Source organism: Haliotis rubra, unplaced genomic scaffold (assembly GCF_003918875.1).
Source record: "Haliotis rubra isolate DU_JTF1 unplaced genomic scaffold, ASM391887v1 Scf10, whole genome shotgun sequence".
Taxonomy (NCBI): Eukaryota; Metazoa; Mollusca; class Gastropoda; order Lepetellida; family Haliotidae; genus Haliotis; species Haliotis rubra.
The window spans coordinates 3,923,596-4,067,774 of NW_025764892.1; the positions used below are offsets into that span (position 1 = coordinate 3,923,596).

Below are 144,179 nucleotides of genomic sequence, written 5' to 3' on the forward strand. Positions count from 1 at the left end.
TCTTACTCTGTATCCCTAAAATTTACACAACTGCAAATAGCATATGTCGAAATAACCCACTTCGGCCTAACTTGGGATTCAGTGGGATGCGTAATAGGATATCCAGAAAAGCATGTTTACTCGTAAAATCGGGCAAAACTTAGAAAAAATACGAATAGCTGCTGAAAACAATAGATCAGACTATAGATGGCAATTAGGTCGCTCAGCCAGGTATGACGACGGACCGTCGACTCACCTGGCATGAAATGCATGTGCTGCCTACAGGCTCCTAAGGGGTCATCTCAAAGATATTTTGTGCTTTTTCATGTGTGTTGACTATGCCTCATCTATTAATTAACAGCTTAAGTGTCTTTCTTTCATAAAGTTATGTTGAGATATGTAAAAGAGTTTGATTCCTGATAACCATAGAAACGCATCGTATTAAATGTCTCAAAATATATAGGTGGCATGACCATCCGATCGCGAAGATCGACAGGACTGGATATTATTTGTAAATTGTTATGACATGCCGTGTACTTCCCCAGTATAATTGCCCTAAAGGATTATCGTATCTTAGCTGATATCTCTATCCCCAAGCCCGACCCCAACGATCGTCTGCGACACCCGTCCAGGTTTTGCTTTTAAGACGAACCCTCCTATCTGTTTCTTTTTATAGTGACAGTGAGACTCCATGGTAGCTACATCCTTAATAGTTTCAGCATGGAAGTTATTATTTTTTACGCCAGCTATCGTTTATAATGAAGCTACGTCTAATTTCAAATTGGTCACTTAAAAAGTGTCCTTTATAATACAATATCGTCGCACACATGGTCTGTTCCAAATAATTCGTTTTGGACTTAGAAAAAAATCGCATTGCTCATTTCTGCACTAATCTCTCCTCAGTAAAGTCCTTTTTCTACGTTTCTTGTGTCCCTACCATTGAGACTGTAGTTAGGCCGAACTTAGTTTAAGAGATATTTCACACTTGCACATATCAACTACATAAATTGTAGAGATAAATGAGAAAATACAGTATTTTTCTATTTCCGACAGTACTATAGGGCTGTAACGATGCATCGAACTATCGATACATTGCAATTGTTGAGTCTCAGATAGCAATTAATCGATGGTAGAAACGAAAAAACTATTGATGCATCGATAGTATGTGTGGCTATCGATAGTTTAGTAATTGACTTCCGTTGATATTGCAATAGTATGTTGCAATAGACTATCGCTATCGCAATAGTTGTTTCCCCCTCAGTAGTCACCCCTACACATAACAAACTCCAGATCATCGATTCAAATTAGTGGTCCCTTTGAGTTATTAATGTAGTATAGTGTATAAACCTCGTTATGGTTAATATATACTGATGAAAATAAATAAAGGAACAGTCACAGGAAGCGTTTGTTGCCATGACAACCTTTGCCTGAATATGACCATATACGATGTCATATTATATTTACATAAATGTACATATACTGGTACTACTGCTGTCTACTTTCAGTAGCGTCATTGGTGTTCCCTTTTTTTGGTCCAGTAGTATAGTTAGATGTTAGTTTAATACCGCGTAATGCAATTACGATAGTCATGTGTACATATTCGTTATGCGCAGTACTGCAATATTACTGTACAGTCATGTACATACTTGGTGTCCACAGGACGAATGTTACCTTTACATGTGATGTGTACATGTCTTATGGTATCCACCTGAAGATGAAATAAAACATAAGAAGGGTTTAAGAGTCTGTTGTATATTAATCCATCAGTTCACCAGGAAAGTGCAGCATGTTCCGACTAACCCATGTAAGTAACTAAGGTGGAAAGCTGTTGTCGATCATCTAATGCATTCCACTATCACCCATCTATTTGTGTATGCCGTGTTGTGACTTGTCCATTATGTGTCGGCTTATTAAATTACATTGCGTATAAAACATGGATGTGAAATGAACCCAACTCAAGCAAGAAATGTTTATGTGATGTAAACTGAGGACTGTTATCAGTTGTGCTTTCCTCGAGCCAGGCTTCATCATTGCTTATAAATAGCCACTACAATGGAAAGCTTTTGCATGTATGTATGTATAGCTGATGCTTGAGAATAGTGTACACAAACCCAAGAAGTACTGATGACATTTGTGTTTCAATTATCAGGCAAGACCTGCATCAATTCACTGGACCTCCCACCCACCGGTACATTCCTGCATTTGTGGTGTCCTAGTTGTCTAGACCGCCTCTGTGGTGTAGCATCCGACCGGAGAGCGGAAGGTCGCGGGTTCGATCCCTGACCGCGTCATACCAAAAGACATTAAAATATGTTACTTGTTGGTCCCTGCCTGGCGCTCGGCATTAATGGGTACAAGGACTGGTCGGCTCGGAGTCAGTATGCTATGTCTGAGTGCTTCACTGCGGCATGGTATCTCAGTGGGCTAGCGTTATAAAACCAGCTTAAGTCTGGGCTAGTACAAGCAGCCGCACATACACGTCGTCATATGAGCGAAATATTCTCAAGCACGACGTTAAACCCAATTCACCTCACCTCACCTAGTTGTCTAGGTACTGCAAATGGCTGAGTTATGTCCCTTGGATACACCTAAACTTAATGGTGGGTTCAAATCACAGTTCACTTCAACCATGTTTCCAGCACCTTACCTTTGCTCGATCGTTTCACCAGACTGACCTGTATCATGAAGGATTTCATTCAACATTAAGACAACATGCAATGAGAAACTGGAGTACTTTTAAAATTGTTGTAAACCCAACTCACTCAATCAATATGAGTGAGTATGATTTTGCATGACTTTTAGCAATATTCCAGCAATATCATGACAGGGAACTCCAGAAATGGGCTTCAGACATTGTACCCACATGGAGAACTGAACCAAGGTCTTTGGCATGACAAGAGAAGGCATTAACCTCAAGGCTTCCCCAGTCGATATGAAGTAATGAACATGACTACAACTTCTTCAAAAGATTTTATTCCTTTCCCCGATTCAGGTATTCATGCATGTATGTACTTTCATCATTTCATTCAGTCTTCACAAAACAAATCCTTCACCAAAAACATCATACAACGGCATAAATACTCTCACAACAATGATGATCTTTCACATGGCAGTCTGGTAACGAAATCATCAGGTAAACTAACTCAAAATGTGGTAACACAAATTCTGATGTTGGAAAAGGAAGATCTATCACCAGTTGTATCTAATAACAGTCCATGGGAAAAGTTTCATATGTTTATTTGTGAAAAAAGATAATTTCTCGAACTACTTTGTGAGTATAACAAATGTCTTTGTGTATATCACATTTCTATCTGACGTGAAATGAGTATTTGAAATGCTAAAATATGTGAAACTGTAAATGCAATGCATGATGACACTGATAGTAAGATAAATGTAATATTTCCCTAACAACCCATGTTGAGCAATACTGTGAGCTTCTATCCAAACCTTCCCAATAAGCATCCAACAGTTTCAAACAATATTTTTTGTTCCCTTGATTTGCTAGGTGAATGTGTTCAAAACAAAATTTAAATTTTGGTAAGTGTTGCTGTTAGGATACTTTGCCATAAATAACCTCTGAAAATAGGTACAAAAATATGTTTAAGAAAATACCTTTGCAACATTTGTGTCTAATACATTGATCATCTTGTAATGTGCAACAGGGTGACAGGTTAGATTTGTGATTGTTTTTTGGCAAGAGCATTTTTCTTCAGCCAATGGATGGTACTGTGCACAAACAGTTCTACATAACAACAATAACAATAACATAAGATTAAAATGTACAACACGACTAATTTACTATTATACATTATATTACAAAAACTATAATAAAAAACCCAGACTAGTTTCAACAGAAAACTATCATGTACAAAATAATAACTAAGTTAAACCGATTTCCATTTGCGTGATAACACAATGCACAAGTTACGATGTTATTTACACAGAGGTTTTGGCAATTATATTTCATTGTATCAACCTACACAAATTAATGAGACATTGTAAAATGGACCTTAAATGGTTAATTACATATTTGTTGCTAAAACAAATGTTTGAGGAAAAGCAGGACATAGAAACCAATAGAATTGTAATGAAAATATTTTTTTACATTTACAATACATGTGTTTCAACTTTTGTCATAAGTTTTTTGTTGAACGAAATAAACCAATATAGAGTAAAGATGAACATAATGACATACATGATCCTGTTGCAAGTCTTAAGAACACTACTTATATACGTTAACTGTATAGTCAGAAAAATCTGCAGTAAATGTTTCCCATCTGGGAGACACAAAAAAGCACTTTCACGATTGATTGTTTCATCTCCACACAGTGACTAGATAGACATACTGAAAGATTAAAAGTTTGGGATCTTGAATAATTCTGGGATATTATTTAAGAGAAAACTGAGCACGCCATTTCATTGAATATATCCAGCATAAAATTCATGATCCCAACTTTTTCTGTTCAGTACAGAAGCTGTTTGCATCAATAGCTGCACAAAATGTACAAGCTCCGTGAGTGAGTGAGTGAGTGAGTGAGAGTGAGTTGGGTTGTACACCGCTTTTAGCAACATTCCATCAATATCACAGCAGGTACAAGCGCCATGACATATGGACATGATACCATCTTGTCAGTGCATTTATAACAAACACAGAACTGGGTATTTTGGTCCAGGCACTTGCAGTATATTTTAATCAAATGTGTATAGCGAACTACAGTTATAACAAACCAAAATTAGTGGTCCCTCTGAGGTCGTTATAACCATGGTCTACTGTAGTTTTAACATGGACATAAGTTCATTACATTTGGTATCTAATACAATAACATGCATACTAGTGGTTTGTCATAGAATGCTTGTCCTGGTCATTTTACAGTGACTGACAACAGTAATATTGCACTATTTAATAACTGCACATATTTTTAACAGAATGTACACACTTTGTAAAACTCCTTGCTGCTCAAGTTGATAAGATTATATAACTACACATTCACTTATATGCTTTAGGACATAAATTGTTTATTAGTTCACCAACTCTCTTTCATAAGTTGTGGAGGAGGATTTATCAATAATACTTTTCAACAATTGTACCAAAGTTTGGAAAACTACAATAATTTCTCAAGCCTCAAATAATATCTCATGACCTGAAACTAAGTATTAGATATTAGTGTTTCTTTCTTCTAGGCTTCAGTAGTTGTGATTATCACATACTTCCTGCAAGGGTTTGACTGGGTGATGCTTCTTGATTACAATAAAAAAAACTAGAATCTTTAAGTTTTAATAAACGTAGAACAAAAACATTGCTGTTTCCATTTCCCTCATGGAGCCTACAGGCATGTCTTGAACCAATCTCACAAAACCAACTTACACCATGTAACCACATGTTTGAAACATGGTTCTCCAAATTCAACAAAATCTACAGTCATATAAACACCTGCTTAAGGCTTAGAACAAACAGCTTACTCATGTTGTACCTGTTAATTCTATATTAAATCTAGTGTTGTCATCTTGCTCACAAAGAAATGTATTACACTGAATACTGTTTATCATTCTCAGACTAAGATTCATCTTAAACCATGCATTGTATGTTACTATGAAGCCAGTAATTAGTAACCAACTATTCTTACTGCAACCTACTAAGCAATACAGAATGCAAACCATCAACCTGAAAAAGAGTTAACCAGCTGCCTATGCGATTTGGAGAACCACACAATCGTTACTGCATCTACTGTGACAACACTATTCCATTGCTACTAACTACTACATGTATTTGTTTTATATGTTTGTGCTCAATACATAATACCATGATGAATGCAGATCATTTTGCATAAATGTTGACTTTTAGCATCATTCCCATGTTAAGAATAGAATTAATGTATCTCAAGTACCAGCATATTAGGCATACAATCTGCAGGCAAACAACAAGATGATGAAAAACAACATTATTTTCAAGGCATTCAGTCAGTCTTCAATGAAATAGTATGTTGGATTTGGATTGCAAAATGAAAAAAATTAAAATGGAAAAGAAATGAAAATGTAGTCATAAAGATTTTTTTCAAATATTGTAGCAAGCTGAATGACTTAATGGTTTCAGCATTGAATAAAGCATGCAAAAGAACTGGGGCTTTATCCTTCATTCCTTCAGAGGCTTTCATGACATTCCCTTCATCTTCCAATAATTACATATTCTCCATACATCCAGACAAGTTAGTTTAGGGCCGGGATGCAGAATACATCCTATCTGCCATTCAATGCATGATTGGGTGAAGATGATCACTGGTGGGGTTGGATAACAAGTGTTAAGTACATCAAACATGTCATGTATATTTCACTCAGATCTGACCAGTCAGCTGTTCTATGCTGGAAACAATCCATACTATTGCAATGTCCATGTGGGAATCCTGGAAAACACGACTAAACTGTATTAATTTTATTCCATTATGATATCAGAACCGAAAAATGTCCCGCTAAATAAGAGAGGCTGGAAATCTGGGCTGAGCCCAGTCCTCTTGACTTCTCGAATGAGTTGACCATCTGATCTTGAGCTTATAGTGATTGGTAGATCATTATTCTTGTCATCAACCACACATTTGTGTTTGTGTGTGTTTGGTGTTTAACACCATACTCAGTAATATTCTACATAAGTGGCAGTGGTGAGTACATAATCACGCCCTATCAGACAATCCAGTGCTCAATAATGTGAACAACGATTTACACCATCCAGATACAAACACAGAACCCCCTGCCTGACCACGCGATCCGATCTAGGTTGCACCAGACTTATTGATGTTCTAATTAGGTATCCAATCAGAATCACTGTTTTCTGGTTGACTTAACTACAGACTGCTCTGATTGAACTATATTATTGCATAAAACAATATACACTCACTAATCTTTGCAATATAATGAGATGTTTTGTTTACCAAATTGTTCAAACATTTCCATGTGTAAAAATGTCTACACAAATAAATCTTCCAACAAATTACAGCATCCTTAATCATTGACCTAATGTGCAACATACATTTTTTGTCATGAAAATTAGAACTGGCCTTTCATACACTGAGATGCGCTCCTGATGATCAGTCACTCTCAGGTCACAGCCTTCGTCTATACATACAAGACCATACAAAGTCAGGATATAATCTCTATACAGCATGATATAGCTGTCATACCTTGCTTGACCTGAGCAATGTTTAGCAATGCCAACAATTTACAGCAGGAACCGACAATCAAGTTACACAACAAATAATGAGTTCTTCTTACAATGGAGCAGTTGCTTGTTAGGAAGCACATTAAGTATGTCACTCGGAATGATGAAATCGTACACATACAGTTCACACAGAATTATCATCCCAGCATTTTTGAGACTGAAAAATATGTACATCATGGCATCAGAAATAGCTGGTCATAATACTACTAGAAGTGGTAATAACTATGTATACCATATTTCCATGATCAAATGCCCCTAAATATATCTCTTCACTCACTCTTTACCCCCAGGTTATAATCGCAAATATACTAATGTGCATCTTCTTTTAAATCAGTTGTGGTCAAATTGCAGTATTTTAATGTTTTGACAATTTCTTCACCATAAACTGCTATTATGTGTATCTTATAAGTTAGTCATTGTTAAAGTGCAGTATTTTAATGTTTTGACAATTTCTTCACCATTGAGTCCTATAATGTGCATCTTCTAAATTAGTGATCATCAAATTGCAGTATTTTAATGGTTTGACAATTTCTTCACCATAAAGTCCTATGAATACAGTGCAAGATATATTTCACTCAGTCACTGGAAGAAATATATTTATGATGCATCATGTTAAACATTTTTTAAAATTAGACGAGATTTTTGACAGAAAATTCTCGATTACAGTTAAATGTTACTATACCATCTCATTTTGAATTTCATATGAATGTATACAGTTAACATACTTCATGAATTTGTATGCAACTAACCTGAATATTATTTCTGTCAATAAATTTATCAACAGAAGTTCCAATACACATGGATCTAGTGTTGACATCAAATTGAGAGTGAGTGAGTGAATACAGCAACACATATCACTAAACATGGTAACTAATCTTGACTGAAGATGATGAAACAGAAAATCTGTTTGGCGGAATACAGTTTTAGGAATCTTAAACAATCATGAAGAAACAGAATAAAAAACCAAAAAGATAATGACTGTTCATGTGCATTAAAAATAAAATGATAGAAGATCATTCATTTACTTGACAGAATGCCACCGACGTCTGAACCAACATCGTCGACATGGTCGACACATACATCAAACCAAACACACACTCAGTCACACAAGACATCCTCACAAGCAAACAGAGGCAGCCTCAAAACAGAAAATGGCAAACAGCTTCATTGTGATAACTACACAATACCAAAGCAGAGGCTTGCCAAATTATATTTGAGTCAGATTAGCTGTGTGGTAACTAGCACCATCCTCTTTAAGAACGTCAATTCATTGGTCCAGTGCAACTGGTCTGTCTCTTCACATTGGAGCATAGTCAATCTGTACATATAATTGCCGCACACCAATCTGAAAAGACAAAATTTGTATGTTATCACCCACATAAAGAGTCTTCAATATTTATACAATAGCATCACCTCAAAGTATTGCAATACCCACTTTATTTAAACAAGGAGATGCAATTAATCCTTTAATAGAGTTGTGTCCCTTGGGTGAGCCTAAATTCATCATGACTTTGAATTCTGGTTAGCACTGACTTCATGGATTTCAGTAGGTATGTCAGATTTTGGCTTAAGCCAAACAAGCATACCAGATCGACAATGTCATCTATTAAGTTACTTGTTTAAAGTGGCTGAACAAACATATGTTCTTCAAAGATATAAGTTGGTCTAGATACAGTTATTGTGGTGTGATTCAATTAAATTTCTTTAATCTGTTACATGCTATGAAATCTGATATTCTAGGAGTGAAATACACATGGTTAAAGCACTGCAGCTTCTTAAATATCAACAGTCCACTCTAAAATTCATCAGTAGAATCTTTACACCATGTCAGTCTTCAATACTAAATGACCTCAAGTGCACACCACCCTTAACAGTATTTCAGTTCTATCTTAACAATGGAAAGAGATTTTCAACTAAATCTTTAATTTTGCAACACAGGTAAAAAAAACCATAACCAATAATTAAGTTGATCAGTCGGATAAAGACAGTTGAGAGACACAACTGCACATGTTCCCACAATCTGACTATAATATCAGTTTAAGAACAACATAATATTATCCGTTATTTATCAGTTTTAAGGACAACACAAAATTAACAGTCATAATATGAGTTTTAAGAACATCACAATAGTAACAGTTATAATTTAAGTTTTAAGAACAACACAATATTAACATTTAGTTAACTCATTTGTAATGGTAAGCATGTAGTACAGATAAAATGACTTCTTACAGCCTTATGGTTGGGTGATTGTGGTTAGATGCCGCTCTGATCAGTGTTTAATCATGAAATACAATTCGCTCTACCCCATGTATAATGTAATAAAGTAAAGTTTTACTCTGAACTATTATAACTTCTTTGAGTGGCATTTAGAAGCTGGTATGATGAACAGGAACTATTTTTATTTTTATTAACTTCTGTATTGCAATAAATGTGACATTTTGGTGTAGATGCTCACACCGTTGTCAAGCAGCAGCCATTGCAATAAAGAAGTTGTCTATCCATAAAAATCATTCCTGTTCAGAACTATTATCGTTAAAGCACAATAGTTCAGTGCAAAACTGTACTTTATTACACTGTACATGGGATAGAATGAACTATGTTTCTTCCATAAGATGCCAAATTTAATACTCACCAATGATTAATCTAAGGTAGAAAATAAACAGAAAAACGACAGTGTCTGTGCCCTAGACGATCCCTGTTCAGGGCTAACTGACGTGCTGTTCTATTGATGTGTCTGCCTCCCTACGTTAAGACTCACGTTACCAGGAAAACAAATGATACACAGTTTGATGAGGGTTAATGTTCAGGTTAAATATCTTCTCTTTATTATTCTAACACAGACCATATGGGGCGATGAATGTTGCATTTCTACTTGTAATACAATTTTAGATCAGTACATCCAGAAGAAGCTGACAAGTCAAATGATATTCACTGAAAAAGTCTAACGTAATGTTTTCACTAGTGATGTTAGATCAGGTGAATCAACTGCAAACCAAGAAACAGGGTGCTTGGAGTTGGTTGCACTGTAGGAGACTGTACTATGCAATGGCAACTGACAAGGTGGCAGACTAGAGTGAGTGAGTTTAGTTTTACGCCGCACTCAGCAATATTCCAGCTATATGGCGGTGGTCTCTAAATAATCGAGTCTGGACCAGACAATCCAGTGATCAGCAGCATGAGAAATGATCTGCGCAATTGGGAACTGATGACATGTGTTAACCAAGTCAGTGAGCCTGACCACCCGATCCCGTTAGTTGCCTCTTACGACAAGCATGGGTTACTGAAGATCAATATTCTAACCTGGACCTTCACGAGTATGGCAGACTAGAATAGCTTAGTGACGTCAACACAGTGTGACGTCTTGCAAAATGTGTTATCTGATAAAGTACTGTCTGCGCCTTTGATCTTTTAGCAAATCTTAGACTGACTGACTGAGTTTGGTTTTACGCCGCTTTTAGCAATATTCCAGCAGCATCACGGCCGGGGACACCAGAAATGGGCTTCACACATTGTGCCCATGTGGGGATTCGAACTCAGGTCTTTGGCGTGACGAGCCAAAGCTTTAACCATTAGGCTTCCCCACCGCCCCAGCAAATCTTAGAACTCATATTATGGCATTTCAGCTTGTTGTGGGAGGAATGTTCAATGAAAACCAAAAATGATACACGTGCAAGATGGTCACTACTCATTAGGCCTTTGGTCAGTTTCTTAAAACTTAATGTTTAAGGCACACAATTCTGCACAGGGATTTCCAGAAGCATAAAAAATAATTAGGGCAAACCAGAATTTGAACCAAATATCTGTTGTGCTCATGGAACACAAACTCTTACAGTATGGAAATAGCTTGTATTGTCCCTTACCTGTGTAAATATATTGTGCGTCTGACTTAGGATATATTTGGCATCAGCATTTGTGGCAACCTCCAGCTTGACGGTGCCGATATAGACATCAGTGCACAGGGTCCAGAAGTGAGGTTCCTGCAGACTGTACACCCCTTCCAGCTGGCTCACCTACATAACACAGCACAGTTGTACACAGGAACACACCAAACATACACGCATTTCATGACATCCTTTACTATCGGCATGACTGTATGCTTCTTTCATTACCACTGCTAAATATACTAAACTACAGTCATAACAAAGACAAAGTGACTACTAATTTTAGTTTGTTATAACCATAGTTTATTATACGCTTTTGACCAAAACATACAGCCAGACAGAGGAACTAACAGGAAGACAAAGATCAATATCCCCTGCAATGGCAAAATACTCTTCATGAATACGTCTACTAGTTATGAGTACATGTTAAATGTTTTGGAGTGTATATAGCAAAGTGGAAGGAGAGTGTTGAAAGGTTTTAAATTCTGCTCCAGAAAGGAGCACTACTACCAAATTCAGTTGAAGGCAAACTTGTTGCCATGAAAATGCAAAAAATATTTTATTCAGAAACTCAAAACTAACAAAAGGCACCAGTTCACCACTAGACCAAATTTGGTGAAGAAAGATTGTACGGTTTTAATGTTCTGCTCCGGAAAAGAGCACTACCACCAAATTCAGTCTCAAAGTCAAACTTGTTGCCATAGAAACGCAAAAAATATTTTAATCAGAATTCCAAAACTACCAAAAGGCACCAGTACACCAGCAGATCTATCTATGTGCCATCAAGTTTGGTGAAGAAATAGTGAACGGATTTAAAGTTCTGTCATGGCCAGGTGTGGTGCTATACATCACATTCATAAATAAGATGTAAAAAAATAAACATGGAACATCTTGTCTGTCTATCTGCCCATGTACTGCCAACTGAAACTCAGCAACACACTCAGTCCCAGAAGAATCATTCATGATCTCCAATGTTCAATATCAGTATGCGTCAGCAGATCCTTGTGGACTGCTCCTGTAGTTATTAAATCTCAGGACCTAACCTTAAGCAAAAGGTGAGGAAGAGTTGGTTTTACCCCTATTCAAACAGAAGTAAGTTACATCATTACAAGGTAGCTTGATGTAGGAGGAAGCCTGAAGTGAACTGTGAACTGTTTACAACTTGGTGAAACCAACAAGCATCGGTATGGTGCTAACAAACCTAGACACATGATCTGGGCAAATCTGTGATTCAAACCAAGAATCCTGCCACACCTAAGGGAAATAACTCTTCACAGTGAACTGGACAACTGCACAACCTGATCCATCTTTAGCATAACCAAAGCAAATCTAGTAATTACTAGGGCTTCATTAATTTGATGCCTATTTTCTAGCGCTGTAATAACTTCACTACTCACCCTGTTGTAGCAGCCTGGCAGTACGTGGTCCAATTGCCGTGGTGTCCGCTGCATTAAAATACCTATAGAATCTCGAAGTAGGGGCAACACACTGAAAACAAAGAAATGTTACACAGTATAAGACAGAGACTGGAGGGCTCTGCAGGTCACCAGATGACACTGATATTTACATGTCAAAACATGAGTTGGTGGTGTTCCTGCACAACCAAATTATTACAATGCTGATGATGTTTAAAGCCACTTGACCACGCTGTCAATACGAGTAGGATTGCATGAATGTTTACCTGATTCCAATGAGGATTGCGATGAACATTGAACATATAGGGTCTGCTATCATCCAGCCAAAGAAGTGTATCAAGCCAGACGAGATTATAACTCCAACACTGCCTAATGTGTCGGCTAATATATGCAAAAACACACCTGAAACAAACAATCGTACATCAGCCAACATGTACACGTATGTTTATGACAAGAGAGTGTCAGTAATAACCATGTTAATTAAAGATGTCAACTGCTGAGTATTCAGTCTATGAGTGAGTTTGGTTTTACGCCTCTTATAGCAAATTTATTCCAGCAATATCACGGCAGGGGACACCAGAAATGGGCTTCACACATTGTACCCATTTGGGAAATCGAACCCAGATCTTCGTCGTAACGAGCGAACGCTTTAACCACTAGGCTACCCCACCACCCCATTCAGTCTATGAAGCCAGGTCGGTATGAACAAGTCTCATCATCAAAGATATGGTGTTTTAATACAAGGCAAAATGTGAATAAGTTCACATTTTACATTTACATATAAAATGAAAGAGGGTAACTCAAGCTTAGATGTTAGAGTAAAATTTGGGGATGCTAATTAACTGTTCTTTCTTTAGGCCAGTGACATGTTTAAAGGTTTCCACCTAAAATAATCCATGAAAAAATATGATGGTGATGTGTGTGATTTTAGGATAAAAATGGTTGGCATCTCTGGGGAACCATGCTAAAGTTTGTCTAAATGCGTTTCCATTCTGATGTACATACCCTCCATGATCTGGCTTTGAGAAGATGGGGGTGGGGGTCCTCCATGGCTGTGACCATGTCCTTCATCACCTTTACCCCCATGGCTGTGACCATGATCGTCATGACTGTGACCATGATCGTCATGACTGTGACCATGGTCGTCATGACTGTGACCATGACCTTTGTGACTGTGACCATGATCGTCCTCCTTTTCTTGCAAACCTTGAAAAGAGATAGCCCAAAATGTAGGTTTTCATTCCGTTTGTTTGTTCGTCCATCCATTCATTAATCCATCCATTCAGGGGGAGTGAGCGAGCAAGTGACATTTAACATCTCATTGTACAACGCTTCATGTGTATCTTAGCTTATCATTTGTTTATTGTGAAATGCCATACTCAGCAATATTCCAGCGACATGAGCTATGTTCAGCTTTATGGTCTGTAAATAAGCAAATCTGGACTGGCCAATCCAGTGACTAGCAAAATGACTATCAATCTATGCAACTTGGACACAATGACATTCATCAACCAAGTCGGACAGCCTGACCATTCAATCCTACAAACATGACCAATTCTAACCAGAATGCTTACAAGGGTCATCTGATAAAAGATTCGCTGAGCAAGCTTTCTATAGCATTGTTGGAATAGTAAAATTCAATTGAGAGCTAAATAGCTGTATACTTTAACAATTTTTTATTTAAACACAGAAAAGCTATAGGTAAAGGATGCAAGTCCTGTATCTGCATAGGTGAAGAAAATAACTCTTTGATTCAAACCATGTATCAACATGGGCAAGGGGGGTAACTCTGGGATTCAAACCCTGGGCGCGTTGTTCAGCAAAAGTTTGCAAGCTTCGCTGCGCTACGCTGCCTGCTTTCCCGTGCAACGGACTGCTGTGTGAGCGCTTCATTCAATACGGCGGCGTCCAATATAAACACATCACCGATACTAGCCACACTTTTGGCACACGAAACTGCAGAAGATATTCCATGCAATGATTTTGAATTGTATGCGCAACAACTCATGAGAAGACACTCTACACTACATCTGGACAGCTTTTAGGCGTTTTGTCTGCTCTTCTGTGACCAATAGGGACAAGTTTTCTCTGTTACCTTGCAGAATGACATGCCGTGACGCCATTTTGAATGTCGCTCGCCTACGCAGGAAGCACCTCTCTCAGTCGCTGCATGCCGAAGCGCCGCGATGCATGCAGCGAGGCGTTGTTCAGCCAATAGAAGCGCAGCGCTGCACAGCGTATCGGCTAAACAACGCCCCCCCCCCCGAGTCAGCAGAGGTAAGGGAGGCAACTCTGCACAGCAGTTCACAACAAAATATGGTATAAGGGTCCACCCCTTGACAACCTTGACAACAACTATTATTAACATAACAAGTTGTCTCACCAAGTCCATGACTGTGTCCATGACCACCAATCGAGTGCGAATGACCATGACCTAAAAAGGAGATCCAGACATGATATAAATGACATTGACTAAATATCTATTTGTCATCGCTAGAATGTAAATGATATAACCAAAAAGATGGCACAATTTGAAATGTATTAAATTCTTAGAATGCCAGCTCAAGGAACGGATTACAAAAGATTACTATGCACTAACACCACCAGTTAAAGATCCTTTGTAAACAACCTACCTCCTCCTCCATGAGAGTGTCCATGTTGGAAGGCAAATATACCAACCAAGTTGACAAAAAACCCAAGTACAGATACCACAAAGAGTCTCTCATGCTTCACTTCCGGTGGTTCCACAGCACGCTGGAGAGAAGAAAGATAAACTGCAGAGGTTAAAAAATAACTCCAACTTATCGTACATCTTTGGAATTCATCTAACCAATTATTAGTAACAACATATCCTATTTCCAAAGTGCCTCATATGACTTTTACCACCAATTAATTTATCAAAACCTTCTTACTAAAGACTGCCTAACTGTATAAACACCAGCTTAGGACACCTACCTCAACAGCCTCAGACATGATGAAGAATGCAATGAAGAGCAGGAATAGACCATTTACAAAGCCAGCCATCACTTCAGCTCGGACGTATCTGAAACAACAGAACTGACGCATGAGTTTGATGCTGAACACTGCACTCAACAATATTTCAAACAAAGTTTCAAATCTTTAAAGGATGACTATATGTCTTGGAGTCTTTAAGATAAATTCAATTATGACTTGGAACGAGTGAGTGAGTGAGTGAGTTTAGTTTTACGCCGCACTCAGCAATATTCCAGCTATATGGCAGCGGTCTGAAAATAATCAAGTCTGAACCAAACAATCCAGTGATTGACATTATGAGTAAATCTGTGCAACTGGGATACAATGATATGAATTAACCGAAAAATTGAGAATCTAATACAATTAGTTGCATCTTACATCAAGCATACAAGTATGTTACCAAAGACCAAATCTAACCTTGATCTTCGTGTGATTTCTCCTATAACATGTATAATATCAATCTATTTCTATGTTACCGAAATGTGTGTGATCTTTACAAATTATTGAGCACAAAGCATGATACTTACCCATATGAGAATGTTTCTGTTGATCGCCATCGTGAGATGACCGATGCAATGAGACCAGCCAGTAAGGCTGTGCAGTCAAAAAACATGTGGAAAGAGTCTGAGATGAGTCCAAGGCTGCAGGAGATAGAGACATATAGTTGTCAGTTTTCATGTTAATACATTACTTGACAAGAGATATTCATATGGGGAATTACAACAGCGTAACCTCTTGTGATGTCAGCTCACTCTCCTGATAATGTATTATTTCCGATAAACAAATTCAGCCAAATAGCTGAACCTCCTCATCCCCCCACCCACATCCCCTTTAACAGGGCTCCAGATAATATTTCAACATCAAGAGTACGTACTCCTTATGTTTTCAATATAGGAGTACTTGAAAACCTTCAGAGTACATTTAGAGTACAGAATGGAATTTAATGGAGTATCAGTAAGCTTGTGTTTCATTTCATATATGCACCACACCATTGCTACTCTTGTGTAAACAGGTAAATAAAACCCCAATAAAACAATACTTTTTCAGATAAATACGTCTGTAATAAATACATCTGTAATGATTCTAAGATCGTACACCATTGCTGCGGTGCGTATCTGCTACGTTTTCTAAATTATTTCCTACCGTATCTTGCATATTTTTTAGCCGTACATACGCTGATACGGCCCTTATGCAGAGCCCTGCCCTTTAACATGAGCAAAACTATTGTCAACTAGTAGCCATAGCATCAAGCACTCAGTACCCAAGCACATTAGCACGATTAGTTTTGACAAATACACAAGTTCTTGTTCTTTCTCAGTGACAAGACACGAAATTATAGAACTCACATATATATAGCAATACTTGATCAACACTAACAGTATCTAAAATTCCACTCAATCCCATTATAATCTCATATTACTCTGATAGAGAAAGGCATCATATCAGACTCAGAGTAAGAGATGGCATTTAATGCGACTGCACATAGTCACATGACATGATCACATGACATGATCAAATATGTCTGACAGATGAAATGTGTATATACCGAACTATGACTATAATGGTTAAAACAAACTAAAAATATTGGTCATTTGTAATCTGTTATACCTTTAGTTTCCTATATGTCCATAGTTATTGTAAACTGTTGGAAACATTTCTTCTTGCACAGCCTTCTTACAGAATAGAAGATGGTGAATGCAGTGCATATCTACTATTATCAGCTGTAAGAATGTGAAAAGTTCCCATTTTCTTTTCCAAGTATTTACAGCCTAGAGTGGGCATGGTATACACTGGAGAGAAATAGAAAGTATGCATGTGAAGTCATAACCCATACCTGTTTGTCCATACTCCATAGAAAAGTTCCACAAATGCAAATGACAGATTAAGTACCAGGAATCCAAACAATCGACGAGATGTCTTCTCTGAGAATATCAACCTAAAACACAGAAATCAATGTCAAACATTTCACATTTATAATGTAATAAATCTTAGAAGGTATGAATGAGATGCTGTCATAAAGCTAATCAGTAATTAAGTTTGGGCATCCCATCTGTATGTCTTAAATTGAAAACACTTTTCAGGGTTGGGATACATATCACATTGTACAATCAAACAGAAGAACATGGAGATACATATTCTACAATCAAATACAAGTACTGTATTAGGTTCCAGTTTATACTGCCCTCATATATTGGGATACATGTCATATTCTACAATCAAATACAAGTACTTTTTTAGGTTCCAGCTTATACTGCCCTCATATATCGGGATACATATCATATTCTACAATCAAATACAAGTACTGTATTAGATTCCAGCTTATACTGCCATCATATATCGGGATACGTATCAGAATCAAATACAAGTACTGTATTAGGTTCCAGCTTATATTGCCCTCATATATCGGGATACGTATCATATTCTACAATCAAATACAAGTACTGTATTAGGTTCCAGCTTATACTGCCCTCATATATCGGGATACATGTCATATTCTACAATCCAATAGAAGCAAGTTAAATACATAATTCAACATGAAAGGACTGCAATATCCAGATAAAATTACCCCACTTTTTTCATGATTTTAAAAACATTTTTCTCTAAGTCAAGATTACTGCTATGTATTTATATTTTACAAAAGTAAATTAACACAAGCAAAACAAAACAGTTTAATTTTTATGTCCTTCTTTATGTGATTTTACACATTTTGATTTCAATTCCAACACAAAGTTAAATAAATTGAAAAGCTTGTTAAATATGACTGATTATGAGGTTTCCTAAACTGTTGTCATCAATTTCATAATGTTCCCATTTTCATTCAAAACCCTGGTGAAATTGTCAATACTATAGTGTGACATTTTTAATCTACACAAGTATGCATGAAGTTGATAATTAACAAGGGTTCAAACATGTATAGTCACTAGGTGGACCGGTCTGCTAGTTTTGACTTGTGACAATATGGAAAGACCACTCATAGTCATATTTCCCACAAAGTCTGCTTACTTCACAAAGAACACTCTGGATTAGCTTTCATGAAAGTAATGTTGTACGTAAAGATGATGAGTATTGATTAAATGCCATGAACAGCACTCCCACAGTGTCATATGAACAACTGTGTTGTCACAGGTGTTCCTGAGTCTGTGAAATACATTAATTTGTACTGTTGAACAACTCTTGACATCATACCATGGTATGTTAACAGATACTGACACAGAGGACTTAAAGGGTCTCTGGGACTGACATTTATTATACAGCTTCAGTTCAGTCACTGCTAAAGGATTAAATAATCTTGATGACTGAGTTACAAGTTAGTAATTGTTTTCATGGTTTTGGGAATAGCAGGCTATACCAAGAATCTGCTTCACAATTATAGTACTGTACCCACAATACGAATCGAAACCAGGTCTTTCACATGTTGAACAACATACTACCCCCAAAACAAAGTGTATTATTTCTTGGGATTTGATAACACAGTAAATTTGGTAACATCATTCAAAAATCATTTTAAATTTAGTCAGTTGCCAATGATTGGTGTCAGACGACTTCAATGACTTCTGACATGCACAGCTGTCAGACCAACATAAAGGAAGCCAGCAGAGACATCTGCACTGAGACTGACGTATGATTGAGGGTTGTCACACAGAGGCATATAATTTCTATGGGATCAGGAACATGCTTGAGGGCACACTATAAGTGTATTACACTTTCATAATAAGCTCAAACATGAATACTGAATTCTTATCTTGGTCAAATTAGTTTCAGACATTATCCCAAGCCAGTGTGTTCCCTTCATCATGTTTAAAATGACTAAACATGCTTATACCCATACAAGTTGTACATTTCCCACTATGTACATTTTTCTTGCAAATCCGACTTTTTCACATAACACTTACAGTAAGGTTACACATGTTAATAGAAGATCGATGCATTCAGCATATGTTTACTAACATGCATCAATTATTATAGGGTAAATAACTACAATATAGATTAGACGACTTTGCACTATAACAAGATGTGTAGGCCTTGGCTTGAATACGAGTTTATTCAAATGAACTACAATATAGATAACAGCAACAGTGTAACCGATTATAACACTGAGTAAAAGCCATCTGTGTGAATATCAGTGAAAACACAATGTAAAAACGTGTTTCATAATTGGGTTTCAATCAACCAAAGACGAATATACGTCTTTGAATCAACACACGATCAGCCAACGCTGGTCACCCATATGGACCCTCATACTGCCATAAGTCTGTTTACTTACTCTGGGAACCAATTCAACACTGAAATAGATTATCATAAGCATCTTGCAAATAATAACAGTTACGGCAAAATGAAATCCAGGAGGAAGAAATCAAATATGAAGTTAGCAAATGAAAAAGAAACTGTCTTCTAACGGCCCACTTCCTGCAATACACGTTCAATCATTTGACAGGTACTTGTGGAGCAATGCCACGTCTTAGCATACGGTCCATAAATACATATCTCACCGAAGCCATCCCAGAATAGATTCTTTTAGTTTCCAACCAGGACGGTACTGTTTGTCATCTACGTGAAGTGGCAACATGTTGAATCGTACAAATCAGTCGTAATCTACCGGCAACACTGTCTAGTGAGAACTCCACATGATTCGCCACCAGTCGTGGCTGAATGAATACACATACTCGTAACCTAACCACTGATCGTTAACTACACGACTACATCGAGCTTCTGTTGGATATTCAGGAGCTGATGTATAGTGGTATCTGCTATATAACTGTAAATGCTGTTGCACAAATAAGCTGCAAAATATCCCCAAATGTATATCATTTAAAGGAACAAGCTGAACGAATTAATTCCTGCTAATATGGTAGCAATTATTTTCATCTTTGTTTCTATTTTGGCTTTTATCACATTGCAGCCATTTTAAATTTTATTTGCATTATATATGTATTTTTATACAATTTCACAATAATTTACAATTTTTATGTATTTCATACATAATATATACCCCATGGTAACAATTCCAATATTTAAATGTACGCAGTGCATATGTGGACGTGAGGGAGGACATTTGTTTTTCTTCCTTTTTTTCCCTGAATATTTTCTTGGTGGGCGGACGGTAATTGAATAAGAGCAACCTTTTTTTATGGACATACACCTTCTTTATTGCAGGAGATGCTAACAGCGTTATCAAGCATATATTGCAATAAAGAAGTTCTCTACCCATAAAAAATGTCACTCTTCTGAATACCATTAAAGAAGGTGAAAGACTGACTGACTGACTGTGTTTGGTTTTACGCCGCTTTTAGCAATATTCCAGCAACATCACGGCGGGGGACACCAGAAATGGGCTTCACACATTGTACCCATGTGGGGATTCGAACCCGGGTCTTTGGCGTGACGAGCCAACGCTTTAACCACTAGGCTACCCCACCGCCCCTAGAAGGTGAAAGAACAGTTTGTTGAAATATATGCCCCAACGAATAGTATACTCTGTCATTAGTTGATACATCACCTGTATGTGTAAATGTAGTCCCGACAAATATCACACTATGTCTATTTAACGATTTTTGTGTAAATAAATTCTCGTTTAACTATCTTAAAATAGTCTTTAAAAATGATAACGGGAAACAGCAAAGAAATATACACCACAAGACATTTGTCACGTTTACTTTCAATGAAGTTAGGATATGCATTTTTATAAATTGCAAATCCTAAAAGCCTCCGCGGCATTTATGTTGCCACATTCATTCATAACATGTTTAAAGTGGAAACGAAAATAGCACGCAATATCAACCTGAATAATCATCGATCCACATGGTATGGGTAAACTCATACTCTTTACGACGCCGTGGTTCGTCTAGCATGTACTAAATCATAATTGCATGACGAGACATAACGCTGTTTGGAGTTGCAGCTGATTTGGAAGGGGAACAACTGCTGTCGTAAATAGCCCCAAACTTCCTATGTTTGACGTTGCCCAAGTTTCGGCGATATCGTAGCACAGATTTAGCATTTAGTTAAGATTATCCTAATTCAGAATTCTACTTTGGTTTTTAAAAATCCGGGGGATCACAATTTCAATAGCTTAGTTATTACAAAATACCAAAGGATAGCTCTGCGTGTTATAGCATCATGGCCGCCTTAGAGGGGACCTGCCAAGACCAAAAGTAGAAAAGCGATAAAGTTGTTATGATACGCCCTAGGTTGTCAAAGTCTATCAGAATCTTTCTTGATTCAACAAGTACACTTCATATTTTCTAAAATGAACGTTCAGTGTTTGCATGTCACGAAATTATTTTGCCACATGCACCGACTGCCTTTTCGACTGACAGATGCCGGGACGGTGTGGCCTTCAAGACTGTTCTGTTTACGTTCGTTAAGTACAGATCTTGGTTCTGATGACCGACCCGTTTTCACTCCGCGTAGAGCTGCAGTCTTGACAAGGATAACTAGATACGAGTTTGAGAAAAGACGATGTAGCGGCTTGTCAGAGACAGACCTGAAGAAAAATGTAAGTATGCATGTGAAAACTGACAAGTTGATCTACACCGACATGTTTCCATTTGATAACATTATTATCATGATTATAGCCGTTCGATGCACCTAGTCACCATGGTGAACTACAATTAATTGTAACTTGGTCGATCATTTAATATAAACATAATGAGGTAAGAGTTCCTTCCTTACGTACCCTGGGGTGGTGGGGTAGCCTAATGGTTAAAGCGTCTGCTCGACATGCTGAAGACCCAGGTTCGATTCCCCACATGGGTGCAATGTGTGAAGCCCATTTCTGGTGTCCCCTGCCGTGATATTGCTGGAATATTGCTAAAAGCGGTGTAAAACCATACTCACTCACTCCTTACGTACCCCCCACCTAATTTTAACTATAAACTATAGACTAAACTATAGAAATTTCCTCATCACAAAAATAGGCAGGGGGTACGTAAGGAACTCTTTCCCAAAATGATTCACACATGATCATGTCAGCAAATAAAATTTAAAGACAAATGGTAAAGTTATGCTGAATTTATGGTTATATTAATTACTAGTTTATTGAACATGTTAAAGGTGTGAGTATGTTGAAAACAGTAAATAAATGCATGAAGACATTTGTACATTTTTTCAATCAACTTTTCCTCTTCAGGTGTACATTTTTGGGACATTATAGGAAACTGTCAGCATGACAATGTTTATCTTGATTGCCCTCACATATTCATAAGTATTATGAACATTTTAGCTGGAGTCAAAAAACTCAGACTATCAAGGACTTGTGGATCGGCATAACACACATCTAGCAGGGCTGGAAGTGATAAAGAAAAATTTAGAGTGAGTATTTACTACCCTAGCAACATCCGGTTGTTATAGCCATTGAAAGATATCAAGATCCATGGCAATAGAAAGGTCAGGTTTCCATTTTTGATTAAATATAAATCTTGCTTCTTAACATCTAAAACTATTTCATAAATAATTGTAGTTTTCTTCTGCATATTGGAAAATTTTAGTGAATAAAAGTTCACTGTTTTCACATTTTTAATGCCTTGAGTGATTCTGTGGATGAAGAAGCCCTCAGTATTCCATGCTTGTCATAAGGGCCGACTAATAAGGACCGTGTTGTCAAAGTGTGTATCTTACAAGTTCGTGTATTATTAATCATTCTGTCAACTCCTGGTTTGTCTGGCCCAGGCTTGAATATTTAGTCTTCTATTGGGTTGTGTTTTAGCAAAGAACTGTATTGCAACACAGGTGTCTACATTGCGATACATTAAGAGTTCAATTGATTGACGCTGATTATACGTGCAGATCCTATTTTCTACATGTAGTGACTGATGTAAATAGTGTAATGTCAAAGTCAGCATGGTCAGTCTTCATTTTGTAGTCATGGATACAGGGAGATAACTACACAAGAGTAAAAGTTCTTAGGCAGTTCTGCCCTCTTGTCAATCAATTTCAAAGGGAGGTAGATTATATTTTCAATGAGACAAATTGTAATCATTTTGTTCTTTCTTTTTTATCTGTTTTACCAGAAAACAGAACAAAATTGTTGCAGTACATACAGTCTGAAAAGAATATTGCAGTATACCAGTGCATCGGTAAACTGTGTAGTATGTATAGTCCTAGCTTGATACTAGTGTTGGGAATTGGTTAAACTCTCCTAATTGATGATTGGTGAATTACAACCAATCAACCATCGAAAATAATTGGTTAGCGTCATTTATGAAATTTGTTAATGCACCAAAAAAATAGGGAAAAACACGTAGTTCTTTGGGGTTTTTTTTTGGCAAAGTTTCAAATCTTTAAAGGATGACTAGTATGTCAGGAACATAAATGCCTTGGAGTCTTTAAGATAAATTCAATCATGACTTGGAACTAGCTTATAGTGCTTATGAAATGTAACAGACAAAACCAACCTTGTGAAAAATATTGTTATTGAAAACAAGTGTTCCAGAATTGTTTGTGTTCGATTATGAGAAAACATGATCAATTGATTGGTCGTTTAGTCACTGCAACCAATCTTCGATTATTTCAATTATTCAGAAAACCACTACTTGATACAGTCGAATATTAATTCGTTTTCTGCTGGGTAAAATAATTATCACTCATTCTGTTTCTAAAATTCTTTCAACAGAGGAGCTAACATAGAGACGAGAATTGTAAGTCGACTACAGTTTGACAGTAAACTGATCGACTGGGCCGATGTTATATTCACAGCAGGAGGAGATGGAACCTTCCTGTTGGCTGCCAGCAAGGTCAATGACAGAAGTAAACCTGTCATTGGAATCAACACCGATCCAGATAGGTGAGACGTTTGTTGGGTTGTACCTCCTACGGACTCGGCCGATTTATATTATTGCCATATGACATCTTTAACTGTTTGAATCTGCCTACCCAAAGTTTCACACAAAATTTGAAGAGAATTGTTCTGAGTAGTCATGTTCTTATAATTCTGTCTTCTTACAGAAATATTAACTATGAAAGGGAAGGGAAATAAATCTGGGACTTGTAACTGGTTCCAATATTTAGTTTTCTTCATTTTTAATAAATATCCAATCAGCGTATTTCCTCACTGTGATGTGTCATGAAATAAGCAAGGACCTGACATTTGAATTGGTTGGCTTCTATGTGAGACTGAAAAAATATCTATTTCCTCCCTGATTGGCTAGTTACTGACATGTGAAAGCCCATACAAGTCATCTGTCAAGCCTGTACAGATATATTGATGTCGTAGTGTTTGATGTGGCATCACTTGCTAGGACATCCAATTTCCAATATTCAGTGATTGAGACTCAGAGGCTGGCACAGTGGATGGAGATTTTAGAGTGATACAAATGTAACTGAACTTAAGTCTTTGTAACTTGTGAACTTAAAATGATGAATTTGATACATGTAATGATAGCAGGGGATAGTGGATTTAATAGCTAAAAGTTTATGAACTCCCTTAACCTGCAATCCTGAAGACCACTCAGCTGGTAAAATCATCTACACCTCTTCAAACACATGAAATTCATATTGCTTGAAGAGGCAGACAGCTTGAGCTTCTAATTGAATATGAAGTTGGAAATGTTTGTCAGGAGATCTGACAGGAATCAGATATCACTTCATCATCACTGACATAAAACAACATTCACTCGTGTGGCCACTTTGTTTCACATGCAAATCAGGCCCATGAATATCCTGGGTTAGAATTGGTCTTCAGTAACCCATGCTTGTCGTAAGAGGCGACTAATTGGATAGGGTGGTCAGACTCACTGACTTGGTCGACAAAGGTCATCGTATCCCAATTGCGTAGATCGATGCTCATGATGTTGATCACTGGATTGTCGGGTCTAGACTTGATTATTTACAGACCGCCTCCATATAGCTGGAATATTGCTGAGTGTGGCGTTTAACTAACAAACCAACATCATATGTACTACAAGGTGAAGATTGCTGGTAGGTGTACTATGAAAGCAATTGATTTTAAGTATAGGAGAATAAATTACTTTTAGTACATGTGTACCATTTTGATATGCCTTGCTGATTATTCAGATCGGAAGGCCATCTTTGTCTACCTAAAAATGGCTACTGTGGGAAGAACTTCCATTCTGCTTTGAAGAGATTGCTGGATGGGAACTTCAGGTACCATGACTTTATGTTGCTGATTCCATAAGATTTAATGTCAATTGATAGAAACAATAATCATAAAAATATTTGAAGATTGCCCAAATTTGATCATAGTGTCTCTTCAAATTATTATTTTTTAGATTTGTAATTCTTTAAAGCTTGCTTTTAAGAACAGTTTTATTTTAAAATTTCCTGACATCTTTACTGTAGAAAAATATATAAATGCTGTCAAATTATTATATTGGCATATGACTTTTAACTTTTCTTATTCAGGTGGAAATGGCGTCATAGAATACGAATCACCATGTCAGGTTGCCATGATAATGATGAAGCAATAGAGCTTCATGATCAACAATTGCAGTTTGTTGAACATAGATTTACAGAACATGTTCAAGAGAATGAACAAGTCCGGCACCCCATTTGTTCTATGAGAGACATTCCAACACAGCGTGTACTGCCAGTGCTTGCCCTCAATGAAGTGTTTATTGCAGAAAAGCTGTCAGCAAGGTGGGAATCTGGGATATAAATACCAATACCTGCATATCTCCATGAATGTCTTGCTTACGTTTTCTGTGATGATACGGTTGAAGAAACTGTTCAGTATTCATATTTGGAATAGTCACAGAAATATTTAGGGTAATGTCAGAGATTTACTTTGAGTCCTGTATTTGAGGGTCCCTTGGACTCATACTCTTAATTTTCAGGGGTCCTGCACTACAAAATGGGGGTTCCAGACAATTAAATATTATTATTAATACTATGTTACAATATTGTTGTAATTTAGTTACTGTTATTGTATTGTGTATCATGATCAGCACATTGTTACAGTAATTAAATCGCAAATGATACCATGACCCGGCTAGTAGCAGACTCAGTGATAACTTATTGTTACATGATCAAAAATTTTACAAAAAGCTTTTGGACTTTTTCTGCGTCCCTGTGGATGCGCTATTCAATTTCGTTGCTTTCATTGTCAGTTTTTATGCGTATAGGACGCAGGAATTCGCATCCCGTAAATCCCTGTCATGTTTAACATGTCTGCTTCAGAGTGTCTTATTATGAGCTGTCTGTGGGCAAGGGCCTCTCAGAGAAGCAGAAGAGCTCTGGAGTGACTGTGTCTACAGGCACAGGGTCAAGTTCATGGTTCTTCCACATAAACTATCTCCCCGTGGAGGGGGTCAAGGAGATATTAGATATAGGTCAGTAAAACTGTGCCTGCATTACTTCAAATGTGAAAATTCACAGATATTTTGAAGGAATTGCACATTTAAACCTTTTTTCTTGCCTCATATTTCAGTGATCTGATCTCCGCCTATAAAAACATGACTAAATGAATATGGTATTATGTTGCTTTTAGATATATTAGTACGATAGCATGTTATCAATGCTCATGCTGTTGATCACTGGATTGCCTGGTCCAGACTCTATTATTTACAGGCAATCCCATATAGCTGGAATATTGCTGTATGTGGCATTAAACAACAAACCAACCAACCTTGTAACTAGGGATGGGTATTGCAGAGAATTTTCATATTGCGATATATTGCGATGCGGATGCGTATATTGCGATATGTATTGCAATATATTGCAAGGATTATTTTTTTAACAAAAACTACTTATAATCGAGTTAATGGTTGATTATAAAGCAAAAACATAACAAAATCACTATGATTGATTAACCTTTTATAAAAACTTTTAATCATGACAAAATAAAAATGTAAGTAACATTTGGCACTAATGAAACAGGGAAAAGAACAATTAAAAAACGGAAATATCCGAAGATTTCCGAGTGTTACGAAGTTTTCTGAATGCATGTCAAAATACCAGTTTTCGATCAGCGTATCGCAATATGTATTGTTTTCATGTCTGAACCGTTTATATTGCGCAGCCCTACTTGTAACCATGATTTTTTGATATAAGTACACAAGCATACTATTAAGTATGGCTAGCATGTGATCATGATTTACCTGTATCCTGTACAATGTGCATAATTGATGAAAAGTCTTATTGAGAATTTGGTGCAAGAAATTGTTTTAGACATGCTGTTTACAAGCAATGTGTGATTTGAGAAATAGCATGTTTCTTTTCCACAGCCAACAAATACACTGAACACAAGTTCCCTGTAAATGACACCTCACTCCTTGAGAAGATCAAGGACTCGTTCAACTACTCTCTGACCTTTGACCCAAGTGAACCGAGGATGGCTTACAGCATCAGAGATCCTGTAGTAAACGGTACTACCAATCTGTAGCTTAATCATCAACCGAGTACATGTGTTAGGCCCGCAAAAATGTTTGAGATAATATGAACCTAAGAGAAATTGGATGGTAGGTAGTTTTTAATGATTTTTCGTTTGTTCGTTAGTTCGTTCGTTCGTTCGTTCGTTCGTTCGTTTATTTATTTATTATTCCCTGTTTATTTTCAGATGTGTTTAGAATGAATAATCCAAGGGGATTTGCTGACAAGTATGTATATTAAATGTATTTCACCTCTATATATTTTGATTCATAAACTTGTATGAGTTCAACACATGCACCAAATGAAGAACTGTAAAACTATTAATGTGAAAAATGTAAAAAATTAACATACAAATTCAATACAAAATGCTGGAATTCCGCATAATCCTACAAGAGTCTACTCAATATATAACTAGGTTATTTGGAAAATCTAAATCTGCAAATCTTAGGAAAACTAAAGGAAATTTGGATAATTTAATTCCCATATTACTGGGCAGGAATGAACACAATTTATATAATGGTCTTCTTTGTCAGAGTCGTCATTCGGTCGCGGATGTGGGATGCATGTCTGGTGGTTGATGGGGGTTCATCGTTCCGGTTTAATGATGGTGCTATCGCCACACTGGAGATCTGTGACGAAGACGCTCTGCGGACAGTCATGTTTCACTAGTTGATTGTGCTGAAAATACTATATGATCATTTTAAAATGGCTTCCAGTCCCTCCCTAGACATGAAATGGCTATGCTTTTCATTGGACTAGCTGTTTTCTTCTTCAGCCCCAATTCAGTGTTGAATGTTATCAGGTTTGGTGTGATGTAGATTCAAGTGTGATATGTGTGAAGAAATGTTCGAGCTACAGTGGACACAGAAAGAGATGCATACTTCTAGGAGTGGAGAGCTTGTGCTTACATCTATGAGTAACAAGCTTGTAGTTATATCCATGAGTGACGACAGTCTTCATCATGTTCTTTTAATTGGCGTGATAACCTGTGAAGTTTGAAGTGGTCAAGCAATCAAGTTATCCATGGCAAGACATGAAGGAAATACAGGCAGATAAAATGTCTGAAGATTTTTACCTTCTCCCACAAGAATACATGTATCTACACTACTGACTAAGTGAGATTGATGTATGATCAGGTTTGCTGTGGTCGTGACAATGCTGTAACATTTGCTGTGTATTATTGCACGCTAGCACTGAAGTCAGTCCCGTGACAGATGTACATGTTTAGGGCAGCTTATGATATAGGTTATTTACCAATGTCAGTTTTCATGTGTTTCTGACAAACACTTACATTGTATTCATCTGTCTGATGGTGACAGCATATAAATCTTTTATTACAGGGTTAAGAGCTGAAACAGTTGCCGGTGTGGTTTTGTATCACCTTGAATTTACTGTCCATGTTTTCATACTTCCCCATCAGTCTCTGATCACATTGTCAGATTATAGTGTTTGTTACTGCCGAATGTGTAGCAAGCATTAAGATCAGTTTTTATGAACACTGCATGTTATCATGCTTACCGGTACTTTGCCTCCCACCCTAAATGACAGGGTCAATATTTTCCAGCATTTTGTTATTTGTTTGCAATGCTGCCTACATGACCAAAGATGTGGATGAGTTGCACTGGTGCAACTTGATTTAATAAAATCTACGACTATCACTTTGAAAGTGTCAGTTCATATTGAATGTGTGTGCCATTTTTGGTCTGAATCGTGTGAATGTATATGGTATGAAAAGTGAGGACATGTATTTTCTCAGGTACATTCACATGGTAGTATACGTGGTACTGACTGTTGTATACATGGAACCGTTCTTGTGTTATTTTGAGTCATATCAAATAATGTGTTTCACTGTGCATTGTGTGAAGGCTTCTATACAAAATTATACAGCATAATCAAAAAAAGAAATATGATGCTTACAACATTGATAATTTTCTTCATTTGTTGGGTGAGACATATGACCAGTAGCTTAAATAAAATCCCATGGGTTTCCAGTTAAGTCTTCCATTGGCTACTCCTCAGCAGTGTAGATGTTATCTGCCCATGAGTGACAGGACTGTAACGGCTATGGGTGCCTGGCAAGAGCCTCGTGATGTCAAAGGTTAAACTTGGAATTTACTACTAGAATTAACATGTGCCTCTTTAATAGTAAATGTCTAGCAACTCTTTCACTGCATATTTTGATGACTAAAGACAGATTCATTTCAAATTTCAAATTTTACTCATTTTCTGAAAATACAACCTTCAGCATGTTGATGTCCCCACAAAATAGGTGTACAACCTTAATCCTGCACAGCATGGGGCAAGGGGAATGGGGAGGGGTCATTTTCACTGCCTGCCTCGGAAGAAAGTATTGTCATTGTCAAAATGAAATATGAAACTTTTGCTCCACTAGAAGACTTGTTGCTATGAAAACGTACCTCCTCTGGCCACCTGACTGATACAGAGGGAAACTAAAATCTGGATTTCCAAAAGAGAAATATATCTTCAAAATGTATGGTTTGTAGACTGTCTGCATCAACAATTTTTGCAGTGATTCTTCTTAGCATACTTTATTATACTATGGCTTAGTATCATCATGAACCTGTAAATCAATTTTGTGATATTGCATGGAATTTACTTGAATACTGCTTTGCTTTGAATAGAAAGACAGATTTGACATGGCATTGTGGCTTCACCCCATTTGTGTATAATTTTGAACCCCGGCCTTTTAACTAACCTTAGTGCTGAAGAGTTGTGTACCTTAGAGATGGTGAGTCTTGACATGGATGCAAATCCAAGATTTATTCAGATTATGACCCATAGTTTCTGAGCAAAGTCAGACAAGTGGTACATATCTAGTGAACACCCTGCATGTTGAAGGGATTCATCCCATATGAAGCAGTCACCTCGTGATGTTACTGAGCGCTGTACAAATATGAAAACTCTCTCTTTCATACATTGTTATGAATATATTAAGTCTTAATTATTTCATGTGGATCAGAATTCAATATAGATGCTGTAATCTGTATACATCATAAGTTTTTAATTAGAACAAGCCCTTGTGTTTAGCATATCAGGAATAATTGTGAAATCATTCATTGATGTTTGATACATTGAATATCATGGCAACAAAAGATTGATGATTGTATCTCAGAATCTGTTGTTTGTCTGTATACTACGAGTCATGTACCGGGATATCATGTATAAATCAGGGAACAAACACATGTGGGGTAGCCTAGTGGTTAAAGTTTTTGCTTGTCACGCTGAAGACACAGGTACAATTCCCCCCACAAGGGTACAATGTGAGAAGCCCATTTGTGGTGTCGCCCACCATGATATTGCTGGAATATCGCTAAAAGCAGCGTAAAACTAAACTCACTCATCTTTCATGAAAATTATCATTGATAGACTAACATGGTGATAATGGTTGGAGTAACATTTGTCCACCAAAAGGGGTTGAGCTATTATTTGTTGTTGTTTTTAATTTCATTGGGGGAATATAACAAACAGGCCCATCTGAAACTGATACCTGTGCATTGTTTGAAATACTGAGTTGCCAAATTGCTAATCGATTGTTAATATTAACATGTCAAATATAAATAGGATTCATTCCATTCTGATTAATTTTCCTTATCGTGACTCGAACCAAGTGTGTCTGCATTCTGAGCTGTAGTGGAAGCTTCCTGTTCTTTTATCTCATGCAGCACACCCAGGGCCACATGACCACCACAGCTTACTCATCATTCAACAGTTTTTTCTCCGGCAGCTGCTGGGGAAATAATTTCTGTACATTGCAATCCAAACCGTCCTATTCAAAATATCCTATTTCCAGTTTTGGTACAGATGGAGTATCACCCTTTCACTTGAATCTCTAAACTATAGTCTGTTGCTGCAGAATCGTACAGATGAAATGGTGAAAAGATATACATTCGAAAACAACAAGTCATCTTAAAAGGCATGAAAGTAGTCATTTGTCCATACGAAATCTTGACTATAATTTCAGACATTGTATGAAGAAGGGGTGGTGTTTATCAAACGATCATATTAATGTTGGAGTTTTAATGACATGCAACAAGGGGGTATGCAGTGTATGTAGAACAGCCTACCATTCGCACGTTTTGCCAACCCTGTATTTTCTGCAATAAAAGCCTGTCAAAAGAAATGTTGACAATATTGGTAAAAAGACTTTGGCAATGTGCATTAAGTTGAGACCAAAATCGAAGATTCATATTGATAAAAAGATGGTTAACATCATGCATAACTTTCATGCCATTTAAGACCATTTATTGCTTTCGAATGTATATTTGATTCTGCAGCAAACAGACTATACATTGATTTCACTTCATGTGTATGTTGGGCGGTGGGGTAGCCTAGTGGTTAAGGCGTTCGCTCGTCACGCAGAAGACTCGGGTTCGATTCCCCACATGGGTACAAGGTGTGAAGCCCATTTCTGGTGTCCCGCGCCGTGATATTGCTGGAATATTGCTAAAAGCGGTGTAAAACCAAACTCACTCACTCATGTGTATGCAATGCATCTTTAATACTATTCTCCTTTCTACTTATGTGGATAATTTTATTCATTTCAATAACTGTTCAACTATTGTTTTATGTCATTTGTTTTCAATATTGAATATTTATTTGTTTGAATGGAATGTTGTTGTTTTTCCGAAAGATTCTTGAATATATCTTACACACAATAACTGTTAAGATTCTTTTACCTATTAAGTAGTTGTGTTGTTATTAATCAGTTTGTTTGAAACCTACTAAAACTGAATGAAAATCAGTGTCTACAGTTGGTCATTATGGATGAAAATATTTGTAATTTAAACTGATCTATTAATCATGATCATTTGGGGTAATTATGCCGCATAATTGAAAACTGAATGTGTAGGAAGATGGAGGACTGATAGTTTACAAGATAGGATAATGGCAAATTTGGACTCATTTGAAATAAACTATTTTCCTATGTTAGATAAAGGCGAATTGAAAATCTTGGAGTCTAAAATCAGCCTTTACTTGTGCTATTACAGTTGTTATAAATCCCCTAAATGCACATCTTAACATGACCGAAGTCTCATTCCCATTCATACGGACAAATCTGACAACTTTCATAATAACTTGAGTTGTCCCTTATGTTTTTATATTGTGAACATCTGGTGGACCAAAACTGTCATCTCTTGTCAGAGTTAGACAGCATCTTAGGTCAAGGGCATTATGATGGTATTAATTGTGATGTAAAATAACAGGGTTGCACTTGAGGCCAAGCACGGTTAGATCTAGCAACTGTAAATCCCTGTACCACCAATGTGCAGTCAAAGGTTCATATTTACATATGAACAAAAACTACTTGTCTCCTCTTTTCCTATTTTTACCGTCATGTGCATCCACTTTTAAGGAATATTTGTTTCATCATTTTTGGTTTCACGCTACTTAAAAACTTTTTTTTCAGTGACAGAACCTGTCGGAAGCCCTTTCTATTTACATTATCCAGTTTAAAGCTTTCAGAATGTTTGTGACATAAGTGTCCTTTGTCCATGAAAGGCACATAATTAGTCTTAATGGAGTGTATGCTTCTTCCAAGACAGGGGCCCGTTTCACAAAGCTCTCGTAGGCCTAAGATCTCGTAACTTTACTCGTAGCATTGGTACCTGCTATACTGTAACATAGGAGGTACGAATGCTACGAGAAAAGTTACGAGATCTTAGGCTTACGAGAGCTTTGTGAAACAGGGCCCTGATTGCCAAAGTTACAAGAATACTTTCATTTGAGCTTCAGTTATCTATTCTTTGTGCTGTAACATGTGTTTATGTTATGCAAGGATATTTGGGAACAAAACTATGTTTGATGTAGGTGATTCTTGTGAAAATGTATTTGAAATCAAGGATTCAGCTGATGGAGGAGATTGAACCAAATGCTTCAAATGACAAATGCAGCCAACTGTGGAGATTTGTGTATTACAATTCCCTGGTGGTAGATTTAAATCCCCGGACAAGGTCTTCTTTCATGGGGGTCTCAGTATTCATGTCTACAACCTGGCATTCCATGATACTATTAGTTACAGAGTATTTTGAAAGGGTGTATGGGACTGTAAGACCCTTGTAAATGCCTCAGGCAATATCGAATTGACATGGGTCTTACAGTCCCATACACCCTTTCAAAAGACCGTGTGGCAATTTATTACCCTTAAGATCTTTTTATATAGCTTATCTTTAAAACAACAACATTCAATCATCGGCAGAATGAGAGGCAATGTTTATGAGAACGGGTCAGAAAAGGAGGTTCAGGATGGCTTAGTGTATGATAAAAATTAGCCATTTTTACCTCCCTTTATGACCCGCTCAGGAAAAACAATGGAGGTAACTCAGGATGATTGCTTTGTAGTTTATGATAAAAATAAAAGATCTTAAGGGTAATAAATTGAGGTTTTGTTAAACGACAAGTGAAATACAGCAACATTTTATCTTTTTGATATATTTATTGACACAATAAGAAATTAAGGCAACAATTTTATTACTCTGTTTATACTCATAATTGTATACGCCAACTTTAAAATTTCGAAGCGAGCCAGCCGTTTGGCAGCCACATTCCATCTAAGGTCAAGGTAATTCATACAACCCGTGTAGTGTGTCACATGACAGATTTGACGGGGTGTACGGTTCGTACACCCTGGCAAATCCGCCTACATGATTTGGTATGCTTTGGCTATTAACCAATCAGGATTCAGCAAATTTATCTTAAGGGTAATAAAACTTCGTACCCAATGATGCAGTGTGAAACCCAACTCAAAATATACGTGCCTGGAATAAGTCACATAAAAAAAAAGGCGGTGGGGCAGCCTAGTGGTTAAAGCGTTTGCTCATCACGCCAAACACCCAGGTTCGATTCCCCACATGGGTACATTGTGTGAAGCCCATTTCTGGTGTCCCCCGCCGTGATGCTGCTGGAATATTGCTAAAAGCGGCGTAAAACCATACTGACTCACTCACTCACTTAGGTTTGTGGAACTTTCATATGTACTTCCAAGTGTACAGTATAATAGTTTCAAACAAAGCAAGTATCTTTTTTGTTAATGTTTTTTTTCTTATATTTACTGAAAAGCACCAGTGTTTTGCTTTATTTGCTTTTTAGGAATGTTTTCATTTTTGTTGAAGTGATATTTATAACATGGAGAAGATCATGCAGCAAATGACATGTGCATTCGGTTGATCCAGTGTTTTCTGTGACAGTGGAGCAATCACATGTGAAGAATATGACGGAATAAAATACTTTTTTTCCTGGTGCATCTTATGTGCATCTATCAAATTACTTATTTATGATGTGCCATTCTGTAAACAGGTTGTGAGAAGGATAACAACCTAGTTAATATTGTTTTGCTATGTGTTCAGTAAACAAGATTTAGGTGTGTGTGATGTGGGGTTATTCTTCAGTATCATCCTCTGCTGATGTCTGTAAATTTAAATGGAGAAACAAATCACATTGACAGTGCTCACATATTTATATATCAAATATATGTTCATGTCAATATGTTTGTCACAAAATGCATGAGATTTTGTGAAATTCACAGCGAAATACAATCATTCTGTGGATCATGAGTTTTAGCAGCTGTACAATACCTCATACTCAAGAATAAACGTGAATGTAACATCCAGTTCAGCTTGTTTTTTCCTCCTCGAATCTCTGACTGACTGAGTTTGGTTTTACGCCGCTTTTAGCAATATTCCAGCAACATCACGGCGGGGGACACCAGAAATGGGCTTCATCCTCGAATCACATGAACAAGTAATCAATGATGGCATAAAGTGTCTGAGGGATGCTGTAAGGTATTCTGAGGGAGAATATTGTTTTGTTCACAATAAAATGTTTTTTGTCACAAAGATACTCCGAAAGCATTGTCTATGAAAAGAAACTTTATGATAGGACATGCTGAATGCCTTGAAATAAATTGTTGAAAAATATTGTTCGACTCCTCCAAGATAAACAAATGTTATGTATTACAGCTTATATCTCTAATAACATTGCCATGTCTCATGCTGCAACACTTTGTTCTGCTGCTAGGAACTGAAGAGTCATGTTCTTGCCAAGATACTGCCCCTCCTGTTGCAACTAACGCCAGCTTGTACTTTGGCAATAACTTAGCACAGATGGACTGGTATCTATTCGCCATTTGGATCACAGCCTATCTACTATTACTGAGGGCTTCATAATAGAGGGACTGTGTCTATTGATGCCATGCAATGCTGTAGCTGGTCACTTGACAGGAAGATGGGCTCTTGTTCCAGGGTGTGGATTACTTCATACTGAGCTTCTGTCTCCAGGGCCTGTAAGGCAAAGTTGTCTTGTGCTAAAGTTGGAATGTTCAAAAGAACATTACAGTAAACTATGGTGGTAACAAACTCAAAATTTTAGCTCAGTATCGTGTTTTGTTCTACACTTTTTGATTGAAATATTCAGCAAGTGTATGGACCCAAAAAACTAGTCTGTAAACTCTGTCTGTATATATATATATAGGATGAGGTTCAAGGCTCTGTGAGATTGGCGTATATATTAATTGCCCAGGAGTTATCAAACATTAAAAAATGATCTTTTAAGCATAGACAAAAGGGTAAAGAAGACCCCCAAAGAAACATGCTTTTATAGACAGACTACACTTGTACTGACATCAGGATGGGGTTCTAAAGTTACTTCCTCAACCCTTACCTTCTTCCCAATGACCACGATGTAGGGGTAACCCAGTCTCCGTGCCTCGTACAAACGTTTCCCTACGGTCATATGTGTGCGGTCATCAATGATTACCTCCCCTGACAGGTTTGTCATAGTGTTGAGTTGGTCACTCAAGTCCTCGGCAAGTTTGAAAAAGGTGTCTGCCTCAAATCCTTCCTGAGGAATAATGTACTACATGTACATGAATGAGGCATTGTTCATTGCTTAAGTCTTGCAGCCAATCATAAACTTACAGAAAGTGTGATTCAGTTCAATGCCACTTTGAAAAATCTCTGTTATATCATAAAGCCTCACATGAGAGATTAAATGTTTAATATTTGGTGTGTGCTGGTATGTCCTTGAAACATAACTCTGGGATTCAAACCCACAATCACAGGTTCTTTGCGTGCCTAACTGGTGATAGTGAGTTTAGTTTTACGCCGCTTTTAGCAATATTCCAGCAATATCACGGCGGGAGACACCAGAAAGGGGCTTCACACATTGTGCCCATGTGGGGAATCGAACCCGGGTCTTCGGTGTGACGAGCAAAAGCCTTAACCACTAGGCTATCCCACCGTCCCCCTAACTGGTGATAACTATGCACCACCTCAGACAACTGAGCCACCCACACCCCATACAGCAACTGAAAAAATACATTCTATTTGTTCTAAGACACTGCTTGTAAATCAAGGTTTTGATACTGCACTACAGCCTTGACAAAACTTGACAAGAAATACCAGACACAAAATAATGATTATCAATTTCTAGAGAACGATTGCAACTGGGCATATTGGTCCCAAACTCATCCAATAGATTCCTCACCTTTTGAGGTATGATGCACACTTGGTACGGTGCTATGAGAGCCGGCCAGTGGATCTGTTTGGAGGACGATAACACCTCTATACATCCTTGTAGGATCCTGGTGACTCCCAACCCATAGCATCCCATGTGTGCTGGTCTGAAACATTGCAGAACAACATCCATCTCCATCATCAGTCACATTTAAAGTCCTGATTTATCAGACATACTTGACCGTCCCATGCCTGAAGCTGACAAACTTATTTCAAACTTATCTATGGAAGGAATGTGAATGAGTATGTTTCTCAATGTCTTCTGAGCTACCTGTGCTGGTCAAGAGATAACTGGACTCAGTGGCTTGGATGATAGCATGTCATCATACCCTTTAAAATCTGCAGTTTTCTGATCCAGACTTGATTATTTAAAGGCTCTCGTCATATAGCCAAAATAGTGTGCGCTAAACAAGAGTGAGTGAGTGAGTTTAGTTTTACGCCGCACTCAGCAATATTCCAGCTATATGGCGGCATGCTAAACAAGAAGTAAACAAGCAAAAGACTCCTTAATCTCTGAACATCTTTCTTCCTCACAACAATGAATCTCATACTATACCACTCAAAAGAAGATAAGGAGCAACTGATTTGTTGACATTACTATGACAGTTTAACTATATTATAATATTAAATAAGGGGTCCATAACTTCTTTGGAGTAATATATACATGTTGAGTTCAATTTAACTAGAACAAGTGCTTGCCACTGATATGGCAATGTCCCCCGCGGCTAAAGAATGGAATATCTATATTTACTACTTTTTATTTTTTGGTCACATACAAGATGCCTGAAATGACTAGTGTCTGCCTAATCACCCAATGTAGGCTGTCAACATAATTGAAAACATTGGGTGCAATGTTTTATGAGATATCGCGTTTAAATAAGTTTGAAAAGTGTTCAAAGTGTCATAGTGACCTTGAAAATAAGGTCAAGGTCACCCAAATAAACTGAAGTCTGCGTAATCCCCCAATGTAGACTGTCACCAAATTTGAAGACATTGGATACAACAGTTCATGAGATATCGCGTTAATAAGAATTGGGACGTACGTACGGACGTCGCTGAAATACATAGTCCCCCGTTCCGCGTTGTGGCGGGGGACAACAACATATCTGATTATCTATCACAAAATTGTATGAGTAAATATGTATGTATATACTGGCTCAATAGTCATAATTATGTTATTAATAACTTACTCCATTTGGCCCATCTTGGTTTGACAGTTTGCCCCAAACACAGAGGAGTATTTGCTTCCCAGCAGAAAGGCATGCCCAACCTACAAATGAAACAACTAGGTCACAACTGTTTCTAAAACAAAAACACTTTAAAAGGACACAGATTACCAAGTGAAAATGTGTATTGCTGAGACACACCTTTAAGATTATGACTCAAAGCAACACTTAGCATAGGCTTTTCACTATGTTTATATTTCATATTAAAAACAACAGTCTAAGATGAAATAACAAAACTGTTTGTGGGCGGCTAACTGCATTTTGCAATGTGAAATATTTTCAAGCATGTTATACACTGACACATACCACACCTGTAGTGAACCAAGTCTAATCTTATACATACCTCTATGCCATGTGATTTCTTCATATCACAGTCATTCTGTTTGTTTGGACAGAAGCTTTTAAAATCACTCTCCACATAGTTTTCTGAAAAAATGAAGTATTGATATGATCCAACACAATAATTCATTTAAAAAATCATAATAGATATCGAAACACATTGACGAGGAGGGCGGCAAATCTCTTAGAGGTCTACAGAAAAATGGCTCCGCAACAATCTCACCTGATTCAGTGTGTGTCAGCACTATGTCAATGCTCTGTCTGAACTGATGAATGAGTGAGTATTGTTTAAAACTGCCTTTAGCGATATGTCAGCAATATAATGGTGGGGAATACTCTAAATAGTGTCACAGATTTACTCCAACATGACACAGAACCAGAATCATTTACCGGGTATACTTGTCACAACAAACATGAAAAACACTTTTACTGTCATCGCAGAAACCTGACCCTATCATTCTACATAGATCTCTGATATAAACAAGCCACCACACAGACATGTAATACTTTACCTAGGAGTTCAATATTTGAAGAAAATCCACATCTGTAAAAGCAAAATAGAAAAAATACAATTGCCAGGATTTATACAGTTATTTTGTGTGTAAGTATTCTATGGTACCAGTATTCTGAGATATGGTTTTAAACAACTTATAATCAAATATTGTGAACTACTAACTCCCAATATGTAGCCATGTAACAATATATAAATCTCATGTACATTTTAACAAAAAAGAGACAATCCTAAAGAATTTGAGATGATAAGTACACAACCTGTTCAAACTGTCCCACATTTGCATGCTACCTGTCACACAGTTGCCTCCAATGTATCACACATTTGCAACCGTTCTGTCACACATATGCATCCAATCTATCACACATTTGCAACCGTTCTGTCACACATTTGCATCCCATCTGTCACATATTTGCATCCTACCTGTCACACATTTGCATCCAACCTGTTACACATTTGCATCCATTCTATCAAACATTTGCATCCAACCTGTCACACATTTGCATACAATCTATCAAACATTTGCATCCAACCTGTCACACATTTTCATCCTACCTGTCACACACCAGTAAAGTGTCCTCCCCTACTTCCGCTGGCAGATGAAACTCGTGTGAAATCGTCCCCCCAATGTTTCCAGTGTCTCCAGCAGCTGTCAGGAAACAACAAGCCACAGATGATTCCAGTGTACACTAGTGAGTGAGTGAGTGAGTGAGTTTGATTTTACGCCGCTTTTAGCAATATTCCAGCAATATCAAGACAGGGGACACCACAAATGGGCTTCACACATTGTACCCATCTGGGGAATCAAACCCGGGTCTTCAGCGTGACGAGCGAACACTTACCACTAGGCAACCCCACAGCCCCCAGTGTACACTAACTACAGAGAACATTTTAATAAAATCATAAAACGGAAAACTGTACAATAACCCATAAATATATCTAACACAAAACATAGGAAAAGATCATGAATTTAGAAATCAGTCACAATAACCATGTCAGCATCAGACAAACGTTTAAAACAACCCCAAATAAATAAACATACACGTTCTTACCCTTCACATATTTAACTCCAAGTCTGTCAAATATTTTACTGTAAGCCTCACATACAGTGTAGTAGGTTTCCTTGGCACATTCCTCTGTAGCATCAAAGGTGTACATATCTGAAACAAAACAGGTCGGAGTTCAGCATAATAGAAGAATAATGAGAATACTTCATACAAATTATCACATTAGACTCACTTTGTTGTGACACGAGTATTCATTGTCACATTTCTCCATTTCCTCTTTCTGTTTAAACTGTTTTTTGCCAGTATTCCAGTTATATCAAAAAGTGTCAGCTTCTTGTAGGAGGAAACACCGAAGAGATGGAGGTCTCAAGACATTTACGACTTTAAAGTCTGGTGAAACAAAGGGGCAAGGGTATAATTGCTGACAAACCTAGTCAGATAAGCAGCACAAACCAGGATTTGAACTCACAATCATAGGTTTCCCAGGGATGCCCAAGGGATGCAACTCTGCTCAGCAAATTTGGTACCTTAAATGACTGGAGCACCTGTGCCCCCTTCTGTACATGTATATCAAGGTTCTTAATTTTGATTCCTAATGATAGACAGGAGCAGTATAAATACCTTTCATTTCAAATTCTCTTCCTCTTAGTAGTCCATACTTTGGAGCCATCTCATCTCGGAACTTTCTTGTAATCTAAGAAAGAGAATCTTGTTATCATATCTCTTAAAACCATATTTCAAATTTGAACCAATTCCTTCATTAACTGCATTAATTTTTGTTTACTGACAACATGAGTTAAACATTATGTTAATTATACAAAATGTATTTCATCATGTCCATCTAATGTGGAGGCAAGCCCAAAGTTATACACATTGGCGGGTCCCACAAGCATGGATATGGTGTTGACATACTATGCAGAATGATAAGTGCAACTCAGGAATTCAAACCCAAGCTTATCTGATCCTCACAGGCCCAAACGTCACAACACCAACACCTTAAACTGCTGGGCCAGCAATCATTGTTAAGTTTCGAGTTAGACCATGCTTCAAAAGTTAACAAAGTTTCAGAATCTTGCATGCAGTTTACCTGATACAGTAAAAGTGGTAATCGTCTATATGACACTGGTGATACCGAAGAAACAAGATCCGTCACCAGTTCCTCATGTGTCTGCAATTGAATGAGAGTTTCATATCTTAAAACAAAATTAATCATATTCTAAGATTTGATCATTTATCAATCACTCACGCCATATATACAAGTATACTACTCCAAAAATGTATTGTCCACCCATTTGTATCATATAAAAATATTAATCTCTCATCCTATAACATTTAAGCACATATTCAGTTCACATACTCCATCCTTGTAGATGGCCTGAGACTGCTAATAGCCAGTGGTTTGTGGAATCAGTTGGTTTTTCACAATGCAATCATTTTGAATAATTTGTAAATGAGAGCATGTTACATATTGTTTAAAAAAATAACATGTCATCCAAATACTTACTTTTATCAGACTCTGAAGTATGTAATGTATGATTTGGTGTATATCAATGATGATCGAGTCCATTCATGTTTCATTATGTACAGATGATAATGAATAAATTCTTCTTCATAAAAGTTATATAAATATTGTTACACTTACTGGACCCAGACAATATTCTATACCATGTCTGTCTTTCAATTTGAATAACTCAGCACCAGTCTGTTTCCATCGACCTAAGAAACAAATAAACATTGTATACATGGTATATGCTGGGTGTTATAATAAACCAATTGTGTAAATTCCAGAAAATTGGCTTAGTACTGAGAGACTAAGATCACCAACCACTGTGTGTGAAGTGCTTGTGTAGAACACTGAAAGTGTCAATTGTGCTGAACATATTGAGTGAATGTTTGACTTCTTTTAAAGTGTCCATGAATATTAATTAAATTTTCAAGCACCCTTAATGTATTATAGAATATGAGAATTTAGTGCTTCTTACCATGTAAATGCAACACATGAATTTACAAGATTGTGGGAGCAGGTATTTTAAGTTGGATAACTTGTCTCCAATCCCTTTCACATTTGTGAATAAAATATGTTTAAATCAAATCACAAAATTGTGGGTTCTCATATTTTTGTACAGGTCCTCAGAAGTGGTGAACAGGTTAGTATCAAATCTCCAAATCAGGTACAGATCAGACAGGAATTAAAGATACAGATTAGCCATTTCCGATGGCTATACATTTCTGTGCATACAGATCATCTATTATCCTAAACATGTATGACCACTATGGAATTCGTCATATGAACAACCTGATTTCTTCCATACTGCAGCTGTCGCTAAAGTTGGCATTGCAATCTTCTGACCACCAATTACTTGCATCTCCTGGTCTATGATCTTTATGAGTTTCTCCAGTGCCCTCAGTCCCAGGGGCAGCATGTGATAAGTTCCAGAATGACAGGACTGTATGACTTCATTGTACAACATTAACTGAAACAGAAGACATAAAAGTCAATCATCAATTAATGAAGAAACAGATTCTTGTACCATTGTCATTCCTGCTTGACAACGGTACAAGAATGTGTATCGAAGTGTCGCACTCTTGCAATAAAGAAGTTGTTATCAATAAAGTTTGTCTATATTGTACTTTCCAGCTTCTAAAATGTCACTCAAAGAAGCAACAAATTATTATATGGATTATAAAGATTCCCTAAAAAAAACATTCTCTTTGCAATCCGGATGGATTAATTTCATTATCTGCATCAGTTTATGCACCATTGATGTTTTCTGTCTTGGGTCTTTACTTAGTTCATATGAATATACTCGTATTCCAGCCAAGGCCTACATCGAGCACACCTTGGTATAACACAAGTCGTCTAGTTATATGCTGGACTAGTCTTTACTAAACATGAGGACATATAAATAACCTTCTGACTCGAGCATGTAAACTCTGTCTCTGCTGGTTGAACTTTCCCAAAATTCTGGAACATCTTTGTGATGTATCTCCTGTTGTGGAGACATCGTTTGGTCTGTGTAATGACTGAAGCAGACGAAATCATTTTACACAAAATTCGTTCACGACTGAGGTGAGCCATTTCGACACTTATTATCGTCCTCAACAGCAAATACAAACGTCTGCACTATGTAGTATTTCTATAAAGACGTCACCTGCCTAACATAAGAAATAAAAAAATAACTATTGTTTAAGATTAACAATATTTGACATCGCACATGTGAGCATTTTCTTAATACGGAAGTGGACACTTATATTACTTTCATGGCCGAAAGAGTTGTAAAGGGGGGTAACTCTTACTAGACACGTGAAGGTTATAGAACGTTTAATTAAAATAGAACGATGTAAACTAATTAAGGATGAATGAAGAAAGTCAGCATGTGTGCAGTGGTAAGTCTAGAAGACTCGGTATTACTTCAGGAAGAGACTTGACTCGACAGTCAGCTGATTATTTACAAATGTATTTCCAAATTTAGAATGTATCAAATATGATTTTTGTAATAGAAAATGTTAAAACAAAGTAATGTTTGCCTTATATATTCCTCAGTGTATAAAATATGCTGAACGAATAATTGTGATACTGTTTTCATGTTCCAGGTTCAGGCATGCCAAGGCAAGTAAAGAGAAAGTTAGAACAGGTTGTTGAAGAAGTAACAGACGATGGCATGAATGACAGGATCTGTGACAACAACAACAACAATAATAATAATAATAGAAATGCTAGTTCCACCTCCAAGTGCCTTGTTAGAGAAGGCTTTTCATGGATGACATGTCTTATGTATGGAATTCCCTATGAAAGTACTAAACCACATGCAGTCATAAAAAAAGATGACTGAAACATTTGTTCAAAATTCATCATTAACCGTCAACATGATCAACTTCTCTTTTTTATTGTATCACAGAATGAATATTTATGAAAGCTAAAACATGTTATTCTGGTAGGACAGAGACCATCTATTATATGGTCTCTGGGTAGGAATATTACTTAAATGTATCAACCTGATGACTGTGAAATGCCCTGTTTGCTTGTTAGTGTGAACGTTTATGATGGCAAAATCTACAGATTGGCCTGAGAAGCCTGTGAAGCCCTTAGACTCGGATTGTTGTGGTAATGGGTGTGTGCCATGTGTCTTTGATATCTATGATGAAGAAGTGAAGATCTGGGAACAGGAATGTCTTCGACTTAAGCAGAAGGACAACGAGCCTGAAAATGTGTCTGACTCAGAAGACAGTGGCAATGAGGTAAAATACAACTACAGCTGCACAGTATAATTATTTATTTTTACCAAATGCTTTTCCTGAGAAATGAAACTGTTTGCCACTTTGACAAAATTTACCTATGACATCAGTAAGCATCTTATGATCAATAGTAATATTTCATGTCTAAATCATGTAAACACCAGCAGTAGTATTTCCTGGTTAAAGTTGGTCGTCAGTATGAATGTCGAAAGTGATGATGGATTAGTTGGTCAAACTTCGTGAGTTGTTGATTAGATGTCATCTTAAAAAAAACAACTTATCTCAACACCTTGCTGTATGTTGTTTATTATGTATCAAATATTGCTTTATCCAGACTAAACATGATTTACAATACATGGGGAAGAAAAGTGTCCAACAGCCATAGAAAATATCACTTGGTATGATTTCAAATCTGAAATTTGCACAAATACAAATGTCAGATGTTAGCATATCAAGGCTGAATAATTTTCAATTCGGTGTCATACATAACATATGATATATTTGAAGCTACACTTCCTTGGTAAAAGGGCCGGTGGGATAGCCTAGTGGTTAAAGCGTTGGCTCGTCACGCTGAAGACCCGGGTTCGAATCCCCACATGGGTACAATGTGTGAAGCCCATTTCTGGTGACCCCCGCCGTGATGTTGCTGGAATATTGCTAAAAACGGCGTAAAACTAAACTCAGTCAGTCAGTCCTCGGTAAAGTGTGTGTACAGATTCCAGTACTTTATTTTTAGGCTGAGTCCCATCAGAGTGAGGCATTTAATCGCCAGCATAATACAAAGTCAGCAATCTAACTCACTCAGCCACCATGGCTTCCTCAAAAATGGAAGTCTAACAACTGGTGCTCAGTTTATCAGAATAATGTTAGCACACCATAATATAAGTCAAATAGTATACAAAGATGTTATTCCTTGCTTGTTTCATAATTAAATGATCATAAGTCATTGGGCCTGACAGTACAGCTTACTGTTTTACTTGAATTCTCGGTCAACAGGCTAAGAGGCAGAAAACATAAATTAGTAAAATATATTTTGTGAGGTTTAACGATGGTTTCATTCTCAAAATGAACTCTTGAATTAGAAGTTTCAGCAATGAAAAGAAAAGGTAAATTCAATATGTTATTAATTTCTCAGTAATATGTGGGTTTTGTTTAGACATGTCCTTGAAACAGGAAATGTCATTGGTATCATGACTTATTACAGAAAACCAATACCATATTTCCTGCAGGAACCAGTGTTATCAAAGGACAAATACAGAAGAGTTAAAATCATATCCGTCACCATGGAAACCAAGGACTCAGCTAGATACAGGATGAGGCTGCCTAGGGGGAAGTCACTGGGTCTGAGTATAGGTCAACACATCATTATCAGGTAGGACACATCCAACAATATCAGGAGCTCACGTTTGTCCTTGGTGCTGACTGAAATTGGTTGTATATTGCCTCTTGTATATTGCAATATTGTTGTATCAATAGATTTTTATTTTCAATGCTGTATCAAGACAGGTAAACATATGAATATTGATTCTAATTTCTTAATTCACTGCCACAGAAATATTTCCATTTGTTCAGAATACCATGGTTAGATGGTGAGGATGGACAATGTAAATCAGAATTTAATAGGATCACCTTTTTTTCATATGTAGCATTATGTTAATTGATTACAGGGCTAAATAGGAAATATATATCTTAACACAAACAGAATAAAAACTTTTGTTATTATTTGACTTATTCAGGTCCTTTTGAATCAATATATCAGTTATCAGCTTTCAAGTCAATGAAACCCCTTGTGTAAAATGAGTCAAGTATCTAGTTGTGTGTCATTGTAATCTAACAGTTTCAGTCATTGCTTATGCTATAATTCATTAAATCACACACTTCTTCGTCCATTGAAAGGATGCTGATAGTACATTTTCCTCAACCTGTAGTGCAGTGAGAAGAATGGGGTATGGAAACTTAAAACTTAAAACCATTCTGAAATGTAACATCTTTTAGAGTCTAAAGATGATCACGAATTTCATATTAATATTATTCCAGGGGATACCTAGATTCGACACCTGTTACCCGACAGTACACACCTATATCCAGTGTTGAGGTCAAAGGTTATTTTGATCTGCTAATAAAGGTGAGTTTGTGTTGTAAAACTTTGAAAATTTGCCTATTTAAAGTAACTTGTTTTATGTCCAAATTGTACCGACACATATATGGGTATGACATAAGTTTGTCTTGATTGCTTCAGATTTATCCCAAAGGGCAGATGTCGCAGATAGTTAAAAGATGGAAGGAGGGGGAATATGTTGATGTTCGGGGTCCTTTTGGTAGTTTCTCCTACAAGCTGAACCAGGTTTGTATGTTTCTTAAAGTTACCTTTAACAAAAATACATTTAACATGTTCAAATTCTTTTAGTTATGATTTTTAATCTTGTCAGCTAGCATGAAATGTTTTGGTTTTCTATTCTATACAACAAAAGTCAAATTTGAGTTAAACCTCTGAAATTAACATATGATTTTGAGAAAATGCTGTTGAATGATTCAGTGAACCATACTAAGATTATGCTGAAATGGCCAACTAATGGAAATGGAATAATTATTATTGCTATTTAGTAGTGTCATTCTATGCATATTTCGTAAGATCTACTCAGTCTTCTATTACTACTGACCCTGATTATGTGTCAAAGATTGTCAGCACCATACCCATGCATGAGGTTTTCAACATGTTAAACATCAGCAGACCTGAATCACTTCCAAATTTGTCCCCTTTTGTCCTGAAAGTTTATGAAATGACCCGTGAAAATGGGTGAAAATGAAGTGTGCACCCCACCTTTCTCAAGAGTGTGCATCCCCCTTTCTCAAAAACCGCAATTGTATTCTAATAACTTGATTGCCTATCCACATGCCCTATCTTATTCAACCACTCACTCAACTGCGTCTCACTCGTTTTACTCATTCATTTTACTCACTCACTCAACCACTAACTACTCACTCACTCTCATTTTACTTACTCAGTCAAGCCACTTTACCTCCACCACAGATTTACTACCATGTGATCTTTTCCCGTTCCTTGTTCATGTTTACGTTGTTTATCTATGTAATGCAATTTCCCTGGGTTTTCAGTGTCAGACATTGTACCTCCTAGCAGCTGGCACCGGCATAGCCCCCATGTCACAGGTCATACAGGGAATTTTGGGAGAAGAGGACGAGGAGACCAGAGTCAGGCTGATCTATGCCTGCCGCACATATTCTGATATCTTGATGAAAACTGAACTAGATGCATGGTCCTCATTCTGGAACTTTTCAGTAATATACGCTCTCAGTCAGGTGAATAACAGCTAGCGGTATCTTCAGTCCGCACTAAGCCATAGTGGTCAGTAACATACACTCTATACAATGAATAGTAGCTAGTGGTATCCCAGGTCCCCAGTACTCCTGGCTGTCAGTAACATACACTCTATACAATGAATAGTAGCTAGTGGTATCCCAGGTCCCCAGTACTCCTGGCTGTCAGTAACATACACTCTATACAATGAATAGTAGCTAGTGGTATCCGAGGTCCCCAGTACTCCTGGCTGTCAGTAACATACACTCAATACAATGAATAGTAGCTAGTGGTATCTGAGGTCCCCAGTACTCCTGGCTGTCAGTAACATACACTCAATACAATGAATAGTAGCTAGTGGTATCCGAGGTCCCCAGTACTCCTGGCTGTCAGTAACATACACTCTATACAATGAATAGTAGCTAGTGGTATCTGAGGTCCCCAGTACTCCTGGCTGTCAGTAACATACACTCAATACAATGAATAGTAGCTAGTGGTATCTGAGGTCCCAGTACTCCTGGCTGTCAGTAACATACACTCTATACAATGAATAGTAGCTAGTGGTATCCCAGGTCCCCAGTACTCCTGGCTGTCAGTAACATACACTCTATACAATGAATAGTAGCTAGTGGTATCCGAGGTCCCAGTACTCCTGGCTGTCAGTAACATACACTCAATACAATGAATAGTAGCTAGTGGTATCTGAGGTCCCCAGTACTCCTGGCTGTCAGTAACATACACTCAATACAATGAATAGTAGCTAGTGGTATCCGAGGTCCCCAGTACTCCTGGCTGTCAGTAACATACACTCAATACAATGAATAGTAGCTAGTGGTATCTGAGGTCCCCAGTACTCCTGGCTGTCAGTAACATACACTCAATACAATGAATAGTAGCTAGTGGTATCTGAGGTCCCCAGTACTCCTGGCTGTCAGTAACATACACTCTATACAATGAATAGTAGCTAGTGGTATCTGAGGTCCCAGTACTCCTGGCTGTCAGTAACATACACTCTATACAATGAATAGTAGCTAGTGGTATCTGAGGTCCCCAGTACTCCTGGCTGTCAGTAACATACACTCTATACAATGAATAGTAGCTAGTGGTATCTGAGGTCCCCAGTACTCCTGGCTGTCAGTAACATACACTCTATACAATGAATAGTAGCTAGTGGTATCTGAGGTCCCCAGTACTCCTGGCTGTCAGTAACATACACTCAATACAATGAATAGTAGCTAGTGGTATCCCAGGTCCCCAGTACTCCTGGCTGTCAGTAACATACACTCCATACAATGAATAGTAGCTAGTGGTATCTGAGGTCCCCAGTACTCCTGGCTTGTCAGTAACATACACTCTATACAATGAATAGTAGCTAGTGGTATCTGAGGTCCCCAGTACTCCTGGCTGTCAGTAACATACACTCAATACAATGAATAGTAGCTAGTGGTATCTGAGGTCCCCAGTACTCCTGGCTGTCAGTAACATACACTCTATACAATGAATAGTAGCTAGTGGTATCTGAGGTCCCCAGTACTCCTGGCTGTCAGTAACATACACTCTATACAATGAATAGTAGCTAGTGGTATCTGAGGTCCCCAGTACTCCTGGCTGTCAGTAACTGTCATACACTCTATACAATGAATAGTAGCTAGTGGTATCTGAGGTCCCCAGTACTCCTGGCTGTCAGTAACATACACTCAATACAATGAATAGTAGCTAGTGGTATCCCAGGTCCCCAGTACTCCTGGCTTGTCAGTAACATACACTCTATACAATGAATAGTAGCTAGTGGTATCTGAGGTCCCCAGTACTCCTGGCTGTCAGTAACATACACTCAATACAATGAATAGTAGCTAGTGGTATCCCAGGTCCCCAGTACTCCTGGCTGTCAGTAACATACACTCTATACAATGAATAGTAGCTAGTGGTATCTGAGGTCCCCAGTACTCCTGGCTGTCAGTAACATACACTCTATACAATGAATAGTAGCTAGTGGTATCCTAGGTCCTCAGTACTCCTGGCTTGTCAGTAACATACACTCAATACAATGAATAGTAGCTAGTGGTATCCCAGGTCCCCGGTACTCCTGGCTTGTCAGTAACATACACTCGATACAATGAATAGTAGCTAGTGGTATCCGAGATCCCCAGTGCTCTTGGCTTGTCAGTAACATACACTCGATACAATGAATAGTAGCTAGTGGTATCCAAGGTCACCGGTACTCCTAGCTTGTCAGTAACATACACTCTATACAATGCTAGTAGCTAGTGGTATCCGAGGTCCCCAGTACTCCTGGCTTGTCAGTAACATACACTCAATACAATGAATAGTAGCTAGTGGTATCCGAGGTCCCCAGTACTCCTGGCTGTCAGTAACATACACTCCATACAATGAATAGTAGCTAGTGGTATCTGAGGTCCCCAGTACTCCTGGCTTGTCAGTAACATACACTCAATACAATGAATAGTAGCTAGTGGTATCTGAGGTCCCCAGTACTCCTGGCTGTCAGTAACATACACTCCATACAATGAATAGTAGCTAGTGGTATCTGAGGTCCCCAGTACTCCTGGCTTGTCAGTAACATACACTCAATACAATGAATAGTAGCTAGTGGTATCTGAGGTCCCCAGTACTTCTGGCTTGTCAGTAATATACACTCTTTACAATGAATAGTAGCTAGTGGTATCCGAGGTCCCCAGTACTCCTGGCTGTCAGTAACATACACTCAATACAATGAATAGCAGCTAGTGGTATCCCACGTCCCCAGTACTCCTGGCTTGTCAGTAACATACATTCAATACAATGAATAGTAGCTAGTGGTATCTGAGGTCCCCAGTACTCCTGGCTGTCAGTAACATACACTCTATACAATGAATAGTAGCTAGTGGTATCTGAGGTCCCCAGTACTCCTGGCTGTCAGTAACATACACTCTATACAATGAATAGTAGCTAGTGGTATCTGAGGTCCCCAGTACTCCTGGCTGTCAGTAACATACACTCTATACAATGAATAGTAGCTAGTGGTATCCCAGGTCCCCAGTACTCCTGGCTGTCAGTAACATACACTCTATACAATGAATAGTAGCTAGTGGTATCTGAGGTCCCCAGTACTCCTGGCTGTCAGTAACATACACTCAATACAATGAATAGTAGCTAGTGGTATCCCAGGTCCCCAGTACTCCTGGCTGTCAGTAACATACACTCCATACAATGAATAGTAGCTAGTGGTATCTGAGGTCCCCAGTACTCCTAGCTTGTCAGTAACATACACTCTATACAATGAATAGTAGCTAGTGGTATCTGAGGTCCCCAGTACTCCTGGCTGTCAGTAACATACACTCAATACAATGAATAGTAGCTAGTGGTATCCCAGGTCCCCAGTACTCCTGGCTGTCAGTAACATACACTCTATACAATGAATAGTAGCTAGTGGTATCTGAGGTCCCCAGTACTCCTGGCTGTCAGTAACATACACTCAATACAATGAATAGTAGCTAGTGGTATCCCAGGTCCCCAGTACTCCTGGCTGTCAGTAACATACACTCAATACAATGAATAGTAGCTAGTGGTATCTGAGGTCCCAAGTACTCCTGGCTGTCAGTAACATACACTCAATACAATGAATAGTAGCTAGTGGTATCTGAGGTCCCCAGTACTCCTGGCTGTCAGTAACATACACTCAATACAATGAATAGTAGCTAGTGGTATCCGAGGTCCCCAGTACTCCTGGCTGTCAGTAACATACACTCCATACAATGAATAGTAGCTAGTGGTATCTGAGGTCCCCAGTACTCCTGGCTGTCAGTAACATACACTGTATACAATGAATAGTAGCTAGTGGTATCTGAGGTCCCCAGTACTCCTGGCTGTCAGTAACATACACTCTATACAATGAATAGTAGCTAGTGGTATCTGAGGTCCCCAGTACTCCTGGCTGTCAGTAACATACACTCAATACAATGAATAGTAGCTAGTGGTATCTGAGGTCCCCAGTACTCCTGGCTGTCAGTAACATACACTCAATACAATGAATAGTAGCTAGTGGTATCCGAGAGGTCCCAAGTACTCCTGGCTGTCAGTAACATACACTCAATACAATGAATAGTAGCTAGTGGTATCCGAGGTCCCCAGTACTCCTGGCTGTCAGTAACATACACTCGATACAATGAATAGTAGCTAGTGGTATCTGAGGTCCCCAGTACTCCTGGCTGTCAGTAACATACACTCCATACAATGAATAGTAGCTAGTGGTATCTGAGGTCCCCAGTACTCCTGGCTTGTCAGTAACATACACTCAATACAATGAATAGTAGCTAGTGGTATCTGAGGTCCCCAGTACTCCTGGCTGTCAGTAACATACACTCCATACAATGAATAGTAGCTAGTGGTATCTGAGGTCCCCAGTACTCCTGGCTTGTCAGTAACATACACTCAATACAATGAATAGTAGCTAGTGGCATCTGAGGTCCCCAGTACTTCTGGCTTGTCAGTAATATACACTCTTTACAATGAATAGTAGCTAGTGGTATCCTAGGTCCCCAGTACTCCTGGCTGTCAGTAACATACACTCAATACAATGAATAGCAGCTAGTGGTATCCCACGTCCCCAGTACTCCTGGCTTGTCAGTAACATACATTCAATACAATGAATAGTAGCTAGTGGTATCTGAGGTCCCCAGTACTCCTGGCTGTCAGTAACATACACTCTATACAATGAATAGTAGCTAGTGGTATCTGAGGTCCCCAGTACTCCTGGCTGTCAGTAACATACACTCTATACAATGAATAGTAGCTAGTGGTATCTGAGGTCCCCAGTACTCCTGGCTGTCAGTAACATACACTCTATACAATGAATAGTAGCTAGTGGTATCTGAGGTCCCCAGTACTCCTGGCTGTCAGTAACATACACTCTATACAATGAATAGTAGCTAGTGGTATCTGAGGTCCCCAGTACTCCTGGCTGTCAGTAACATACACTCAATACAATGAATAGTAGCTAGTGGCATCTGAGGTCCCCAGTACTCCTGGCTGTCAGTAACATACACTCCATACAATGAATAGTAGCTAGTGGTATCTGAGGTCCCCAGTACTCCTAGCTTGTCAGTAACATACACTCTATACAATGAATAGTAGCTAGTGGTATCTGAGGTCCCCAGTACTCCTGGCTGTCAGTAACATACACTCAATACAATGAATAGTAGCTAGTGGTATCCCAGGTCCCCAGTACTCCTGGCTGTCAGTAACATACACTCTATACAATGAATAGTAGCTAGTGGTATCTGAGGTCCCCAGTACTCCTGGCTGTCAGTAACATACACTCAATACAATGAATAGTAGCTAGTGGTATCTGAGGTCCCCAGTACTCCTGGCTGTCAGTAACATACACTCAATACAATGAATAGTAGCTAGTGGTATCCGAGGTCCCAAGTACTCCTGGCTGTCAGTAACATACACTCAATACAATGAATAGTAGCTAGTGGTATCTGAGGTCCCCAGTACTCCTGGCTGTCAGTAACATACACTCAATACAATGAATAGTAGCTAGTGGTATCCGAGGTCCCCAGTACTCCTGGCTGTCAGTAACATACACTCAATACAATGAATAGTAGCTAGTGGTATCTGAGGTCCCCAGTACTCCTGGCTGTCAGTAACATACACTCTATACAATGAATAGTAGCTAGTGGTATCTGAGGTCCCCAGTACTCCTGGCTGTCAGTAACATACACTCTATACAATGAATAGTAGCTAGTGGTATCCCAGGTCCCCAGTACTCCTGGCTGTCAGTAACATACACTCCATACAATGAATAGTAGCTAGTGGTATCTGAGGTCCCCAGTACTCCTAGCTTGTCAGTAACATACACTCTATACAATGAATAATAGCTAGTGGTATCTGAGGTCCCCAGTACTCCTGGCTGTCAGTAACATACACTCAATACAATGAATAGTAGCTAGTGGTATCCCAGGTCCCCAGTACTCCTGGCTGTCAGTAACATACACTCTATACAATGAATAGTAGCTAGTGGTATCTGAGGTCCCCAGTACTCCTGGCTGTCAGTAACATACACTCCATACAATGAATAGTAGCTAGTGGTATCCCAGGTCCCCAGTACTCCTGGCTTGTCAGTAACATACACTCTATACAATGAATAGTAGCTAGTGGTATCTGAGGTCCCCAGTACTCCTGGCTGTCAGTAACATACACTCAATACAATGAATAGTAGCTAGTGGTATCCCAGGTCCCCAGTACTCCTGGCTGTCAGTAACATACACTCTATACAATGAATAGTAGCTAGTGGTATCTGAGGTCCCCAGTACTCCTGGCTGTCAGTAACATACACTCTATACAATGAATAGTAGCTAGTGGTATCCTAGGTCCTCAGTACTCCTGGCTTGTCAGTAACATACACTCAATACAATGAATAGTAGCTAGTGGTATCCCAGGTCCCCGGTACTCCTAGCTTGTCAGTAACATACACTCGATACAATGAATAGTAGCTAGTGGTATCCGAGATCCCCAGTGCTCTTGGCTTGTCAGTAACATACACTCGATACAATGAATAGTAGCTAGTGGTATCCAAGGTCACCGGTACTCCTAGCTTGTCAGTAACATACACTCTATACAATGCTAGTAGCTAGTGGTATCCGAGGTCCCCAGTACTCCTGGCTTGTCAGTAACATACACTCAATACGATGAATAGTAGCTAGTGGTATCTGAGGTCCCCAGTACTTCTGGCTTGTCAGTAATATACACTCTTTACAATGAATAGTAGCTAGTGGTATCCTAGGTCCCCAGTACTCCTGGCTGTCAGTAACATACACTCAATACAATGAATAGCAGCTAGTGGTATCCCACGTCCCCAGTACTCCTGGCTTGTCAGTAACATACATTCAATACAATGAATAGTAGCTAGTGGTATCTGACGTCCCCAGTACTCTTGGCTGTCAGTAACATACACTCCATAATATGAATAGGAGCTAGTGGTATCCGAGGTCCCCAGTACTCCTGGCTGTCAGTAACATACACTCAATACAATGAATAGCAGCTAGTGGTATCCGAGGTCCTCAGTACTCCTGGCTGTCAGTAACATACACTCAATACAATGAATAGCAGCTAGTGGTATCCCAGGTCCCCAGTACTCCTGGCTGTCAGTAACATACACTCAATACAATGAATAGCAGCTAGTGGTATCCCACGTCCCCAGTACTCCTGGCTTGTCAGTAACATACATTCAATACAATGAATAGTAGCTAGTGGTATCTGAGGTCCCCAGTACTCCTGGCTGTCAGTAACATACACTCCATACTATGAATAGTAGCTAGTGGTATCCGAGGTCCCCAGTACTCCTGGCTGTCAGTAACATACACTCCATACAATGAATAGTAGCTAGTGGTATCCCAGGTCCCCAGTACTCCTGGCTGTCAGTAACATACACTCTATACAATGAATAGTAGCTAGTGGTATCTGAGGTCCCCAGTACTCCTGGCTTGTCAGTAACATACACTCTATACAATGAATAGTAGCTAGTGGTATCTGAGGTCCCCAGTACTCCTGGCTGTCAGTAACATACACTCTATACAATGAATAGTAGCTAGAGGTATCTGAGGTCCCCAGTACTCCTGGTTTGTCAGTAACATACACTCTATACAATGAATAGTAGCTAGTGGTATCTGAGGTCCCCAGTACTCCTGGCTGTCAGTAACATACACTCCATACAATGAATAGTAGCTAGTGGTATCTGAGGTCCCCAGTACTCCTGGCTGTCAGTAACATACACTCAATACAATGAATAGTAGCTAGTGGTATCTGAGGTCCCCAGTACTCCTGGCTGTCAGTAACATACACTCTATACAATGAATAGTAGCTAGTGGTATCTGAGGTCCCCAGTACTCCTGGCTGTCAGTAACATACACTCATTACAATTAATAGTAGCTAGTGGTATCTGAGGTCCCAAGTACTCCTGACTTGTCAATAACGTACACTCAATACAATGAATAGTAGCTAGTGGTATCTGAGGTCCCCAGTACTCCTGGCTTGTCAGTAACATACACTCCATACAATGAATAGTAGCTAGTGGTATCTGAGGTCCCCAGTACTCCTGGCTGTCAGTAACATACACTCTATACAATGAATAGTAGCTAGTGGTATCTGAGGTCCCCAGTACTCCTGGGTTGTCAGTAACATACACTCAATACAATGAATAGTAGCTAGTGGTATCTGAGGTCCCCAGTACTCCTGGCTTGTCAATAACGTACGCTCATTACAATGAATAGTAGCTAGTGGTATCTGAGGTCCCAAGTACTCCTGGCTTGTCAATAACGTACACTCATGACAAAGAATAGTAGCTAGTGGTATCTGAGGTCCCCAGTACTCCTGGCTGTCAGTAACATACACTCCATACAATGAATAGTAGCTAGTGGTATCTGAGGTCCCCAGTACTCCTGGCTTGTCAGTAACATACACTCTATACAATGAATAGTAGCTAGTGGTATCTGAGGTCCCCAGTACTCCTGGCTGTCAGTAACATACACTCCATACAATGAATAGTAGCTAGTGGTATCTGAGGTCCCCAGTACTCCTGGCTGTCAGTAACATACACTCCATACAATGAATAGTAGCTGGTGGTATCTGAGGTCCCCAGTACTCCTGGCTGTCAGTAACATACACTCCATACAATGAATAGTAGCTAGTGGTATCTGAGGTCCCCAGTACTTCTGGCTTGTCAGTAACATACACTCTATACAATGAATAGTAGCTAGTGGTATCTGAGGTCCCCAGTACTCCTGGCTGTCAGTAACATACACTCCATACAATGAATAGTAGCTAGTGGTATCTGAGGTCCCCAGTACTCCTGGCTGTCAGTAACATACACTCCATACAATGAATAGTAGCTAGTGGTATCTGAGGTCCCCAGTACTCCTGGCTTGTCAGTAACATACACTCTATACAATGAATAGTAGCTAGTGGTATCTGAGGTCCCCAGTACTCCTGGCTGTCAGTAACATACGCTCTATACAATGAATAGTAGCTAGTGGTTTTCTAGATCACCAATACTCCTTGTTAGTCAGTAACATGCACTCAGGTGATATCCTAGGTCCCAATGTTTCATACGTGTGATACGTGTGATATGTTTTAAGCTTATTGTCCCCTGACGGAACGGGGGACTATGTATTCAGCGGCCTCCGTCCGATTCTTGTTAACGCGATATTTCATGAAATATTGCACCCAATGTCTTCAATTATGTCGACAGCCTACATTGGGTGATTATGCAGACACCAGTGATTTCAGGCATCTTGTATGTGAGCAAAAAATAAAAAGTAGTAAATATGTTATGAATATTCCATTCATTAGCGGCGGGGACATTGCCATATTAGTGGCAAACACTTGTATTTTATACATTTTATGCACATATTGTCTAGTGTGTCTCATTGGCCATCTGGCCTGGTGTTTGTATATTTTATGTTTTTACCACTGCCTTTTTACCTGCAATGTACATTCACGTGACACAAAAATAAACTTTTTTGTCTGTCTATCTACCCAATACCTCTTGCCTCTTAGTAACATACATCAGAGAGGTGAATAGCAGCTTGTGATATCCTAGGTCCCTAAGACTCCTTTCTTGAAATACCCCAAACTATTTCTGTTCAAAATAGTACATTTGCCAAAAAGAATATCCTTAATTGTGTTACATGTGTCTTTCAGGAAAGCGATGAACCTTCCAGATGTTATAGATACGGAGACCAGGTGCATGCTGGGAGAGTCTCTGACACACTACTTGACTCTGAACTAGGCAACAAGAAGGAGAATCTTCTAGTGCTTATCTGTGGGACTAAGACATTTGAGGCAGATATGATTGACCATCTAAAAACTCTTGGACTCTCAGAGGACAAATTCTTCAGATTTTAAAAAGTTATAATAATTGGCATAAATTGTCATTCCAAGTATTTATTTTTGCAAAATGGAAGTGAAGTATTTTTATAATGAATTCATTGAATAAATAATAAAATACAAGGAACTTTTCGATTTTGAGTATTTGATGTGAACTTTATTCTCGCAAAAATAATACATGTATACGTATTTGCTGAATACTACAGAGGATATCATTGTACGTACACATTTATTTTAATGTTTGGTTTTATTCTATTTACATCCAATAGTCGATACTATACAACAACAGGACAGTGGGAAAATGGGGTTTAATTTTTTGGCCTGAAGTAAAGCAAGTGCTTCTTTTTAATACATGTACTATATGTTTAGACATAAGTGAGAAGTGGGTGTAAATATCAAGATATAAAAAACACACAGATCCAAATCAAGATCACTCATCTCGTCATGCGCACACACATAAGTACGCATGCACACACAAAGATCTGAAGTATAATTGTTTTTCACCAATCCATGCTTGTCATAACAGTTCACTGGGTGATGTATGTGATTCAATCCCTATTGTGAAGATCGATGTTCATGTTGTCAGGTCCAGATTTGATTATTTATAATCCACCTTTATATAGCTGGAATATTGCTGAGTAAGAACAAAGAAAACAAACACACACACAATCAGGAATATAAAGAGACTTTCATTATGGATACCTATTTTTATCAAACTCTTACCAATTTGAGGGAATTTCCAAATAACTCTGTCCAATGAACAGCTACCATTCTCCCTGTCAGTTTGTTTAGGTTGAAGATATTAACTGACATGCATCCATTGTCTCATCAAAATCCTCCCAGACCAAGGGTAACTAGTCAGTGTATTGTCGGCAACTAAGTCTTTTTCCCTTTAAGTTGTATTAGACAGCAAATCGAGTCAGATAATGAGGGTTATCTCCCAACTGACAGACACCCAATTGAGTATCTTCCCATAAGACAGACCTCCCAAAAGACAGACCGCTTAAAACAACACATTTTATGGTTGGTTGCATAAGGCTTAATTAAGCTGTACCCTTGATAATAATGGTATGTGCCCAGAAAAAAAGGACAACATTAGGTATTAACTATAGTTTTATCAATTCATGTAATCAATTATGATTTTTAAATTAAGACATTTTGCATCAACATATATGTACATCAACATATATTTGCCATATCACATTTACTTGTGAATATTATCAAAAATAATAAATTATATACATGTACCTATCAAACGTGCGACCAAGCACCATATTATTTTACAACACATGTTTGTCAGTGCACAAATAAGACTTATTAGAAACTCACTTGAACATCATCATTTTTCCTTTCACCTTGTTCTTGGCATACAGGAAGCCATCTAGAAGGGTGATCGGAAAAAAGTCATGTGAAAAATAACTATTAGAAAACATCCTGTTCTTCAGTTATATACTTTGTTTATACTGAATATTATAAATACTATTTCACTTTCATCTTCAAATAATCTTAAGTACTAAAAAACATCCTAAAACTAATTCAACAACTGTTATAAAAACGTCCTATTCTCCAGTTATTTATACTTGTATGATCTTGAGTGTTTTCTTTATGAACATGATGTAACTGGCCTCGAACATGTAAATAAGCTTATTGAGGTGAGCTTATGCATAGTGTAAAGGTAGATGTCTGTGATGAACTTCATTTTTTATTAGTTATGTAAACATCCTAGTATTTAAAAAACTATTTATCTAATGAAAAGTGATTATTCACCGCTTAACTCTAAAGTTGCCAAATTTATCAAAACTGGACTTTTTCAATATTATAATATGTATCAATATGCTGTATGTTCTCTGTGTCACTATATGTGATTTTTTAGAATAAAATTTCGGTTCTATTCTGTTCTGTTCAGTAAAAGAATTAGTAATATGTTTTGAGAAGGGTACAGGAGATAGGAGTGTGTTGTTACTATACTCTGTAGTGACTGGGTCAGCTCATTAACTAAATAGGGGTGGACAGCATGGCAAAGCTTATTAGTGTACTAATTGAGTCTGTCTTATGGGAGGTCTGTCTTTTGGGAGTGAACCCCCAATTGACAGACGATCGATTGACAGACACTGAACTTGAAGGTTAATTAGACAAGAAGGTTACACCCAAATGTTTATGAAAATCAACTGTTTCTATATTGCTGCAATCAAAATTAAAATGAGTGTCTTAACGACCATCTTTTAAAGTAAATAATATAGCTTCAGTTTTATTTTCCTGTGTTTTTATTTGGACTATTCCATTATAATGTGTAGGTAACAGGTAGTAGCTAATCTGTCCATATGAACCGCAAATGTTGTTGTTTTAAGGTGTCGTCGAACTGACTGTCTGTATTATGGGAGGATACCAGAATGAGCCCTCAAGGGTTGTGTCAGATAGTGGGATGGAAGACAGAGTCTGGTTCTCATTAAAAAGCATCATGCATGATCAATGGGTGGTTAGGTTCACAACACTTTTTCATCAGTATCTTTGTCATATCTTTGACTTGCTCAAACAACACTATATATCTCGCAATGCCATCATACCCACAACCTGACACCAGAGTTACAAATCCTTATTTGGATTGAGATGTAAATTCTGGGACAGATAGCAAGTCTTTAAGATGAAGTTATGTTTTGTAACTTAGATATTTACAGTTATTCATTACACAATCGACGCTTTTCAAAACTCCTTTATCTTATCTTTATTTTTAAAGGAGTTTTGATAAGAAGAAATATCTAGACTCATCTTATATATATTTATTGCCAATACACATGAAGAAATCAATAGTTCATATTTATTTATTTATTTATTTATTTATTTATTTATTTATTTATTTATTTATTTAATATATAGATATAGATATATGATAATACTATATCCAACTTCTAACTATAATAGCATTGCAGATTATAATGATACATCACTTCACACAAACACACGTCCAATTCTTCCACATGTGTTGAATATAATGACCCCGCCATATAGCTGGAATATTGCAGAGTGCGGCGTAAAACTGAACTCAACTAATATAATGACCACATCGGTTTCTTACGCGTACTAGTCGTTTATCCATACTTGGGCTATAGTTAAACGGGTAAAAGGTAGCTCTTCGTGGTTTGAGACCAAGTTGGTGTCCACTTCCGGTTAATGTGATTACAGGGACGTGGCTGTATGAACTGACGCAATATGCTCTGTGTACGCTTTCATGGGCATCATATTAAAGTCTAAACTATCTCGTTTCGTGTATAAACTACTTGAAACCCCACAGCATGTCAAAAGTAATTTTCCTCCATCCCGACTTGGGAATAGGGGGAGCCGAAAGGGCAGTGATCGACGCTGCCCTGGCCCTGAAATCAAAAGGTATGGACGTCAAGTTTGTTACAGCACACCATGATCCAGGACATTGCTTCCAAGAAACTAAAGATGGAACCTTCGAGGTTATCACTGCTGGTGACTGGCTACCACGGAGTATATTTGGGAAGTGTTATGCCCTCTGTGCCTATCTCAGAATGATCTATGCGGCAATTTATCTGGTTCTTTTTAGTTCTCTTTCTTTTGATCTCATTTTTTGTGATCAAATTTCCGCATGTGTGCCAGTGTTAAGATTAAGCAGTGCCAAAATTCTTTTCTACTGTCATTTCCCTGACATGCTACTGACACAGAGGAGGAGTTTCTTGAAGAAGCTGTATCGAACACCAATAGATTGGCTGGAGGAGAGGACAACAGGGATGGCACACTGTGTTCTCGTCAACAGTAAATTCACAGGTAATGTATGCCATGACAAGTATCATGGTTGGCAAGAGTTCTGCCCGTAACCCACGCTTGAAATGTATTCTATTTATTAGGATTATTTCGAGGGGTTTGGGTTAGGCTTTTTATAAAAAAAACCCATCTATTCTTACTAATCTTAGGCATAGAATGATTAAAAAAACGTGGGTTACAGGCCGAAATCTTTCCTTATGGTGTTACTTCCACTATATAGGGACCGTTCATAATTTATGGCTAGAGGGGGTGATGATGATTTTTATGGAGAAGCATGTACAAAGTGAATGACCCCCCCCTAAAATATATGTACAAAATAAGCAACCCCCCTGCATGTCATGTACAAAATCAATGACACCCCCCTCCCCTTCCCATAATTTCTAAGCATAATTTTAAACATATTTTCATGTACAAAATTGCTGACCCCACAGTACATGTGTACAAAATTGCTGACCCCTAGAACAAATTCCCCAAAAAAGCGCCATAAATCATGAACAGTCTCATAGGAGAATGGATGGGTCTGTCATCAGATAAGCATCCCAAAGTACCGCAAGTCATGCAGATCGATGTGCATCCTTTAGTATGTGCCTTATTATATGTCATGAATGTGTAAGCAAATCGTAGTGGAAGACAGTGGGAGATTTATGTTTGGCAGCATGATCACTCACTTATGTAGTAGCAGCAGAGCACAGATATTTTAAGAGAATTTTATCTTCATTCAATAACAGTAATTAAGAATATAATTTTTTCAGTTATTATATTTTCTGAGCAAATTTGAACAAAATAATTGTACTAAAGAAACTGAGTTTTCAGCTGAGACCCGGAAAGATCTTTCAAATAATGTTGCAAATTATGATACTGATTGATGTCTATTTTGATTGTCAGTCTTAATTATTTAGATTCTCTTTACAGGGATGAGAATTTTCTGTGGATCCGCGGAATTCCGGGAATTTCATAAGGCCAAGGGTCATTTTTCTGAATCGTCTAAATCCATTGCCCCCAGACCCCGGCTAGTTATCAGAGTTTTTCTCAAAACTTCATTCTCATCCCTGTCTTCAACATGAATGTGTCTATCAAACCATTGCTCATAGCAAGATATTGATGATCATTACTAAGAAACTGAATGAATACAGATATACATGAATTTCATACTCTCTTTTTGATAGCTGGAGTGTTCAGGGACACATTCAGCTCACTAAGTCACATAAAGCCGGAGGTGTTGTACCCAATCCCAGACTTCACCGCATTCAACAAACCAGTGGAGCCACCTACCAAGGAGCTGATGCCCCAAAACAAAAAGCTGATATTTCTATCAATCAACAGATATGAGAGGAAGAAGAATCTTGGATTAGCAATAGAAGCATTTGGTTAGTATGACATGTAAAGCAACATAATGAAACAGAACTTTTGTTTAAATTTTTACCAAGTCATCTGAAGCAACTGGGAAGGTATTTCAACCACTAGCTGATCGCTATGAAATCGTAATTCATTTTATATGTCTATTTATGCATTTCAATTTATGCTCATCATTCGTCAAATTCAAAAGGAAATATTAATGTTTACAGTCTTGCAAACACCCAAAGATAGTTATCCATATTGTTTCCTCACTTCCAAGTAAAAATCACCTTCTTGAAAATTAATATATGATTGAACTCTACCATTAGCATTAGAAAAAGCCTAAAATAACCAGTACAGCTTATAATAATTCCTAATTACAACTATTAAATGTTATAACTTTGCGGCTTCTATGTCACCACAAACACCAACAAATATAAAGAAATTGCCTGCCATGGGCACATAGTTTGGAATCCTTGTATCTTACCTGCAAAGTTAAACTCTTCACATCATGCTCATGTATACAGTAGGTGATACAGTAATTGGACATTATCACATAATTTGATGCTTGTATAACTTATTGCATTCACATTGTTATCATTTAATTTTTTGTAACGATTGGTAAACATTTATTATCAAGTCATTTGTTTGGTGTAGGTCAGTTGACTGAGCGACACCCAGATGTGAAAGACATTCACTTGATAATGGCAGGAGGGTATGATGAAAGGGTAACAGAAAACGTAGAACACTACCTGGAGCTTCGGAAGCTGGCTGAGAAACTGAAACTGGCCGACAACATCACATTCCTGCGTTCTTTCAGTGACTCCCAGAAGAGAACACTTCTGACCAACTGTTCATGTCTCCTGTACACGCCTGACAAGGAACACTTTGGTATTGTGCCCATTGAAGCAATGTACATGAAGTGTCCAGTGATTGCAGTGAAGAGTGGAGGGCCCCTAGAGACAGTAGAGGATGAGAAAACTGGCTTCCTCTGTCAGCCTGTTCCAGATAGTTTTAGTGAAGCAATGGACAAATTTTTGAAGGACTCTGGTCTCAGTAAAAGAATGGGCAATGCTGGGAAAGAAAGAGTGCTTGCAAGATTCTCCTTTGAACAATTTACTGAGAAATTGCATGGTATTGTAACAGGTCTTCTCTCTGGAAAGCCTTGAGTCAACGAAAGACTGCAGTCCTTCTTGTATGTGATATGACAGAACTGAATAAACAGTGGACATCATAAATGTTTCCTTTCTACTTGATACAGTAAGGAAGTAACGGATGCACTGTTTCTAAAATCTCAGTTCTCACAACCACGAAAAGAGATTAAGGTCTCATTTCAATGAGATCAATTATGTTAATGTCGCGTTTTACAGTTATCACAGTTACAGGATATATGTATTAGATATGTTGAAGGAATTCTGTTAAGTTAAGATATTATGATATTGTATGTGTGTCTTTTTCTCTTGGATTTAGCTCACTAAAGCTCTGTAATACACAGTGTCCGCACCATAAAAAGGCTTTCCTCCTATATAAGCAGATGAGCTATGATAAATCCTCAGGTCAGATAATCCAGTGATTGATGTTGTAAGCAATGACCAAAGCTGTGAAAAACTATCAGCCACGTCAAAGAGCCTTACAAGCAGATCCATTTGGTAGCCTTTTATGTCCAGATGGTTTATGAATCATTTCCCGTACTTCCAGCTACTGGTAAACTTTCAGTGACAGAAGTTAAGGTAGCCTATGTAAAATGAAAACATCAGCCCTCTAAATATGCTATACCATGAATGTTTATTACATATTCAATATTTACAAAAGATCTTATGATTTTTATATACAATGGATGAACATCATATGAGACTTTACAATACTAATCAACAGTTCTAAAACAATGTTTCTACTATATCGATCCTAATAACTCCATCGGTGTAGCTGCAACCGTAAAATTACATTGTAATATAGCCTCCACAGGGGTGGAAATAACCCATTGCTTGACGTCCGAGTCCAGTGTTTTTTTCTGTCGGGCAAGCAAAGTCGTATATCACACTGTACCGGCGTCCAGTTGACTTTCCAATGCTAATTATGTTGTTTATATAAATATTCAACAAGAAAACGGCCGGTATGGTGGAAAAAATTTCAGGGCAAGTGATGTCACATGTGCCACTGTACCGGAGTACACTATCAATTTTAAAATTATTTCCACCCCTGCTCCATGATCATGGAACCATGAACAATGTTCATTTTAGATATAATCTATGGTAATGGCACCATATATATACACACTTTAAAGTTATATAGGTAAAGACTGATCGTTGCCATATATCAACAATGTGAACATGGTTGATTATTACTCGCAGTACAAATCACACTGACAATGGTTAAGCACATCTTCAGAGTAATTTTAAAGCGAATATGGTTTTACACCACTTAAGCAATATTCCAGCAATATCGTGGAGGGGGACACCAGAAATAGGATTCAGACCTTGTAGCCATGTAAGGAATCGAACCCGGGTCTTCAGCTTGACACTGACACCTTGACCACAACTCTACCCACCTCCCCCAGTAGTTTTACACCTGTCCAACTAATTACATTGCCTGACTTGTTGGTCTTTATGATGGAAGGAACATGATACAGTGATGTGGACATAACCTTTCTAGTTCTAGTGTCAAATTGATTTTCTTGGCAGTAACCATGGTAATGAAGATTCAGTTGTTATTGGCATGTTGAAAAGCACCGATATCCATCTACATGATTCACGTCACTTTTATGTAATAAAGTGTCTTTTCGTCTCTGTAACTGCTCCTTTCCATCCACAGTACAGATGCAGTACAACAATGTCTCATCCATAATGCCAATGGATGTTAACATTAGTTGTGAGATGCACAGGGCGTCCAGCAGGAGGTTCGGGCTGCATTCTAGCTTATCTTCTGCTTCTTCCACAACGGGGTATCATCATCATCTTTTTTCTCCGTCTCAGGTTCCTGGAACACCTTGTTAGGCTGTGTCCTGCAAGCAACAAACTCTACACTGCACACATCTCATATACATCTTACTGACAACTTATTGCACTAAATGATTTGTACACAGCTGAAGGTCCATGATTATACTACATATAGTCCGTTTGGGTTCAAATGAGAACGATGAATGATTAAATATCTCGAAATAGGGATAAGTGCACAAAACATAAATAAGACACATGGTCCTGAAACCTCTGTACCCAACAGGATCTGAAATTTGACATTTTATGATCAAGCGTGGAAAAAGTTGTTTAAGAAACTATCATATAATATTGTGCTGTTTTCACGCTTCACACCGGGGTTGACAACGGCTGATGGATTTGTTGTTCTCATTTGAACCCGAACAGACTATATTCTCTTCCATAATTTTACATATTTTTTTTGCAATGTTTTTAGTAATTAAAATCACTCCATGGAATGAAGCCCAGAATATTTTAACTAAAACATAGACACAGCAACAGAATGTCCATCACTGCTATCCATCTACTAAGGATAGGCTCCAGAATAATGAGCTGGGTCTTACTTCTTATACGCTGGATCCACCCAGTATGGATTCTCCTCTGCCTCCTTTGCATGTCTCAAGATGGCGCCACGAGGATCATTCTCATACTTGTCCGGCTTGCGCGTGATGAGTGTTTGAACCACATACTGAGACAGAGTAGCTCCTTTCGCTCCAACTCTACCACCAGTTCCTATAACATAGCATGGATGGGGGTCACTTGAAAATATACTAAAGCAAGTCCACTCACTTCATCCTAACGTATTACATTTGCCCAGTCCAGTGCCCCAACTGACCTTGAGTCACTAAAAGCCACCTTAACTTAATGTCACCTGGTTCAATAACCACCTCCATTTACTTCCTTCATTTATAGCATCTCCAAATGTGCCCTTCAATACTGGGGCGGTGGGGTAGCCTAGTAGCTACCGGGTTCCATTCTCCACATGGGTACAATGCGTGAAGCCCGTTTAGCAATTTTACCTCACTCATACTTGATAACTAACCTGATCCATGAATACACATAAATTTCATAAATAATGACACTCGTTAACTCACCTGGTCCACTGACCGGTAGATCTGGCCTTCTGCTCTTCATGGGGTCTTTCCTGACCTTCTCCTCCTGTTTACGTGTACTGGTGGGTTTCCCTTGACGGAACATGGGCAGTGCATATGCTGGAATGTGGAAAACAGAATAATATATATTCCACTAGTAACATAGCAAATTCAAGCTCTTGAAACTATCAAAATCGTTTTGTAGGTCTACATTTTCAAACTGTGTCATAAATTGTTTATCTTTCCCAACCATGTTAAGACAAATAAAAACATACGTTAGGTCATTTTGAACATTTCCCCTTAAAATATCGTCCGCTTGACTTGCATATTTTCACAGTCTTCCTGATAGTAATTTCCTTCCATGATAGCTGGCTACAATACCAACTGCTAATCTCTTTCTTCAACAAGACTTACGTGTGATGATTGTCTGTGATGCCATCACCTGCACCTGTTTGGCCTTCCGCTTCTGCTTGATGACACACAACATGGCACCCCTGTAGTACAACAACCACACAACCAACTGAGTAACATTACATCCAAAAATGAAATGGAAAAACTACTTGTCAGATGAATGGGTACCCGGTAGGATGAGATGGTAATGTGACTGATAACCTTCTAGCACCTCTCAGACAGCATGGGTTGTGTACTCCTCCACACACTGATCCAAACTGACTGGGGTAGATACATAGCATGCTTTAGGGTATGGACTTTGCATGTTATAAATGAACACTGTATTACTATTATAAACTATACCTTTTCCATGCTTAAAGACTGAACAAAAACTGGAATCCGTAATATGAAAGTGACATACCAAGTTATTAGTGTCATGTGTACAGGATGTAACAAGCTGAATGGGCCTGTACACCTTTAGACCAAAGTAATATATCATTACATGGCTTCCAGTCAGGTGTTACCCGTGAAGGTCCGGGTTAGATTGAACCTTCAGTAACCCATGCTTGTCGTAAGAGGCGACTAACGGGATCAGGTGGTCAGGCTCGCTGACTTGGTTGACACATGTCATCGGTTCCCAATTGCGCAGATCGATGCTCCTGCTGTTGATCACTGGATTGTCTGGTCCAGACACGATTATTTACAGACTGCCGCCATATAGCTGCAATATTGCTAACTGAGGCATAAAACTAAACTCACTCACTCCAGTCAGCTGTGTTAAAAGGCCAGACATTTGATTAGCCCTTGGGATACTGTTACACTAGAGTCTTAGAGTGAGTGAATGAGTGAGTGTTTGAGTGAGTGAGTTTAGTTTTACGCTACACTCAGCACCATTTCAGCAATATGGCAGCGGTATGTAAATAATCGAGTCTGGACCAGACAGTCCAGTGATCAACAGCATGAGCACCGATCTACGCAAATGGGATACAATGACATGTGTCAACCAAATCAGCGAGCCTGACAACCCAATCCCGTTAGTCACCTCTTACGACAAGCATGAGTTACACTGAAGATCAGTTCTAATGCCGATCTACACGGGTGTTACCACAGACAGCTGTTGCTGCTGACACATATTCAACAGGAGCAAATCAATCAAAGCTCAGTGTAGCTTTGTAACAAGCAAATGTCTGATAGTTACAAGGAACATTCAGGACTGGAACTGACCTGTGACTCTTCTTGGGATCGTAGTATACCCGGACCATGCCATCCCCGGATCCAACCACCATCTGGTTCAGCTTGGGGTGCCACAGCGCTCGTACCACACTCTGCGACATAATGTAGGGATTCATCTAGGATTCCAGAGAACTGGCACATATGAGTGAGTGAGTATGGTTTTACGCCGCTTTTAGCAATATTCCAGCAATATCACGGCGGGGGACACCAGATATGGGCTTCACACATTGTATCCATGTGGGGAATCGAACCCGGGTCTTCAGCGTGACGAGCAAACGCTTTAACCACTAGGCTACCCCACCGCCCCCTGGCACATATGATTAAATTGTTCAAGTTCATATTTTCCAAACTTCAGGGGTTTAACAGTACAGATCATTTAGAAATGAACAATTTAACAAGAGAGAAATGTACCTTGAAACAGAAGATAGAACTATATATTCCTCTAGGAAATAATGAGTACTTACTGAATCTCCTATCTCCATCTCAGTCACACGGCTCAGTGTGTTCCGATCGAAGAAGATGAGTTTACCAGCACCTTCACCTTTCCTTACTGATATCCCAGTCACGACCATCTGATCATCGGGACTGAACAGACAGTCTGTCCTGTAGAAGACCATAGTGTCATTGAATGACTGACTGACTGAGTTTGCTTTTACGCCGCTTTTAGCAATATTCCAGGAACATCACGGCAGGGGACACCAGAAATGGGCTTCACACATTGTGCCCATGTGGGGATTCGAACCCGGGTCTTCGGTGTGACGAGCCAACGCTTTAACCATTAGGCTACCCCATCGCCCCCGTCATTGAATGAACTGTTTACAGTTACAGTTAGTAAATCTTACAGAAGGAACAGAACTTCTCCTTTCACAACTGTTTTATGAGTGACTGATTATGTTTCTATGCCACTTCACCAATATTCCAGCCATATCATGGTGGATTCCACACACGAGTGGTCACGCCACACTTACCCATGTTCTCTTTAAAGTCACTATGTCACACATTTTCGACAATGTTTTGGCCTATATTATATATATTGGGGCATATGCACCCACTTTAGCTTCCTATTGATGCATTAAAAGACTTATTATTCCTTACGACTTGCCTGAAACCAATAATTGAAACTTGGAGGTGAACAACTTCCAAACAGAGAACACTTGCCATATATGTAAAGTACACAATTGTTCCGTACATCGAACACTGTTGCACGCGACATTGTGACTTTAAAAGAATCAATGTGCATGTCATTCACTATGCTGAGGTTTGTTCATTATATAAGGACTGCTGAGAATTCAGTACTTACATTGGGAAGACATTTTCAAGATCCTTGACAACTGCAAGTGGCTCCTTGAATTTCCTGATGTCCCACAGCTTCAGTGTGTCGTCACCTGGCATCAAAAGTGAGTTGGATATTTTAGGACTTATGCTTGCTCAATTTGGGAGGACAGCTGATGAAGTTCATTTGGACCGATTTCTCCCTCATATGTTCAACTCTACAGACAGACTTACCTCCCCTTGAAGCCAACACTGTCCCATCGTAGGAAAAACACAGACATGAAGTGTCTGATCCATTCATGTGGGCTGATCTGTTGTAGAGAGCGACATTCACCTGTGTAATGCAATGGACAGTTAGGAAACCCTCATATGTATATTATTATTAATATTATAGGATATTTATATAGCGCACATATCCATACAACCAGTACATGCTCAAGGCGATGGAGTGTTCCCTTGATCAACGGATGTGTTTTTTCTGGCATTCTTTTAATTAACTCAACTCCCTGGGGAGTATTCAACTCATGCAGCCTGTTAGTCGCAGCGAGTTATCACACAGCCTCATCCTCACAAGGTACCCATTTGCAGCTGGGTGAACTGGGACACATAGTGACAGTATTTTGTCCAGTGATACTGCACGGGTCTAGGCTAACTGCCCCCCGGACAAGAGCCCCTGGCTATCTGCCCCTCGTCCCTTGTGCCCATTGTGCCCCCATCATAACAAAACACACAAACTAAAAGTAATAGTTTTAAATTTATAATTTATAGCACTATGTAATAACACAACATATCAATCTTCAGATTCATTCAGAGCTCATTTTTCAGAAAGTTCATAAATATCAATTCACTTAAAAGGACAGATTGTGGGAGATGGCTCTTAAAAATTCCAAAATGTCCATAGAGTTATATTTCTCTACAACTTTTCTTTTGAGGGGCTCAGGTGCATGTGTGTGATCATCATGCAGAACTACTTCCCCAACTACTTCCGACTCGCCTTTCTTCACACATTTAAGAGTTAACCTGTAGCTCTTACACAGACTGAGTTTGGTTTCGCCGCTCAATATTCCACACATTCATAAGAGTTAACTCCACCTTGTAACTCTTTCTGGTGAACATACAAGAATCCCTCTAAAGCTAACTTATTCTTCCCTCTCTGACTTGAAATCCACTCCATGATTGTGAAATGACTGACAGAACACCTTTTCCCCAATGCTTATATACTAGCATTATAAGGGGCGATGGGAGTAACTGTTTGTTGATATAATGTAATTAAGTTGTTATCTTACTTAAGTTGTTATTTTAATCACAACTCAAGACATTGTTTTAATAACTGAGTTTACTAAATCCTATCAAGATGAGGGAAGTGTGTGTGTGTGTCCCCACACTTTTAGTTTTGATTGGGGGCACAATCCTACGGGGTAGTCAGATACCCAGAGGGCAGTTGTTGGGGGGCTGTTGTCCGGGGGGCAGTTAGCCTGATACCATACTGCACTATATGTGTTACTATACCCGCAACTAGGTGTCTGCTATCTGGTCACCTACCATCGGATCAGTGGGTTCTTTTAAGTGAACAGGGTTGTGTACTGCACACTAGGGGTTGTACAACACTGAAAGAGCCTGCAAGTAATGTTAGCTCCAAGGTTTTTACACCCAGTCCCAAGAGGGGTTCGATCCCAGCACCCTTCGCTTACTAGCGCAGCGCCTTAGACAGCTCACCCACCGTGCCATGTTTGTGTGGGGTGTGAGAGAATGTGAGCATGCATTCACCAATTGCCGATGTTTCAGCAGTTATTCTTCACTTCCCAGGTACGAATCACCCACTGCAAACCATCATGGGTTTGAGGGCAGTTAGAGAAATGGCACAATAGTATAAAACATCATTAAAATCAGGTCTTTTACTCCATGAACATTGTCACGCCGAAGACCCGGGTTCAATTCCCCCCATGGGTACAATGTGTGAAGTCCATTTCTGGTGTCCCCGGTGATATTGCTGGAATATTGCTAAGGGCGGCGTAAAACTAAATTCACTCACTCCATGAACAAATACAAAACCTCTTTGCCAACTTGTATCAAGAATTTAGAAGCCACATAGCTCATCGGCAAGAGAGAAAGTTAATCTCACATAACATAGTATGGATGTAAAACATTTGATTCAAATGAGGTCAAAGGGGTTGGAACTTGCTGGTTGCAGTTACCCTATCCTCTCATCTCTTTTATCATATGCAGCCAAAATGCAGAGATGAGCTGTAAATCCTGCAGCCTACGTTGGCAAACTTTTCTCATGGGTCTCAGTGGAGACTCCAAGGAAAACTGATCTTGAATGAATGGGCATATGAATAGGGATACAGCAACCTCAGCTATCAACCTGTGGAATTACAGTTAGTGAGTGAGTTTAGTTTGACGCCGCTTTTAGCAATATTCCAGGAATATCACGGCAGGGGACACCAGAAATGGGCTTCACACATTGTGCCCATGTGGGGAATCGACCCTGGGTCTTTGGCGTGACGATACAAAACTGTGGGAATATCCAACCTGCAATAAAAGCCTTTGAGTGTGCTACCAGTGACTCTACAATCAATACTGTATGTACATACAAAAGTGTGTTTCCTATGGTCCCACAGTTGAATAGAGCCATCTTGACAAGCTGCTGCGATGTAGATGCCGTCGTTACTGTAGGTGCAGGTAGTTGGGATAGTCCGACGACCGCTGTTACTCTTCGGTTTGATTATTCCCTTGTGTCTCTTAGACTGATTAACATCCCACAGCCGTAGTGTGCTGTACAAATAAACATTATTAGAGTAAGGAAGCAAGTTTGCAATAAGTGAAGATTTGAAAGTTGTTTAGAAATTGAAATGGAAGCCCTAAGCAACATTGGTGGTAAATGTAAACCACTTTTGTGTAAGGGGTGAGGTGAAATGGGGTTTAACGTCGTACTTAAGAATATTTCGGTCATATGACGACATGCATACATGTCCATGTATGACTGCTTGTACTAGCCCAGACTTAAGCTGGTTTAATGGTGCTAGCTCACTGAGATACCATGTGACAGTTAAGCATGAATACCCCACTCAGACACATTATACTGACTCCGAGCTGACCAGTCCTTGTTGTACCCATTAATACCTAGCGCCAGGCAGGGACAAACAAGTACCATATTTTAACGTCTTTCGGTATGACGCAGTTGGGGATTGAACCCGTGACCTTCAGCTCTCCAGGCGGACTCTCTAACCACTTCACTACGGAGGCGGTCTGGTGTAAGGGTAAGGTTTGAGCTGAGTCTGTTAAGAATAAGGGACACAGTTGCTTAAGTTCATTGTGCAGAGTTGCATCCCTTGGCAATGCCAGATGTAATGTCTGTGACTTACATCACTTTCTGGTTTTCTATCCCTAATTAAGATATGATCCTGTGATATAACTTGAATGTTGTTCGAAGCAGCTTTCAACCTAACTTACAATAATAACGATGTTAAGCATAATCGTACCAAATCTACTAATGGCAGAATCTGGAAGGGAGACAACTCTGGTACGTGGAAAGCTGGCCCTAATCTATGGACCTGATAAGAATGCCCAGTGTATAGCAAGGATTCGTTAGAAATATTAATCAATGCATCACTCAGAACAAAAAGTTCAAGAAATGCATGACTTATTTTAGGAACTTTAGGCTCAAGTACAGACCTATCAAGCACACAAAATGTGTATACTGTATTTTATCTACGCTTGATATAAAGACAATAGCATTCAGATAGAACCGACAAGTTTCTGCTATATCATTAAGTACACAAGTATTTCACATGTCTTACCCGTCATTTGAACATGTGAGAAACTCCTCCTTGATCTTGGGATTCCAGCTTCCACTATTCAGCATGGCTGTATGGCCCTGCAGTAACCATGGTAACAGGAAGATTTATCGAAAACACACACCAGTGAAAGTACATCTTAATATATATCAAATTTTAAAGGATTATAATAGGAGGTTTACAAACACATACACTGAACATTAATGATGCCAAATTCTGGTAATAGAAATCATGTTGAATGGGTGAGCTGATAGAATCAATTTCTGTATTTGTTCACTGCAATGGAAGCGCACAGCAAGTTGCAGTGAGTTAACTAACTGGACCCCATGCCTTCCTGTTTGCCACCCCGTACCTTGGTGCTGGCCATGTCTACAATGTACTGGTCTCCCTTCACACACTCCAGCACCTCGAAGCCGTCACGGTCGATGACCTTTGCCTGGGCATTGCCAGCCACTACCAGAATCTTATCTCCTGTTGTGCTGTATGAGAGGGACTTGATCTGATGGCTGAAATATGTCATAGTTCTATGTGTACAGACGACAAACAGCCAGTACAATAAGAGTAACTGCACATGCTGACATTTTCATTTTGGCGGCCATATTGTATTTTACTGGTATGCATTCAATGCAGGGATAAAAAGTTTTTTCGTAAGTGTGCCTTAGGGCACCAGACAATATTTTAAGCGTGCCTTTCAGAAATCAAGTGTGCCCACATGTTTTTAGAATAAATGACAGTGATGATGATCATTTTGAATTTATTGTTAAAGAAAGAAATGGGTTTAGGAGCATTTAGATATGTATGGCATCATTCAATTTGGAAAAAAAAGTATTTTGGGGGGGATTAAATTATTAAAGGTGAATTATGTTCCCCCAAAATTAGGCATGCCATAACGGCACCGAGAACATTTCTTAACAGTGCCATTTCAGTATTTAACGTGCCATGGCATGCCAATATATGGAGTATTTCGAACCCTGCAATGGCACTGTTACTTGAATCATAATCTAACAAATTTCATAACAATCATCACTATGGCAATAACATAGCCCTGATTTGTCAGTGGTTAGTAAATGCCTAAGATACAAGCACTTGTTATCAACAGAAAAACACCAACATTAGTAATAAGAGTTGGACATCATTACCATTCACATGGACGTAAATTTCGGAAACTCTGTAATGAGGCATCCATTCCAGCAAAATCCCAGAATCGGACATCAAAATCAAACCCCCCAGTCACTAGACGGGCCCCTGATGGGTCTAACGCCAGTGCAGATACCTGTAACACAACACCGATATGAACATTTTTAACATTTTGTTTATGCAACCTGCCCCAAAGCAAGTATTAACTCCAACTTCAGGTTTTGCCATTTCTGACAAATTTAACATTTCATTAAAGTGCAACCCTAAATATGCATATCTGCCTCATATCTAAATATGCATATCTGCCTCATATCTATCCTTTATAATGGCTTTTACAAAAGAATAACTGGTATTATCCTTGACAGCCTGGCAATCTTTATATTGCCCAAAACAGAGTAAGTATTTCTGAGTTTTGTTCACTGGAAGGTTTGGTAATTTTTAACCGAAAAGTAGGAATTTATTATTGTGTATGGCCAGTACAACTTCCAACACAGACAGTTTTGCTCCATTGTGAAAAAGAAAAAAAACAAAGAATGATTTTCATCTACTACTCAGTTGCTAATAACTTACAGTTTTGCCCCCATGATCTAGAACAAGATCATGACTTATAGGAATCTTCTTGTCAAGTGACTGCAAACAAAATACACCATCATATTATTCATGACATAAAACAACCTCACTCCCAATGCTCAATGTTAACATGATAATACCTCAACAACTGTTTCCATTGACGAACTATGTGATAAATGTTTAATGTCATTTCACAGGTGACATCATCTGAAGATAATGAACAGGATTAAAAGAGGGAGTTTTCATAACTGAACTAATACAATAAAGTCTAGATAATGGTGTTAGAACCTGCACTGAAACATGGCTCCATCTGTAATAAAGAGATGTTCGTCCATATAATGTTATCCTTCCCTATGCATGATTACACTGATTGACTGAGTGAGTATGGTTTTACACTGCTTTTAACAATATTCCAGCAATATGATGGGCTTCACACATTGTACCTATGATTAAATAGACACAATGGCATACAATATCTCTCTATTATCTGTACCTGTTCCGTTGTTTCTCTTTTAGGTAGAGGGGGTGATATCTAAAATGTTTGCATTTCGAGGTAAAAAATGAAAAATAACATTGGTGAAGATGGCAGGGTGAGTCTTTGGGCAGAGGTGGTAACACCAATATTCCTGTCACACACTATGGCACATCAGTGATGAGTGATAACAATCTTTACTTGAAATTCCAAGCAAATTATGGCTCTGTACATTTGTTTAGTCTCTGGGCTGCTTTTTCATATGTTTTATAGATATAGGAACTATTTTTCTGTACATATTCATTTCAGAGACTAGAACTCCCACAAGAATAATTATGTCTTTACAACTCACCTCTTCTTCCTCATCTTCCTCCTCCTCCTCATCTTCATCTTCTGAGTCCCCACTCTTTGACACGGCCATTGAAGCTTCAACAATCTTTGAATCATCACTGGGAACTTGAGCAAATCCTGGTGGAAGAGGTGGCCCAATCATGTCATCATCTGAGTTACCTCCCTTTGACTTCTGTTTGGGTTTGTCTGTCCTCCGCTCATCATCCGATGAGGAGGAACTATCTGAGTCAGAATCACTGGAGTCACTTGAATCATCCTTGGCTGTTTTTTAGTTTCTCTGTAGCATCTTGAACAGTTTCTCCGGTTGTATCTGGAAGGAAATCCATATTAATCGCACTGTTGTCATCAAACAGTTGGCTTGTCTGTCTCACAGTCCCTGAAATGCAACTTAATTTGAAGCAAGTCAAGATTTCCTCAGGCTCTGAATCTCCCATCTCAATGGTGTTTCTTTTCAATTTAAAAGGAATTAGTTGTTTCAATCCAATAAATATATGTTCAGAGGCTAAGTGTTAGTCTACTTTGAGAGTTACTTTGTTTATTGTTTAATGCTGTACTCAGCAATATCGACACTATATGATTGCAGTCTGTAAGTAACTGAGTCAGGACCATCCAGCAAATGATATCATGAGCATTGATCTTTACAATAGGGATATGATGACATCTGTCTAACGAGTCAGGAAGTCTGACCACCAGATTCCTTCAGTCACTTCTTGCGACAAGCATGGGCTGCGGAAGACCAATTCTGACATGGATCCTTACACGAAGTAATGATAAAACTGAATATCAAGATCATCAAAATAGTCCATGGATGTTTTTTGTGAAGCTGTGCATTTTTGTTAAAGCTGAGATTCACTAATGACTTATCATTAGTTAAATGGGTGATATTCAAACAAGTTTGAAGAATAATATTTAACGAGTGATTTTGAATATTTTAGAGATATGAGGAAAGTTTTTCAAATATTGTAAGTAACTGGACATACCCTCTTTGTCTTGTGTTCTCTCTCTTGCCGTCTGACGTGCTTCTTCAAACATGGCCATGAAGTCAAACGTCCGTGCCTTCTTTTGTTCACCTGTAGACACCAGCATAGGATCAGTAAGCATGGTAAAAGAACCTTGTTTTATATTGTTGGGGCTTCACCTTCTCACTTGGCATTAAGACTGATGATTAGCTTTCAGTACCAATAGTTGCATTTTCATGTTTAATCTTGACTAGCTACTAGTACGAATAGTAAAATCTTTCAGGTTAGTGTAGGTGAGGTGAGCATAGTGAAGTGAAATGGTGTTATATGACGCATTCAAGATTATTGCACTTATACAGTGCACATGTCTGTGTGCAGCTGCTTGTACCAGTCAGGACAACCGCTGGTTTATAGTGCCAGCACACTGAGAAATCAAACCACAGATTGAAATAGATACCTCACTCAGAAACAGTGTCATGACACCAAGCTACCTACAGTCCATTTGATTTCATTTGAGACCGATGAATTGCTCACTAACACAAATTCTAATAATTGCATCAAAACCAAATTTTGCACAATCACATGAAATAGACAAACCAACTCTACTGATCTGTCTCAAAATTTTGGACACCCGAAATATAAAGTTGTATAACAAACAATCATTTTGTTGTCACTATTTTTGCACGATTCACGATTTTTTCCATGGGGCACCACTTGCAGGTAGAACTACTGATCATTTGTAGTCATGTTTTATTCCATGATGCCAAGCACAAGACAGAGAAACAACAAGTACTATCTTTAAAAAGGCTGATGGTAAGACAGGTATCAGACCACTGACCTGCTGTTCTCAAGACAGTCAATTGCTCTCCATGGAGGCAGTTCTGAACATAAATACATGTGTACAAACACGTCTTGTCAAAAGTACCTGAAGGCTCCATGGTTCTCGTGTACTCGTTTTCTGCCTCAGAGTCTCTTCAAAGTTATATGCTCAACACTGAAATAAAATGTAAATATGTCTTTTGGGAAACATAAAACATTAACTTGCAATATTCTGATCAACAAAATCTTTCCAAAACGAAGGAGTATAATTTTCATTAAAACAACAAACAACTCACTGTATTTCTATATATTTTCTTATCCCTGTTCTACGTAGCAATTTCGAATAGATTCTGTCCTTTTAGGTGTGGCGACTGGCGACACAGTAACACTGCATTGTTTTTGATTTATAACATGTCTTCACTTAGAAAATGATCTGAAATATATTTAGCGTAAATCTATATGTGCAAACGCCCATGGCATTCATGAAAATATATATTAACAATGTCTCTAACGTTTCATATGAAAAACGTGCACTTGTTTACAACCGGAACTGGAAATTGGAATATGGGAAGGGAGGCAATTTTCAACGTGATGTTTTTAACATACCACTAAATATTTGCACAAAATCATCACTATGGGACCGATTAAATATCATAGGAATAATATGCATTGTATAACTGGCTGAAAATGTTTTTATACGTGAAGTGCATATTTCCACAAAGGTCCTGCTTGCGTATACGTGCATCACATCCTGTAGGTATAACGCTTACTTCGTCTCTGACAGTCACCCTCTGAGAGCGACAAAGAGCTCCATTTAAACTCAAAAGGAGCCCCAGTGAGCTGGGTAATTCAGAACCCGAGACTAAACTTACTTCATTTAGAGCGTTTTCATTACAGAATGTGCTGGACTGAAGGGGAAATAATATGATGCAGGTACTGTGAGACAAAGTGCACTTCCTTGGACTTCAGTCTGACATGGCGTGGTATAGCTGGAACATTGTTCAAAGCGGTGTTAGGGCAGTAGGGTAGTGTGTGGTCAAAGCGTTCGCTTGTCACGCCTTAGACCCGGGTTCGATTCTCCACATGGGCACAGTGTGATGCTCATTTCCGGTGTCCCTAGCAGTGAGATTGTTGAAATAATGCTAAAATTGGCGTAAAACTAAATCAAAGTGGTAGGTATTGGGTTACGGTCTTATGATATAAGAGGCAACTGTTTGGATGAACTTCCTGCTGGAAAGCCTCGTCAAGTTTTGCTGCAGATGCTACAACCGTTATGAAGCACTTATAATAAGTAGAGCAATTAGAAAATATGAAAAAAATATATGCTTAGGTTATAAAAACATACAAATCTGTTATTATTATCATGAAGCGTGTAAATGTGCAAAACGTGCGAGATGATAGGCAGGGAGGCAGTGGTTGTTTTTATACGGATTGTTGAGTACACATTTAAGTGATTTAGTTGCGACTACTATAACGCTGAGAGATAGTAAACATGTCAGCTTGTTTATCTGAGGGTGGTTTTGAACAGTGTCAGTTTAATCATGGTGTATGTGAGGTTGACGTGTGAGTGACGCCATTGTGATACTCGAGCACAGATAGATATAATGGTGCTGAAAAAAACCCAAAACACACATTTATGATCGTGGCGTTTTCGGGATTTGAACCCACGACCGGTTTCTAAGGGACTCAACTCTGCACAGTGAGTCGTGGATAAGATAAGTGTCCCCCCCCGTGCATGGCTTTAGCAGTTGCATTTAGAGCAGTCCCTGAGTGACATTTTCTTTGGCACCTATTTAGGATTTTAGATAAGTACATTGTCGGGTTTGGGCATAAAAATACTATATATGGTAGACTTGTGGTCGCAGGGTTAGAGGTGTTCGGGGTCCCGTACCTAAAACACAGGCAATTTGTAGCACGAATAGGTTTGCGGAACAAAGAGAAAATGACCAGTTTTCCTATATACCGTTTGCCTTTGCCTAAAGTAACCGAAATGCCTGTACATGAACACGGGTTTCAGATGTACACCCAAGATTACTAAACATTTTTAGCACCACGCAAACACATTCCCGCGCGTGCCTGTGTTTATGTATGCTTGTATTCATCGGAACCAGTTTTATACTGCTAGGCCATGCCTGTTTCAGACATGATATACCGACTCTTGGCCGACTAGTCTATGTCCCTTTTTGCCGAACAGGGTAACAGGAAGTACCAGGTTTTAACGTCTTTGGGTATGGTGTGGCCGGGTATCGAACGCCTAACTGCCGCTCTCCGGGCAAACGCCTATGAACCAGAACACCTCGTTGTGCTAACATCGTTTTGTGGAACAGCATCCAAGATCTCATTTTACAAAGCTGTCATAGCGCTACGAGTTTATCTCCTATGTTCTTGTGAGATACTTACCATACTACCCATAGGGGGATATGAGGATATCGATGCGTTGTATGTATTGCATTCATGTTATTGCTTCATGTTGATTGGCTAGATCCCGCCAACTGTAGTAGTTGTTCTGTTGTAAAGGGCGCATTATACACTGTCATATCAAACACGTGTAAAGGACTATATTTTTGTTTGTGTACGCCGCACTCAGTAATATTCCAGCTATATGGCGGCGATCTGTAAATATCCGTGTCTGGACCAGACAATACAGTGATCAACAACATGAGCATCGATCTACGCATTTGGGATACCATGACATGTGTCAACCAAGTCAGCGGGTCTGACCACCTGATTCCGTTATAGTCGCCTCTTACAACAAGCATGGGTTGCTGAAGACCAAATACTAACCTGGATCTTCATGGGTACCAAATATATTTGACTAACGTCGCTTTTGATGAATATATTAATGAATGTATATAAATGTGGATTGTGAATACACAGTGTCTTTTGGAAAGTGGTCAGTGTAAGATTATATTTGGGATTACACTTTCTCAGTAAAGTACTTTCACAAAAAGTGAATTGTTTCTAAAAGATATTGTGTATTCCAATTTGTATTTCTCAGAGGGGTACACAAAGAAGTATTCCAGACAACTAGTTGTCATGCATCCATTTTTGTGATTAGATTTGCTGATTTTTGTATGCTGGTCATTAGATGTTCTCCTCTGGAAGTGTGGGTTCGAATCCCGGACAGGACCTTACCTAATGCAATGCTACACTATGTACTTGACCGTGAAAGTGCAATCCCAAATATAGCATGCGTTATAAATATAGGTTGGTTGGTAAGTTAGCATAGTGACGCTGCATCATGGACAATGCATAATGCATACATTTACTCCGTACTAACATATAGATATTATTGCTGGAGTACTACCAGATTTGAGTGATGAAGAAGGCACATCATTTATCTTAAACATTTACGGTTACACCGAAACAATATAGTCGACCAATACAAGCATTTGTTTAGTGATTCCTATATTCTGAGTTCGATTCAACAGTGGTACTCTGAGTGAAGCCCATTTCTCATATCCCCACGTTGATATTTTTGGAATATTGCAAAACGCGACGTAAAAGAATACTTACTCACCAATTCATCCTTTTTATGACTTATTGTACCGAGGCCATGCACTTCGAGTAAAGAGTTGTGTCCCCTTACCTTGCCAGGAATTGCTTATCTTGGGTTCGATTCCATGTTTCTTTCTGGTTATGATCATAATATCAGACCTTATGGGTTACACAAAAGAGGTTAACGTCTAAGATTTGAATCACGTTTTAGGAATGCTTCCTTCTGATAATCAACATCTCATTAAAACAACCTGTTTAAAATCGAATTGTGCCCAACTCATCACCTCATAATGTTCTTTACAAACGCTGGATATGAAACTCGATATAGGGAATTACATCAGATATCAGTTTTGTCACTTGTGGGTGAAATATTGGATTTTGTACCACATAACTCTTTGAAACCACACAGTCATCTCAGATAGTCTAATTTGTATCTATATGTCAGCTGGAAAACAGCTGTCGTCTTCATCTTCATAATCTTCGATTTCCTTTTTGTAAAGCCTCCGTTTTAGTTTCCATCTATTTCTTTTCAAAGACAGAAAGATAACTTACCAATTTTACAACTGTACAAGAGAACAACTGTCATATTTCCTTATCTGACAGATTGCCGAAAAAGCGTGAATCAACACCACCTTGCTTGTATTTCCTTATCAAACTGTCAATTTCTTTGTCACTAAAGAAACAATAATAACTCAGACCACTATCCAAGCTAAGGCTCAACTGCCATGACATATAAGGTGACTGTTCAACACACACACATTTATTGTTCTCAGCGAGAGTTTCTTTGGCGATGTTTTTCTTCATACAAAAACAGAATCTCCGATTCCCTGGACCTACATCAAAGATAAATACGATATCAACATCAAGCAATGTTTTAATTACGAAAAAAATAAGAATGTTTTTCTCCTTAACAAGACATTGATCGTCGGGATAACCTTGTTGTATGTTCTTGTGTTTTTTAATGTGGGAATTAATTGATAGGAAAAAATATATAGTCAATAAAAATAGAAATAAAATAACTAATTTGTATTTAATTTCCAATTTTATTTATAAGAAAACATTTGTTAGCGATATTGTTTTTATCGTGACACTTGCACTACAGTGCAAGGCCGACCATATCAAACTCCAGTAGCACTGACGGGAAGGTGGGGCAAAGCAATAGTATAATAACCTTTGACACGCTTTAAAAGGATTAAATCGAAAACTCGTTAAATTTTAACACTTGTTTCAAGTTCATGCCACAATTTCTCTTACAAAACACTTCTGTCGTTTGATATCTCAAAATTCAATACAGCCGTAATATTTCGTAAACACTATAAGTACCATATGGCTCCAATGGGGCTGAATCTGATAGGAGGCAATATCACAATCTGCCTTGGGTGCTCGCTACATCAGCGACAGCTTCTATCCAGCCCTGCTTGTTTCCAGTATTACGGAAATAGTCCTGTATTTACCCTAAGTTGTATTCTTCAATTCTTCATATAAAGACTTGAGAAATGCTTTTGACTGAAGTGGCTTTAGTCTAGAGCAAATCGAAATCTGCGATCTCAAGCAGCCCTTGGTTTAAAGTAATTAGCAAGTCATTTATTTGGCCCTCGCTATTGGAAAGACGCGCTCCTTTCGCTACAGCTTGCCTTATCTGATGTTCATATGGGCCGTTGACTCATTAGAATTAAATCTTTTTATTTACAAGATTTTATCTTTTGTTTTGAGAAGTAAAAAGAAAATGCATTTTTATTAGAATTTTATCAAACATAGTTGATGAATGCCAGAAAGTTATTGACAATGTTCATGTTAAACCTTGTATCTAGTTTATGTGAAGTGTGATAGTAATATACCGACGGACATTACAACATATATATTTGGTGTGGGAGAATAGTCACCCCGATCAATGCTCATCACATCAGTCACTGGGTTGTCTGGTCCAGATTCCACTGTTCACAGACCGCGTCATATAACTGGAATATTGCTGAGTGCGGCGTTTAACAACAAACAAAAAAAACAACTGTTTTAAACGCTATTTCACTATGGTAAAATGAGTCACTTGTTTTTAAAAATATTGTGCTTTAAAGGTATATGAATTAACCTTTTCCATTTTGAGAAACTAGAGTTTTCGATCAAAATGACATGAATGATGCACGCTATAGATGCTACTCAACAGAAGTCACAGAACATGATTTGCTTCATATGGCTATAGTGGGCACTGCAACATACAGCCTTGGATATTCCTTCACTTGTTTTGAGTTGTACATAATCCCAATAGTTTAATAATCCTATAAATCATAAACGTCATGTTGCTAGTTGAAAAACTAATGGTGAACAATCATTATGTTGAATCGTGTTAGATTTCTTTCCTGTATAGAATATGAACTGACATAAATAATGAATTTAAACAGTTCCTTGTTGGGTGTTTTCCACAACTAAATAGAATAAAATCAGTCTATAAAATGCTCATACTATGAAACAATCAGTAATACAATCAACGCAATTTAATTTTAGCTGCCAAAAATAAAATCAGATAGAATCCTGGCATTGTGTTATCATAAAATCCTGTAGTTTATTCAGATAAAGTCACACCGTTAAAAACTTCACTTGATTTATGATTTGTCTATCACTGAAAGCAGAGACCATGTGCGTATATGCATGCCATGACTGGTAATTTATAAATTGCGTGTAAAATTAATTATTTATCACACATAATACGTTGAAATCCATTACAAATTCATAAGATATACGAAAGAATGGCCATGTGCTTGACATATATTTACAAATATGTACATGAAATATGAATATACAATATAAATTTATGCAAGTATATATGTAGGTGTCTTCACAGAAGAATTAGCGCATTTTATATTTCATAACTACATGAAAGCTTAAATAATTTTTCAGTTTGTCGAATTTGCGTAAACCTACAAGATAAGTAACTCATACTAGAAAGGACCTAGTGCAGCCTAGTTGGTCCTAGATACGTTGTTCGTGTTTTGGTTCTCACCAGTGTTGTAATAGGACGTTTAGTCTATTTTCATGTATGTGTAGAATTACTACATTCGTGGTCATTACTTGACTAAAATAACTATTCCTATTTGAGGAAATCATTAGCATCACAAGCCTTCATTTCATAAATACTTCGAATTAATTCGCTTTCAAAATACCAATTTGTCCACAACCAAGGGATCATTACATCGCCTACAGCAAGTCCCATGGTTAATCAGAAAATTGCAACTAGGTACAGGAAAGAAATGCTTATTCTGAAATAGAAAGCCTAATAATATTTCTCTCATTTTCTCTTTCATGTAACAAACAATGGCCAATCCTAATTCCTCGTTGAGAATGAAATCACATTCATATTCTCGTAATACAATTTAGAAAGCGTATATAAAATAGAAACAAATATATAACAGCAATTGATAACGTAATGATATATGACAGAACAAAATGATCCATCAGATGGTAGGATTACAAAATTCAAATTTTAAACGTCATCCGGAAATGTGTAACCACTCACCAATGGCAACGAAATGCCTGAAGCAAGCATTCATTACACGTATGAGAAATTACTGCTTGTCTTTTTGACATTGATTAGATATTAAACAAAATTAAACTTAATGCGAACTTGCAAATATTCCAATTGCATTTTCACGAACTGTTTAATAAACACATTTATTTTGAAACTTGATACTTATCTCTTCCGCTAGAAGAAACTGAGCTTATTTTCTGTATGGTTGTAAACTCAAGACAAATGCAGGATAATGTCAGCATAGAACAGTGGGCATTGTGTGGAACAGAGAGTCACAAAGCACGCTTACCTATAGAAAGGTCAATATTATATAGCAATTAATTGGCGGAAGTGTCAAAGTCGTTGATTGAAATAGCAACAATACAAGCCGGCTCGTAGTTTGGACTCCGCTCTTGACTTGGTATTTTTCATATGGAGCTCTGAACATATGAAGGATGCGCTATTCCCTGGGAACCCGACTTTGTCAATACTTTCAGGAATCTCATACACTTTATCTCACACAGTTTGTCTTCATGCTTAACAATCAGTTCAATTAACGATGAAATAGGATTGTGTTCGAGTCAGCCGGTGCTCTGAATTTGATCATTCTTTATTGAATTACGATTCAAGGATATTCAACTGAATTATTGTAGTAACGCGTACATTTGTGGACATTTGTGGCGATACATAGTCTTCGGACTTCCGTGGCACAATCGTTTAGGAAAAAAAATGTGTTTGCTGTTAAATTTAGTGTCAGTTATACAAATAAAGAATATGTCAATGTATGATTACATTACTCAGTGCAATACGATAATGCTGTACACGAAATCTCTTTGATGAAGTATGGTATGTTATCTTCTTCCTTGTACAGTTTCTGAGTACTCTAATGTCGCATGGTTTGTGTTAACGGAAGTAATAAGATTCGTTTGGACTAAGTGGTAAGGTGATTGGTATATGTTGAAAATCTAACTAAGCATTTTATTGGTTGGGGTATTGGGCTCTTGGGTTCAATTTGTAAACACACTATACGTCATTACATGGTTGTGAACACCATCATCTGATTATCATTTGGAATAACCTCGAAAACGTTTATCTCGTGAAACACTGGCTTATCTACCTTCAAACAGATCGTTATTATAGATGCGTATGGTGGGACTGGTAAAATCAAGCCAGATTCTAACAGATTTCAGATTATTACTACAGGTCTTCTATTGGTTGAATATTGATAAATATGGAGAAAAACTATACTCATTCGTTGTAGGTAATACCGTTGTCGCTTATACTAAACAATAGTAAAGCTTTATCATATGACATTGAGTCCAGGACACATATTTACAGAGGTAACTATTTTTTTCTATTGCCCAAAAATCACGACTTTGATGAATTTGAAGGAAACCAAGTTCTATGGATAGTCAACTTCTTTATTGCACTCATTGCAATAAAGAAATTGACTATCCATAGAACTTGGTTTTCCTTCACCATACAACTTATAAAATGCCTCTCAAAGAAGTTTGGTGAATTTGGTTTTTAAAACCATATTTGCAAAATCACATATATTTTGTTGACGTTACAATGGTTATGAGAAAAGACACTAATCACGAAAGAGGCAAGTATACAAACATATGGCTTGAAAGATCGAATGTGACATATTATAACCTGTATTGCAACTTGTATATATTTTGCCAATGTGACGTGTCATTCAAAATACCGGTACATCTATCAAGCGTTACTGCTTCCGTTAAATCAATTTGTATACATTGTCCTCATCCATACTACTGCATCTAAATGTTTGTTGGAGATATATGTCTGATACAGAACGTGACGACTTATACTGTTGTATCGGTGCAATCATTTGGCTTCAAGATTATTTTTAGAGCTGACACTTCATGCATCTTTCTAAAGCATATATTTCCTAAACTTCTAATATGTAATAATGAAAGTAGCCTGAAACAATGAATTACGGCTTATCTGGGATGGTGCAGACCTTTCGACACAGCTCTGATTCACGTAGAACACGTGAGGGCTCATTATATCTCCCTGGTCAGTGGTGACGAACACTTTGCATGTAACAGTTTGGCCCGGCACAGTTGGTACGTGACCGTACGTCGCTTAAAAACAGTTTGTCAAAAGGCGACAAAATGAATATTTTTAACGGGTCCAAGCATTTATGACATATGTATCCATATATAACTATATTGTTGTTGGTTTCCTTTTCCAAGGACTGTCTTTAAATATTGACTCACATTATAAGCTAGGGGTCAAGGTCGCATTCATTTCAAGATTTACAGTATTCGGAAATATTTACAAACGTTAGTTTACATTAACATATGTACTGTGCATATTTTACAAGCATCAACATATTGCAAAGTTTCTTGGTAGAAACAAACATTAAAGTTTTGCAAGCAACCTGAGTTATTTCTAAAACAATTTTCATTTCTTTGTGATATGTCCAAATTTGGCCGGCCATACGGCCGTGCAGTTACACATCCATGGATTATGTTAAATTGTGACATTAATGTGGATGGTTTCTGGTTACCAACGTGTCAAGATTGATGCTACATGCAGAAGCTGCTCTCTCAGCACCACAGATTGCCTAATAAGTCTTCATTTCTGCTGATGCTGATACTTTGTAAATTCCACAAATGATGCATTATAAACCTATATCTTAGAGAAACTATTTCAAACATTTCAAGAATTAAACTTTCCCGGTAAGATTGCAAACACTCTAAATCCTATCTTTCCTCAGCTGATGTGTGTGGAGTTAACGGGGGGAAATACGAGGCATATTTATGCTTTCTTTTTGTAACCCACAAAAGCATACGACATATTTTATTTTTGCTTGCGCGATAGGAATGTTAAACACAGCGACTCCACCACAATGTAACGCTATTGGAGCAGGGACTCAGCGTCGGGGTCTACCAGTGGACATCAAAGTCTCTGCCTCCCGGGGATCCATGACGTCATCGGCGGTGATATGAAAACTTACTTACTTTGTTTGTATGTAAACACAGCTTGGATGGAGTTCGGTCACGTTTTGCAATATGAACGTATTTTCACAAAGTTTGTGTCTGTTTGACAAAATGTTTGTTTTTCTTTCTCTGGTTAGTTTAGAACTGTATCTGGCATCTATGTTCCTTATGATATAATGAAGACGTTTAAACTTTTAAAGGTATACTGGTTGATTTAGAAACCATTTGCCAGAATGCTTTAGTTTTCGTAGATCCTACACTTACTTTATGAAGTAAACGGACTTTATGAATCTGTAACTTAACTACACATTTTAACTCAGGAATCTTCTCAGTGATGAATACTATAGACCTCTTGCCTCATAGTTTAGTATGTATGAATTCTTACGGTAAATTTGTGTCTTAAAACGATAATATTATCATCGGCTTTTGTTACAACACGAAAGATGTATGTGTGTGTGTGCGCGTGCGTGCGTGCGTGCGTGCGTGTGTGCGCGCACCCTTGCTTAGTCCGGACTGATACTGGTTAAGACACAAGTCCTTCTTTCATCCCCTAACGCGAGCACCAGGCAAGGTAACAACAAAACCCATCTTTTATCGCCTTGAAATATGACGCAGGCAGGGGATGCAACCATCACCAGGAGACGCCCTGTCCACGGAGCACGAAGTCATTTTGTTGTTACCAGCTCTGCAGACAGCGGAGGGAACAAATTCCGCTGAATATGTATAATCACCATCATGATAGAAATCAGTCCTGTCTTCCTTACGTTTGTTGAATGTTTGTGTCTGTCCAGGAATAGTTTAGACAAACGCTTCTGGTGGCACGACTGAGTGAGTGAGTGAGCTTACATGGTGCCAGCTAGATGAGTAAGGGAAGTACGTCGTCTTAGACGCTTACGTTTTGATGGAAGCCACGGGTTAATGTGAGGTGAGGTGAGGTGAAAGGGGGTTTAACGTCGTACTTAAGAATATTTCGCTCATATGACGACGTGCATGCGTGTGTATATGTGGCTACTTGTACCAGCCCAGACTTATGCTGGTTTAATGGTGCTAGCCCACTGAGATACAATGCCGCAGTGAAGCATAAATACCCCACTCAGACACATTATACTGACTCCGAGCCCGCCAGTCCTTGTTGTAGCCATTAATGCCGAGCGCCAGGCAGGGACCAACAAGTACCACATTTTAACGTCTTTTCGTATGACGCGGCCACGGGTTAAGGATAAGGATAAGGATATGTTTTATTGAACACTGAAAGGGTGCAGGCCCAAAGTATAATTATGTTGTCTGAAGTGGTCGCACATAATAAATCATATTCTAATAAACATAATGAAAGATAGCTTCTTAAGAGCAGAAACATCAGTTGTTGACATGATCTTTAGAAATATTTGTTCCGTGGAGTGTACATAGGAGGACAGTTCCAAATATATGAGTATATGTAAAGAATTATTTATGTATGATTTAACTGTGGCATAAGCTGAGTTTCATTCCCTGTTAGTTTGAGTCAAAAACGTGCAAGGGTAAGGTGCTGATAAACTTCATAATCGGAGCAAACCGGGATTCGAACCTACGATCATGTTTCCGGCAAACCCAGGAGACGCCACTATGCACCGCTCCGAAACATCGACTACACCATTGATGATGAATTGGGTGTTTCTGCTGACAATTTAGAACACTATTTTGACGAATCTTCATTTTATTATCTATGAACCTAGATCTGAGAGGACGAACCTTGGTAATTTGCACGTTTTTATCACGTGATCAGTATGGTCTAACTCCATCGCATCAAGTGCTAATTACTCTGGGCTTCCTTGAAAAGTGGCAGACGACACGTCCAAATCGTCAGGTTGAAGATTACGTTGACTGACCTTCACCCTTAACGATGCCCTGACATCATGTTACCGAGAGGGGCGTATGTTACACATATGACCTTTGATCTCTATGCTGGGGGTGACATATATTCTTGAGCGTTCGCAGCCAAATCCATATCAATGCGACAAGTGTAAAATGTGAAACACCAGTTTTTAATGTTTGCTAGTGAAAAACGTTTGAAGGTATGTATGCCATTCCGTGCCCTGTATATCGAGAGATCACGCTCTCAGTCTCATTAAAATCAGATCTTAGTCCTCGTTACGCTAAGATCTGATTTTAATTAGGCTCTCTGCAATGGATTGAGTCGGCGAGTTTATCCATGTATTATGTGTATAAATTCCATTCATAATCTGTTCTGACGATTCTATTTCTAGCCGAAGGCGAAATTAAGGTTACCGCGTTTATATTTGTCCAATATCTTCTCACAGGTTGGTGATAAACAGAAATACGATTAAATGCATATGTGATATGTTTGGGGTTTGAATTTCTTATATCTTATGCCCTCGTAAGAGCTCGGGTTAGAAAGGGTTAACTATAGCTGGAGGTGGCCTAATGGATCGTGTGGTTGTTATCGTGGCGTAATTCATAATATCGCCGGGTTTTCTTTCCCTCAGATATTACATGGTGTCGTGGTATACACCGGAATAACAACAGATCCAAATTCTTGAGTTTTAATTATTTCCGAGGCGTACGAGAAAGAAACTATTAGACAGAAGAAAGTTTACATCACAGTTCGACGTTGACTAAAACTGAAACAAACTAGAAATGGTTATTTGATGGTTATGTATTAAGTTGGGTACGTGAGTGAGTTTATTAGCAATATTACAGCAATACCAGGGCGGGGGATACCAGAAATGGGCTTCACACATTGTACCCATGTGGGGAATCGAACCCTGGTCTTCGGCGTGACGGGCGAACGCTTTAACCACTAGGCTACTCACCGCCCCCGTATTTGATACAGGTATCTTAGTTGTGTTAAGGACCTAAAGTGTACCGTATTTCGGCGACTGTTGAGAGAGAAATGCATGTACTTTTGCAGCGACACGGTCAGGTTAATTGGAGTAAACGAAAACAGAAAATTCAAGTTCATTACTATAGTGGATACTCAGTAACGCATTCCAAAGTTTTAATAGCTCCACCCTCCAACTCTTCAAAACCATCGAACCATAGCCTTCCATCTAAGCCTCTAACAAACAACACCAACTCTTGAGCTATCAGCTATTTATGGAACAATTACGCCTGTATTTGTTGAGAAGTAATTGATTGATTTCGCCTTTAGAACTCCTCTTTCTAAAGCTTTCAAACTGTTCATTTATCCGTGATTGTTATACAAATAGTGACACACGGAATTGTATGATGACGTACCGAAAATCGTTGGAAACTATTACGTCTCTCTACACAATCGAAAAGTCAAGGCATTCAATTAAACGAGCGTAAAATGAGTTTTAAGGGGCCTGTTCACGTGGCGATATTCATTGCGGGAAATATTGTAATTGACTTTCCGTAAACGCTTCCGTGCTCCCTTGCGTCAACGTCAGCGACGGCGGGTTCGCCTCCGATCGCTGGAGTAACACAAGGAGATGATTTATCGCCTATCTGATTAGTGCAAGGAGCTCAAGAGTTTTCTTCAACAGTTATAGCGATGGAGTTTTTTCAAACCGCATGCAGCATCAGAGCGGGAAGAGTCCAAACGAGACGTCACAGTCCTGTTTCAGCGAGATATGTAAATGAATTCATCATTCAAAAGCAGAAAGGGTTCAACCCGGGTGATCTTGTTTTGTAAATCGTATCTTAATGTGATGCGAATTTCGTCATAAATATTTCGGCAGATAACTCGTATTAAATAATCCTTAAATTTCAATCAAAGTCGGGAAAAACTTTGTGCCCTGTCGGAGTAATTGGAAGATGTCCAACTAGATTGTTGACTAATGCCTCTTCTCAAGACTATGAGCCAGCGTGCCCTTTCGTTGTGCGAAAATGAAGTGCTGGTTGAGCTAGATATGAGGTTTCGGGAAGGAACTGTCGTAAAAGTTGTAATTAATCATTTCATGTCAAAGCGACGGTTGATACTGTAAACACATACACCGATGTGTGATACAGATGATGTATTATGAAATTTCCCTTTAATTTTGTTTTATTGGTTATTTCTACTTTAAATAGTGTGTTGAAATAATTCCACCATGGCCATGCCAGACTCTGAGATTCGTAGACTTCAGTTTTAATTGACTTTAGTTCGACTTCTTGTTTTTATATAACTTTATTGTAATATATACAGGTCTACATAAATACATGTATTAGATCATAACATCTGTATAAATAGCTTGCTTTATTCAAATATTTTCTCAAAATGTCAAGTTGTTCGGAAACGGTACATATGATTAACCTCAAATGACCTCTCCTTAAAATATTTGTAATAACTCAACCTCCGCATACAAGTGCAACAAAAGAACACAACAAAGAAATGGAGACATACTAGTAGTCGAAAAAGTGTGTGAGTGAGTGAGATTAGTTTTACGCCGCACTCAGCAATATTCCAGCTATATGGCAGCGGTCTGTAAATAATCGAGTCTGGACCAGACAATCAAGTGATCAATAGCATGAGCATCGACCTACGCAATTTGGATACAATAACATGTGTCAACCCAGTCAGCGAGCCTGGACCACCCGATCCCGTTAGTCGCCTCTAAGGACATGCATAGGTTACTGAAGACCAATTCTAACCGGGATCTTCACGGGTAGGTACGGCTTTGGCAACGAACAAACAGATAATATTGTTTGACAAATATAAGGGTTGCGAGTACTACCAACAGAGCAGACCTTGCTAGCTCTTACACCTGGTGTCAGCACGGAGTTTCCGTGATCCATTCATGTGATTTTCACATCAATTTTGGATTTTTTATGCCCAATGGAATCTATTTTAGCAGACTGGCTATTCTTGGCGATGACGTTTTGAACTAGTGGAAGCCTCGATGGCTAAGTGGGTTAGATAGCTGACTTTGTGTGCTGGCTATAAGGTGCCTGAACTGAGACGAATCGCGGACAGGATTCAACCTAACAAATGTACTAAAATCGGTACTTTGCTGAGAAAGTGTAATCCCAAATAGAACATAAGTGACAATTTAATGTTTACAGATTAAAGCCAAGTATCCCGTACTTTCTTGGGGGGATGAGTGAGTAAAAGAAAAAGAGTTTTCGTATGCGCGGTATTTTATGTTGTTGTTTAACGCCGCACTCGGCAACATTCATTTGTAAACAGTCCAATTTGGACCAGACAATCCAGCGACTCACGCAAATGGGAAATGAAACACGCAGTCAAACAAGTCACTGATCACCGGATCATCAAGCACATGTTTCTGGGAATCAGTTCTGTACCGATAGGCGGTGATAAAGGTAGTTAAGTCGGTTTCGTTGGATTAGATGGTTAACCAGGTTAACATTAGAAAGGCGATTCAGGTACTTGAGGTGATTAAAATAGATTTTCGAAGCTCTCTTAGCGCTAAGATAGTCGTAAGCTAATGTTAATGTACGACACTTACGACTATCTTCGCTAAGAGGGCTTCGAAAATCTAGGCCAAGTTGGTGAGGTTTGTTACCCTGGTTAAGCCGGTTAAGGTGGTTTAAAATATTAAGGTGGTCATGGCAGTTACGTTTGTAAAGCTAGTCACGTTGATATAGCTGATTAAGGAGGTTTAGGTAGCTAGGGTGGTTTAGATGGTTAAGTTGGTTAAGGCAGTTAAGCTGGTAAAGCCGGTTTAGATGGTCACGGTGGTTTAGATGGTTAAGGTGGTTTAAAGTTATTTAGATGGTTTTTGATGGCACAGTCGTCTATTCAGGTTAGTTCTTTGCCCGCTGCAGCTGCACCAAGCACATGCCAGCGGGTAATATGGACGTGGGTTCGAATGCCGGTTTGTCGTGATTTATTTCTAGGTTTGTCTGCACCATAAACGTCCTAGTGATTTTTACCGAAGTGGAAAGCTGTTAGGACTTGCATCTCTTCGCTTTGTCCAACAACGTCAAGATGACATGGTGCGATATTTTAAATTTGAAGTACTGTTCAACGCAATGTAAAATTCGCTCACTCACACACTCAGGTGGACATGACACTTCTCACATTTTATATATAGCTCATTTACTTTAGAACATCAGCATTCTTGTAGCTAAATATTTATTCCAAGCTACGTATTAAATTATTTCATTTTATCACAATTATTTATATTAAAATTAACATAAAAACATTAGAAGCCGATATTGAATAAATGTAATCTGGTTATAGCAAATGCAATGCATGTCATATCAAAAGGAATGTTACAATCTTAACGAACAGACCTATTCCTTTTTCCAATTATCTTTTTTCTTCCACAAAAATAAAATGTCTAAAATACAGAGGACTAACAATTATCTTAAAGACACCCAGGTATCACCGTCATCACGTCAAGGGTCTCTTATCATCTGTTGCTTCCGAAAAAAAAATTCTGATGAAAAATTAAGATAGTAAACGGAATTTAAGATATTATAGAATGTTACACTCCGCGACCTAAACTCCATGTTGACGCTTCGTGGGAACCCGTGCGTTTGCCACAGAGTTGGAGTGTAAGCTCCTCACACTCAACACACTGGTCTTCGTTGATTTTCGTATGTTCTCATCACCCACGCAACCGGTGGAGTAGTCTCTCGTACAGACCCTGAAGCAAATATATCCAAGAAAGCCCACACAAGTCTAGAAAATGTGGCAAGTCTAGATTTCCTCAGCTTCAGGGTCTGTACCAATCTGCTGAATTCACAAGCCAGAATATGGCTTGTAATTATCAGTTGATCTCTAGCTGTCACTAGTGTTTAATATTAACTCATGGGGAGCCTCCCTCACCACTCCCCAAGACCCCACGCTGAGCCAAGACCTCCTGCTTCTGCCTGTCCTCTCACTCCAGACAAACAACGTGTGCGATTACACTAGAGACCTGATGACTTATAAAATCTGAGTATTTTCTTTAACTGTTTCATTTTACACTGGCGAGGAGAGGGGATCATTTCGAAAAGTTTTCCATCTCGGGTTAAAAATGAATTGGAACTTTGATGAGGATGAAAGCAAATATACATAGCATTCGTCTAAATCAGAATACAATGATTGAAAAGTACTTAAGTGGTGAAGATGTGTTGTTTTGTTCTCCATCCAGGAGTAGAAAATCACTGACATTCGAAATTCTCCCTATTCAGACAAGTCAGTAGAAAATACAAGCCATGCTACTGTTACTGTTGTGTCATCCTTGATTTACATGATGAAGAGACAAACAGAGAAATATAAATCATTAGGCTCAAAGCAGTGTACCTCAACGATGTAGGCATTTGTGACTTTATCCATAAACTTTGAAAGGACATTGTCATGGGGATCTGATGGCATATTGTTATCCCCCGCAACATGGAAGTTGCGGGGAATATAGAAACGATTTCCGTCCGTCCGTGCGTCCGTCATGCTTTGTCCGAAGCATATCACCTAAACTATTTGTGATAGTTTAACCAAACTTGGTACACTTGTCAAGCATGATCCCTAGATGTGCCTTTTGGGGGTTAGACTCAGATATGAATGTTATTTTTTGTTGTTTCCATGGAAACATGACTTAGGCTGTGACTATGAGAATGTCATCTTGTCTAAAGCAAATCTCCTAAATTATACATGCTAGCTTCATCAAACTTGGTACACATATTAAGCATGATCCATAAATGTGCCACGTGATGGTTAGACCCAGATATGAATTTAATTTTGTGCGGTTTCCATGGAAACGTCACTTGGTACACATGGAAAACTTGGTACACATATCAATCATGATCCATAATTGTGCCATTTGATGGTTAGACCCAGATATGAATTTTATATTTTGGCTGTTTCCATGGAAACATGATTTAGGCTGTGACTATGAGGATGTCATCTTGTCCGGAGCAGATCTTCCAAACTATACATGCAAGCTTCATCAAACTTGGAACATATGTCAAGTATGATCCATAGATGTGCCTTTTGGGGTTTAGACCCAGATATGAATTTTATTTTTCCGGTTTCCGAGGAAATGTAACTTTCCATGGAGGCTGTGGCTATGAGGATGTCATCTTGTCCAGAACAGAACTTTAAAACCGTTGAATAATTCTTCACCAAATTTGGCACATAGATAGGTCTGGTGATATACTGGTGCCTTTTGGTAGTTTTAGATTTCTGAATAAAACATATCATGTGTTTCCATGGCAACAAGTTTGACTTTGACTGAAATTGGTGGTAGTGCTCTTTTCCGGAGCAGAACTTAAAAACCTTTCAATACTCTCCTTCCACTTTGTAATATAGTCACAGACTTGGTTGACACATATCATTGCATCCCATTTGTGTAGATTGATGCTCATGCTGTTGATCACTGGATTATCTGGTCCAAATTCTATTATTTACAGACAGCTGGAATATTGCTGAGTGTGGCATAAAACTAAACTCACTGCTATATACACACCAAAACATTTGACATAGTCGTAACTAACTGACAGATACATGAAGAGTATTTTGCCATTGCGGGGCATATTGATGACTTTTTCTGCTTGTTACATTATATATATGCGACATCAATTAAACTTCCAAGTATAGTGCAGACACAACCTTTGGATTTTGGAGAATATAAATAGCTTTGGAATTGTTTTTGTGAGATCCAGTTGTCCAGCCATAGGAATATCAAGAGATGCTACCCTTAGCTGGTATCACTGCTTGCTCTCAAAATAGATTTGGCGACACTTGATACTCATTACCCCAAATCGGCCCACACCACTGGCAGTAGGACCAGGAGGCAGAGGGGGCAGTAAATATTCCTGTCACACACAATTAAAGCAGTAATGGGTGATAAGAATCTTTGCATGTGTTGTGAAATTCCAAGAAATTATCCCACTGCAGATTTGTTTAGTCTCTGAAAATGAAGAGAGTCTCAGGGCTCCTTTTCATTATATTTTTTTTTTTTTTACTATGATCTTTTTTCAGTAAAATATGTTCATTTCAGAGACTAGTTGTTAGTCTACCGGTGGAGCTAAAGAAGTAGTTGCTGACAACGTGTTGTATATTCAACAACATAAACTGCGGCAAATTACAGTATGGCCTATCTCTTCTGTATCGCGTTAGCATCGCTTGACGAGCACAGATACTGACATAGCTCACGTAACTATATCACGGGATTGAGAGACATGTTACAAAATGGGGATTTTTTTCACATATGCTTCCGTGAACAAAAAGAAAACTATTTTGAGAATTCCGTAGTTCATTTCTATGTCAGACATGAAGAATTGTGATGACATTGTGGAATGTATTATATGCTTGAGCGATATTTTGTGTTTACGGTGCAATATTAAATATGTCAAAATGAAGGTGAATTGTGTTTGTAGAAATTAAGTCCGGTTTTAAGAGTTGGGAGCTGAAACTCTTTTTCTATCACTAACACCAACCTTGTCAATGACGGTTCGTGGGTTGGATTTGTTACAGTTCTATACCTACAAGGAAACTTGTCTGTGTTCTAATCTGCAGCTGGTCTCACAGACCCTGAACCATATTATTTCACCTACTGCCTAACCCTCCCTGCGGTGCTAAAGCCTTAAATAAAGCAATTCTGATCTCCCCGTGGCTCCTTTTCAATTTAAATGAGTTTGTTTGTTTGTTTCTATCAAAATTATATACATTGTATATTCAGAGACCAAGCGTTAGGTTATAACCTCGTGCGTATCTTATTCGTCAACGCAAACCTCTTTGTCAGGAAACCTTTGTTCTTCGAAGTCTGAAATCAGTAAAACATATCCTGGTTTGGGGGCGTCAATATACTGGTATCAGTAAAACATATCCTGGTTGTGGGACTTCAATAGACTGACATCAGTAAAACATATCCTGGTAGTTGGACTTCAATATACTGACATCAGTAAAACATATCCTGGTAGTGGGGCGCTAGCAGACTGACATCAGTAAAACATATCCTAGTAGTGGGGCGTCTATATACTGACATCAGTAAAACATATCCTGGTGCTGGGGGTTCAATATACTGGTATCAGTAAAACATATCCTGGTAGTGGGACTTCAATAGACTGACATCAGTAAAACATATCCTGGTAGGGGGGCGTTAGCAGACTGACATCAGTAAAATATATCCTAATAGTGGGGCGTCAATATACTGACATCAGTAAAACATATCCTGGTAGTGGGGCGTCAATAGACTGACATCAGTAAAACATATCCTGGTAGTGGGGCGTCAATATACTGGTATCAGTAAAACATATCCTAGTAGTGGGGTGTCAATATACTGACATCAATAAAACATATCCTGGTAGTGGGGCGTCAATATACTGACATCAGTAAAACATATCCTGGTAGTGGGGCGTCAATATACTGGTATCAGTAAAATATATCCTGGTGATGGGACTTCAATAGACTGACACCAGTAAAACATATCCTGGTAGTGAGGCGTCAATATACTGACATCAGTAAAACATATCCTGGTAGTGGGACTTCAATAGGCTGACATCAGTAAAACATATCCTGGTAGTGGGGTGTCAATATACTGGTATCAGTAAAATATATCCTGGTGATGGGACTTCAATAGACTGACACCAGTAAAACATATCCTGGTAGTGGGACTTCAATAGGCTGACATCAGTAAAACATATCCTAATAGTTGGGTGTCAATATACTGACATCAGTAAAACATATCCTGGTAGTGGGGCGTCAATATACTGACATCAGTAAAACATATCCTGGTAGTGGGGCGTCAATATACTGGTATCAATAAAATATATCCTGGTACACTCAGTAAAACATATCCATATCCTGGTGATGGGACGTCAATATACTGACATCAGTAAAACATATCCTGGTAGTGGGGCGTCAATATACTGACATCAGTAAAACATATCCTGGTAGTGGGGCGTCAATATACTGACATCAGTAAAACATATCCTGGTAGTGGGGCGTCAATATACTGACATCAGTAAAACATATCCTGGTAGTGGGGCGTCAATATACTGACATCAGTAAAACATATCCTGGTAGTGGGGCTTCAATATACTGACATCAGTAAAACATATCCTGGTAGTGGGACTTAATAGACTGACATCAGTAAAACATATCCTGCTACAGGGCCTTCAATAGATTGACATCAGTAAAACATATCCTGGTACAGGGACTTCAACAGACTGACATCAGTTAAACATATCCTGGTAGTGGGGCTTCAATAGATTGACATCAGTAAAACATATCCTGGTACAGGGACTTCAATGGACTGACATCAGTAAAACATATCCTGCTACAGGGGCTTCAATAGATTGACATCAGTAAAACATATCCTGGTAGTGGGACTTCAATAGACTGACATCAGTAAAACATATCCTAGTAGTGGGGCGTCAATATACTGACATCAGTAAAACATATCCTGGTAGTGGGGCGTCAATATACTGACATCAGTAAAACATATCCTGGTAGTGGGGCGTCACTATCCTTACATCAGCAAAACATATCCGGGTAGTGGGACTTCAATATACTGACATCAGTAAAACATATCCTGGTAGTGGGGCGTTAGCAGACTGACATCAGTAAAATATATCCTAGTAGTGGGGCGTCTATATACTGACATCAGTAAAACATATCCTGGTACCAATATACTGACATCAGTAAAACATATCCTGGTAGTGGGGCGTTAGCAATGGACGACTGACATCAGTAAAACATATCCTGATAGTGGGCGTCTATATACTGACATCCTGACATAGGGAAACATATCCTGGTACTGGGGTCAATATACTGACATCAGTAAAACATATCCTGGTACAGGGACTTCAATGGACTGACATCAGTAAAACATATCCTGGTACAGGGGCCTTCAATAGATTGACATCAGTAAAACATATCCTGGTACAGGGACTTCAATGGACTGACATCAGTAAAACATATCCTGCTACAGGGCCTTCAATAGATTGACATCAGTAAAACATATCCTGGTACAGGGACTTCAATGGACTGACATCAGTAAAATATCATAATAGATTGACATCAGTAAAACATATCCTGTAGTGCAGGGACTTCAGGGACTTCAATGGACTGGACATCAGTAAAACATATCCTGCCTTCAATACAGGGCTTCAATAGATTGGGCTTCAATAGATTGACATCAGTAAAACATATCCTGGTACAGGGACTTCAATAGACTCACATCAGTAAAACATATCATCCTGACTTCAACGGACTGCCATTTATAAAGAATTTCGCAGTACATAGCCGCCAACTGATTTGCATCAGTTAAACATATACTTAAACGGGGATGCTAACAGATTGAAACGAAATGAGTGATTTGGGCCTTTACACAACTTCGAACATTATTCTAGTCTTGTAACGGGGTCTCAGCTTAATGTGGGAGGGAAGCCCGTAGTAATACATGTCTTACACGTTTATCCCCCAAGTGAAACCAACGAGAAGAGACCTGGGGCTCACAAACCTAGAAACAGAATCGGGGCCAACTGGGATTCGAACCCATACTCATAGGTTCCCGGAGCCCCCAAGCAATACCACACTGTCAGCAAATTAACAACACTTATATATAGTCATGGAAACGAATAAGGGAAAACATGAAAGTACAAGTGTTCCTTTATTCTTTTCCAGGTTTCTCCAAAATGTATGTATTGCACTGAGGATGAAATTCTGGAAATAAATAAAGGAACACTTGTACTTTTCCCTTATTCGTTTCCATCAGTATATTTCACTAGTTGTCGGGGATAGGACGTTGGCTCAAACACATAAAGGACACACGTTAGTTAGTTAGCGAGTACCGTGATCAATTGTTGTATTGTAGAGAATGCATACATTGGTTGCTGAACATTTAACAAAATGTACACCATCACCATATTTGGTTGTATCGATGAAATGTCTCTTTAAAGCCTCTACTTTCGTTCCAGGAACGTGAATATGAACTGTAGGAATGCAGCGAATGCAGGCATTCTTCAAAGGAACATTGAAAACGTATTAAATATAATTTCATCTCAAAACCAAAAACACAACACATTCTGTACGATGTAAATCAAATGAGTGAATCATATTTGGCAGTAAGGAATTCGTAACGGTTCCCTCAAAACGGAAGTCAAGCGGAAACTATGCAAGCGCCATGTTGTTTCTCTACATCTACATAGTATATTTGTTTAAGAAAGACAAGGCTTGTGTGTCGCCCCTCCGAGCTTTGAAGTCACCGCCTGATTCAGTTGAACGTGAAATTATTTGTTTTGACAACTTGAGTTGGCAACACTCTCTTGACAGAAGTAGCACGGCAAGGCAAAACGGACGTGCCTATGTATATTGACAATCGGGATGTTGTTTTTATTATTTTGATTTCTCTAACATCCGCGTTGACTTAAGTTTACCTAAAAATATGGTCCATTTTTTAAAGATAAATGAAACTGGGGCATATTGTATTTCGATTTTCATTCAAATTCACAGAATGACTTCGTGAAATGTATGCACGTGATCAGAATACCAAAGAAATATGAATTTTCAGTTGTATAAATCTCAGTATCATGTGTCCTATTTAAGAAGTAGATAAAGGCTCTTAATTGTACATAACATACAGTTGTAACGAACTCAAAGGGACTAATTTTAGTTCGACATACCTTTAGTGTTCGTTCTATACGCATTTTAGGCTGAAATAATGCCGATGTTACTTTAAAGTTTAAGTCACTCACTATGTACGCATTTTGAATAAAATGTACTGCATGTCACCCGGGCAACAACAAAAACACATAAAATCCAAAACAACCAAAATATGCAACAACAATAATAAAAAACAACAACGTATCGTTATATCAGTCAGTTCGTTACAAGCGTATTCCTTATAACCGTAGTTTACTACAGTTGGCCACCATTGTCCCTCTAGTCACTTCTTGCCCGACTGTTGGTTTTATGTGAAACATTTGGAAACGAGTCATATATGTCGACATTGATTATTCTTTTATGCAAAACGTTTAGCTTAAATACTTGTTGGATTATTCATTTCTACCTTGTACATTATATCCATAAATCAAGCTAGAAACTTCATCGGACTCGGGGAAATCCGTTTGTCGGATAATAGAGACTGGTTATTCTCTTGCGTTGACGTTTTATTTGATTGCTGAAGTCAGAGATATATCCCATTTTATTATACAAAAAAAAACAGTTAAACAATTCATAAGAACAGTATATTCTATATATTCTTCTTCTTCTCTTCTTCTATATATAACGCTTACCGGCCCCCGTTTGCGCACTTTACACATGACGCGAATGCCGTTATCATTGCAAGTTTTAAAAACATTTCGCCCATTTATTGATGTTATTGACTCGCGACACGTTTTTTCAAGATCATGTTAACTATGACGTACTTTTCAAAATAATTACTGATATTCATTATTACAGCTTTATTGCAAATCAATTTAATAAAACAACATTGCCAACTGCCACTCACAGAGTCATTGCCCAGGACTTAATCCCGAGGGGGCGGTGTGGTAGTCTATAGTAGATAAAGCGTTCTCTCGCCACGCAAGACCCGGGCTCGATTCACACGCACGCACGCACGCACGCACGCACGCACGCACGCACGCACGCACGCACGCACACACACACACACACACACACACACACACACACACACACACACACACACACACACACACACACACACACAAAACACAAACACACACACACACACCATGGGTACAATGTGTGAAGCCCACTTTTGGTGTCCCCTGCCGTGATATTGTTGTAATATTGCTAAAAAAGGCGGCGTAAAACTAAACTCACTCACTCACTTAATCCTGAGGGGGGTTTGATCAAAAGCATCATGACATATGCCTCCTCTCACCTCTGGGATGCATATGTCTTAATATATCCAACCTGATCCTAGCAACAGTTGCCAGAGTCTACAGATCCAGGATGTGTACTCGCAAAACAGGATACATATTCTCGGACATGAAGGCCATTGACATACAACTTGATAAATACCCCAAAATATCGCGAAATATATTGCGTTATACGTTTAGTGGAGATGTATTACAAGAGTGTATACGATCACGGGTTCGAATCCCAGTTCGCCGCCATTATGGTTACATGGTTCTTGTATTGTCAGCATCATACCCGATATAGTGGGTTTCACCGCAGTGGTAAATGTCTATGATCTGCATTACTTCGGGCTTTCCCCAAACAAGCTGACTAGCACCAGGCAAGGAAATAACATGTACCATCTTTTAACTATCACTGCAGTGGTAAATGTCTATGACACGCCGTCATACAACTGGGATGGTTCACCTTGTTAAGAGCATTTTGTTAAAACAAACTATGGCATTGTGTATTTCAAAACTATGGCTCATCTGGACAAAGTGTTATCAAAACACTAACCCTAGTCAGCCAAATCCCACTCTGGTTATGTGAGAGACTTGTTTTGACAGAATCTGGCTAAGTGAGAGGACACCACTGGGATACTGTTCAAAACGGCTATAACCCCAGGTGACTCACTCACTCGTATAAAAGGCGTTGCGTGTATAGTCAGCTACAAATAATTGGACGGGAGACCAGGCTCAGTCTACATTGACCGACCGTAGTAGTCCACAAAGAGCTCGAATACTTCCTGCGTGTTCACTATAAAGACGCACCATTCACCCTCCCACCCATTAATATTAAATAAATACATGTCGACAAATTATTAAGATGTGGAGCCGATGTCTGTGCCGCCATGTTCTGTCGGCCGCATGCTATAAGGATACCTTTATCGTCAGCAGAGGGCGCCATCATTTGATGTGTATCACGTGACGTCACTTATCATAATTAAATCATTTGAAGGAATATGTATATTTGCACGATGTGGGTGAGCCCTATCAACTTTTTATCAATTGGGTTTTATCCTAAGATGATACATAGTAAACGCTTGCATTCAAAGGGTATTATTTTAATAGAAGAATTAAACGGTTATCAAGAGATGTCCGTGGTTAAGATCAAACTAGAAAGAAAACGCTTTGTTTTGTTTTCAGATGGTTGTAGATGCTTTTTGGAAAATGATAGGCGACAGTTTCATTAAGAGAAAGCTGAAACACAATCTGTTGATATCTTTCAGGAGATGATAAACATAAGAATGCCACTGTTGCTAGAAGAGCCCTTGACTAGATAGTGGAGTGGTTGGATCGCCGCCTCTCTGATTGTGGCAATGTAGGGAATGAGGCAGTGTTGAAAGGGAAGTTTATCCGCTACAGGAGTAGGTAGAAGGCACACGACTTTCCAAATGATTTCTGGAATGCGCGCAAACGCTGATGCTTACAACTTATCCGTGTCATTTTGTAATTGTTTTTTTAATTTCATTATTCTATGTTTAGTTTTGTTTTTTTCCGCGCGTGTGTGTGGGGGTGGGCGTGAAGATACTTACATATATTTCTCAAAAATCGAATATTTTGAGTTAACGTACAACATTCTCGAGTATTTGGAAGAGGACTACATTTCAAGACATTTTCTAGTGTTTGGGGGAAGTTCCCAACTTTCAGGAGTAATTGACGCATACTCGCAACTACCGCAAGTACCAGGGGTTCCTTTCACGAAGCAACCTTTACCTTACTCGCATTCTTTACCATTGCACTAAGGTTATCTTAGTGACTTAAGATCACCTTAGTGCCTTGTGAAAGGAGACCCTGGGCCGTACTTTCAACTTTCTCGATTATCAGAGGTATACTTACAACTTTTTCGAATAATTTGGGAGAATGTACGACTTTCTCTGATATTTGGGATCATTTACAACCATCTGAAGTATTGGGGAGAGTCTTGCGACCGTTTCGTATATATACGTGCATATTGTTGCTGTGCGTCTAAAGCAGAGGTCCAAAGAGTAACCGTATAGGTACGGGCCTATGTGTCACACTTTACAATGGGCTTAACAAGTTGTAGAGCCACATAGCAACTCTCAGTGATGCTCAGCAAAGTGATCATTGCACAACGCTAAATGTCTACACAAAACTGAGAAGTCCACGACTTCACAAAGTAAAGGCAACATGGGTCAATGGTATTTCTAAAACTGTCGTTTGTAGATCTACGTATTCCTATTATTGTTGCGAGATGTCATCTTGATCAAAGTCATCATCTTTTTAAAGAATATGTTAATCGAAGTATTGTTACATGTACGTTTTGGATTCCTCCGCTACCGCTGCTGCTACCAATTTCGGTACGCGGATTTGTGGGCCTCTTTGGAGGAGGGTATTAAGGACCAAACAGTGTGGAATACTTAACATTTTTAATAAATAATCTCCTTGACATTAAGTCTCCACCATGTGAAAGTTTCCATGTGAATATACCAGTCACCAAAAGCACTTTGAGACTGCAACAGACCATTTTAAACTGAGATACTAAGGCCCATAAAAAAATACGTACTCCCATAGCCATAATATTGTGTTGCGGACATAATGTGTTTGGTTCACATCCGGTTCGCACTGATAGCAAGGTCACGCCATCTGAAATTATTCTTATGCCATTGTTCGTAGATATCGTTCCACTTCCGGAGGTCGATGGGCAGAAACCTGTTAGTGAGAGCAGAAACAATCACAGGTCCCATGAAAGCAAGGAATTAATGCACTTGGGATTCTTACTGAAAGACAGGAAATACAACACTGGCGCATCACTTGGCGTCGTAGCGCCTGTGTCCAATGAATGGATGTCAGTGGGTTCAGTGGGTTCATTGACCTCGTCGCGTGATGTACCACATTAAAAATTACACGTTACGTAAACTCGTGTTTGCTGTTGTCACCTCGTTATTGTTAGGTTTAGAACCAATCGCATAATTATGTTTCCACCAGTTACGAAGAAGATCGGGGTTCGATTCCCGAAATGGTTACTGCTCTTCAGTTCCAGAGGGAAGGATGCTGGGTGGGCGGTTTGTTGCGTACTACTTTTTTAGTATCATGGATTCGTCTTTAATGCTTGAAAACCCGGTTGCGACATTGCTGGAATGTCGCTGAAGGCAGCATGAACCACTCACCCACATAAATGTTTCAGTTACACAAGGCATTATACACCCTGACATATCAGAAAATGTGGCGTAATCCCCAATGTGAACTATACTCATCATGTTGGTGTAAATACCCAGCGATCATTTGGTGTCATGTTTTCAACAACAAAAACCCAACCAATTAATTCATTAGTGGCAATCTTTTCCCATGCGCTTGGAATATACACTATGGACAAGGAATGAACAAACCTGTTAGTAACAAACCAGCAGTCCAGGTTAGCTAAGGTGCATGTAATTTAACACAGGGTGATGCGATTTTTTATATATAGTGGTGTGCTCTAAAATCAGTGTTTGTAAAGACAAATGTTTTAATATTTCAGTTATATCACATTGTGAAAGCTTGATCTGAGAAGATACATCTTCCCACACCGAACAGTGAATAACAGGACGGCCATAGGTGACGCAACTCACTATCAGAGGGCTATCTGTGTCTTGTCCTAATACCATAACACAATTCTTATTCAATAATAATGATAATGATAACAATGAGAACTTACTGCTAAATTTCTAACATTCTTTCCAATACCACGCAAGAAGCTACTTTATTTTGTTTAAAATTTAGAAAATAATAGTGGGTAGATATCTTTACGTGTACGTAAACAATTAAACATATCTGTAGAGTCAATCGCTGAAATAAATCTAGCTCACTTGAAAAATGTAATTATCTGACCTAAAGCAGTGGAAAAAAAATCGAAAGAGTTTGCCGAAAACGAAACCCTCATAAGTACTCCAAACACGTGTTTTTCGCCTACTTTGTATGTTAATAGATTTTCTGCAAGTGCCTCTTAAAATCCACCTCTACTCGCGCTATCTTCGTGCTCATATTTGGAGCTATTACAATTCCTCGTCAAGGCCCAGTCCTATCTGCCAGTGTTTAAAGAAGGAATGTTGAAGGTTAAGATCATATCTTGAGCAGCTCAAGTCTCCCTTCCGTCTGCAAGTCGCATTGTTTCCGTATATAGGTCTCGCCCGGTCAAGCTGATCCGCATGATAGCATACGCAAACAAACATTCTACTTTTCATCGTTTAAAAGAAAATATCTAATTACATCAACGAGCCACGGTAATTAAAACCCTAGATAATCGACTTTACTTTGCGTTTTCCTGCTTTTTGCACTTGTAACTGATAGGGCTGTGGTATTTTGACGTTTTTAAATGTTGAATCCGTCTCCGGGATAGTTTGGACATGTTTGCATTTACTGTTATTAATATAAGATGGAGATTATTTAGCTTGTTAAGTATATGTTACGTTTTTCATGAAATATTTGTCTTAAGTTAAACACGAAAGTAGTTATTCGGAGGTTGATAGGCTCTTGCAAGCTTGAAATTACACGTTCACATTCATTGCTAGGGCTTCTCACAGTTCAGACAAGACTCCCTTTTCTTTATACCACGACTGCATCTCGAATGTATAGATAAAACAGCGCTCGTCTTTCTGCCTACAGCCCCTTTATATTGGGAACATGAACGTTGCTCTATCCCTTTTATTCATATGGCGTTCCCTACCTCGAACCTAACCTGTGTCCCTCTTTTACCTTTGCCAGCATAAGTGCCGATGTAGCGACGTGATGGGTCACGATGACCCAGATTGTCTCTTCCGTTCACTCAGCAGATCATTCACTGAAAGTGTTTTGTTTCCCTTGTACTTAGACAATGTTATCGCAATTGATTGACAGTTTAAGCATCGGACATATCACGCAATAATTCAAACCTAACAGTAACCCTTCGCGTGCTGAACAATTTGATACGGCTTTCGTTGTAATGTTGTTTACGTGTTGATTGTAGGTGTTGTAACAAGGACTACAGTACGTTGGTAACTGGGATACGATAACATGTGTTAACCAATTCAGCGAGCCTGACCACCCGATCCCGTTAGTCGCATCTTACAACAAGCATGGGTTACTGAAGATCAATTCTAACCCGTCTCTTTACGGTTTTAATAGTCTTAGAAGTTGCAGTAGGTACGAAACGTCAATGCCAGAAAATAACCAGTCTCAGTTATTATCCCATTGGGCGTAAAAGACCAAATAGCGGTAAAAATGATATGAATGGAACACAGTACAACCGTATGTCGAAACATCTTGGATCATAGATTTGATCATCATTATGTCTTCAGGGGTTAAAACGCGGTTTTCTGTGTAATTCTAACCGAATCAATACATGTGAACATGGCAAATGAGCTAGGTGGGGGTGATGCCCGATAACTTAACACTGTACGAAACTATGTATAACAGTGCTATTTCCATCAGGCGAAAATACAGCGTTTATCATAAACCTGTGTGCGAAATTTACGCTGGTCCTGGGACCAGTAAAAAATTTATTCAGACCACTAAATGATAACTTTGCAGTGGTCGTGGTTGCCAGTGAATTTTTAAAAAAAATTAAAAGATTCAAATGAATGTAATAGTATTGATAGTTAAGTAAATCTACGAATGTTATTTTGGACCAGTGAAGTACAGACAGGACCACTAATTATTGTCCACTCACTGGTCCTGTGGTCAAATGGGAAATTTTAAAGTTTTCCAACACTGTAAAACAATCTAGGATTAGTCAAATTCCATCTATTCATATTAATACATTATCTGAAGTATTTAAATTGTCTGTTTCCGGGAAGGTCCCTGACATTGCCTCAGAGGCTGATTCTCCCATGTCAGGACGTGGCATGTGTTTCTGGGTATCACTAATTAGATGTAGTTTGCTAACAAGAGGAAATCAAATCCTAGGAAAACAACGCTTTAAAAACACTGATGTCTATGATGGGGCTCCTGCCAATGAAATCTACAATATATATATGACATGAAAAGTAAACGATCCATGTTTATTTAACCGAGGTATTTTCTACTGTGTGTCCGCGGACGCAGTGTAGTCTTACGTGGACGTTTGTAAAAAAATGACAGCTTAAGTTTTCTTAGCAACCGTCGGTCTCCGATCGCCTTTCTATGTGAGACTTTAAGATATTTCTGATTGTGAATTTCAACGACAAAGCGAAAATCTGATCTTATAACAAAAGCAAATAGAGAACCTTATCTAAATTGTTTTCGCTACCTCTTGTGGAGTTTTTACAGCAAATTTCCAAAAGCCAAAGGCGGAATTTGAGTTTAAGATAGATTAGACATTGCTTTCGTGATTTTTTATGAAAGATTGTCTTAGGCTGGTCTTTGCATTTCCTAGGGTTTATTTTAAGAAGAAAACACAGAGAAAAAGTAATGAGGTAGCGTAACTTAAAACGTGGACTTGTTTTATAAGGATTTGGGTAGAAACTTGTTGATACAATCACGCTGCTAACACAAGTACATGGTATGGTGCTGTATTCGTTATGTTGTTGTTGATGCTTACATAAACCTATGGGGAATGCTTCAAATAAGGGTGTGAACTGATCGTATCTAGACAGCTAGATTACGTCGGGGGGCTTCATAATCGGTTATTTCACTCAATTAATAATCTTTTCTTTAATTCTTTCGGACCTTCAGATACAATGAATACGCATTATATTAGGGAAAAATGTCTTTTTATTGGATCAATGTATTCATTTCTGTGTTAAAATTAACATTCACATGGCTACGAAATAATACATCTACAAACCACGAGACTACCAAGAAATTGATTGTCAATGGAATAATGAATAATTTATATGAAATTAATCTAAGTCATGTCATTTACCTAATCATCCTTCCCTTCCATACGTCCTTTTAAGAAAACACGTGACAGACCAGGACATGAATTAATAGATTTCCATATATTTGATGTGATAAATGACATTTGCCGCATGACGGTATAATATTGCTTGTCGTGGATACCTGTAGAGCAGAACGTGCTGACTCTCTTCGAAAACACCTGGTATCGTCGCTGATTTGCGGTCATCCATTTGCATAATTTTCATCAATACTTTACTTTGTCTTGTTTCCCCCCGCTGGAACTCTCTCGGCAGATAATCGATAAGGGATACTCTCAGTCCTTGGCGTTTTGAACCTACACGACGTGATGTCCCCTATATGGATATTGAACGTGATGTCCCTATGTGGATATTGGACTTGAAATCTCTTATGTCGATATCGAAGGCTGTAAATCAGACGCAGCTGTACAGTTTACATGTGCCGGTACCACTAGACGTATTTTCTGCGCATGATCGGAAGGAAGCTTAAGGTTAGGGTTAGGGTTAGACAAAACAATGGTACAATAAAACAATAAGTAAAGTACGTGTACTCCCAATAATGGCGAAATGGAATGTTGGTGCAGAAAAGTTTTGATTTGCTTGCAGCACTGGAAGTGGGGTCAGAATAGCCCCCTATGCTTAACATCATAGTCGATTGTAGTGATCCCGGTTTTCACAGTTTATCATGACACAGTGCACAGTGTTCTGTGGACCACATATGTACCTAACATGCTTTTGTCGAACTGACGGATATAACGAACTGGGTTTTGTGTCGGCCACTTATTCTAAGTCGAAATGCATGTAACGAACTAAGGAACTAAATTAGTAGTCCTTTAAGTTCGTTATAACGGTAGTTTACTGTTTTTACAAACGTGGGGGCGGTGGGGTAGCCCCAGTGATTAAAGCGTTCGCTCGTCACGCCGAAGACCCGGGTTCGATTCCCCACACGGGTACAATGTGTGAAGCCCATTTCTGGTGTCTCCCGCTGTGATATTGCTGGAATATTGCTCAAAGCGGCGTAAAACTAAACTCACTCACTCACTACAAACCGACGTGTAGCTGTAATGTTGCTGATATGGCATAAAACGGTATTCCCTCACTCACTCATTTGTTCATTCACATATACAGAAACTGATCGAACTACTGGAGAATTCGAAGTATTATGGCGTTGGCATACATTCAATAGTCAACAGCTTTTACGTCAGAACCAACGTGTATATACTGAATACAAGATATACTCAGCAGCAAAAAAAACGTCAGTACGAATTCAAAATTAGATAGGCACTGTAAACAAATCATTGCAGAAATGGACACAATAAGCGGATCAAAAACATTTTTTTGTACAATATCTTGACACATCAATGAATAACTCAGCACAATTTCAAGACATTACGTGAACGTTTTCATTCACTCTTGACTTCAGTATCTAGTGTGACCACCACGAGCGGCAATAACTGCAGCACAGCGTCTATGCATGGAGTGCACCAATCGATTGATGAAGGCCATTGGCACCTGGAACCACACTCTGAGAAAGGCCTGGCGCAATAAATCGGCTGTGTTCGGCCTTGGTATGACACTATTCAGTCTCCTCTGAATTTCATCCCAAAGATGTTCAATTGGGTTTAAATCAGGACTAAGGGATGGCCACTGCATAATGTTGACACCGTTCTGCTGCAGGAAGTCCCGTGTAGCTCTGGCAGTATGGGCCCGGGCGTTATCATGCTGGAAAATGTTGTTCCGGTGACGTGCGAAATGTGGTATGACGTGGGGTCCGAGAGCTTGGTCGATGTAGCGCACCGCTGTGATGCCGCCTCCTGTCCCTGGACCAAGGTTCTGGAACACCACAGGACCAACTCCCTGGTTCAAGCCTATTCCACCCCAAACCATGATGCTTGCACCTCCGCATGAGTCTCTTTCCATGACACATTGGTCTGAGTACCGCTGGCCACGTCGTCGCCATATTCTTGTTCTGCCATCTGCAGTTGATACGCAGTACCGACTCTCATCTGTGAACAGAACAGTTCTCCATTGCCTGTATCGCCGGTATTGGTGTTGTAGGGCAAACTGTAGACGTTCACGCCGATGACGAGGGGTGAGGATAGGTCCATGGTAAGGTCTACGAAAATGGAGGTTCCCGCTGTTAAGACGTCGGCGTACTGTATCAGTACTGATTGTTCTTCCGTGTGTTCCCACTGTCTGGCGTGCTGTTTCGGATGCCTGCATGAAGGGATTCTGTACATGCTGTCACACAACATGGCGGCGTTGTCGTCTTGTGGTCACCCTTGGTCTGCCAGTACGGAGGCGATCATTTGTGGTGTTGGTGGCCCAGAAACGTTGCTGCAGCCTGTAGATGGTCCGAACGTTGACCTGGAAGTGATTGGCAACGGATTGTGCAGTGTGGCCAGCTTCAAGTCTTCCTAGCGCCTGGTTCCTCTGAGCTGTCGTGAGTCGCGGCATCCTGCTGACGTTGTAATGTGAATGTTTCAACCAGGTTTGGGGTGCATTTTATAGGGCTGGTCCTTGTGCAGCATGAGTTGCATGAAAAACATGGAGAACACCGTACCATCTCCGAGATCAGGTTGCGTTTTTGAGACCATTTCCTGGGTTCCATTCTGAGTTTGGGATGGAATGTCTTTGCTCAGGTAAAGTTGGAGATGTTGTCAAAAATATACAATCAAAACATTAAATGAGTTTAGTTATCCGTTTCTGCGGAGGAAATTCCAAACTGACGTTTCTTTTGCTGCTTAGTATATAAGGGAATGAATATCAGAGAAGCGCTTGTGAGGCATGTAATTTTGTTCTTTTTCCCCAAAGATGACAAGAGATTATGTCGGAAGCGTAATGATGCAACACATCCCTGATATAGAGCATATCTACATTTGACACATCAGTTAATATTCCTGCCAGCTGACAGTGTGTTGTTCAGCCAGTACAACAGCTCGCGATGCCAATAGACAGGAAAAAACCCTCAGCCGTTATGGTGTGCACACTTGATGTACACTACCTGTCAAAAGAAAGTACACACTCATGTTTGATGGTGACTTGAAATGAAAAATACAAGAAATGGGTATTCGACTGGGATGTATTGGATACGGGTATTAGTGCCTTTCCTCAGGCCTGCAGTGTTTAATCGACGGGTTTCATCTCGCTAACGCTTTGATATCAAATACAGATAAGCAAATACAGTTTGAAGTGTATACTGTTTTTGCCCTGCACTATCAGGGTGTCTCCTAATAACAATACAGAATCTCATTCAGTGCAACCTGAAACTAAGTGTGTTAATGAAACAAGGGGACATACAATCAACCCTGTTCCGGTTGTACTTAACGCCAGTCATTATGTTGTTGTTTTTAACCATCTCCGCTGCAATAAAAACAAAAGTTTTATGTTGCTTCACCAGGGTTGCCACGGTCAAGGTCATAGTAATTGTTTTAAACATTTTATGGTAGACATGTGGAGGACAATAAGAAATTTGATGCATCAGTGACCTTTAATTCTTTATTTTGACTTGTACGAAATCTCCTCGCATTATTTTCAGGTGAACCATTGATTTGCCTTTGCGTGTGTTTGCTACAGGCACCACAGGTGGGTCAGGGTACGCTTATCTATTCGTGAAAACCAGCTTTCATGTCTGTTTGAGTGCTTCATAAACATGTGCTCATCCTAGAGCATGATACTACTAGAGATATATTTTATTAATATGAAAATGTTTCTGTCGATTTTATTCATGTCGCATCAGTCGATTTGCAAATATTCATTTCCATACAAACGTATGTAATGTCTGAGTAAAGAGAAACAGTAACAGTGATGGGCGGAATTAAAACTAAATATGTATCGCCAGTTTTGGTGTTGTAGGGCAAACTGTAGACGTTCACGCCGATGACGAGGGGTGAGGATAGGTCCACGGTAAGGTCTACGGCAATGGAGGTTCCCGCTGTTAAGACGTCGGCGTACTGTGTCAGTACTGATTGGTCTTCCGTGTGTTCCACTGTCTGGCGTGATGCTGTTTCGGATGCCTGCATGAAGGGATTCTGTACATGCTGTCGCACAACATGGCGGTCTTGTCGTCTTGTGGTCGCCCTTGGTCTGCCAGCCATACGGGGCGATCATTTGTGGTGTTGGTGGCCCAGAAACGTTGCTGCAGCCTGTAGATGGTCCGAACGTTGACCTGGAAGTGATTGGCAACGGATTGTGCAGTGTGGCCAGCTTCAAGTCTTCCTAGGGCCTGGTTCCTCTGAGCTGTCGTGAGTCGCGGCATCCTGCTGACGTTGTAATGTGAATGTTTCAACCAGGTTTGGGGTGCATTTTATAGGGCTGGTCCTTGTGCAGCATGCAGTATGAGTTGCATGAAAAACATGGAGAACACCGTACCATCTCAGAGATCAGGTTGCGTTTTTGAGACCATTTCCTGGGTTCAATTCTGAGTTTGGGAAGGAATGTCTTTGCTCAGGTAAAGTTGGAGATGTTGTCAAAAATATACAATCAAAACATTAAATGAGTTTACAGTTATCCGTTTCTGCGAATGGAGGAAATTCCAAACTGACGTTTCTTTTTGCTGCTTAGTATATAAGGAATGAATATCAGAGAAGCGCTTGTGAGGCATGTAATTTTGTTCTTTTTCCCCAAAGATGACAAAGAGATTATGTCGAAAGCGTAATGATGCAACACATCCCTGATATAGAGCATATCTACATTTGACACATCAGTTAATATTCCTGCCAGTTGACAGTTTGTTTTTCAGCCAGTACAACAGCTCGCGATGCCAATAGACAGGAAAAACCCTCAGCCGTTATGGTGTGCAATAATTTGATGTACAATTACCTGTCAAAAGAAAGTACACACTCATGTTTGATGGTGACTTGAAATGAAAAATACAAGAAATGGGTATTCGACTGGGATGTATTGGATACGGGTATTAGTGCCTTTCCTCAGGCCTGCAGTGTTTAATCGACGGGTTTCATCTCGCTAACGCTTTGATATCAAATACAGATAAGCAAATACAGTTTGAAGTGTATACTGTTTTTGCCCTGCACTATCAGGGTGTCTCCTAATAACAATACAGAATCTCATTCAGTGCAACCTGAAACTAAGTGTGTTAATGAAACAAGGAACATACAATCAACGTTGTTCCGGTTGTGCTTAACGCCAGTCATTATGTTGTTGTTTTTTAACCATCTCCGCTGCAATAAAACAAAAGTTTTATGTTGATTCACCAGGGTTGCCACGGTCAAGGTCATAGTAATTGTTTTAAACATTTTATGGTAGACATGTGGAGGACAATAAGAAATTTGATGCATCAGTGACCTTTAATTCTTCATTTTGACTTTGAGTAATGAAATCTCCTCGCATTATTTTCAGGTGAACCATTGATTTGCCTTTGCGTGTGTTTGCTACAGGCACCACAGGTGGGTCAGGGTACGCTTATCTATTCGTGAAAACCAGCTTTCATGTCTGTTTGAGTGCTTCATAAACATGTGCTCATCCTAGAGCATGATACTACTAGAGATATATTTTATTAATATGAAAATGTTTCTGTCGATTTTATTCATGTCGCATCAGTCGATTTGCAAATATTCATTTCCATACAAACGTATGTAATGTCTGAGTAAAGAGAAACAGTAACAGTGATGGGCGGAATTAAAACTAAATACACACAATCCCCCATTGTACTCAACTAGTCCAGGTAGTACTGGATCCCTGAAAAGCCCATGGAGTGCCAACTCAGGTAACAAATAATAGCTATACCCAAAAACCTTGCAAAACGTATCCCAAAACCCCTCGTGAATAATATCACCAAAACAGTATCAACAGTACTATTACGTAGTATGAAGCGGTGTAAGCTGTGTGTTACACTGGTCGATCAGAAATTCACTATAATTTCAATAGCAAATATGACAACATGACCAGAATTCAAGTTTTTAAATTTGTAGCATTACCACAGTTTCTGCGTTTAGGACATCGTTTCCTTTATATAAGGCTAGGTGCCGGAGACCGCGATCGATAAGCCTTTCTGGTGTAAGGAACTTGCAAGTACATGCGACGCGATTTCTTTTTTCATAATATTCGAATAAATCAAAAAGAGGTATTAAGGGGTGTGCATACGTCCAGCAGTATTATAGCTTCTTCCCATTATTGTACAGCAAACGGTCTGATGGGAGGACAACCCGATATACATAATATCTTCCTTCTCTCTAATCCACTATAAAAGAAGAAAAAGATACCATATGATTTCAGTCTTACCATGAATGTATGAAGCTGGCACGAATACTTCCGAAAACTATCTAATGTGGCAGTAGCAATACGAATTCATTCATTTGTGATTGTTTGTTCTTATATGTATTGAACTCAGCACTTTCCAGCTATATAACGTCACTTGGTCTGGTTATAGTCGAGTCTGGACCAGTCAATCCAGTGATTGGCGTCATGAGCATCGACCTGCGCAGTTTGGATGCGTCAAACAAGGCCTCCTTTCACAAAGCACTAAGGTGATCGTAAGTCACTAAGGTAACATCAGTGCAATGTTAAAGAATGGGAGTTAAGGTCAACCTTAGTAAAGGTTGCTTCGTGAAAGGAGTCCCTGGGACTTATATTATCTCCGCTGGAATATATTTCTAATCTACTTCTATGTATGTACAACTATAGTAACGTGAAAGAATCTAGTGTTCTTGGCATGCTTTGAGTAATATCTTTGAAACCTGAGCTTTATTATGTAGTCTTTCTGATACAGTAATTTATAATGATTAATGATAGCTTTTGTCACCGCCTCGCTGTTAACGTTTATAGGATTTTCAAACATAAGCATCATTCATACTCGGAGTCTTGTTTTATGTGAGGGTCAAGTGGCAATAAATATGTTTATCTTATATTTACAAACATGTACGCGTAGCAAAGCACGTTTGATGATATTTACAAGGTGTGGGTTGTTGTACCATTTGTTTTGACATATCGTGTCAGGAGACAAGTGAATGTCTGGTCTATAACAGCTCATACCAACTGTACCAAACTGTCTGTCTGTCTGACCAAGTGTACTTTAATCATAGTGTGCAAATGTAATTAAGGGACCTACCATTGGGATTTTATCGACAATATATATATTCAATTACAAATCGTTGTATATAATTATGCTTTAGGCTGTTGACAAAAGAAATGTCTGTCAAACTGCATTGTTAAAAGAATTGTTCTTCTAAAATATACATGTTCATGGTTTTAATTTTAAAATATTCTAAGCTCAATACAAACTCCACCCCTTCCTACCCCGTCAAAGAATACCAAATGGTCGGTCTCTAACTGTAATCCAAACGCCTGAAAAAAGCCTCTCTATACACGCTTCTGTAATTAGCTATATATTTGATAAGGTTATTTTCTTGTAGTTCTCGTTGCGTCTGTTGGACTTGCTTAGCGCCTGTGCCCTTATACACCTGATGTAATACGTTTGCTTCTATGTACTTGCTTTGATTCTATTCATCTTACTTATTTCTTTCTCTCCTCGTATGAATATTCCAAAGAGTGTTTTATGACTATTGCTCAGAGTCATTTAATCAGGTTCATCATTCACGATCTCAGTAAAACTGTCACAAAGTTATATGTGAGACAAGTGGAGGACATTTCAAATTTCATCATTTTAATTTCTTGGCTGCTATTTGAACTTTCCTTTCTTAAATTCGCATTGTTTAACCTCTCTTCTACCATTTCTTATCTTCCATTCACAATGCCTACTTTTGGTGTTACTATGTGATCCTTTTTTTCTTCTTTGCACAATACTTACTTTCTTTGTTGGTATGTGAACTTTACTTTCTTCTATTTACAATACTTAGTGTCTTTGTTGCTATGTGAACTTTACTTTCTTCTATACTTTACTTTCTTTCTTACTGAATTCTTTTCTGTTGCTATGTGAACTTTACTTTCTTCTATTTACAATGCCGATGTGAACTTTACTTCTTCTATTGCTTTCTTTGTTGGTATGTGAACTTTACTTTCTTCTATTCACAATACTTACTTTCTTTGTTGCTATGTGAACTTTACTTTCTTCTATTCACAATACTTACTTTCTTTGTTGCTATGTGAACTTTACTTTCTTCTATTCACAATACATACTTTCTTTGTTGCTATGTGAACTTTACTTTCTTCTATTCACGATGCATTCTTACTTGGTTGCTATGTGAACTTTACTTTCTTCTATTCACATTACATACTTTCCCTGTTGCTATGTGTACCTCACTTTCTTCTTTTCACAATGCATACTTTCTCTTTTGCTATGTGAACTTTACTTTCTTCTTTCCCTTCACATGTGAACTTTATTTCTTCTATTCACTTTCTTTGGTTGCTATGTGAACTTTATTCACAATACATACTTTCTTTTGCTATTCTTTCTTTCACAATGCATACTTCACGATGCATACTTTTACTTTCTGGTTGCTATGTGAACTTTACTTTTCAATTCTTCTTTCCCTGTTCACAATGCTTTATTCACTTGCATACTTACTTGGTTGCTATGTGAACTTTACTTTCTTCTATTCACAATACCTACTTTCCCTGTTGCTATGTGTACTTCACTTTCTTCTTTTCACAATGCATACTTTCTCTTTTGCTATGGGAACTTTACTTTCCTCTATTCACGATGCATACTTTCTTGGTTGCTATGTGAACTTTACTTTCTTCTATTCACAATACATACTTTCTCTGTTGCTATGTGAACTTTACTTTCTTCTATTCACAATGCATACTTTCTTTGTTGCTATGTGAACTTTACTTTCTTCTATTCACAATACATACTTTCTCTGTTGCTATGTGAACTTTACTTTCTTCTATTCACGATGCATACTTTCTTGGTTGCTATGTGAACTTTACTTTCTTCTATTCACGATGCATACTTTCTCTGTTGCTATGTGAACTTTACTTTCTTCTATTCACAATACATACTTTCTCTGTTGCTATGTGAACTTTACTTTCTTCTATTTACAATACATACTTTCTATTTTGCTATGTGAACTGTACTTTCTTCTATTCACAATACAGAATTTCTTGATGGCTATGTGAACTTCGTTTTCTTCTATCCACAAAGCCTAATGTCTTTGCTTCTGTGTGCACTTTCTTTGAGCAGTTTACCTTGTTTATTTTCAGCTGTTGCTCTGTGCTCTTTCCTTTTTTCATTCACATTGTTAATTTCTATGTTGGTATGTCTAATATTCTATCTCCTATTCGCCTTGGTTAATATATTTGTTGGTATGTCTAATATTCTATCTCCTATTCGCCTTGGTTAATATATTTGCTGTTAAGTGCATTTCCTTTCTTTTCTTTTATCGGCACTTTCCTTATTTTGTTCACGATGGTCAATTTCTTTGCTACTTTGTGTTTTTTTACCTTCTTCTATTGACAATGCTTACTTTCTTAGTTTTTTTAAGTTCAGTTTCTTTTCCTCTATTCGCTATGCCTACTTTTGTTGATGCTATGTGCACTTTCCTTTCTTCTGTGATCAATGTTTTCGATTCTATAAGTACTGTCTATTTATATATTTCACAACCCTTACCTATAAGTTACATAAATCAGTATCTAACATCAACGCAATAAATTTAAAAGTTGTTTTATATATAAAGTGTAATGAATATTTGGTTCATCAAGTTGTTTCCCCCACAAAAGGACTCATCGTATGTGTTTTGGGATGATTAAAATAGTAGTTACAAATGAAGCTAGTTCCAGCACCTTTCTCAAAGCAAATACATATGAGATGTTTGAAGTCAAACGTGTGATGGCGTGTTTGATGCCTGGTATCCAACTTGCCTGGATATTTTTAGAGAGCATGTTCTGGAAGATCTAGAGACAAACGGGGCATGTCAAATCTTGTCGTATATCAGAAATAAAAACATTGTTTAAACTAAAAACTTCTACTCCATCGCGAGACGGAATACAAAGAGGCGTTGGTGAAAAAATAATTACAGCCGATATGAACGGTAAAGATCGTGAAACAATCGTTGTTTGTCTTCCAGGTCCATTTTCGTTTTATCAGATAAAACCCTTCCTCGCTCGACTGTTGAAAACGTCATTCAAACAAACCCAGCAAACCTCTAAGAAGATCGCCAAAACACGCGCTAGAAGATTTGCCGCGAAATCGTGATGCATATTAATGTATCTGCAATCGACTACGTCACGGTGCGTGATGGCTGTGATACGCTCGCGACCATTGTGGAATCGACAAGGCAAGTACAAGTCACGTGCCTACTGAAGGCTTAAATTCCACCTCGCATTTCCTCGCCTGGTGAAATTCGCTACCGGTTTTTGGGGTGCAATTTGAGAGGACGGTAGTAGCGAGTCTGACAGCACACCGAGTGTGACGGCGCGGGTCTGCGACCACTCCCTGCATAGAACAGCTGTATATTAAAGGTATGTAACAAAATATTTCCCTTCTACTCGGCGTCAAACAGGCGATATCCCGCCGGCCCGTAGCACTTTAATGTTATACATTTTATTAAATTTGCCTGTCATTTGAGATCGTTTTGTTTTCCAGCTATAACTTTGTGGTTTGATTTTCGTCACATCCTTTGCATATTTCCTTTGGCGAGTGTTTATACCGAAGACGTTAAATGATTTTCATTATGCCGTGGAAGGTTTGAGTGATACCGATTTAAACATTTCCCTTTTCTTATCAAACCACCTGTGCTGACCCCGAAAAAAATTCATTCACAGTTGCGATATAAACTTTCATATCTTTATACAATTGTGTTTATAGAGTTTGCATATTATTTCTGATATTGCATACATTTGTGTCAGGTTGACAGTCCATCACATTTATTATATTAAATAATATATGTATAAATGACATAAAATATAGTAAATGTTTAAAAATATATTTTGTTACAATTTAAAGTAAAGTAAACAAACTAAAGAAAAAATGTATTACGTTATAGAAATCTAAACACAACAATGATTCTTATGATAAGATAAACGATTTAAAGCCAGGCGTCATAACATGTTGTGTTTATATAGAAATATTTATGATATTAACAAGACCGGAGTCTCCGTCTGTGTGTATATCTTATCGGTATTTCATGGTGGCTTCGGTCTCAGACGTGTCTATTGCAAGCATCAGCCACTGACAGCCTACTCTCAATTTCTGCTGCATGTGTTTATCGTTACATCTGTTTGTATCAGTTCTTCCTTGTACATCTACGCTCAATTACATATGTTACTATAAAACTGTTGAATCTGTTATTATTAATAAACGATATTTCATTGTTATGCAAATGTCAGTTTTCCTATTTTAATAGCACATAGTCTTAATGACTGCAAATAGCCGATAGTTGAAATTAAGACATTAAAATTAAATGTGATTTTTTAACTAGAAATGCAGGGAGAGTTTAATGACGGGTTCGTCGGCTTTTATAATGGCATGGCATATGGAATCATTTTTTCAAAATAACCGCCTCTCTTTGCGCTTTTTTTTAATGGTGATTTCATTATTGCTGAGAGGATAAGAATCTTCTTATCATTCAGACATTTCTGTATAAATTATGTGCATATATTACGTAGTCACGGGGTAGTCAATAAACTATTTATATACCTTTACTATCGTTATTGCTATATCACATAGACACAAAACTGTTAAACAAGGTCACGTGTGAATCACTACTCTTCAGTGTATAACACATAACAAAGCATCACGTTCTCACTGCAGTTGACAAATCAATTTGTTTATATTTATGAAGGGAGGGTACAACACCAGTTGTGGTGTTTATACATATGTTTTGAGAGGGGCATTATTCTCCCTCCTGAGGATAGCGGGGGCGGGGGATGACAACAATCACCGTGTTCTTTCCATGGACACAGCGACTGATTTCATCACGATGACAACCTACATACTGTGTGGGCCGCCTACATTGATGCCGATAGCAGATAGAATTCATTTTCTCCGTCAATGGCTGTAGAAGTTAATTTTTAAGGGATCTTTGAATGATTTTTTCTGTAATTTTAGTAACGTTTGTTTCTATCAATGTCTGGGCTCTTTGAAAAACGTTGCTTTTATATAAGTACTGACAGTGTGTGGAAATCCGCCCTCGTGCTTCAACAGATATCTCAGTTATTTTATAAACCAACGTGATCCAAATCTACATAATTCCATAAACAAGCATATCATGTGATTCAGTAATTTAAATACATTAATAGATATAATAAGTTAGATACATTAATTATAAATATATTTTTCAGTGGCTGAGAGTGAATAGGTGACTTTTGTACATGGCGTTTTCCGCTCAGACTTTAAACCCTTTGTCAAATTTCATTGTCTGCCAGGGTTAAAAGGTGTGTGAATCGTGTAGATGGTTTAACGAGAGGCACGTCACAGTTACAATAGCGAAACGTATGCAAGACCGCAACACATACATATATACACATGCCCGCTAAAGACATCCAATGTTTACCTTTACTGTTCGTGTTATGAATACAAACAATGACTGTAAATATCAGAGCATTAAAACACCCAAGAGAATATTCTTGAACAACATGGTTACTGGGTTAATAAAAACTGAAACCAATTTATTTAGGGTTAAAAAATGAATAACTCATTTACATACAGACGAATTATATTTGCATGCATTAATCTGTTTTGTGCAAGAAAAGCACTGTTTAAAGAATTAACAAACCATTAATACTGTAACAACTGTATTTTATCAAACAAAGTTGTGACAGATTAACACTTTGTCTATGATGTTTTTTATTACACAATCAAGATATGACTTGAGTAACCTCTGTGGGAAGATAATGTCAAGGCCTTTGTTTCGAATTATAAATATTAGGGCGAGGCTTAATCACATTCTTCATCAAATCGTGTTTTCTGCCGTGGTTGATAATCTAGATATGTAAAACAAACCAGTTACTAGTTCTTGTGTAGCAAACGGTGGCTCTAATGTATGATTTATTTTGACTCAGCTTGTTTAAAACGAATAAAACATGTTTTAAGAATTTAAACGCCCTTGAGCAATTTTATAAAAATATATGATAACATTGAAATTTCTTTTAAAACCGTAATCGTCCATGTTAAAAATTACTGTATTACTGTAGGCCTTAGTTTATGTATCTAGATCTTATGATAACGTCTGAACTATTTTTTCACACGACTTGTTTTCAATCAAACACAACTGGCGACAAGGCGGCTGGTCTAAAAGACTGGTTTTTGCCTTCCTCCAACTCTTGACTTACAATGAAACTTTTTAGTGGATAGCCACCCTGAAAGACGGCATTGTTACCCCCCTTGTCGGAATCGGCAGTCATTTAATGCTTCACTGGAGATAAGGCGACAAACATCTTATTACTGTGGGCCGTATAATGTTTTTAACACATTACTTAAATATTACACGAAAACACGTTGGTCTTTCTTATCAACTATCTGATTTTCAAGAGATAAGTTTTCACTTTGTGTATTAATCTAAATTGAAATTTAAATGAATAGGAACGGAAAATATTTTCACAAACTGTCAACTGTTCGTATTCATCAACGCAAACTAAATGTCAGTGATTTAATTAAGTTTTCTTTTTGATATTATTCATTAAAGTTATTTTGAAAATATTAATAGTTTCAGAGCTATAGTTCAATGACTACTGAAAACATCAATGAGCACCGAATCTAGATGATATATCTTGGTTGAATTAATTCAATCAAACACGAATCATAACAAAGCGTTGGGGCGTCGTTTAAAGTGTCAAATTGATCCCTTTAAAAATTTAATTCAGACGGGTTTTTTCATTTAGGCACTGTTTAAAAAATCTGAAAATTCCCCACATTGAAATATTTGAAAAATGGAAGCTATGTGCAATATGTAATTCATTTAGTGTGCACTATATCAAGATGTCTGTTCCAAACGATAACATCGGATCCAATTTTTGCCGTTTTAAAGAGATCCTTTTAGAGTTGCGGCATTAAGCTGACACTAGTTCTAAACAAGGGGTGTCCAAACAAAAAGATCTTGATCGAAATCGGTAAGGAATTCTTAAAAGTAAGTATATCGCATGTCAAGCTGCTAGAATCCCCTGATTTTGAGGCAAAGATGAGACGATTTCGCTCAATTTACGACCAGAAATGGTCTTTTAAGTTGTTGTTTCAAGAGGGTTGATAGTTGGGGACTTTTTTAAATTATCAAGTAAACAAACAGACCTTTTTTCGTGTGGAATGGGACAAAATATTTTCTTTCTGCACACAACTTCGGGTACAAGAAACGGCAAACGGTGTGATAAACATCTTAGAATAAGACCTTTCGCCTATCGGTTGGTTGTCTAGTTTACGGGGAAATAGGAAAATGGGAAATTCAGACACTATTTCTGTTTTTTCGCTCGTTTTGCCATCCCGATTGATATGTATCGAGTTTTTAGATAGCGCGTGCTGAAATTGATGTCAAAACACAAGGTGACGAAACGTCACGCTTTGCATCATATGGACAACGAGCACCTGTGTGTTTGGAAGAACGTTGCCTGTCTTCTCGCAGCAGGTGCTTGGGTTTTCTTGGGTTCGAGTTTCCTTTCGTAAACGCTCTTATCTTCTCTTGATCACCCCATCAAAAGGAAGCGAATCTGCGCAAGGATAAATTTATGCAAGAGCGATAGCAAACGGTCAGTAAAGATGTCAGCGATGTTATCGGAAAACAATTCATTTCATGAGAAAGTTGTCGGGTTCTGCTAATTGACAGCAATTAACACGTCCAGCGTGTCAGAGAACAGTTTAGAATTGCGTTCTAACAACAAGAGATTTTTTCACAGTGATATACAGCTCGGAGATTGAGGTGATATATACAAGATTTGGTGTCGATTTCACGAGGAGATGTGTGCAAAATCACGTACGGGCGGTTTGCCTGTGTAAATGAACGAATTTTTTTCATCTATTTTTTGGTGGTTTTCGAATCCGGGCTGGCTGGTGGGTTGTCCATCAACAGTTTGATATCTGTGTAATTTACAATTGGCTGACTGATTAGAGAGCAAGCGCCTTATCTCTTATCAAGATATGGTCATTCACGAATTGACGGCACCGCCCTTTGCGAATCCTGTGTACAAGTCTATGGATAGCCTTAGAAGGTTGACAGAGAATAATTTTCAAGTAGAACTGAATGATTTGACACATCTAGGCAAGAAACCGACTATACTTATCAGCTTCATCTATCTATTGTTAAAAATATTCTCATCATATGACTCTATAAACTTCGAAAGGAAAATATGTTTTCAAGAATTATATAGCTTGTTTATTATATATGTTTTAAGGAACTGCTTTCCTTTTTACTTGTCCCTTTGAATCTTTTAATATTGAGAAACAGTTTTGATTTTTTGTTTGTGAGAAAACTGAAATGTTGTATGTCGGCATTCCCATTTATTATCGCTTTGATATGTTGAAATTTGAATTTTTTAAGGGTCCCTTTTCATGTCCCAAATTTCTTTACGTATATATAAAGTATTTATTATTCAAAATGGGCCAAGCTACTCTGCTGATAACATGTATCAAACGTTGTGTTCACCATGTAGCCTAACACTTCCGAATTAACGCTATCCATGTTCAAGTATTTATTTTATGGACTTATAAATCTAAACAAATATGCTTTTTATTTCGTCTCACGCGGAAAATTCAACATTTTAACGCACTTGTGAAATTCTAAAAACACTCGGAAACCACTGAAACCGTCCTTGCTCTTTTATCATTAGATACAGAAAATGGGAAAAGGAAAAAACATATCTTGAATATTTCTATAATGTTTAAAACTAGACTGTTTATATATAGGAGATACGCGAAGAGAGTGGGTAACATAGAAAAGTGCTAATGTATTTGATAAAATGTTCGTGTCTGATATAGTCTCAAATATACACTCACTCACTCACTCAGTTGTGACACCAAACACCAAAACAATATCGATGATGTGTTTTATAAGAAATACTGTGAATTATCTGCCTTTTTAATTTAAAAATAATAATGATTTCGAATTGGACGATTTACAAAATGTGAATAAAATAATTATATATGCCAGATTCCATGTTTGTATGATGCGAGATATATAAAAAACAAAAATGCTAAACTACACTGCTAAAAGTTTATTAGAAGTTCCTTAGTAAAAAGAAAAACACTTTCAAACGCCGTATTGCTTGAAATAAAAATAGTACAACGAATGCCTCTTTTATATTAATAATATGCTTTGTCTCAATTTTCTTTAATCAGTTTTAACGTTTATTCCTTTCTGCTGCTCAGATATGTAGAATGCTTTTTTTACAGTGCAAGTGGTGTTGATTTCATACCACGAGACATACGTATCTTATACCCCTCTAAGCTAGTTATCTCCAACTGTATCGAGTTTCTCTAAGCTCTGTTACTTGTAAAACAGAAATGTGTTTATTTACTCAGGGATACATGTCAGATTCCATGGATAAAATTAATCAAAATAATAATTTCATTTCCTCAGCGGCTGAAACTCCCATTTGAACGAAACGACCCTACAAAACAAACCGATATTTACATTTCTGAGACGCACTCAACCACACAAGCTGGCGGGGAGACATTAAGATGTTGGGAATTGCTGAATATTACTTTTTTCTTAGATCTTATATACTGGCGACATTGTTTCGAAGATTTGAAGCGAAATATCAATTATTTGTGAAGAGACAGACATGACTCAACTACCAGATTCCAAATCCTGGCAGTAATATATGATTACATTGTGATAAAACGAAAATTTAAATTCAAACCTTGATTGATATAATTTATCTTGCCCCTCCTCGCGAGATCTGCATATTTTGTTCTTGAGTTAAAGCCCTCTTTTAATAGAATAAACAAAATGTCTCGAATGTTTTAGAAAGAATATGAAATATATTATTTTATAACTTTATATCATTTCAATATATCACCATCAGTTTCATATAGTTCATATATCAAAGTATTATTCCACACATATCTTCACGAACAGCAGCATCCTACCAGACCTCCTAATATATCCAAGATCGTTTCAAAAGAATGCTTTAATAACTTTGACAGCTACACACGTTACGTCTCACAATAAAATATTTTGATTTAAACGCACCGGGGCAAAGGACATCTTAATTTAGCAAGTGTGTGTTTGTAGTTTTTGACCTGATTGAAATAACGCGAGTAAATTCCCACGTATGTGCCTACCATATGTGAAATCTCATGCGGGATTCAGCCTGCCTTCCTTACGACTAACTTTCATTCGTAAAGATCGCAAATTAATTTTCACATCCCAGAACTTTTTTTTTCGCTCTAAAAGTGCAGTTCTCGAATCTCTCATCGCATGAGGTAAATCTCAGAGTAACGTAAACAGTTCCTTCTCCGCCTCCCCTCCTCCCCAAAGAGCGCCCCTTCCTAGTCCCGGGACAACACTGAATTATCGACTGTCGTGAGGCTAACCGTCCTTAGCACACATCAACCACTGCCATCTCCGAAACGGATACTCAAAGGAATTGTTAAAAAATATTTTTTCAGAAACATGTCACTGGTATTCAGAAATAACATGTACTTTTAGATGGTTTAAAACTATATTTTATGAATATAACGAAAAGTCTGAAACGCGGTTGCTTATGCCCTGTATATTACTGAAAAAGTAACTTCACACGAGCTTGCGTTAGACTAACAACTAGTCTCTGAAATGAACATATTTTACAGAAAAAAGGATCATAGTGAAAAAATACCCGAAATATAATAAAAAGGAACCCTGAGACCTTCTTCATTTTCAGAAGCTGTGGAAATCTAGACTTGCCACATTTCCTGGACTTGCGTGGGATTTCTTGGACATATTTGCTTCAGGGTCTGTATGACAGACTAGAGCTTGCGTGTGCAAGTCTAGTTACACGGATATGGATAGCAAGTTCTTATATTCTGCGAGTGCGACGTTTCGATACAAATAAATAAAAGAAGTTATTATCCATAAAGTTTGTTCTATAGCATACTACATTATACCCAGACTAAAATCTAGTCTGTGAAATGAACATATTTTACAGAAAAATAATAAATAATAATAATAAAATATAATGAAAAGGAGTCCAGACACTTTCTTCCTTTTCTGAAACTGTCGTTATCTAGACTTGCCACATATTCTAGACTTGCATGGGCTTTCTTGGATATATTTGTTTCAGGGTCTGTATGATACATTATACCATATGGAATATTGAGAAGTAACACCAACCAACAACTACCGGTAGTGGCGCTGAAGATGGCCACTACTGATGCATAAATCATCATCATCATCATCATCATCATCATCATCATCATCATTATCATTATATTCTTCAAAGTTCTTCATTCGGTTGTCGACAAGTGTCAATGGTTAAAATTCTGTTTATATATTATTATTGTGATAGTGTCGGCTAACAGTGATGTAGCTGTAATACGTCCTATCCATAATTAAACATTGCTGTAGTATTGTATATTTGTTTCACTAACAGACATAAATTAACGTGTGATGAAGCAAGCCCCAGATATACATGAAACAAGCGGAACTGACATGATAACACCCCTCCTGTTCACATGCGATATTAAGAGAGGAGGCAATCATTAAACAATCCCATAAGATACTTACACACAAAGTGTCTTACGTCATACCATCAAAAGGAGACTGAACTTCCCAACCCTTTTGACTTATGACGCCATCACTCTGACGTCATGTTGCGTAAGCCGATGAACTTCTTGCCCTTTTCATACCATTATTCTTTATTTTGTCACAGCAACGCAATTATTCGATATTTAAAATCTAATTTCAATTTTAGTCAGAGTTTTAGTCGAGATTTGGGAATTTGGGGAGTTCGAACTCCCTGAACTCCCCACCCCACCCTCTGGATCCGCCAACATAATTTAGAAGTAGCCCGCTATTAAAAACCTAATTTTAGGTTCATAAAATAAAATATTATACCAATCATAGTATTGTGTGAGTAAATTACAATGTTATTGTCATAAGTTTATGTACGATATTATTAGTGACGCTATTTTCATATCGATAGTCATTAACAATTTTTCCGATCATCGATCGCTTTAGCCAGCCCAAACGATATCACCTTAGACATATAGAGATCAAGTGGACGCCAGTTTGGAATCATAATAGGATGGAGAATCCGGAAAAGAAAATCAATCGATACTTGTCGTAGGAAGTGACTAAAGGGATTGGGTGGTCAGGCTCCCTGACTTGGTTGACACATGTCATTGTGTCCCATCTGCGGGAATCGATGCTCACGATGTCGTTCTTTGAATTTGACCGATTATGTCTAGGGTATGAAACTCCCAATTTCAGCCAGACCACAGGGCTGGTTAGATGTAAAACGTGCCAGCCCTGACCAAAACTTACCCGCCCAAAAAAATACTAATAAATACATGTCTAAATTTTAACCCGGCCGACGTGAAACGTAACTCACTTGCTCATTCACATTATGTAACTAAAATATTGCTGATCGCGGCCTTTAATGACGCCCTAATGAACTTGTCCACCATGTCTCCTGGTAGCCTTGGAAACGCAGGTGATAAGAACAAGGAAAGATAACTGTCGATGACACCGAGCCTGTATCAGGAAACCCAGAGCCACGTCAAGGATGTTAGTTACAAGTTTATTTCAGTTGTGAGTAAACTAGATGCTATGTCGATATCACCCTTAGTTAACCCTTGTCACAGTAACCGTCAATGGTGTGGCTGGTCTTCAGCTAGTGTTTGTTTTGTTTCTTTGTTTCTTGTTTAACTGGGGCGGTGGGGTAGCCTAGTGGTTAAAGCGTTCGCTCGTCACGCCGGAGACTCGGGTTTAATTCCGCACATGGGTACAATTTGTGAAGCCCATTTCTGGTGTGCCCCGCCGTGATATTGCTGGAATATTGCTAAAAGCGGCGTAAAACCAAACTCAGTCAGTCAGTCAGTCTTGTATAACTCCGCACTCAGCAATATTCCAGCTACATGTATATGGCGGCCGTCTGTAGCTAAACGAGTCTGGGTTGCTAAAGACCGATTCTTCCCCGGATCTTCACGGGTCTGAGTGACTGGGTTTGATACATTGTACAGTATTCCAGCAGAGACCATATAATAGACCCGAAACATGAGTCTAATAACCAATTCAGACAATGACCTACGTTTCAGCCGATCCGAATTTTCGCGTGTGAAAAGAGACATTAAAAAGAACTATGGCTACACGAAATTCCAATTCCAAAATGGTTTTGTCAATCGTTTTGTCATGAGAACAAGGCGGTGTCTTTTATTACAATCATGTCACTATGGGGCAATGCCAGATCTGAAAATAATGGAAAAAACATGTTCACGGCAATCGAATCATTAAGTTTAACACCAATCAGAAACTCTATCTATAGCCTACGACAGAGAAAGCCGTTTTGACGTTTAAAGTCAACCTACCCACTTCCTCTTACGCCCGTGGTGATGCCGGGTTCGACCCTGTCCTTGAAGCATCTCCAAGTGTCCCATTGAAACCACTGACGTAGATAATTATTATGTAGGAGATTGTCGTGCGATAGTATCCAATCCTGTGAATTTATTCCCCATTCTTCACAAATATTTGACTCGAGTTGTTTCTGGAAGTGTCAGATGCGGCATTATACAAACAGTGGTGTATTGTATCCGGCCCGCATTATACACCCTGGTAAACACTGTACAAAACCTGAAAATTACACAATGCTTGTTGTGCTGACCCATATCGAAGTTGCGCGTCCTGTTTACAAGACATGTGGAGTCAGCGTTGTTTGTCTTTGCTAATGCCACCATAGAAACTCATGAATTATGAAAAAGAGAGATAGTAAACTTGCCGAAGATTTCCAGACCTACTTCGGATTGTTTGTTTTTAATGCTTTTGTTTTATTGTGATATGAATGGTTCCATGGTGTAGTGGATAGACTCATTCGGCGATCTTAGTCGCCCGATGTCACTTGCCCCGTCTACGGCCCATCTGAGTCATGTCATGTCTCCCCTACTGCCAAGCCCTCTCTGCAGTGCTAAAGCCCAAAATAAAGCAAGTCTAGATTTCCTCAGGTTCAGGGTCTGTTAACATCTGCAAGAAAACTAACTCACTTTGGGGGTCGGATTACAAAGTAAACATATCTAACTACCATGGCTGGCCGGACCAACATCCTCACCAGTGGTCTGGAATCTTGCCTCACATTTTCATCTGTCAACTCTTAATTAACAAGCACAGCATCTCGGAATTAAATCTGTTTACCTTCGTGATGTGACGCATGCAAGGTGAAATCTAGTGAGGATGATCTAGTATCTAGAAATACCCAGAGCATCTTCAAGAGTAAGACAGACGCTGGCCTTTTCACTTCCATTGAACAGTTTGTTTAAGAAAAGGTGGTTATCTATATCTTCTTCGCATATTATACAAATGGAAACTTTTGAATTTGGAGATAAGTTCAAATTCATAAATAATTTTGTTGGTGTTCCACACAGATCTTGCACCTTGGTCATCTAGTGTCCAAGTGACATTGTGGGCTGCAAGTTTCCCAACAGTAAAATGTTAGGCAGTAGGGGCACTTGACCGGCCCACATGAGGTGATGACAGCTGAATCTCTGGTCTCCCTAGGGCTCCTTTTCAATATAAATGGGCTTGTTTGTTACTATCAAATTTATATATATTCAGAGACTAAGCCTTAGTCTATGTCTCATCCAGCTCTCTCGGCCCTCTACTTAAGTCGCACATGTCTCTCACCCTGCTCTCTCCGCCCTCTAAGTCGCACTATGTCTCTCATCTTGCTCTCTCCGTCGCACCATGTCTCTCATCTTGCTCTCTCCGCCCTCTAAGTCGCACCATGTCTCTCATCTTGCTCTCTCCGCCCTCTAAGTCGCACCATGTCTCTCATCTTGCTTCTCCGCCCTCTAAGTCGCACCATCTCTCTCATTTTGCTCTCTCCGCCCCTAAGTCGCAATCTTACATGTCTCTCATCTTGCTCTCTCCGCCCGCTAAGTCGCACCATGTCTCTCATCTTGCTCTCTCCGCCCTCTAAGTCACACCATGTCTCTCATCTTCTGCTGTCTCTCATCTTGCTCTCTCCGCCCTCTAAGTCGCACCATGTCTCTCATCTTGCTCTCTCTCCGCCCTCTAAGTCTAAATCACCATGTCTCTCATCTTGCTCTCTCCGCCCTCTAAGTCGCACCATGTCTCTCATCTTGCTCTCTCCGCCCTCTAAGTCGCACCATGTCTCTCATCTTGCTCTCTCCGCCCTCTAAGTCACACCATGTCTCTCTGTCATCTCATCTCCTGTCTCCATCTCCATCCTCTCTCCGCCCTCCTAAGTCGCACCATGTCTCTCATCTTGCTCTCTCCGCCCTCTAAGTCGCACCATGTCTCTCATCTTGCTCTCTCCGCCCTCTAAGTCGCACCATGTGTCTCTCATCTTGCTCTCTCCGCCCTCTAAGTCGCACCATGTCTCTCATCTTGCTCTCTCCGCCCTCTAAGTCGCACCATGTCTCTCATCTTGCTCTCTCCGCCCTCTAAGTCGCACCATGTCTCTCATCTTGCTCTCTCCGCCCTCTAAGTCGCACCATGTCTCTCATCTTGCTCTCCTCCGCCCTCTAAGTCGCATGTCCATCTTGTCATCTCATCTTGTCTCTCCGCTCTCCGCCTCTAAGTCACACCATGTGTCTCTCATCTTGCCTCCGCCCTCTAAGTCGCACCATGTCTCTCATCTTGCTCTCTCCGCCCTCTAAGTCGCACCATGTCTCTCATCTTGCTCTCGCCCTCTAAGTCCGCACCATGTCTCTCATCTTGCTCTCTCCGCCCTCTAAGTCGCACCATGTCTCTCATCTTGCTCTCTCCGCCCTCTAAGTCGCACCATGTCTCTCATCTTGCTCTCTCCGCCCTCTAAGTCGCACCATGTCTCTCATCTTGCTCTCTCCGCCCTCTAAGTCGCACCATGTCTCTCATCTTGCTCTCTCCGCCCTCTAAGTCGCACCATGTCTCACCATGTTCTCTCATCTTGCTCTCTCCGCCCTCTAAGTCGCACCATGTCTCTCATCTTGCTCTCTCCGCCCTCTAAGTCGCACCATGTCTCTCATCTTGCTCTCTCCGCCCTCTAAGTCGCACCATGTCTCTCATCTTGCTCTCTCCGCCCTCTAAGTCGCACCATGTCTCTCATCTTGCTCTCTCCGCCCTCTAAGTCGCACCATGTCTCTCATCTTGCTCTCTCCGCCCTCTAAGTCGCACCATGTCTCTCATCTTGCTCTCTCCGCCCTCTAAGTCGCACCATGTCTCTCATCTTGCTCTCTCCGCCCCTCTAAGTCGCACCATGTCTCATGTCTCTCTCCGCCTTGCTCTCCTCATCTTGCTCTCTCCGCCCTCTAAGTCGCACCATGTCTCTCTTCTCTCTCTCTCCTTGCCCTCTAAGTCCGCACCATGTCTCTCATCTTGCTCTCTCCGCCCTCTAAGTCTCTCATCATGTCTCCGCCCTCTAAGCACTTGCTCTCTTGCCTCTCCCTCTAAGTCGCACCATGTCTCTCATCTTGCTCTCTCCGCCCTCTCCGCCACTCTCTTGCTCCCTCCGCCCCATGTCTCTCATCTTGCTCTCTCCGCCCTCTAAGTCGCACCATGTCTCTCATCTTGCTCTCTCCGCCCTCTAAGTCGCACCATGTCTCTCATCTTGCTCTCTCCGCCCTCTAAGTCGCACCATGTCTCTCATCTTGCTCTCTCCGCCCTCTAAGTCGCACCATGTCTCTCATCTTGCTCTCTCCGCCCTCTAAGTCCTTTCCATGTGTCTCATCTTGCTCTCTCCGCCCTCTAAGTCGCACCATGTCTCTCATCTTGCTCTCTCCGCCCTCTAAGTCGCACCATGTCTCTCATCTTGCTCTCTCCGCCCTCTAAGTCGCACCATGTCTCTCATCTTGCCTCTCTCCGCCCTCTAAGTCGCACCATGTCTCTCATCTTGCTCTCTCCGCCCTCTAAGTCGCACCATGTCTCTCATCTTGCTCTCTCCGCCCTCTAAGTCGCACCATGTCTCTCATCTTGCTCTCTCCGCCCTCTAAGTCGCACCATGTCTCATCTTGCTCTCCGCCCTCTCATCTTGCTCTCTCCGCCCTCTAAGTCGCACCATGTCTCTCATCTTGCTCTCTCCTCCGCCCTCTAAGTCGCACCATGTCTCATCTTGCCCTCTCCCGCCCTCTAAGTCCGCACCATGTCTCTCATCTTGCTCTCTCCGCCCTCTAAGTCGCACCATGTCTCTCATCTTGCTCTCTCCCTATCTGCCCTCTAAGTCGCACCATGTCTCTCATCTTGCTCTCTCCGCCCTCTAAGTCGCACCATGTCTCTCATCTTGCTCTCTCCGCCCTCTAAGTCAAACCATGTCTCTCATCTTGCTCTCTCCGCCCTCTCTATCTTGTCTCTCCGCCCTCTAAGTCGCACCATGTCTCTCATCTTGCTCTCTCCGCCCTCTAAGTCAAACCATGTGTCTCATCTTGCTCTCTCCGCCCTCTAAGTCGCACCATGTTTCTCATCTTGCACTCTCGGACCATCTTAGTCACACCATGTCACTCGCCCCGTCTACGGCCCATCTAAGTCGCACCATGTCTCTCGTCCTGCTCTCTCGGCCCATCTAGGTCATCCAATCGCATTAATCTGAATATAAAGATAGTGATGCATCATACAGTACAACCAGAAATTATTGAGAATTTAAAGATTGTAAATATTTTATTTTTTTCACTCATTATTCACGTATCAAATGTGAATATTAGCAGAACATAACTCCAGATTCAAAGACAGGTGAACAGTATTTTGTCAAGTCACTATGGGCAGCAATGCAGGCTTCAATGCGGCGGGGCATACTACTGATCAAAGAAGTTAGAAAGTCGTGGTCCATGCTGTCCCAATATCGGATCACCTCTTCTTTCATTTCAGCAATATTTGTCAGATTTTTCTTATTGACACTTTCCTTCATAAGTCCCCAAACATTTTCTATTGGATTTAGGTCAGGGCTATAGCTTGGCCAATCTAATAATGTCATATTTTGGGTCCGAAACCAGGCCTGTGAATGCTTTGAACGATGTTTTGGGTCGTTGTCCTGGTGGAAAATCCAAAACAATTCCATAGAACACGCGAGCAGATGGAAGTAAATGTCCCTCGAGAATATCTGTGTACCGCTCACTGTTCATATTCCCTTTAAATACACAGAGGGGCGTTGCCCCTAACACAGACATGCCACCCACACGTTAAATTTCGGACTGTACTTTGGGCGCTGATACAAAGGTTTTTCAGTTTGTTTAGTCCAGAATTTCAGTGTATTATTGAAACAGCCACACAGAACTTTCATCTGGGAAAATCACATTGTCCCAGTTAAAATTTCTATGCTGTAAGCACCAGTTCAACCTTCGCTCCTTTTGTTCAGGTTTCATGATCGGTGATGGAATTCCTCGACTTTTCTGCCAACCCATTGCATGCAGCTCAATTCTAATTGTCTCCTTACAGACAGCCACAGTTCCTCTATCAATCATATCCAGCCTTAAGTTTTCTAAACTCCTTCGTTTGTTTTTTAGAAACAAGAATACCAAGCCGCCTCCTGTCAATTTCTGGGCCTACATGCGCCTCCCTGGTGCTCAATGCCATATCCATTTGCAATATTTTTCAAAACACGATAAACAGTGGACAAAGGGATGCCTGTTCTACTTGAAATCACTTTAGCTGATCTCATGTCCTTGTTATAATACTCTAAAATCAACTTCTTCTTCTCTAAATCATCCATACTGAGGATGACTGAAAATGTCGTCTGCTAGCAAGTAAACAAAGGGGGGATAAATCTTCAAAAATAATGAAAAAGGATTAACGGAGTTGTCTCTCTTGAATGAAACCAAGCACTTGCTAGCTGGTTTTGGTTGTTTATACTAGAAATCCAATTAAACATATTCCTAAAATTCTCAATAATTTCTGGTCATACTATAATAACAGAAAGAAATATCAGTAAGAATGATAAATTATCAATTATGCCTCCTGATCCTTTAATGTGTTATATATTCATACATATCGTGATCCTCGAGCCCCTGTGTAAACAATATGCTGATAAACACTTGTGCGGGGACCTATCCGGGAGTCTAAATGAATTAGCCCCGGGTCCACACACAAAAGAGTTTACTCGCTCGCTCGTCTTTAACCGTCTTTCACAAAGCCGAACAGACACAGTCTTGACCCCAAATTTTAACTCTCATCATTTCTCCCGTTATTACGACCATGGCACGTGAGAGGTCGCTATTGTTCTCAAACCTCGCACGCGCCTGACTGTCACATCGAATCACCGGGTCCAGTTTTAGCAGACAATTTAGAAGTTGAAAATATTTCCGTCCAAGGACGAAACAATTACTATTAATTTATTATCGGAAATCATTTTAACGACCGATGGCAAACGTCTTGTCCACTTCCTTTATGTTAATCCGTAGCCTCGGATTAGGCTCTCGCGTTTCCGGTTTACCGAGGGTTGTAGAAGCTTAAAGAGGCATTAAATCTCGTTCATATTCGGACCTCAACACTTAAAAGAAACTGTACTAATTCTTCAGATGGTGATTGTTTTATCTGATTGGATGAAAGGGTTAGCGAGATACATCAAAGTGTCGATATTGGGATTTCGTTATACGTGTTTATACACTGCTCTTATAAATATGATAAAAAGTCTGCTCGGTTACTGTTGTTCCATGGACTTGGAAGACAACGGGTTCACAAATATCTGTAGCCCCTCCCGTGTTCGGAAACATACCGGGCGCTATTGTTTGTGCAATTCTTGGTAATTTGGGTGAGTCTCATCTTTTAATGATAATTATTGAAAAGTTGCGATATTTGTTTAATATTACTGTAACAAACCTTACAATTTCTTCAAGATAGATAAATATTGATATACATGTATTTTACTTGTAAGAATATTGAAAGTTTTTATTAACCCCGCAAATAAATCGACTAAGTTTTTTCTAATAACTTCTATTTTTAACATGAATATATCGCTGTTATACGTTTCCCTGTGGTACTGAATGCACATGGGAGGGGCGGCCATTCATAACGTGTACATATACTCTTCCGCAGAGTATCTGGTGTCTTCATTTACACTTCCGTGACATTATTTTTTTATGAAATATTAATTTATCATATCTGGTATCTATTGTGTTCGGACACCAGGATGCGTATCCCAAACAACGCGATTAAAACGTGATGTAGGAATAACGTAATACCAACACGATAGAGTTTTGTTACTTGGAGCTCGGCGTTCATGGAGACCCTTGGCGGAGGTAATGCCTTTATTTCTACTTTTAATCATTCGGTAGAATATTAGATTCTATTTTTGATATGCAGTTTTATAAACGTTTCTTATGCAAGTCTTACCAATGCTATTTTTGATGATGGCTAAATGTTAGCCAAATATGAAATATACTCATGGAAACGAATAAGAGAACACGTGAAGGTTCAAGTGTTCCTTTATATATTTCCAGAATTTCATCCACAGTGCAATACATACCTTGTGAAGAAACTTGGAAAAGAATTAAGGAACACTTGTACTTTCATGTGTTCCCTTATTCGTTTCCATGAGTATATAGTTATGCGACGGTGATGATCTGTTACTGGCATCCAATGTGCCCTTTGGAGTGTGTCGGCAACAGATTTCGGAGACTTCTTGATGAATTATGTTTATTTATTTTTTTGGGGGTTGGGGGTGTCAAATCCAATATTCAGATGTATGTTTCGTCTGACCACAGTGTAAGTGCATTGCAGTTATATGAAAACTATGGCTACACCAGGACGAATCTTTCGTCTCGGCCGTGACAGTATACATTTAATATAAAACAGCATATTAAAATCGTAAACCAGTGTCATATTTTTGATTTAACACGTTTTTTCTCCTTCAGTATGTGACATTGTCCAACTGACAAAAACCGAAATAGAGTATTTAATGTTTTGTAACTATGCTATTGCAAATGTGATTTGAGCTCCATGTCGATTTCACGTCCTCGCTTGACTCGCTTGTGTTGCAAACAAGTATGCGGTTCCATCTGGAAGCAAATGCAGCATTCCGTTCCCCAACATTTTGTTTTCATATATCTGTGGTATGTTAGACATTTATTGCAACTTTGTGGTATCGTGGACATTTATTGAAATGAGATAAGTGTCATTTGTAAATGTTTCCATAAGTTCCATAAAATTCCTCGAGACATGAAAATGTAGAAGTGACGTTTAACTTTTCTGACTGATAATGGATGAAACATTTATTATAGGTATGTGGTCGTTATGGAGATATTTGGATATATAATAAATATTAAAGTAAAGCGAAAAATCGTTTGTAAGCGAGCGTCTCAACTCTAAACTGAAAAACATTATTTTTGGATTTTCATTTCGGAATCATATGGGTTGTTCAATGGTAAAATCGCTGGCTCTGCCAGTAAAGTCGGCTCTCCTAGAGAGGTATTGTTACATAGAGACTATCATGTGCCCCTTCTTATCAGTTATATAACAAATCAATTGCTACTACTTAAGGAGCAGCACTTGATATACATGCACCATGTTGTGAATTCTTGCCTTACAATTTAATGGCTGCGTCAGTCTGAATCAGTGCAGTCGGGGTTCAGCTGGAATCATTAGCTGTACAGTGACATATTTGTACTAACCATAGATCGGCACAATACTCTAAGGTAATAAGGTGGCCACATGAATACGTGCAAACACCTAATTGCGGGTACAGCAACGTGCAGTGAATATTGACAAAGTACTGTGACTGTGTGTCCCAGTCCACCCAGCTGTGAATGGGTACCTCGTAAGGATGAGAAAGCCACAATAACTCCGTGCGCCTAGTGGCTGCAAGAGTTGTATACCAGGGAGCTGAGATTGATAATGCGATGTGCCGTTGAGATTGACATCCAATGATCGAGGGAAAACATACCAGCGCCTTGAGCATGCACTAGTGCGTGGATAAGTGCGCTATATAAATATCCTATAAATAATAAAATAATTAATAGTTAAAATAATAATTTCTAAAAAATGTAAATTAGAAGAACACATTGTCCCTCTAACAGACTGGCGTCCTTAGATGTACTGCCCGCTTATGTAGACTTGCCTCTTTAAAGGATATAATTACTATACATCATGTCTTTAGCATTCAGTACAGCCTTGCAACAAGGCTATTCTAACCGATGCTTGTGATTATAATGAATCAAATGCGTTGTCTGCCGTCTGAGGGCAATAACACAGCCTTAAATGAGAGAAAAAATGCGAGCTGTTGTTAAGAAAATAAACATCACAATTAGCATCCACTTTCTGTGCTGGCGATTTGGTTCATCATTCTGAGAATGTGGGTTCCAATCCCGGAGTGGAGTACAGAACTAGAATTTGTACCTTTCAAAGAAAGTGTAATCCGAAATAAAACGTGTTACATCAGACCATTTTCTAATAACATTTTGTATTCTTAAAATTAGCTTTCCCCAAGTTAAATCACGCACCGGAACAACACGATGTCAAATATAATATGAGAAAACAGTGATCAATGTATGTTGTACGTCTTCTCCTTTGTTGATGTACTGAAGCCATCAGGTTAGCAAAGGCCAGCACATAGTTGATATTGTCACGGTTCGATTCTCTTCATGGTTACAGTTTGTGACGATTAATGTGAATGACCACACGAATCCACTCATCACTCATCATTTTCGGTAACCACTTACAAATCCAACAACCATATATGTACACGTTCTCTTACCCAGTCAACAACCCCTTATAAAACGGGGCGGTGGGGTAACTTAACGGTTAAAGCGTTGGCTCGTCACGCTAAAGACCCGGGTTCAATTTATCACATATGTACACGAACGATGCCATTAACGATGTTATTTCAAATCCCTGTTTCAGTCTTTGTAGCCATGGAGAATGGTGTAATAATAATTACTATTTGCAGGTTTTATACATTAAGTCTTATACAACAGGGGCGGTGGGGTAACCTAACGTTTAAAGTGTCCGCTCGTCACGCTGAAGATCTGGGTTCTATTCCCCTCATGGGTACAATGTGTGAAGACCATTTCTGATGTCCCCCGCCCGATATTCATGGGATATTGCTAAAAGCGGCGTAAAACCCATCTCACACACGTCTTTAAACAAACCACTCGACCCCCTTACTCAAGTCACGTTAACAGATGGAGGATGAAACGTATCAGATGGAGGATGAATTTAACGTATTGCAATCCTCGGCTAAAGCTGCTTAATACCAATGTTTGTTGACGTAATACAATGTCCCGCGGCGAATGTTACACAATTGTTCAGGTGGGTTATATACATGTATATCTTTTTATTTCATGTATATGGTCTTCTCCTGGATGGGCAATACGATCATATATTCACCAGAATGTGAAATTTCTTGGAACGTCAATAAATGCGCAGTTTAGATGAAGTATAGCGGCACAACAGGAACCGAAGTCGACATATGAAAGTATTTTGAAGTTTTCAGAACTTGAGTTGAGCAGGATGGTTAAGGTAAAGTCGATTGTTTACAGGGAAAGTTGCGATTCCGGAATGTTGCCGTTGGCGCCGCATAATACGTATATACACTTCGACCACATCGCAACGCTATTTGATAATTGGTGAGGTAAGGTGAGGTCAGATGAGGTGAGGTGTTTAATGTCGCGTTCACAGTTAGTGTTCTTATTTAGCGATGTGGGGCGGTGTGGTAGCCTAGTGGTTAAAGCGTTTGCTCGTCACGCCGAAGACCAGGGTTCGATTCCCCACATGCGTACAATGTGTGAAGCCCATTTCTGGTGTCCCCTGCCGTGATATTGCTGGAATGTTGCTAAAAGCGGCCTAAAACTAAAATCAGTCAGTATTTAGCGATGTGGATGCACGTGCATGTGTGTCTCTGCTTGTAATAGTCTCGACTAATGCTGATTTTATTGTACTAGCCGACAGCGATGCCATGGCGAAGTGTTAAAAATGAATAACCTCTCAGACACGTTATTGCCTCCAAGCGGACCAGTTTTTCTCAATTACTCCTACTAGCGCCATGGAGGGTGACAATAAGTACCATCTGTTAACGTCTTTCGATATGAGGGGCGGTGGGGTAGCCTAGTGGTTAAAGCGTTGGCTCGTCACGCCGAAGACCCGGGTTCGAATCCCCACATGGGGATTACAATGTGTGAAGCCCATATCTGGTGTCCCCCGCCGTGATGTTGCTGGAATATTGCTAAAAGCGGCGTAAAACCAAACTCAGTGAGTCAGTCTTTCGATATGACGCTACTGGAGATCCTACCCCGATGTTCTCCTCTCGGACAGATGCTTGAGTTGTTAAGACCATTTCCAAGCTGGAGTTTCACTGGGCTCTTATTGTAATTTAAAGCATGCATGAAGCTTGTCTATGTGTAATTATAGTGATCATTGCATACAAAAGTGGTGTACTTAAAACTGTAAAAGATTGTCATTTGAGGGGAATTAATCAAATCTGTAACCCAGCCCTGTCACAATATTTCAAGTGAGTGAGTTTAATTTTACGCCGCTTTAAGCAATATTCCAGCAACATCACGGCGGGGGATACCACAAATGGGCTTCACACATCGAACCAGGGTCTTCGGCGTGACGAGCGAACGCTTAACCACTTGGCTACCCCACCGCCCCATTATTTCAAGAGGCCATGGGGCATTATGAATATCAGAAATTGTAAATTCTATATAGTGTTTGATTTGTTCCAGATCCGAAGCTCACAATGAAGTACGACTTGGTCCCGACGGACACCGAAACGCTCATCGTCTACCGGGACCGCTACGATGACGGGACGGGCGACTCGGACAACACCGACATGACCCGAAGCGAGGAGAACGACCATCGGATGTCTTACGCCACTTCAGACGAGAATGACGACGATGATATGATCCATCACGACCACGATGACGACATGATCCATCACGACGATGGCGACGACAACGTCTTCTCGCCCGCGAGTCCAGACACAGACAAGTCGGTTCAAGATGGCGGTTTCATCTGTCTGCAAAGCATGCCAAGGTCTCTGTTACCGCCAAGACACGTCCTTCTCAACTCGAGTCCGGCCGCGCTGGGTGAGGACGGACCTCTGGACCTGCGACAGAAGCAGCAGCTAAGGAGAAGATACAGCGATCAAGATCGGCCACCGTCTCCGTTCAGGAAGATAGCTCGACGGATGTTTACCAACAGTCGGGAGAGATGGAGGCAGCAGAATGTTAATGGGGCCTTTGCCGAATTGCGGAAACTTGTACCGACCCATCCGCCTGATAAGAAGTTGAGCAAGAACGAGATCCTCCGTTTGTCTATCCGTTACATTAATCTTTTAAACCAAGTCCTGGAGTTTCAAAGTCAACAGGATTTCGGCCACGAGTTACCTGAACGACATGACCCTCGGGCAGATGTCATGAACATAAATCAGGACACTGACGTCCAAAATGCGCAACGGCCATATTCCGGAACATCCTCCCCTTCACCCCACTCATTTTCAACCGGGGCGAGTGGGGACAGAGGAGCAGACGACACTTCGAACTTGACTTAAAGGTCAATAATTATTCAGTGTAGACGTTCTACAAATGTTCGACAATATTTAAGTATATCAAAGATTGTTGTGTTTGAACGACCCTAGTCAAGTGATGCTTGAAATTAGTGACTGAAATCAAGAACGTCCGAACAAGTGATTGGGACTTGAGATGGGTGTTCCATGACCATTTCCAAATTTTATCCCCAACCTATCAACATTTTCATGTCATCGTTTCATTGTCGTAAACAGTTTAATTGTCGTCAGTGTGATGATTTCTAGTTTTGTCATCATAATATGTACAACCCTTGAAGATCCGGTTTAGATTTGATCTTCACCAACCCATGCCTGTCTTCCCACTTAAAGATCCGGGTTAGAATTGGTCTTCAGCAACATATGCTTGTCGTAAAAGGCGACTAACTTGACCGGGTGTTCGGGCTCGCTGTCTTAGTTCATGTATGTCATCGTATCCCAATTGCGTAGATCGATGTTCATGCTGTCAATCAATGAATCATCTTGTCCAGAGTCGATTATTTACAGACCACCGCCATATAGCTGTAATATTGCTGAGTGGAGTGATTAAACATCAAACAAACATAGCATTTACAGAAAGACATACGACTTCAGTGTATAGAAAACGGGCAAGCTTAACTTCGGGTAGTCTACCCATAAATTTTGTAATTGTAATTATCAATCCTTCCTTGCACACTAAAATGATTGTCTCCTTCAACAAATATAACGATTATATACCACCGTGATAGCACTACAGATCTTCAACTGTATAATTTCCAATGCCATATATGTATCTTGTACCCCACGCTGTACAAGAGTTCAGCGTCTTCGTGTCACCGTCTAGTTCAGTCGGGTTTTTTCTGGAAATTCTGATGTTCCATCATGTACATCTTTGGCAGCTACTTTTTTATTCTCTGAAAGGAGGATTTATTTTATGGGGACCCTCAGCATTTTCAGATAATGCAGCATGTGAAGTCAACAGGAATGTTTAAATTTGGTCAAAACCTGAGGACATTGTTTTAAGGAACAGATAGGTAAAAACATAACAGCACCACGAGATCATCAAATGGTAGGATGCTCAATGAAAAAATGTGACGTAGTGAGTTTTTATTTAACGGCTCGATGCCGAGGTGACAAACCGAGAAACATTATCAGAGCTAACTTGGATTTTTATAAAAACTGAAAAATGAAGAAAATGCGCATAATGAGTCGTTTAAACACGGAAAATAATTTTAGCGATATGTACTTCCAACCATTTACCCCTCTCATAAGCTACGTTTTGATCACATTCTTTAGTGTTAGATAGTCCCAACACGAATTATGATCAATGATCTTACTGGACACTATCGTGAGAATCTCCTGGAGCTGTTGTCGTGCCTGACTCAGCGTGTCGGGAAACAGGCCCGAGTTGATTTCCTTCCGTGTAGGGAGAGAGCAGGTGCTTGTCTCAAGTGCGCAGGGTGCTATGAACATTTCTCGGCCGTGTCATCATAGACCCGGAGCCTTTCATCATCACAAGTGATGTATATCTGTGACCCCGTTAATGTATTGTTATTCCTTGCTGTCTGTATTGTGTATATAAGTAAAGTGGTCATACCCCTGCTTATTTATGAAGGATTCACCGTTGAATATATTATTTTGAATGAGATGTCAGGTATAATAATAATGATCATAATAATACTATAACCGTGAGAATTTCTGTTATTTCATAATATGTTGTTTTAGGAAATGGTTTCGTTTTGTTCAAATATCTCTGAAAGTCCGTGTTACCGTTTAAGCATTCAAGTTCCTGGACGTTCAAGCATAAGGGAAATTATCTGTGTCTTTGAAAAATGATATATTTCTTTATAAAAATTACATATTTCTCACTAAAACGTTCCGACTAAACTAAACTAGCTCTCAAATATATGTAATAACGGTTTGTATTTGTACAATTTATATCAATCGATCCACTGCTGTGATACACTGTAAAGACAACTCTAAGCCTGAGACTCGAATAATCTCATTGTGGGCTGATATGTCTTAAGTACCAGCCCATATTGAAAGACTGTAACAAAATCCTGTTCTATATTAATAAAACTTGTAAAAATAATGATATGCATATATCATATTTATTTTGGGTTTTCACATGTAATATTCTTATTTAAATATCTTTAAATATTCTGTAAAATATACAAACA

At 38.9% G+C, this 144,179-nt stretch overlaps 7 protein-coding genes across 9 annotated transcripts in view; 4 read left to right on the forward strand and 3 right to left on the reverse strand.

Annotated features, from left to right (window-relative positions):
- Positions 1-2,936: 2,936 nt before the first annotated feature.
- LOC124263430 (zinc transporter 7-like) lies at positions 2,937-20,119 on the reverse strand. Its single transcript, XM_046698100.1, has 11 exons — positions 19,967-20,119; positions 17,311-17,412; positions 16,004-16,117; positions 15,438-15,525; positions 15,116-15,236; positions 14,866-14,916; positions 13,488-13,688; positions 12,749-12,884; positions 12,465-12,555; positions 11,047-11,196; positions 2,937-8,531 (listed from the first exon to the last, which is right to left on the reverse strand). Exons 1-11 carry the CDS (start codon positions 20,041-20,043, stop codon positions 8,484-8,486), a joined length of 1,179 nt encoding a protein of 392 aa, XP_046554056.1. The 5' UTR covers positions 20,044-20,119; the 3' UTR covers positions 2,937-8,483.
- Positions 20,120-21,418: 1,299 nt separating this feature from the next.
- LOC124263616 (NAD kinase 2, mitochondrial-like) lies at positions 21,419-29,458 on the forward strand. Its single transcript, XM_046698304.1, has 9 exons — positions 21,419-21,972; positions 22,699-22,787; positions 24,088-24,258; positions 25,488-25,577; positions 25,836-26,069; positions 26,610-26,761; positions 27,656-27,796; positions 27,988-28,027; positions 28,334-29,458. The coding sequence occupies exons 1-9, from the start codon at positions 21,724-21,726 to the stop codon at positions 28,467-28,469; spliced, it is 1,302 nt and encodes a 433-aa protein (XP_046554260.1). The 5' UTR covers positions 21,419-21,723; the 3' UTR covers positions 28,470-29,458.
- A 6,081-nt stretch (positions 29,459-35,539) lies between these two features.
- Positions 35,540-43,675, reverse strand: LOC124263514 (probable proline--tRNA ligase, mitochondrial). The gene is made up of 13 exons (XM_046698206.1): positions 43,325-43,675; positions 42,710-42,887; positions 42,056-42,129; positions 41,501-41,581; positions 41,035-41,107; positions 40,459-40,566; positions 39,962-40,055; positions 39,408-39,439; positions 38,900-38,982; positions 38,521-38,600; positions 37,302-37,437; positions 36,477-36,656; positions 35,540-36,097 (listed from the first exon to the last, which is right to left on the reverse strand). The coding sequence occupies exons 1-13, from the start codon at positions 43,490-43,492 to the stop codon at positions 35,978-35,980; spliced, it is 1,407 nt and encodes a 468-aa protein (XP_046554162.1). The 5' UTR covers positions 43,493-43,675; the 3' UTR covers positions 35,540-35,977.
- Positions 43,676-43,692: 17 nt separating this feature from the next.
- LOC124263707 (NADH-cytochrome b5 reductase-like) lies at positions 43,693-57,976 on the forward strand. The gene is made up of 8 exons (XM_046698411.1): positions 43,693-43,800; positions 44,008-44,348; positions 44,383-44,652; positions 45,879-46,021; positions 46,687-46,774; positions 46,889-46,993; positions 47,764-47,967; positions 57,668-57,976. The coding sequence occupies exons 3-8, from the start codon at positions 44,455-44,457 to the stop codon at positions 57,869-57,871; spliced, it is 942 nt and encodes a 313-aa protein (XP_046554367.1). The 5' UTR covers positions 43,693-43,800; positions 44,008-44,348; positions 44,383-44,454; the 3' UTR covers positions 57,872-57,976.
- Positions 57,977-61,001: 3,025 nt separating this feature from the next.
- Positions 61,002-64,205, forward strand: LOC124263783 (alpha-1,3/1,6-mannosyltransferase ALG2-like). Its single transcript, XM_046698531.1, has 3 exons — positions 61,002-61,639; positions 62,803-63,003; positions 63,629-64,205. The coding sequence occupies exons 1-3, from the start codon at positions 61,144-61,146 to the stop codon at positions 64,138-64,140; spliced, it is 1,209 nt and encodes a 402-aa protein (XP_046554487.1). The 5' UTR covers positions 61,002-61,143; the 3' UTR covers positions 64,141-64,205.
- Positions 64,206-65,150: 945 nt separating this feature from the next.
- Positions 65,151-78,218, reverse strand: LOC124264096 (WD repeat-containing protein 70-like). The gene is given in 17 exon segments (XM_046698854.1): positions 65,151-65,972; positions 66,507-66,675; positions 67,038-67,154; positions 67,449-67,528; positions 68,649-68,749; positions 69,122-69,260; positions 69,958-70,042; positions 70,164-70,263; positions 72,524-72,704; positions 73,730-73,806; positions 74,079-74,232; positions 74,866-74,999; positions 75,434-75,493; positions 76,258-76,519; positions 76,521-76,566; positions 77,237-77,322; positions 78,137-78,218. Coding segments are annotated over 17 exon segments (1,899 nt in total). The 5' UTR covers positions 78,154-78,218; the 3' UTR covers positions 65,151-65,881.
- Positions 78,219-119,713: 41,495 nt separating this feature from the next.
- LOC124263869 (protein lyl-1-like) overlaps positions 119,714-144,179 on the forward strand; it is a 24,644-nt gene continuing 178 nt past the window's right edge. Inside the window, exons 1-2 of one of the 3 annotated variants that reach the window (XM_046698691.1) lie at positions 119,714-119,940; positions 141,182-144,179. The exon at positions 141,182-144,179 is cut by the window's right edge and continues 178 nt beyond it. In XM_046698691.1, the coding sequence (XP_046554647.1) occupies positions 141,196-142,008 (813 nt within the window). In that variant the 5' untranslated portion in view covers positions 119,714-119,940; positions 141,182-141,195 and the 3' untranslated portion in view covers positions 142,009-144,179. Of the gene's footprint in view, positions 119,941-136,166; positions 136,273-136,670; positions 136,760-141,181 lie in introns of those variants that run through there. The other 2 variants (XM_046698754.1, XM_046698625.1) reach the window with 2 other exon arrangements.

Bases quoted from the DNA above. Each gene is read 5' to 3' on its own strand.
- LOC124263430 (XM_046698100.1), bottom strand. From the start codon at position 20,043: ATGTTGCCACTTCACGTAGATGACAAACAGTACCGTCCTGGTTGGAAA. The intron at 17,413-19,966 runs GTGAGATATGTA...TCTGTGTTTTAG, and splicing joins TCTATTCTGGGATGGCTTCG to GTTGATATTCTCAGAGAAGA. The intron at 12,885-13,487 runs GTATGTACATCA...TGTTTGTTTCAG, and splicing joins TCAAAGCCAGATCATGGAGG to GTGTGTTTTTGCATATATTA.
- LOC124263616 (XM_046698304.1), top strand. From the start codon at position 21,724: ATGAACGTTCAGTGTTTGCATGTCACGAAATTATTTTGCCACATGCAC. The intron at 27,797-27,987 runs GTACTACCAATC...GTTTATTTTCAG, and splicing joins CAGAGATCCTGTAGTAAACG to ATGTGTTTAGAATGAATAAT. The intron at 28,028-28,333 runs GTATGTATATTA...CTTCTTTGTCAG, and splicing joins CCAAGGGGATTTGCTGACAA to AGTCGTCATTCGGTCGCGGA.
- LOC124263514 (XM_046698206.1), bottom strand. From the start codon at position 43,492: ATGGCTCACCTCAGTCGTGAACGAATTTTGTGTAAAATGATTTCGTCT. The intron at 41,108-41,500 runs GTAAACTGCATG...TCTCTTTCTTAG, and splicing joins TACCACTTTTACTGTATCAG to ATTACAAGAAAGTTCCGAGA. The intron at 36,657-37,301 runs GTGAGGAATCTA...ATTATTCCTCAG, and splicing joins TGTGCATCATACCTCAAAAG to GAAGGATTTGAGGCAGACAC.
- LOC124263707 (XM_046698411.1), top strand. From the start codon at position 44,455: ATGATGGCAAAATCTACAGATTGGCCTGAGAAGCCTGTGAAGCCCTTA. The intron at 46,022-46,686 runs GTAGGACACATC...ATATTATTCCAG, and splicing joins GGTCAACACATCATTATCAG to GGGATACCTAGATTCGACAC. The intron at 46,775-46,888 runs GTGAGTTTGTGT...TGATTGCTTCAG, and splicing joins ATTTTGATCTGCTAATAAAG to ATTTATCCCAAAGGGCAGAT.
- LOC124263783 (XM_046698531.1), top strand. From the start codon at position 61,144: ATGTCAAAAGTAATTTTCCTCCATCCCGACTTGGGAATAGGGGGAGCC. The intron at 61,640-62,802 runs GTAATGTATGCC...TCTTTTTGATAG, and splicing joins CGTCAACAGTAAATTCACAG to CTGGAGTGTTCAGGGACACA. The intron at 63,004-63,628 runs GTTAGTATGACA...TGTTTGGTGTAG, and splicing joins ATTAGCAATAGAAGCATTTG to GTCAGTTGACTGAGCGACAC.